We start from the raw sequence: 144,179 nt of genomic DNA on the forward strand, positions 1-144,179 counted from the left end.
GCACGGCATGAAAGGTGCAGGTAAAGGCACGGAAACGGCCATCCTCGTCGCCAAAATGTGGTGTTTAGTTATATTTGTAAAATAATTAGCCGGAGAGCTTCTCTGTGCTTCAGACTTACGCGCTTTTCTCTTCTTCTCCTCTTCTGCTCACAGCAACAACATCTACTATACAACACATTACTGCAGCGCCCTCTATGTTCACATCTGCATAGCACAACACAACAAATAGTGGTTGTCAATGCCAAATTGTGTACCTCCAGCATGTTCCCCGAGCAAAAAACACATAGTCTGTGCCAATCTCCTCACGGACCACATGCATAAAACCAGCATTTTTAAAATATTCAAGCACCCTCTTTCCTTCGTAAGGTAATGCACCGCTGCCTCTGCTAGCCCTGTACCAAGATGGCGGTGCTTTAGGCATGCCCTTCCACAGTCGATGCGGTGTCTATGTATATGTCTTTGGACACAGGCATGAATAGTCAGACAACAACCTTTTATTCTGCAGCCTCGATATCAGAATCAGAATCAGAAAAAAATGTATTGCCAAGTAATTTTTACAACACGGGGAATTTGGCCTGGTCTGTTTGGTGCCATAAAAACAAAAAATATAATAATAATAAAATAAAGTAATAAAATGTAAAATAATAAAAATATATGTACAAAGTATTTGTAAGCTGAGGGCAGAAGAGTGCGTTAAAGCTGCAGTCGGCAGGTTTTCAAAATTGCGAGTCTAAAGTCGGAAAATTCGAACTGATACAACTTTCAAGTCCCTCCCCCAACCTCTAACAAGCTCCCCAAACCCCTCCCCCTCTGTGGACGAGGTTGTGCACGTGAGTTCACACCAGTGTGAGCGCACACAAGCTGGGGCAGACTCACGCTCAGCAGCGTGTGCACAAGCTGTGATTGACAGGTAGGATTCCTCCACCCTAACTTGATTGGTTAAAAACAGCCGGGAGCGCTCGGTTTTTGCAAGCATGATTACAGGCTTCAGAGGGAGCTACAGATTTCGTTATTTTTCCTAAACAGCCTATTTAATATTCTACTTCCAGAATCCCATGACAGTTCAAGCTAATATGACTAAAAAAAAGTTGCCGACCGCAGCTTTAATGTAACGCAGAGTCCGACAGATAGAAAGTACGTTAATATAACGTGTAGTGTCAGTGGGAATAAGGGGTTCATGTCAGTAGGGGGGTACAGTGGGCCTTGTTGGTGAGGCTAACTGCAGAGGGGAAGAAACTGTTCTTGTGGCGAGAGGTTTTGGTCCTGATGGACCGCAGCCTCCTGCCAGAGGGGAGTGCTTCGAACAGTTTGTGTCAGGGGTGGGAGGGGTCGGCCACAATCTCATCCCCACCAGAGATGAGTCCAATGAGGGTGGTGTCGTCCATGAACGTCAGGAGTTTGACAGACTGGTGACTGGAGAAGCAGCTGTTTGTGTACAGGGAGAAGAGCAGAGGGGAAGGAACACAGCCTTGAGGGGAACCAGTGCTGATGCTTCGGGAGTCTGAGACCTGTTTTCCCAGCCTCACATACTGCCTCCTGTCAGACAGGAAGTCTGTAATCCACCTGCAGGTGGAGTCAGGCACGTTCAGCTGGGACAGCATGTCCTGTAGCAGAGGCGGGATGATTGTATTGAAGGCAGAGCTGAAATCCACAAACAGGATATATAAACACAGTAATACAACAGCTAGATAACAGTGCTTCTAGTGGACAAACTCAGTAATGCACTTTTACAATTGGAATACATTACAGATTTAAAAACGGTACTCAAAGAAGTTCAGTTGATTAAAAAAATTCTGTGTGGAGCTAAATACGCAGGACAAGATTCACACGTATTTCGGATGCACACACAAATATAACTTGATTTACAAACGGCTTCTGGGGCTCGTTGCACAAAAGTAGGATTTAGACATCCAAGATGAATTACTTAGCCAGGTTCAAGGAATCCAAAACATGAGTGCCCAGGCTTAGTTGGTTGCACAAAGGTCAAGCCAGGATGAGCAGACACGGATTCATTAAGCCAGGTGAAACCGATCCCGGATAAGTGCTGCACACGGCTTGCTTAAATAGACCCCACGATCGATCATAGATTCACTGATTCACCATGGCAACAAGGGCGGCGTATTTCTCCCCAGCGGAGCAAGAACTATTAGTGGAAGCATATGAAGAGGTGAAGGAGAAAATAAAACAAAAAGGAAATACTGCCAGAGTCAAAAAACAAAGGGAGTAAGCGTGGCAAACCATTGCTGACCGCCTGAATGCGTAAGTAGTGCATAAATCACACTCACCACTCCACTGAAACTATCACAATTAGGCTACAATCCAAATAAAATGTTAATTAACATATCGTCACCTTCCTAAAATAATCGCCCAAGTCATTTTTTGGCATCAAAGGTGTGGTCCAAAAAATGCCTAAGTCATTTATTTAATCTTAGTTTTTATGAAAAACAATAAGTGTTCTTATGTCAAGCATCCTTTGATACATACTTACTGACTGAAATTATTATTTTATGCTATAATTTAACTTTTGGGGGGAGTTTTTTGTGTTTCCTGAAAAACCTGAAAAAATGACTTATGACATTATTTTAGGAAGGTGACGATATTTGAAAAGATATTTGTAGCCTACTTTGATTATGAATAAGTTGAAATTGACTGCATGTGAGTGAAACTATCTAAATGTAAGTCCATGCTCCTCCACTGTTTCATTGTGTGCGTGCGTGTGTTTTTGTGTGTGTAGATTTAACATGACTGGGCCAAAACGGACATGGCAGCAAGTCAAAGTAAAACATAAGAACATCCTGCAGAATGGTAAGTCCCCTGACAAATACTTAACAAGTGTACTTTTTATTAAGAATGTGCCTGCCCACACATTGCCTGTACTGTGCATTAATTGGTTTAACATCTTAGCATTTCAGATGGTCTGCAATGCTAACTATTTGTTCAGTAATGTTGTGGCAAAGTGGCCCGGCTTGGTCCACGACTCCCGAGTGTTTCGGACCTCAGAGATCTATCGGCGCCTATCACAAGGTGAGCCACAGAACCTCTATTGATAACCACTTTTAACATCATGGCTGTGTTAAGAATGTCACTACTTATGAGGTTGTGATGGTAACATTTTGTATTCACAGGTGAATTCCTGGGTGTATTGCTGGGTGACAGAGGGTACACCTGCCAGCCTTTTCTGCTCACTCCATTTGCAGACCCTCTGGAGGCACAACTGGCATACAACCATGCCCATGCCAGAACTCTTTTGGTGTGCTTGGGGCCGAGGACAGCTCCCGGGCCAATAACTGCACAAAGGCCCTAGCTGTTACCTCGGCAACAGCCTGAACCTCTTGGCATTCAGAAACGCTAGCGTAGCTCACTCGGGTGGACAAAGGCTGTTTTTGTCAGGGTTATAATATTATACACTTTATCATTATTTTTTTATGAATTTACATAGAAACTATATTTTGATGTTGATACTAGAAGGTGTATAGTTAATCTGGTAAATTCTGATTCACATAATGTGGTCTGATTGAACTCGTTTATAGACAATTTTAGCCTGGTTGACGCGTCCACATCTCGATGAGATGGTGGTCTGGGAACTAGGTGTGCATTTTCTCATATTTGTGGCGTGGTTTACGAATGCCTAAAGCCATTTATTGGGCGCTACGAATGTCTATCAAATGGCGTCTGGTTCTTCCCATGCTGCTTTGCGCGCGATTCATAGCCAATTGTATCATTTATACCAGGTGACGTATGTAGAGCGACAGAAATTCGACGAGCAAATACATCCTTCTTGGCAATTAAATCTTTCAACGCCAAACGTTGCTCTTTTTTTAAAAGTAAACTTGCGTTCTAAGCTACTTAAAACACTTTCTAAGGCTGCATCGAACGGTAACGTTGTGTCCGCTGCCATGTTGGATTAACACTCTACAGCTTCGGTGTCGCGCATAGACGTCGTCATCGTCTTGCTGCCCCGCCCCGTTCTGTGATTGGTTCCCTAACTCAGACAAAAATAAGGGCTGTGGTTTCCAGGCTGCCTTTGCAGTGTGAATGAAATCGCGTGCAAAGCAGCATGGGAATTCCCAGGCTAAGACAATTTAGCATTTATTTTACCTTTGCTTTTATGGACATTAAAAATCCGAGCTCAACTCGTGCACCTGAAGGCATCAGAGGCTCTTGAACAGACTGTATCGGCTCCGGCTCGTGAGAGCGCGGGCACTCAGCGCGTGAGTAAAACCGCTGCAAGAGGGGCAGGAGACAGAGGGAGGCTCTCTGTGTTGGATACGTCCATCTGTTCTTTAAACCGCCCAGGAGATGAAATCCGTGTTTTAAGCGCGTGGAAACTTCCCTCCAGTCCAAGATGACGGTGGATTTTGAAGACTGTATTAAAGATTCACCACGCTTTAGGTAAGTAAGAACCCCGAAACTCACGAGCCGTAGTTGTCTCGCTGGAGTGTTTGAACGCGCTCGGTCACCCTCTGCACGCGCTCATTTATGCAGGAGATAAATCTCTTGAATTGCTTCAGACCTCTACGTGAAGTCTTCTGGCGCGTTGAAGGATTCACACTTTGATGCGATGAATGATGGTTCATCATAGTTCGGGACATGTGTGTTCGCATGTTGGCAGCCTCTCGCCTTGTAGAAGGTGATATTGATGAGCAATGCAGCCACATGATCGGTCACATGGACTTAGTGGGAGCTGATTTTTTTTTATTTTTTTTTTCCAACACCATGGTCTGAGTTTTTAAAGATTTATCACCAGCTGTTGCTACCCAGGCAAGCATTTGTTCATCTCTGGAGGAGGTGATTGGTGGATTTACAATAATGCTTTACAGCAGGAATTCCCCCCTAAGTCTCCATTGTCCATTGCCCTCAACTACAGTAGTTCCAAAGAAAAAGATCTAAAAAAAAACAAAACAAAAAAAACTGATCAAATTAATAAATAGAAAATAAATGGCTACTGGTCAGTTCAGTCCACTTTGTGATGATTTTTGATGGTTTTGGCTCCGTCCCAAACACTGGGATCTATCAGTGGATAAGGGGGAAACTGGAGATTTCCACATTGACTCTGACTGCGGCTCACCAGAAGGTTACATAAATAAGGCAGGAATTTTTCCCCAGCCACATCTAAACCTGGTGCTGCGACCCTGCAGAGAGAAACCCGCCTGTCTGTGGGGTGCTTTCACTCTGATGCAGCTGTGGGAGATGCACTCAGAACTTTTACTGAAGGAAAAAGCACCAAAACATGAGTGTGGCTTATGGGACAAAAAAAAAAAAAAAAAAAAGTTTAAAAGCTGCCTAATAGAATAAAGCAAATGCATAGAATGTTGAAAATGACTACATGGATCCATCTGAACTTACTTTTAGACTTTTCTCTAATCTTTCCTGGTCTTTTATCACCTTTATGGAATACAGTGCAAACGTCTGGAGAACCTTATCCTCTCTTTAGTTTGTGCTTAAAAGTTGCCAGACACGAACCCTGTTTTGATGAACCGTTCTTCAGGCTTTCTGAAGGTCTTTTAAAGTATTTATTTTGGACATTGGCTGCTTTTTCATTCATTTTCAGTCCTTTTACCTGACCATTTTCAGAGAGATATATGCGTGTGTGTGATTACTAAATTATTTGTTGTTTGTTTGTTTATTGTGCCTCTTAAGACTGACCTGTGAACCCAGCAAGCTTAAAAACGGCCACCTACAGTAACTGAAGGAATGAAGCAGTGTTGTGTCGCTGTTCACATAACGGACATCTAGGTTGAAAACCAGTCTAAGATGGTATCTTTAGGCACTTTGTCACAAGCAGTGTGTCTGTCCGACATCGTCACAGTTTGGCTGACAACTAATGCATATCAGCACTGTGTGCAGTGTGTCCTTAAATATGTCGTGAATCGGGCAAGTTGAAGACAAAAGAAGAAGTCTAGGGCCGGGCGATAATTCCATCTCGAATCGGGATCGCGATAAAATTTTGATCGATCTCGATAATCTGCTCGTGACCTACATTCAATAGGCTATCACATGGCAAAAGTAAACACGGCAACAGTATCGGCATCTGCTGGCTGCCGTCTGCAGGTAGGACACGCCCACTTCCCTGTTGTGAGCAGCATGGCTGCAGTTGCAGAGAGAGACTGAGGGCATGGTTACACGGAAACGTTTTTCACTATAACCGATATTTTTGCTTATCATTTGGCTGTCGCGGCCACATGGAGCCGGCGTTCTGGGTACCCCAAAACGATATTTTTGGAGACTGGGTTCCAGAGTGGGAAGATCTAGGAACATCGCGTTGCCATTGTTACAGCCAGAACGGATTTGTTTACATCTGCGTCACAGCCACATGACCAACGGCAGTGACGTATACACATACGTCAGTGACCAGAACAAAAAGAGGCTTTTGTTTGAGCTTCACGTGAGCTTCGCGCTGGTAGAAGTAGGGGCGTACACGCATGCGCATTGCTTCTTCTATTGTTCTGGTGTAACCGGTGGGGGTGGCTTACAGCGCACCTAGAGGTGTGGCGTGTGTACTGCATCGTTTTCAGCAAGCGCGGCGTTGCCATGAGGACCTGATATTTTTACAGAAGCTTTCCTGTGTGGTTGCAATAATTTTCGTACTCGGTTTAAAAAAAAAAACAACCCTCGTTTCGTTTTCGTGTAGCTCGGGCCTGAGAGGGAGATGGGAAAGAAAAAAAAAGTTGGAAAAAGGAGGAGAAAATGAGTGAAACTGAGGTCGAAGAAGGCGAGAATAATGCAGGGTACGAAGGCGACAACATATCCACACCTGAATCTGACGAAATTGTTGATTTAAAAAAGGAAACGCAGAACCATATTTCCCAGCGCCTTTCCCGTGGCCTGGACACGGCGACGCAGGTCTGTGCTTACCGAAATCTCCTCCCACGTAGCTGGGTCCTGAGTTTGGATAAAATCTTCACATAACTCGTCCCACTAAGCCGTGAGCAGGGAGTCCGACACGAAACAGAGTAGTGTGTTATGTCGAGCACATGTTCCGACAAAGACAGGGAATACCACTAATCTTTTTCATCACCTGAAGCAGCGCCACATGTTTGAGCACAGAGAATGCAAACTTTTTTTGATTAGTTGATGTTAGAGTGAGACGTCTGTCACCATAGACAATCTTTACACACACATATGCATTGCAGTTGTGTTCCCGTTCAACGTTTAATAAAGAGAGCGGCAACTCCTCACTGAAGCGAGCGAGCGAGCGCAGCGCGCAGAGTTCAGAGCAACATGTTTCCTGTGTGTTTCTTATACAAGTAACTGAGTAAGTTACTACTACGGTTGTGAGGGATGTCTACATCAGCTGAGACGTTGGAAGAGAGCTCCCGAACAGCAAGAGAGACAACCGCTGCTGGAGAGCAAACAGTTGACCGGTCAGATATAGGATTTTCATTTAAAATACCTGTTCTGTATTTATCTGAAACAGTATAGTGTCACATGTCATGTTCAACTTTGACAGAAAATAAATATTTAATTGGAAATTAACCTTCTGATATCATCAAATCTCAATTAAGAGTAACGGGGAACATTTAAAATTCACAAAATAGTGATTTTTTTTTGGACCTTCAGTTAATAAATCTACTGTCGGCCAAAGCCCTCATCACAAATGGTCCCCATAGAAGGGTGGCTGTCAAGAAGCCATTCTGAATCAAGGGAAGCGGGAAAAAAAGGCTGAGGTATGCCAAATGAGACAAGAAGCGGACTGAAAATCAGTGGCAACAGATCTTATGGAGGGATGAATTATCCCTAGAGCACAGACCTCACCATTGCTGAATCAGTGTGGGATCATCTTGACAGAGAAAGGAATAAAACATCCAAAGAAGAGCTTTGGAATGTCCTTCAAGAAGCCTGCAGAACTATTCCTGCATTAATTCCTGACTGCTTAAAGAAACTAGAAAAAGCTGTTCCTGCGAAACAGCAGAGAGAATGCTCATGAGCTGAATTGGGTTAGCTGACCATGCTAAAAAAGCTGAAAATAGTGACAATTTAGCAGAAGTCAAGTGAGTAATAGTTTAAATTAGGGATGTCGAAATTTAAAAAAAGTCTTGACCGACCACTGAGCCTCATTAGTCGATTAAAGTCGGTCACGGAAAATTCTATAAGTGCCATTTATGATATCTTTGTCCTGTCGCACGTCTTTCTCTGCCTCGTGGAACAAGTTATGCCCCCATTTTAGAATGGTTAGGCTCTCAATGTTAGTTCGTGCCCTTGGTATTATACATTTTCTCCAATCATTAACCACTAGTTCTAGGCGTACTTGTGGAGGAATAATAATGGTTTTGGGTAGAAAAATAATTGCTGTGCCTGCGCAGACACGCACAGCCACACATTACGTGCAGCAGCGCCCTTCCAGTCACGGTACTTTTTAAACACGAATCAAACGCGGCACCGAACTCGGGCTGTTAAAAGCCCACGTTACAAAGTCACAAACAGAGAACGGTGCATTTGGCGGTGTTACAGGAAATTAGGTTAACCAATGACTTCGTTAAAAAAAAAAAACTTACCGAAGCCTATGCTGCACAAAATCCTTTGCAATAAGTTCCTGTCGTCATGCCATTTAAGTACAGATGAATATAACACAACAAGTAGGCTAAGTTACTCTTGTGTCTTTTGCCATTACAGTGTTACAATTATCATTATGTCGTAGTCCACACGAAGCCACTAACAAACTGGCAGTGAAGGTTGTCACAATATTGCCGTCAGGATACATTTGCATTAGAGCTACACGCAACCGGTGTAAGAGAGGACCTCTGAGGAGGGCGCTACGTGAGCTCTGCTGCGGTTGTTCTTCCATCGTGGGATGGCTCATGCTCACATAACATTTCTAAAGATATAGTGTTTTTTTTTTTTTTTTTTTAAACCGACGGCAGAAAAATTCTAACCGGACGACGTTGATTCGGTCAACCATCGGTGATACGGTCATCGGTTACCATCCCTAGTTTAAATGGCTGCAGTGTAATATGTAGCAGAGTAGTGGAAGAGCGATGTGGCTTAACAAGCTCATACCCAGCAGAAGGAGCAGAAAATGGCTGAAGGGATACTATGACTTCAAATGAGAAAAGTTGAAGAACGAGAAAAAAAGTTTGAAGACCGTCAACATCAGAAGGCTTAGAGGAATGCGGGAAAGTAGTTTTTATTTCAATTGAGTGAAAGGTTTTTAAATGGCAGCGAGTTGAACTCACTTGAAGCTGTCTGCTGTGTCACAGCAAACTTTCCATTGGAGTTGGTGAGAGAATTTGAAAGGTTGCTCTCGCTTCAAGGCTCATAGCTGAAATTCTGTAAATGTGAGCTCTTTGGTAGTCACATTGGCTGAAGGAGGACACATTTTCCTACATTTTAAGGTAGAATCTGTCTCTGTAAGTTAAGCTGTATGAAAGTTAAAGGATTTTGTTTGAATATCAGAAAAAGCTGAAAATGATCTGTGTGCCCCTCTGTTGGCTCCCCATTCATAAAACCAAGAAGGAGCAAAGATAAAAGTTAAATATTTTAAAAAGTATAAAAATCAGAAATACTAAAAGATAGAGCATACATCTCCTGAACGAGCTGAACGTTTTGATACCAAAATTGGTGAAAGTATGCAGGAGTAGTTAAAGTCCCAGAAACGTTCGGAAGAATAAAGAAAAAGGGTGAAGGGAAACAGAAAAACAATAGTGAGAATCACAATAAAGAAAAACAGGAAAACAATTCTCACAATAAAAACAATGACAGAAAGCTTGTCTAAAAGTGTTCAGGCTGTTCTGAGGAATAAAGGTGATCTGAACAAGTATTGATTTATTACATTGTTTTTACATTATATTCTTTATTTTCCATTTATGTTTGTGTGATTAGACAAACTACTGAACCTATTTACAGTTCTCCAAACCGCCGTCAGAAAGAAACAACGCGATGGAGAATGCGCCGTTGTGCATCGCGTTTGTGCAATAAGCATGCTCATCACAAACGAAATGTAGAGGGACGTAGCTTCATCTTGCTCTTCTTTCGCCATCTTTCTCGAATGCCTGTATGTTGTTGTTGTTATTGGTGGTGAAGCGGTCAACCGGAAGTGGCTCTATTAGAAAAAGTTGAAATGGGTACAGCGCCACCTATCTTATCGGAGTATGACATGCTTTGTGCCTGTGATTCGATTCATTCACCGCCATATATCCAAGGATAATTACCCCTGCTCAAATAAGGCGCATAACCCTACTCTAGCTATAATCAAACTAATCTCATCATGTAGACCCACTGAGTGATATCGTCTCCTTTGACTGCATGTGCAGAACGCAAAGTCCAATTCACCACGTGCTTCACCATCTACAAGCCTGTTTAGTGAGACTTTCAACATAGTTATCTCGGGGTCTTAATCCGACTGAGTAACCCGATCCGGTCCAATTTTTAGTCCAACTAAGGTGTATACATGAACTTAATAACTCAGTCTTATTGTAATTTAGCCATTAATCCGATTCTTTCAGTGCCATGTAATCCCACTGACTGTGTCTGCTTCATAAATTGGTGGATAGAGTCATCTCTTATCTGCAACTGTGGAATGAAAAATAGGCCTGGGCCTCGTCCCTCCTTATGTGTGGAGCAGATTTTGCTTCTTGCCAGAGAAATCCGGTCTCATAAAGTGAGCATTCCTCAAGCTTACAGTAAGTAGGGGTGTTTTCTTTGCTGCCCAGAATGTTTGAATGACTAGGAGAGATGCTGTAAGAGGCAAAGTAATTGCTTGTTGCAGCAGCCACTCAAGCCTGTGACGGTGTTTTTAGAGAGTATTCATGTGGCTTCTTTCTGGAGCCGAGAGCAGTGCTGTAGCGTTATGTAACAACCCCGGAGGTGGATGACTGGAAGGAAGCAGGAAAATCTGGGCTTTTTTTGGCCATTTGGATTGGCATAACGCACCACAGTTTCCCACGCATGTAAAATCATGCAGGAAATCAGGTCTGAGCGGCTGTCAGCGAGCGAGAGCTCAGACCGCTTGCCTATGGATCGCTCTGTGGAGCAAAACGGCAGACAGTTTGGTTCTTATTAGTTCCTTTTAAGCTGCCGTCTTCAGATTAGATATCACAAGTAGCATAACCCAAACCATGTAGACTCAGGATGAGTCTTGGGCATGACAGTCACATAATTAAAGTTTTGAAATGTATTAAATGGACCCATTTTTAAAAGCGAGGGTTCATTTTTAGCTGATTTTTTTTTTTTCTGGTTTCAGTTCTCAACTGATAAGACGAGCTATAAAACGGCTTGCATGATTTGGTCTTGAGGTAATAACACCGAAATCTTGTTTTGGAACTTTGCTGAAAAGATGCTTCTTAAAGCAATACTATGTAACATTTCTACCTTAAAATAACAGTTTGAAAAAAATTGTGCGGCTAGAATGAGTTTTAATATTACGATTGGCCTGTCTCCTATGCCCTTCGGGGGTCTGAGTTGGAAAAACTGCGCTATGTAACTTTGCTGGACCGGCCCGGGAGCTGAGCGGAAGTACTTCGACTTGCTTTCTGGCACACCTACCGCAAAAACAAATAGACCTGTCTCACGCTCCCAGGTATAAGGCTAAGCTAGCGCAACATTGTCAGTACGATCATCATGGCAGAGGCACCCAAGAAACAGAAGAAGACGTTGACTGATGAAGCAAGGAAGAGAAAGAGAGAGGCAGTGTCGTAACCGTACATTACCTCCAAGCCTGTAGGGGGAGCTCCATAATGGGCTTTTTGAGAAGTTACATAGTATTGCTTTAACTTTAACATGACCCATTCGGAAGTAAAAGGATGATTTTTGCACTCTTGTGTCCATTAACCTGTACCTAGCACCTGATCTTAACCACAAATTTATGATTTAAAAAAAAAAAAATTATTGTCTGACCCAACACATCTGACCAACGTATTTGTCGTGTGTGGTGTTGTCTGAAGCCAGTATTACTGCCTCCTAACAGTATGTTGATTTCATGGCTCGATGACCTCTTGACCAAACTTTGTGTTTAGTCTGAATGCTTCGCCTCAGACTGATGTGTCACTGCAGCCAGTAATGCTCCATACATCTGTGTTGGTGTTCAAAGATTACTCTGCTGCGCAAACTCCTGTGTTTGTGTTTGCTGTGGAACAACACTGAGAGCAGGCAGCATAGTTGCTGTTTTCTTGCAGTTCGGACTGATGCTCCCCTCTAGCTGGGAACTTAAGATGTTTTCTGCTTGTCGATCCTGAACTTTTGTGAATGCTCAGATAGAAGGGTGTTTTAATTTTGGAGGGAGTTTCAGTGACCCTGTTTGTTCGTTACCCTGAGCTTCCAGCCCCTCGGGAGAATATAACTATTGTCCAGTGAATTTGTTACTTCCCATTGGAGACAGACTGTCTTCTCTGTGCCTTAACGGCCGAGGGCAGAGAGTTCTCCCATGTCAACAGTGGGGGGGCAGAGAGCTCAGGCAAGCGACCGTCATGGTGAAGGGCTTTTCATTGAGTCACAGAGCAGAGCAGGGAATCCAAGGCCTGTGACCTGTGGCGCTCACGGCTATTGAATTTAAAGTATCTGTGAGAAAATGACTGAATGGATGGATTTGTGACAAAGTCAGTTTACAGGGTGAGGGAAGGGTGCACGTCAGAGATTCCCGGAATAATATTAGGTGAATTTAGTTAATAAGAGATCAGGGGCCTCATGTACAAAGGGTGCGTACGCACAAAATAGTGGCGTACGCACCTTTTCACGTCAGCAATCAGATGTATCAAGAGCGAAAAGACTGTGGAAATGTGCGGTGCCTCACGGCAGCTTCAGGGATGGCGTACGTACTTTTCTGCAGCTGTTGATTCTTTGGCGACACCTAAGGTGATGTTGGGAAACATGTTATTATGTTCTAATAAATAAATCAAATCAAATCAAATTTATTTATATAGCACATTTCATGTACAAACAGTTCAAAGTGCTTTACATAAAATAAAAGCATTGCAGCAGGGAGTGCAAGAAGCATTAAAAATACATAAAAGAATATAAAAAGAAACAAATAAAATCATTTAAATGAATTTAAAAACAGGCAACAGTCTAGATAAGTTAAAAGATATTTCATGCATAGACACATGAGAACAGAAATGTCTTTAACCTGGATTTAAAAATGTCTACATTTGCTGAAAGTTTAATCTCCACTGGCAGTTTGTTCCACTTGTTAGCAGCATAACAGCTAAATGCTGCTTCTCCATGTTTAGTCTGGACTCTGGACTGGACCAGCTGATCTGAGTCCTTGGATCTAAGAGCTCTGCTGGGTTTATATTCTCTGAACATATCACAGATGTATTTTGGGCCTAAACCGTTCTGGGATTTGTAAACCATCAGCAGGCTTTTAAAATCTATTCTGTGACTGACTGGAAGCCAGTGTAAAGATATTAAAACTGGTGTGATGTGTTCAGATCTCTTAGTCCTGGTTAAAACTCTAGCAGCAGCGTTCTGGATGAGCTGCAGATGTTTAATGCTCTTTTTGGGAAGTCCAGTTAAAAGAGCATTACAGTAATCGAGTCTACTGGAGATGAATGCATGGATGAGTTTCTCTTGGTCTTTTTGGGAGAGGAAACCTTTAATTCTGTTGATGTTTCTGAGGTGGTAAAAAGCTGCCTTGGTGACAGCTTTGATGTGGCTGCTGAAAGTCAGATCTGAGTCTATCAACACTCCGAGGTTACGAACCTGGTCAGTGATTGTAAGGTTCCGAGTCTCAAGATATTTACCAACGCTGACCCTCTTCTCTTTGCTACCAAACAGAATGATCTCAGTTTTGTCTTCATTTAATTGTAGAAAATTCTCTCTCATCCAGGTGTTTACTTCCTCCAGACACTGACACAGAACGTCAGCTGGGCTGCAGTCGTCCGGTGACAGAGACACATAAAGTTGTGTATCGTCTGCATAACGTGAAAACAATTAGTCCTCAGACAGTGATGTGTACATTTGAGATGCATGAACAATTAATACTAATAAACAATTAACACACCCATGTGTCTGCAGTTAAACGAGTGGATATAAAAGCATGCGCAAAGTGGTGCAATGCATTCCATTAAAAACAATGGCTGCTTCAGCAGTATTAGAAGACTTTGCAAATGGTGCATTTTGAAGAGAGCGTGTGTTCACTAGATAGAGAGGATTTGCTGGCACATGATGGCGACTGGCTCATTAGCCGTTTTGAGGGAAACCCTCCTGGAACTGTGCGCAGAGCTGCGGCCGGCGTTGGAGCGCAACACAGCGAGGAGCCATGCGCTGCCTGTGCTCACAGCTGATGTGCTCACAGCTGATGTGCACAGCAACCGGGGCATTCCAGAGGGAGCTGGCCAACCGATTGAGACTGTGCCAGTCTACCCTGAGCCGAGCCAGACGAGTGGGACGGAATTATCCGCATCTTAGCCACGTATATCAAATTTGAAGGGAGAGCCGGTTTTGTAATCGTAGCTATCGACTGCACACTCATTACTATAAAAGCACAATCACATGATGAATTTGTATGTTAACAGGAAACATTTTCATTCGATCGATGTGCAGATCATATGTGATGCATAAATGCAATTAACCAACATTGTGGCGAGGTGCCGTGGTTCAACGTATGATTCATACATTCTGAGTAACAGCAGTAACCAGAGAGAGCAGTGTCACCCATTGTTGCGCCGACTCCCTGTTCAAACAGAGTCAGTCACCCCCCCCACCCGCCTGTTTTGGCCACACTTCGGCGGTGGACAGCTAGTCTCCGCTTCACATCCACCTTAATGTTGGACCACTTCTTCTTCACCTCTGCTTGTGTGCGCTTCTCAGACCCCACAGCATTGACAGCCTCGCCTCCTACCCACTCCTCTTGCGTTTGCTGCTTATGCCGGAGGACAGCGTGCCAAAGAGCACATTTTTGGGGCCTCCACTTCAGAAAGTAGCACCGACATTGACCTTTCTGTGAAGTTCTTCCTTTTTCCCGTCTTATTTATTCTTTTTTCTTTATTTTCTGATCGTACAAAGAGGGGAATCGTAGGTGCAGGGCTCTTTTTTAAATATGATTTGCATATTTAAGTAGGGGCGTGGACAGGGAGGAGTCAGGCAGTGGCGGCTCCTGACTTTTTTTTTAGGTAGTGCAATTTCCAGTCTGTGAAAGCTGCATCAGAGTGAGCTGTGCGAAGCTGAACCGATTGCACTGATGCAAACCTGTTATGTTCCCACACAGGAAATAAAATGTACAATTGTCCAGAAACTCCTTGTCTTCCTTAAATAAACACAACGCAGAGTCGAGGGGTTATTTGGTCTGCCAAATAACCAAAGTGACTCTGCAATTTCCCCCCGTTATGTCCATAAGTACCATAAAAGTCTATAGGACTGAGGTATATTTGTCTAGGTAGCATAATTTATTGTAATAATTTTTAATAATTTTTTGTTATTTTTTTGCATAATTTGCCAATCAGTTAATATTACACCTTAACCATTATTTATTTATTTTCCTCATATTGTTCCAGGATTCTATGAAAAAGTAAACACATAAGCTCTTAATGATAAGATTATTTCAATTTTCATTCTAAAGAATGTAATTAAAATGACAGCATATAAATCCAAGTCAAGTGTTTATTGAAGTTTTGGAAAATATGACTTAGAAAAGCATAACCAGTTGTCAAACATGGTTAAGTGCAGCTTACTTATGTGAGATTTTTCTCTTTTTTAAATGTAATACTGCACCATTAACAATGAATGTGTCATTATACATTCTGCTATTATTGTCAACATTATATAAAAGATTTAAATCATTACAAGTCAATGATTGAGCACAAAAGGGTAAGTTATTTAGCTACATCAAATACTACCTGGAAAAATAGCAGGGTTGGTGGAGCCCTGGGTTTCATCTTTGCCTCGCAAGGCTCGCTCGAAAATCTCACAAAATTCTTCCAAACTTCCTTCTCCGCATTAGTACGACGACTAAAGGGTACTTCTTTCAGAGAGAGTACCGTATTGTTGCACTCGACACTCGCCATCTTCTTCGTTTTTTTTTTTTTTTTTCTTTCTTTATTGAAAACCACAATGTTACAACAACAACATAGAATGTTCATGGTCCCGCGCAACAGTCATATGACGAAAGCACGTTGTGCGTCGTTTGTGCGAGCACATAAACCCTCATAGAAAATGCATTGGGAGCAGGATTTTTGAAAAAAACTGACGGACCATTCATGTCAATGGGAGCTTCCTGGTGCAAAATCGACCCTGACAGAAATCGGCCCAAATGGGGGCGTGGCAACACCAGGCGCGACCTTAATCTGATTGGACAATGACATATACAACCAGTTTGCCTACAGCAGATCAGTCCCACCTTAGCAACTAGATTAAAAAAAAAACAAAAAACTCCGTGTTTGGTAGTGCGTCGCACAAATCGCCCCTATGGAGGAGCCGCCACTGGAGTCAGGTGCTCCGACGTGCGCTCAATTCCACGTTGATTGGGATGTACAAACGAAATGTGCTTGGATTGATGCGTGCGCACAGATTCATACATCCATATATTTTTGTACGTTGGAGGGCATTTGGGTTTGAGCGTACGCCATGTTTCACTAGGAAATCCACGCAAGTCTTTTTACATGAGGCCCCAGGTCTTAAGGTTGTTGGAAAGTCGCACTGTGGTAAATGCAAGCAAATGTATTTATTAGATTGTCAAATGGATAATCCAGTTAGCCATTTACTGAATCAACAAAAACCAGAACTTTAAAAAAGAAAAAAATGTTTAAGCCAAATGTGGCTAGTCAGTCTAATGTGCTTGTGATGCTTCTATATTCTAAGTTTGTGGAATTTAAATAGTTTGAGGATAGATGACCGTCTCTAGTTTTATTTAAAAAATAGAATAAAAATGAATAAAGAAGCAATCAGTAATCTAGAATGTAAGGAGATGAAGTTTTATATTTCACTACGAAATCCTGATGTGAACACAGTTGTCCAAGTTTGGCAAACTTTTTATAACCATTTTGGCTTCTTTTTTCTTTTCTTTGTTTTGTTTAGTGCATGTGGCTCATCTCTCTTTGTCATATTAATTTTTTTCTTATTTACATCTGGATTTAATAAGATTTCATTTGGTGGAGTTTTTTCTTTTCTTTTTTTTTTTTTTTCGTACCGTTTTAATTTATTCATACAAAGACCTTCATACCCTTGTCATAAATTGAATTCTGTTTGTGCTCATGGCAGTCATTAAACTACTATACTGCTTTTACCAAATTCATTACGATGCCAAGAACATGTGAAGTGACCCTTTTTTCTGGGAGTCTTCATGCCGAAGCTCAGGCATTGAGCTTGACTCCGTTGACAGTTGTGACAGGTTGTCTTTGTCTTTTTGAGGATCTGCATCTCCAGCTGCAAGAAGCTGGAAGGGATTTTTACTGCAACGTCTTGTTGCTTCTGCTCTATTTCAGACTGACCTCTTTCCATCTTGAAACCGTGTCAGTGGCCCTTCTGTTAAGCCAAGGGTGCTTCTCCCAGCACTGTGACTCCATCCAGTAAAGGGTGGGAGACTCACAACCATTGTAGCTGAAAAAACACTTTTAACCAGCTGACTCCCTCCCATCCATCTCATTGTGAATGCTTTATTTTTTATTTATTAATACAGCGGCTGTCTTGTTTAATTTATCTTCTTATTGCTCAGGTGACAGTCAGGATAATGTTCGTCATGAAGTCCTTTAGCAATAGACATTATATGCTGTCTTTCCCTGAACCCCAGTGAGTTCATTCTGCTATATTTATTGTCATCGGAGTCCTTTTAGTTTTTTTTTTTTTTTTTTTTTTTTTTTTTTAAATGACTGATCAAGCCCAGTGGCTGATCTTCAGGCTTTTTACCCACCTTGTTGAGGAGACTGGTGAGCTTGGTGCGCTCCAAGTAATGAAAGCGACACGGATTAAGTCAGCACGGTGCATTTGCATGGCTGCCCGTCTTAATCGGGGATTGGCACACATTTTCCCGGCTTTGTGTTGACGGTAAGGTGTTACACCTTATGTGGATGTAAATCTAGTTGTTAATCTTGTGAGTGCAAACAGATCTATTTATACCCAAAGTAATGGGATTTTGCAACCACTACCAAGCATCATTGGTTAGAAGGGCCTTTTATCTTTTTATTACCAAATCAGATATGAGGCTTTTTTTTCCCATTTGGAGCCTATGAGCTGAGCTGAGACGAGCAAAAACTTTTAACTTTCATGGTGTATCTTTTAACTTATACTCCTTCCAGAGTTGGACTGAGATTTATTTGATTCACTAATTTTTATTTATTTATTTATTTATTTTGATATTTTTGGGGGCTTTTTATGCCTTTTAATGGATAGGACAGTTGGAGAGAGACAGGAAGCAGGGGGCAGAGAGAGGGGGAAGACATGCAGCAAAGGGCGTCCGGTGGGGGACTGGAACTGGGGCCAGCTGCACCGAGGACTGTAGCCTCTGTACATGGGCATGGGGCGGCTTAACCCACTACGCCACCGACCGCCCCTATTTGATTCACTTCTGTCATGTTTCAAAACCACAACATTCATACCATGACGGAATAACAGATGATTACCATTGCGCCGCTCGTTGAAACCACCCATTTCAAAGACAGAAAAACACAATCATATTTCACGTATCACACCTGGGGGCTTCACAAATATACTTTTTCAGCCACTTGTCAGTTGAAAGGGGGGTTAAAAAAAAAAAACCTCCTTTTCAGTTGTCCAGAAACAAAATTCCAGATATAGTTATCCAGGTTTTCCAGTTGGTGGAACATGTTGGGGAAAAAATAGTGTTCTAATCGTGAGACTATTGTTTTCCTGTTTTTCTTTATTATTTGTGAGAATGCTGTTAAGCATCTCAGTTCTTCCGTAAACTTTTTGTTGTTTAACTACTCCTGCATACTTTCACCGGTATTTCTGACTTTTATACTTTTTAGAATATTTAACTTTTATTTTTGCTCCGTCTTGGTTTTATGAATGGGGAGCCAGCAGAGCCACTGATAACCGTAAGCTTTTTCTGATATTTTAACCAAAAATTTTTTTCCAAACAATTTCCTCTAACTTTCATACAGTTTAACTTACAGAAACAAATTCTACCTTAAAATGTAAGAAAACGTGTCCTCTTTCAGCCAATGTGACTACCAAAGAGCTCACATTTGCAGAATTTCAGCTATGATGTCACCCTTTTGTGCCTTTTGAATGGAAGAAGGCTATTTGCTGCTGGAGCCCTGGCTGTCCCCCTCATTTCACTCTAATGAATAGCAAGACGTTTCACATACTGCACATACAAAGAGCCATGAAAAAGCAGGGGGCTGCATACCGAACACTGCGCTAATCTGCTTCTGTCCAACATCCTGAAAGGTGGCAACTGCCTGGACCTGCTTGCACAACCAAATAAACGGCTGCTTAAGTTCGCTGAAATCTCATGGCCAAACATCACAGCTGCTGCTCTGCTCTTGTTCAGATCAGCCATTCGGAGTTGCCAAAGACTGAGCACGATGTGATGTGATACATCAGCTCACTGGCAACATCTTGAACTCGACGAGTTGATGGACGAGCTCTGGTAAATTGGCATTAGTATTCCTTGGCGCAACCCCATGGTGAAAGGGAGCAGCAAGGACTATTTCAAGGCAGGGGAGTTGGAAAACAAGAGTTGGGCCAATGAACGCAGTCTCTCACACAGATTTTTAACGCTGATAATTCCAGCCTTTGGTCTCACTTCACAGTACGTCTGAACAAAATTAGGCATTTGTTTTTCCTTGCAGATTGGATTATGGTAATTCAAGCTGAACATCTGATCTCAATTTTTAAGGCTGTAGATATCAGATTTCTTGTACTGTTTTTTTTTTTTTTTTTTTTTAGCAGAAAATCTACTTTCCCTTTTAATATGTAGGAGAGTGGCTCCAATTTGTCCTGAGACGGGTCAGGTCATGTGTTTTGGAACAGGACTGCAAAGAAAGAAACGTCTAGATTCATGAGAGAAACACTGAGAATTAGTGTACTGGACTGTAGCTAACAACAGGTTGCTTGGAATCTCCTTTTTCATTTCGTTTTATCTGCTCACCTTCAACTCTGCTGAGAAAGCGTCAGCTGCAGTTAAAGTCCATGCAGGGTGGATTGTGAATTGGACTATAATTCTGAGTTAACATAAACAGACTAATGGGCCTGTTAGAACTGAGCTGCAAAGTAGAGCTGTCAGATGCACTGTAACACAATCTGTTGTTATCTAGCAGAACAGAAGTGCAGCTATTTTCCACCTCTGTTATGAAATGTCCCTTTTAAGATTTGCAAATTTTTCATTTTTTTTTGTTTAAGCTCAAACTGCAGCAAGCAGCCAGTTAGGCTGAAAATAAGGAGAAACGGGTGTCTCTGAAGAAACAGAAACTATATGAATATAGTTGTACCAGAAAGTTCTCCAACTAACCAGCTATTTCATCTCGCCTGTTTTAAAAGCATCTAACAGTATTTGCTTTACGTCATCAAGTCAAATCAACTGTGAATTTGTTTGGGCGTGCCGAGTGACGTGCTGTTTTGTTTGCATTTTAGGTATAAAGCTTAAATAATTCTTCAAACTGGTCACTACACATGGCTAACACGTTTGTGGGGAAAACAACAAGAATTCTTGAAAAAGCTAAATCTATAACCTAGCGAAGAGATGCATTTTAAAACGACATATCTCTCAGACACATTCGTTGTCAACAGTCAGACCAACAAGGACGTTCAGGACTCTGAATCAAACATCATGCAGAGCAAAGAAGCTCTTCACGCACAAACTGGAATACAGAGCTGAAAAATTGTCAGATGGGGTGCTACAACAAGCCTAACTGCAAATGAAACATCACAAAATAAAATTTCACTGTTTAAAACACCCTGCAATGTCACCAATACGATATTTTACTGCTGTTTGAGTAACTTTAGCAATGGATTCTAACGTTAACATATTGTTCCACACCTAAGCTAGCCAAACCAACAACAGCTGAGCTTGCTAGTAGGCTAGTTTTGATGAGAGTAATAGCCTGTTTAGAAGTTTACTGGTTTTTAATTCACCCGAGTTCCTAATTCACATGAATAATGATTAAATTAATTGCCAAGAGTATGCATGTGAAAACCTTTTTACGTAAGTTTTCCATTTTTCTCTTTTTTTTGATTTGGAACTCAAGAGAGAAGTATCGACTGTTCTGTAATTTTGCTTTTCCACTTGATTTGAAGAGAAAAACGTTGTTCAGTTCTTCCCTACACAACTGAAAGTTTCCTTTGAGCTTAATGTCTCTGGACGATTTGGAATCGTGTTTATCATGGCTGAATATTCTGTGCAGTTCTTTTCACAGGGAAACACTGAGCAGTTGGAACGTACTGGTCACGACAAGCAAGGCGAAGCTAGCTACTTATCCATTTTATGGCACCTTGTAACATGTAATATCCAGAAACCTCAGGAATAAAATGTTCTCGTAGTTGTTTAAAATCATGCCGAAGGAGACGTCGCTAGTGTTGAGTTCAGTTGACATCGTGAATAGCTGAACAAATGATCAACTGATAGTTGTCTCAAAGTGGTTATGTATGTCACTTTTTTTTTTTACTAGGTTCTATTAGGGCTGCACGATAAATCGTTACGGTAAATCATACACGTGATCTCATTTCTACACACAGCGATTCTGAAGCATTTTATATCACGAGCTGCATCACAAACAAAAGCCCCTATTTTCCTCCCGGATTTTTGCAAGCGCCCCCAAATGCAGCACTGTTGCTGCCTCCTCCCTCCACCTATGGTTAAGTGTCTTTACAAGTTAGAGTGGAGGAAAGTCTGCGGTGAGGAGGGTTAAATGGATGGCGATGAACTCCAAAGTGGTAGTGGCCAGAGTCACCCACCTAAGCGAACCAAACTCGTGCCTAAGAAAGGCTCGCATTCGGCGGTGTGGAATTATTTTGGATTTAAGCAAGAGGATGACAAACAGTATGAGGTACATTGACAAGTGTGTTTTGCCCTGGTTGCAGCACCGCAATAGCCTGGCTGACGCGTCCACATCTCGATGAGATGGTGGTCAGGGAACTAGGTGTGCATTTTCTCATATTTGAGGCGTGGTTTACGAATGCCTAGAGCCGTTTATTGGGCGCTACGAATGTCTATCAAATGGCGTCTGGTTCTTCCCATGCTGCTTTGCGCGCGATTCATAGCCAATTGTATCACTTATACCAGATGACGTATGTAGAGCAACAGAAATTCGACGAGGAAGAAGAAGACTCTTTACTGTGTATGAGAAGACGATGGCGGTTTAACGATTATTGTCGTTTGTGCAAAGTTAATATGAGGGTAGAAGGCATATACGGTCACTCTGCAGACTCTGTTGGATTAATACTCTACAAGCTTCGGTGTCGCGCATAGACGTCGTCATCGTCTTGCAGCCCCCCCCCCCGTTGGTTCCCTAACTCAGGCAAAAATAAGGGCGGTGGTTTCCAGGCTGCCTTTGCAGTGTGAATGAAATTGCGTGCAAAGCAGCATGGGAATTCCCAGGCTAGCACCGCAAGGCAACACCACAAATGTCTTCAATCACCTTAAACGTTACCACAAAGTACTGCATGATGAAACCATACAAAGCAAGAAACAAAGACGGACGTCGATAGCCGGAACCTTGTACAATGCAACGCCATACCTACCAAACTCCAGTAGACATAAGGAGATCACAGCAGCTATCACATATCACCTGGCCAAAGATATGGCCCCAATAAACACTGTACAACATGAGGGATTTCAGAGGATGATGAACACTCTCGACAAACGGTACTCGATGCCCTCCCGCAACTACATTACATTACATTACGCTCATTTTTCAGACGCTTTTAACCAAAGCGACTTACAATAAGTGCGTTCAACATCGGTAGGCAAAAGAACTTCAGGTCACAAGAAATCATAAGTACATTTCCTTCCAAAACCAAACAGCTAAGAGCAAAACTAGTGCTAGAGTAGGTGCGATAAGTCAGGTACCTCAGCCTCTCACCAACTGCACACTAGTCACAGCGGGGTGGGGATGCAAACCCTGGTTCGGGTAGGGGAAGAAATAAAGAGGTAAGAAAAGCAGGAATGGGATTCAAACCGGGTAGGGGTAATGAAAATATAGAGGGTGCCAGAGGTGGAGGAAACAATAAGTGTGTAAGGAACTAGGACGGAGCAGGTGATGTCCTAAGAGGGCGGATCAGGGTAGTGTTTCCTGAAGAGGTGGGTTTGCAGCCTGCGGCGAAAGATGGGCAGCGACTCAGCTGTCCTGATATCAGTCGGGAGATCGTTCCACCATCGGGGTGCAAAACAGAGAAAAGCCGTGACCGTGTCGATCGTGTGCAGGGAACCCTGAGTGACGGGGCAGCCAGGCGCCTGGTGGCCGCAGAGCCAAGTGGTCGGGCGGGGGTGTAGGGCTTGACCATAGCCTGGAGGTATGAAGGAGCTGTTCCTTCCACTGCCCTGTAGGCCAGCACCAGAGTCTTAAACTGGACTTTTCAAACCTTGCGCTCCCAGCATGTACAATAAGCAACGGGCAGTGGTCGAGGCAGAATTGCGGGAAATCAAAACATTTTTCCGCTACGTCTGATTTATGGTCCAGTCGCACCTCTGGAGCCGTATTTGAGCATTACGGTTACTTTTATAGCGCCTGATTTCACTATCAAAAGCTGGTGCCTACAAACATATGTATGAAAACCATACAGGGGAGGCCCTAGCAGAGGAATTAAAGGATGCCCTCTCATCTTGGAGTCTGACCTGCATCACAACAGACAACCGTCAAAACATAGTAATGGCCATCACCCTCAATGACTGGACCAGGCTGCAATGTTTTTTTTTGTTTGTTTTGTTCATCAGTGCAATAAACATTTTGTGACAAAAAAATAATAAAAAATAAAAAATCGTGACAGAGAATCGTGATTTCAATTCCCAGCAAAAAAAAATCGTGATTTACATTTTTTACAGAATCGTGCAGCCCTACGTTCTACTGAGAAGCTAGTTACCTTTTTGTTCAGTATGGATTCACAAAATCCAGAAACAAACTTGTTTTCATTCTTGATGATTCTTCCAAGAAAATCCACAACTGACAAGATCAGTCTCAAGTTTTTCACAATTTATAGGATCTGAAAGTGGTCTCTGTCTTTTTGCATCGTTGTCCGCCTCGTTTGCTTTGGTCAGATTATTTAACATGCTTCATCTACTAGTATAAAACTTTGTACAAGCTTTAGGAAATGAAAATGGGATTCATGTGCATCAGGTTTTCTCGTTAAAGCTACAGGCTTACATGTTTTGTATTCAAAATGAGTCTCTAAAAGGAAAACGCCCAATTTCCTCACATATCTGCTGCATCGCTCTGAACTTGTGGTCCATATTTCAGCTGAGTATTTAGACTGCACTGGAGGAAAAGTGCTGTTGTTCGAAGGCAGAATGTGAGGAGCTGTCCTCTAAGCTGTCTTGGCTCTTTGCTCGTGGCTGTGCGTCATTTGTCAGCAGACTCCCAGAAAGCAGACACGATTACTTGTTTTTGCCCCAATTTGACCAGCACGGCCAGAAAAGGCTTCACACAGAGCTGAATCTAGCTTTGACAGGACAAATAGAAAGTTATGACTAACAGATTTCTCTGTTTAATGTCATGTCTGTGAAACGTCTCCCCTGATGACAAGGCTGCTTAGAAACCCTCTCTCTCAGGGTGATAACTGTGGACTACCCAGCCATCTTCCTCCTGATGGTCAGGAAATGGGATAAAGTTATTGATACGAGTGGAGATTTCATCTGCACAGCTGTGGTTCTTTGTTACCACCTGGGGAATAAGGAATGACTGTTGGTCCGGGCTCTCAGCTACGTCTCAGCTCAAATTTGAAATGTTGAATCACACGTGTACATCTGTTTTTTATTAGTTCCATCCCTCACTCCCTGCCTCACTCTCCCCTTCTCTTCCCCTTTTCCATCCTCCCTGCCTTCCTCTGTGTGCGGGGGCAGACTTCTGGTCGCGGCTGGGCCAGAACTTGGTCTTGGGACGTTTCAGGAAGTGCGTCAGTTTGCTCAAATATTGAAAGCAGGTTTAGACTAAAGGGCAGAACCCCTGGGAGATGATGTGTGTGAGGAAGTGGCCGACTCCCCTGTTATGACACCCACCCCTAAATCACAACATAAATCCTTTTAAACACCATTAAACATCTTCCAGTGTTATTAAAGTTTGATCGACAGGCTATCGCTGCTTTCTTGATTTCACCTATTTTACAAAAGTCCTGTCGATTGATGGGTTTTTGAAAAAAGATGTAGAGGTTTTTGCATAAAACAATAGATTAGTATTTGTACAATCTGGTTTTCTGGTTCCAACCTCCAAAGAAAAGTGTGTAAGCTTCTCTCAGCTTTTACATGATTGTAAATTGGATGGTTTTGTGTAGAGCTGCAATTAGTAAACAGTTTTTATTTGGCTGATTGGATGGAAAAAAATAAAAAATTTGGAATCCACAAGGCTTGGAATTGTTCAAACCACATCTTAAATTAGTTTATTTTGTCCAATAAACTGTCTAAAGTTGCATGCGACAAAAAACACCAAATCTAAATCTAAACCCGACTCAAACGGTTAATCTGTTATCCAAGTTAATCTGTTTTTTTTCAGTTGATAAACGAAGGTTGCTCACCTCGACTGGTTATTCCAGAGTTGATGTGATTCCATGCCAGTGTTTGCTTTATAGTGGTATTGCAGAATCGGATGCTGGGCATATAACCAAAGTCTGAATATGTTGGGGAAGGTCTTGGTGAAGAAGCAACGGTTATCTTCAATAACACCATATTCAGGTGGTTATGATGTTGATATCCATGCCATTCAAGGAGGGTTTAGAATCTGCAGTTCTGGGTGAAGGAAGGCATCAATTAGCTTTTAAGAAATGTTTTGCAACCAGTCCAGGATGTAACCTGGCTTGTGTCCAGTGGCAGTTGGGATAGTCTTCATCCTGAGTAGGATGAAGCAGGTATGGGAAATGGATGGAAGGATCACTGGTGGCAGCGATGGCAGCAAGGTACTTTGAACATTAAAAAAGTAATGTCGCACAGGCTGTTGACTAATTGCAAGTACCAAAATATTGCACTATTTGATTTATCATGAATCAGGACTGTGGGGTCAATTTTGTACCTCCTTTACATGACTATAAATCCACACAATAAAAATAACATAGGACGAGCTGTTTGAAGTTTAATTGTGCACTACCTTGATGAATGTGTCGGCTGTCAGTACGTTACCTGTTATCCTGATTTTCACAATGATACACGACTGGAATAAGCTCTGAAGTGGTGTGTTTTCCTGTGAATACTTTCTATGAATAATATCAGAATAATTGAAGTTGGACATAAATGATATGTCATAGTTTGTTGATGAGTTTTTTGTTTTGTTTTCCTCACCTAATTTTCAGCCACGACACCACAAATTGCTTCAGATTTTTTTTTTCACTGATCTTGTTTGCATTAGCTGAACAGACAACTCGATCTGTATTTTGCATTCCACTTCATTTTTTATTTTTTTGTCTTCTTACTTATTGTTGTCTCACCCTGAAGAGTGTGGTTTGGCCAAGAATCCCATGAGCCATCGCTTGTGTTATGTGTCTCACTGTGTAATCTGCGTCTCTTTGATTCTCCAGAGGTTTGTTTCAGAGCCATTTATTGGCATTGGTACTGATATCAGGCATTTACCACATGCTGCACTTCAGCGTACTTCATCATTGTCTTTCTATCTTTCTTTATCTATATTTAAAGATCCCAAATAATAAAAATAAATGTGTGGTAAGGTCTCAGCTGGTTGACAGGAGGCATACCAACATTCAGGTTCATGGACTGATTGGAAAGGGGTTAAGGGTCATGGAAGCGAACCTAAAAGTGACGTCAGGGACCTGCTGCTGACCTCAGACCAGAGGAAACATCTGGGAGGAAGTGACACCTCTCCTGTTGTCTGTCAGCGAGTTGAACTAACACCGTGACATTCACATGATGGGTCAGTGTTCACCTCAGCTCCACACGCCAACTGAATCTCTTGTCTAAGATGAAATGTTTTGTGTCTTTCACAACTAAGGATGAGTTGCAAGGCGTGACTGTTCAGTTGAAGTTTGTTTTGAAAGTAAAGCGCATGAACACATTTCCTTTAAACGACAAGTAGCTTCTAAATTAAAACTCCGGGGCATTTGAAGCGCAATCCCATTGCTAGAGGTTGTCAAATACTGATAGTAGGACACAGACAGGTGCAAATCGGTGCTCCCTGTGCGGAGATCGCGCTGTTTGCGCAGCCTGTCATGCGAGGCTAATACGTGGTGGCTAAGGGGCAAGCGCTAACCCTTCCACGTAATGCAATGTTTTAAATACTTGAACGCAGTTTTTCTAGAGAAGATTAATTGTTTCGTATATGTGATTATCGTCCATCGACTCTTTTGGGCTTTCACATGCGCGAGCGTACAAATAACCGGTGAGTTACATACTGTTTATAAAGTTGTTTTGTAACGTCCCCATGCCAGTAATGTGAGAACCATGCATATGGTTTTGATGGTAAGGCTTGTGACTTTATTGTCGGATGGTTTACAAAGTGGTGTGACGTTTCTGCAGTGTGCAAGTTGTTGTTTTACGTGGAAGGGTTAGCGCTTGCCCCTTAGCCACCACGTATTAGCCTCGCATGACAGGCTGTGCGAACAGCGCGATCTCCACACAGGGAGCGCCGATTTGCACCTCTCTGTGTCCTACTGTCAGTATTTGACAACCTCTAGCAATGGGATTGCGCTTCAAATGCCCCGGAGTTTTCCTTTAAGCTGTTGTTTCTGTGAGCACCATCTCAAGCTTCCAGACAGGAAGGAGCTGAATGCTTCACACGTCTGGTATGTCTTTCTAGTGCAAGCCAAGTTGCGTGTTTAACCCACAAAAATGCCGGGAAGTCTCCCAGCTTAGCCCCGCTGCTGCTGGACACATCACGCCTGTGTAAGGATTTTCACTGGGGGAATTCAGCTATTTCACTAAAATGTCAGCGTTGCACTGTAGGATTGGCTTACTTGAGCTATTCTGCGCTACTTGCCTCACAGGCAGCCTGGTTTTCTGCCCAGAAAAAGCTTGCGAGAAGCACCATGTCTGTGGGCTTTATTGTCTTCCTCTCTTCAATGGAACATTGTGCTGGCCGGTTCTCACAGACCAGGCCTCTTCTGGATCCTTCTGCGTGTGTGTTCCTTTTTTCGTCTCCCTTGTCCCGTGTGTCTTCATTGACATTTTTGTGCGTTGCAGTCATCTCGGACCACCCTGTGTTAATATAAACCTGCGCCGCCAGCAGAGACCTCTCATACCCTGACCTCTCGGCTGCCTGTCAGCCTGCTGATCAACAGCGTGCACCCCCGGCCACCCACTCTTACAATGCTTTTGTGACACGGCACACATCCTATTCAATGATAGATACACAATCTGAGACTGTCCATTCAAGACTGTTTCCCTTGTGATGGTGCACAGGAAGAGCTTGCTGCCCTAACTCAGACGGGGGGGAAACTGTTGACTTACTGTTGGTGTAAATACTGTAGATCATGATTGTACTGAAGGAGTTAGTCTTTCTGGCATTTCGTCTAAAACCAATGGTAAACAAGATTATATCCCAGGAAAGTATAAAATCTCAGCTTTTTCTTATTGTCAGCTCTAGATGGTGTAGGAGATTCTGTGTCACATTTCCTCCATGCATCGGCGGCCTAATTGCATAACCTTGACCCCACCTCCCCACCCAAATGTAGGGATGGTTGTAGCTGGTCATTCTGCATTATGACTACACTCAGGTGTTTCTATGTTATTTCTTTTCTTTTTAGAAAAATATAATAAAGAAAAAAACAATTGCAGCCAACAGTAAAGGCCTTCTTGCAACGGAAGGACAGTTGTATAAGCATGCAGCAGTCTGTGGTACTCTTAGTCAAGAGTGCTGCAGACTTTAAGCCAAAGACAAGAAATGATTCCATCCAAACAACTTTTGAAAGACCTGCACCGGGTCTGTATCGTGCTTTTCCGCATTCTTTTTCATTAGCTTCACTTTCAGCTGAATAAAGTCGGTCCAACTACTCGATGCAAAATGTGCAGGGTTCCAGAATAAAATACAACTCATATGAACATGCTGTGAAATTTCATATCGACATTCCTACAAGTTGGCGTTGAATGTTTATGTTTGGGTGAACTAAACACCTTTTTGCCGTACATCTGGTGTCACCCGTGTGCTGCTGCTCAACAGGAAGACACTGTGGTGACAGCGGCGTCAATTCAGCCAAAGCTAAGGTATGGCCGCTGGGGCAACATTGGACCCATCATCACCTGCCCTTTTTTTGGTGATAAATAAATCTAAAGTTTTCTGCTTCCTTTTCATATTTTACATTGATTAGCAAACAACAAATCCCGCTAATAACATCAGCTTTGACCTGCAGGCTCCGTCATCTCGTGGGAGGGAGGGGGGGCTGGGAATGAGGAGTCACGTGACTCCGGTCGGCCATGTTGGCAGGAGACGCTATTGGTTGCCAGGGGCAACGCCATCAGAACTTAACGGAGGCGCGCCTATATATTCCAGATATCTTCCCGCATTTGTCATTTCGGCAGGACAGAGACGAATACAATAAAAAAAGAAAGAAAGCAAAGCAATGCAGAAAGATAAGGCGAAAGAAAAGGGACCTTACAGGGACAAGCTTATTACAAGCGCAAAGCAATCAAAAGTAAGGTCAACTCCAACCAAGCAGCCAACCAAGCAACCCGGCGTCTCCTCGTCAGGTCAGACACCTGCTCTCCCTGATGCTGCATCCATTTAGGAAACCTAAAAAAATGTATTTCGTTGTTCCTTTGTTTCCCAAACGTATTATGTGAGGTACTGGAACAGTTCTTCACACAGCAGTGATTTCCAGGCATGTTCTTGCAATTCTGCACTGTTTAAACTTACTGGTTTAAAAACACACGCGTACAATGTAAACGAACGGAGAGAATGGCGTTTTCTCGCTAGCATTCTGCCAACATGGCGGATAGGGGCGGGGCTCTGTACTATGACGACAACTCCTCATTCTCAATACCACATTTCAAAAGGGGATACAAGTGTTGGGGAAGATGATACTTAGATAAATTGATTGTGTTGTTCAGAATTTCATTTGTAGTTAATTTATATGTATTAAATAATAGAATAATCAATACAAATTGACACAGAGTAATTCCATAAGTTCATTTTTGAAAAAAAGAAAAACGAACATTTATATTTTCCTCTGGAGCCAAGGTGTGGCAGCTGCCATACCTTGCCATACCCAATTGACGCCCATGTGTGGTGAATTAAAAACGACAGGAAATTTAGCCAAGTGTAGTTACAAACTGTTGCATCACCAGCTCTGCTCTTCCCTTTAATTCAGGGGTGTCAAACTCATTTTCACCAAGGGACACATCAGCATAATGGTTACCCTCAAAGGGCCAGATATAACTGTGCGACATTATAAATGTAACTACTCCTTAATGTTAGATAACTCTGAATTTATTACTTATTCAAGTTTTAAATATTACATACATTTGCATAGATGTAAAAAAAAAATGTTTTTGCTTGTTACTCTGTTATTTTAACATAAATCCTTTTAATTTGTCAGGTTAAGAAACCCACATTACTCCATCAATCAACGATCAAACTATCCAAGTGAATAAAGAAAAATATCAAACACAAGTTATGACATTAACTTTGTTCAAATCTTTATTTGTCACAGTTGAGAGAATAACAGTACCACCAACAATTGTGAGCTGCTAGGAACATGTGTGACAGATGTAGCATTTTACAAAAACAAAGCACACAGCCTTGCATAAATCCAACTAATGAGAGATGGTTAATTGCAGTAAACATTTGTTTACTGTTCACACAGCCAGTTTGGATCTGACAGTTCAGACAAGGGTTTTCCCCTATTCTGCATGAAAAGAGCAAAGTCTTCCTTAAGCTCAAAAAATTGTTTGAGCACTTTGCTCCGACTAAGCCACCTTACTTCTGTATGGTACGGCACATCTCCGTGCTCTGAGCCCATCTCAATTCAATTCAATTGAATTCAGTTTATCAATATAGTGCCAAATTACAACAAATGTCATCTCAAGGTACTTAAATAATAAAGTCCAATTCAAGCCAATTGGAGTTCAATTCATTGTAATCATAATTAATTTAAAAATAATCCAATTCATTCAAATAGAGCCAATTCAAAAACAATTTCCAAGCTAAGGAAACCAACAGATTGCACCGAAACTTGTCTTCAGTCCAATCTCCCGTCCTGAGCATGCATGAGGCAACTGTGGAGAGAAACGACTCCCTTTTAACAGGAAGAAACCTCTGGCAGAACCAGACTCAGGAAGGGTGGCCATCCGCCTCAACCAGCTGGGGTTTGAGAAGAAAGAAAAGAGGGGGAAAAAACCATCTCCTGCAAGAACAGCTGGAATTGACGGGTATTCAGGCCACGCGACCAAATTGAATTTACTGTTTTCATGTATTCATATTGCTGCTTTATGCTGTTCTTTTAAATGCCTTGTCTTTATGTAAAGCACATTGAGTTGCCTGTGGTATGAAATGCGCTATATAAATAAAGATGCCTTGCCTTGCCTATTCTTGATGGATGATGCAATGATACGTGATCAGAGACGTGTGACAGTTACTTTTTTGCATTGTCTCCTTCATTAGTCCAACCAAGCCCGCTTTTCCTCCACATATTCCTGCTGCAATATCTATTGTTAATTCCACCAACTTTTCCCTGGGCAATGTATTTTTACTTACCTCCACCTCCACCACATCAAAAATGTCCTGTCTCATTGTGGTCCCATGCATGGCAGCTACTTCCAACAGCTCCTTGGTGACAGAGAGGTCCGACTTCACTTCACGCCTCTAAAAAAATGGATAGCTGCGCTGTATCCATGTTGTCTGTACTTTCATCTTAAGCTAATGAAAAAGCTATGTAGCTGCGTGTCTCTTCGGTCAGCTGTGTTGCCAGGTTTCCTGCCAGTTCCTTAACTTGGTCTGCAATGGTGTTTCTTGATAAACTGCCTTTTTTAAAAGTCTGTATCTGGTCGGGACACACCTGCTCACTGACCTTCAGCATGCACTTTTTAAAAAGACTTTGAAGCACATCTGATTTCTTCAGCCAAAATAAAGCTAGCTTTCACTGCCGCATTGTTTTTGGTTATGGCTTTCGAGAACACATTCTGCTGCGACCGCAGTTTGCCTTTTAATTCTTGGACAAGTTTTTATTTATCTTGAAGGGTAACTTTGGCATACTTATCTCCGTGTTTGGTGTCAAAATGCCAACGTCGATTGTACTCTTTGACAACCGACACCGCCTCATAACACAAAAGACATACTGTTTTTTTCTCCTTGAAGCACAAACATGTATTCGCCTTCCCATCTTTCTTGAAACTGTCTTCTATCTGCATCAATTTTTTTTCTTCCTGGACATTTTAGGATAATTATTCATATTTCTCAATTCCACTTGTTGGGAAAATCACGTTGATGTCGAAACACTGCAATCTAGCTCCTTGATGCCTTCACTTCGCGGGTAAAATAATCGGCACGCATTGTGGGAAATGTAGTTTATGGTCAATGCACGCTTTTAACTGATTTATTTTAAGACAATCAGACCGTTAAGCTCTCGCATTTGGCCCGCGGGCCTTGAGTTTGACACATGTGCTTTCATTGATCTGCGGTGCTGGTTTGCACGCTGATGTTTTATCCATTAAAGTGAGAGCTGGATGTTGGTATGCTCCTTGTGTTCATGTCGGAGCAGGAATTTATTGTTTGTGAGATCTCATGAACAAATTCCCTGCTGATCCACAACAACTCAAGGTCCCTCTGGACCTGCTGGCCACATTCCCATTCATTGCTTTCGTTTTTTTTTTTTTTTTTCTTATTTCAAAAATAGAGGTGTCAGCAGGAAGTTCAGGCGTGTTTGCCTCCAATTTCACTTTAAACAGTGGATGCTAAAATTGTCATTTGTATTTATACATCAGCCTCGTTCTTTCCATCCTAGCCTGTCTTCTCATATGCAGTAGATTGAGCTTTGTCTGGACTGAGTGCCATCATTCTGTTGTCTATTCCCCAGTAATGTGGCTGCTCTGTCCAGCACAGAAAGGCGATATTGTGCAGGAGACGTCTGTTCCAAAGCTTAACCGTCGTTAAAAGTTTGAAACATTAGTGGAAAGGCTGACATGGAAGAAAATCTTCTAAAATCCTGTTTAGATGTAGCAGGAGAGAGGCTATGCCACATTTCGGGGTATTCGAGTTATAATTACTGAGTACAGGCCTGTGCTTTCACACATCCGTTATGGTGGGTGGCTGGGGGAGGGGGTTGGCATGATGTTCAACTTGCATGTCTGGCTGTACTTGGGTTGTGCACCCTTAAATTTATCTGTCCGAATGGAAGCTAAAATGAGATAATCCAGATGTTTTTTGTTAGCAGTACAAATCCACGAGCCAGGCAAGTTGTAAATTGAAATTTTCCTAATTTTAAACACTTTATTTATAAAGTTTTTCAGGTATAAACCACATATAAAACACAAAAAATATACAACAAACAAACAAACAAACAAACAAAAAACTGTCAGCCCACAAGAATATAGACATGCAAAGGTTACAGTTGTGCATGTCAGTGCATACAAATGATTTCCATTCTCTAAGAATGACTCGTTTTGCTACGACCATGCCGAACATGAGGGCTTGTTGTAATGATGAGGGAAGAGTGAGAGAGAAGTTGGAACAGCCCAGTATTATCAGAAGACTGTCAGGGATCAACTGTTTACTCTATACAACACTGTACAAGTGGAAAATGTCATCCCAAAGACTCCGAAGCTTAGGGTAAGACCAGAAAAGGTGACCCAGAGTCCCGTCATCTAATTTGCATTTATCACAGGTAGCAGAAACAGAGGGAAACATCCTGTTCAGTTTGGTCTTAGAGAAATGTAACCAGTGAATGACTTTAAACTGAATAAGTTGAAGTCTGGCATTGATAGAGCAAGATTTGATCCTTTTCAATCCCTGGGCCCAGAGCCCATCAGAAATCTCAACACCCAGGCTTCTTTAATATGGAGGGAAGGGCCTGCCAAACTAAAAAGGTTAACAAATTGAGAGATCAAGCGTTTGGAGGTGGGAGGTTTGAACATTAAGGCAAGGCAAGGCAAAGCAAGGCAAGGCAAATTTATTTGTATAGCACAATTCAACTACAAGGCGATTCAAAGTGCTTTACAGAGACATTAAAACAGTAGAAATAAAAAGCATGATTTAAATTTTAAACAAAAAAGAAAGAAATAAGAACGATAGATAAAATCAGAGAAATAAAAAGCACGATTTAAATTTTAAACAAAAAGAAAGGAATAAGAACAATATAAAATCAGTAGTTAAAATGTGATTAAGTTTTGAGCTTTATTCAAACGTTGCTGAAAATAGGTGTGTCTTCAACCTGGACTTAAATACACTGAGTGTTTCAGCTGATCTGAGGCTTTCTGGGAGTTTGTTCCAGACATGTGGAGCATAGAAGCTGAATGCAGTTTCTCCATGTCTGGTTCTGACTCTGGGACCTGATAAAAGACCAGATCCAGATGACCTGAGGGGTCTGGAAGGTTCATACTGGGTCAGGAGGTCACTGATGTATTTTGGTCCTGGACCATTCAGAGCTTTATAGACCAGCATCAGAACTTTAAAGTCTATCCTCTGATGGACAGGCAGCCAGTGTAAAGACCTCAGAGCTGGACTGATGTGCTCCACTTTTTTGGTCTTAGTGAGGACTCGAGCAGCAGAGTTCTGAATAAGCTGCAGTTGTCTAACTGACTTTTTAGGTAGAGCTGTAAAGATGCTGTTACAGTAATCAAGCCTACTGAAGATGAATGCATGGACTAGTTTTTCCAGGTCCTGCTGACACATCAGATCCTTTAACCTTGATATATTCTTAATGTGATAGTAGGCTGACTTTGTTACTGCCTTAATGTGTTTTTCCAAATTTAGGTCTGAGTCCATCACTACACCCAGATTTCTGGCCTGGTTGGTAGTTTCTAGGTGTATAGATTGAAGTTCTGTGGTGACCTGTAATCGTTTCTCTTTGGCTCCAAAGACAATTACCTCAGTTTTGTTTTTGTTTAGCTGGAGAAAGTTGTGGCACATCCAGTCATTAATCTCTTCAATGCATTTACCAAGAGCCTGTACAGGGCCTCGGTCTCCTGGTGACATTTTAATATATATCTGCGTGTCATCTGCATAGCTATGGTAGTTTATTCTGTTGTTTTTTATAATCTGTGCCAGTGGGAGCATGTAGATGTTAAACAGAAGAGGTCCTAGGATGGAACCTTGGGGAACTCAACATGTGACTCTTGTGTGCTCAGATGTAAAGTTACCTATTGACACAAAGTACTTCCTGTTCTCCAAGTATCTTTTGAACCAGTTTAGTACAGTTCCGGAAAGACCTGCCCAGTTTTCCAGTCGTTTGAGTAATATATTGTGGTCAACTGTATCAAATGCGGCACTGAGATCTAGTAAAACTAAGACTGACATTTTTCCACCATCTGTATTCAGACATATGTCATTAAACACTTTGGTCAGAGCAGTCTCAGTGCTGCGGTGCTGTCTAAAACCTGACTGGAAGGTGGCATAGCAGTTATTTTGTTTTAAAAAGTAATTAAGCTGTTGAAAAACTGCTTTTTCAATGATCTTACTTAAAAATGGGAGATTTGAGATGGGCCTGTAGTTGTTCATTTGTGTCTTATCAAGATTGTCCTTTTTCAGCAGAGGTTTGATTACAGCTGTTTTTAGTGGCTCTGGAAACACACCTGACATTAAAGACAAGTTCACCATCAGTAACAGGTCTGACTCCAAAATCTTTGAGACCCTTTTGAAAAAAGCTGTTGGCAGGATGTCGAAGCAGCAAGAGGAGGAGTTCAGCTGACGTAAGATGTCCTCCAGGTCTTTGCTGTTAATGGGTTGGAACTGTGTCATGGTGTTTAAACGGGTTTTCGGTGGAGACGGTACATATACTGAACCTGCTGCTGATGTACCACCTGCTTGTATAATATTTTGGATTGTTTCTGTCAGGTCATAAAAGATGTGTTGCCCAGGCAAAGTTTCAAAGTGAGGGATTGACTGCCTAACAAAATTTCTGACTTGCAAGTATCGGAAAAAATGGCTGGAAGGGAGACCAAATTTTGCCTGCAACTGTGCAAAAGACGCAAAGTGGCCGTTAATGTAAAGATGAATGATGGCAGTCAAGCCTTTGTTGGACCACTGTACCAAAGCAGCATCCATTGTGCCTGGTTTAAAACAAGGGTTCTGACAAATAGGGGCATAGATAGACAGTCCAGGGAGATTTAACACACCCTTTATCTGTTTCAGAATCTTCAATGTGTTACGCATTACAAAATCATCCTTAAAACATCTAAAAGGGAGATTTAGTTTTGAGAATAGGATGGCCACTAGGGAGGCACCTGCGTGCACTGAAGCTGCCCGAGTCTCAATTACAGGCCAACTGGGGCAGAGGAAATCTCTCTGCTCGGCAGCAGCAGCAGGGTGACTCCAAAAAACCAATGCTCTGGCATTACATGCCCAATAGTAATGGTGGAAGACAGGGAGGCTGAGACCTCCCTCGGTTGTGGGTTTGTGTAGGTGAGCCTTAGAGAGCGAGAAGGCTTATCAGCCCAAATAAAGGGAATAATGATGGAATCTATCAACTTGAAGAAAGAGGCTGTGAGATAAATGGGTATGTTTTGGAAAAGATACATAAATTTTGGGAGGACTACCATCTTGACACTGTTGACACGACCAATTAACGAGAGGGGAAGAAGTTTCCATTTGTCAATCATAATTTTGAGTTTAACAATCAGGGCAGAATAGTTTAACTTAAAAAGAAGCTTTGGATTCCTGGTAATGTTGATCCCAAGATAGACAAAGTACTCTGGAGACTTTAAATGGCAAGTTGTCGAAAGACAGGTTTGGGCCCATCAGACAGAGGCATAAACACACTCTTCTCCCAATTAATGGTAAAGCCAGAGAGCTGTCCGAAATTCTTTATACGATTTAAAAGTGGAGTGAGGGACACCCTAACATCTGACAAAGTCAGAATTACGTCATCCGCGTACAGACCAATTGGACTAACAAGCTTTACTGTTGGGAAAGGAGCGAATGGCCGTTTTTATTTCCTCTAGTGTGAGGTCAGAATCCAATTCAAGCTTAGCGGCTTCATTAAGAGTTGGAATGTTCAAAGAGTTAAAAAAATTATCAAGGTCAGAGTCAGTGGTGCAAATGTGCAGTCGGAGACATACATTTTTATTTTTTTGCTGAAGAGGCCACAAAGACACCATTAAAAACCCATCAAAAACAAAAACAAAACTATGTGGTGCAGGGCTGGAACCTCAGTCTGGATCTCAGCACCCGGGCGCTCGAGGGACCGTCTCAGGCCGGTCGAATGTGCATCACAAAAGTCAAAATACTTCCAAATGAGTCAGAATCACATGATTTTAAGGTTCACAAACTTCTCTTGTTGCTTTAAGTAGGAGTAATTTTGTGTAGATTTGATCCCAACTTGATCTGATTTGTTGAGCAATATGTTGAGCCGGGATGGCTTGTTTAGCTTGTCAGTTGTCCATTTTTTTTTTTTTCAACAGTTTAGATGACATTGTGTTCTTTTCCCTCGAGGACAGACTCCATCTAGTTTACTCCACTTTCAGTTGGAGAAATAAAAAAAGTGGTACCACAACATACTGTTCACACTTTGAACAGAACAAGTCAGGCCACTTTTTCTGGCTATTTGAGGCTCGAGGCTTGTTGTTTCTCTCTTTCTTTCTCCAGTCTTTAAACTAATCAAAGTTAACCAGCTCCAGGCTGTAGATTTTTTTTTTTATTGAATGGACAGATGTGAAAGTTATGATCGATGCTCTTCTAGCAAGAAAGAGGTATTTCCAAAAATGTCAAGGCAGTCTTAGTTTTGTAGTTTTCAGACTGAAGTGTGAAATGAAGCTCTGAATGTGACTGATTTTCATCTTTCTTGGACATATCTTAGAACAACCTTGTTAGGACAGATTGCAGGAGCCTCGTTTGATATCAAAGTTTCTGCTTAAGAGTGTCTCTGTTCACATTTCCTCTGTGTGCATGTTCGAAAGATGGGATTCATCTGCTCATACTAAGTGGGAATGTTATCCTCTGCTAGGGGACCGACGGCCTGCGTGGATGCTTTGCTGACTGTGACCGGCTGTTTGACGGACAGTGCCAAAACCAATGCTTCTTGCCAAGGCAGGATCTGAAAATATTCCCACATATTGTTCAAGGTCACGCAAGATGCAAAGAGGCTGAAGCCGGAGGGCAATTTGCAGCAGCTTAGAGAGCATGAAAATCAAAATCTGTGACGCTTGGCTTGAGAAGATGTGCTGCTTTGTTTTCAAGGAAGCTGTTTCTTATGGGAGTGTTCTATCAATTTCACACAAAAAGATCAGTTTACCCATCACGAGGAGTCCTTCAACTACTGTAGTTTAGCATTCATTTGGAGTTGGGCTTAGTCTTACATTTTTGGATCATAGGTTTTTTTTGTACTTTGAGCTGACTTTATGGTAAACATACTCATTCTGTCTTTTTCTGATGTTAATTAGGCTGACCTCCGCGGTTGTATAGAAATCGGACATTAAAACCAGCCATATATTTCATTTTGCATGTTTTTGAAATAATGTTTGGTGAGCTTTTTAATTATCTGTGGCTTTCTTGCTTGGTTAAAATTTCAAGTAAAGATGGAAAATCCATTTAACAGTAGAAAAATTAAATTAAATCAAAGGAGAATGTGAGGATATACAGATGAGATTACTCTGACATTACTCATCACTCCTGTTGGTTTTAGTGTTGGCATTCCAATTCTTCTCTCCGTCTGCAGCTTCATTAGGTCATGCCCCGTTTTTTTGTTTTTACACCAGATGCTAGGGCTGGGCGATATGGGGGGGGAAAAGTCATATCACAATATTTTCTTCTTCTTATCAACAATGTCATCAACAAATTGGGCTGTGTCTTCCGTTGTTTCTTCCGAGGGAGCACTCATTTTCTTTTTTTATATGGCTGCAGCAACACAAACAAACACATCACGAATAGTTGCTGACATGGCTCTATTCCAGCCATGTGATTGGTTTAGCGCGGCGCAACATTCATTGTCATTGGCTTTTCATATTGTCTGTCAAAAGATGGACGAATGTACTCTATCGAAAAGTATATCGACCATGTTTCATATCTCTATCTAGGATAAGTTATTCTTCGATAGCTATCGTTTTATCGCCCCATCCCTACCAGATGCTAGTTTTTTTTCAGTGCTTTTGGGTAACTTTCTAAGGGAGCACGGCTCCTAATTCCCGCAGGATTTTTATGTGCTGCGGTCAGTGGCGCTTTGAGAAGCACCACACAGCCAACACGTCAGCATGAGGGAGGAAATGTTGGCAGGGGCGTGGCAGCAACAGACAAAAAGAAAGAGGAGGATGTGGTATGGAGTGCAGACAGGCAAAAGTTCACTCACAGCAGGCAGACTGGTCATCTGAGGTGGAGTACGCAGCCCGCTGACGGATTAGATATCCCCTTCAGAGCAAAAACATCACGATTGTTGGTTTTGGAAAGGTTGTGTGCAGTCAGGAGAGAGGAGTATGTATCGTTCCCCATAGCCTCCCCAGAATCAAGTTTTATCTATGTCTTTACCTTTCTCCTCTCCTCTTCTTTCCTTCTCCTCCATGTTTCCCGCCATGGGAGATGTTGTTTTTTTTTTTTTTTTTTTTTTTTTAATCGTTACAGACCTGGCCATCTTTTGAGTCGCAGAGATAGGGACTCGAGTCATGCGACTCAACTCTAGTCACACTTAAGTCGCACAAACAAAGACTCGAGACTTGACTTTAGACTTGCCCTCAAAAGACTTGAGACTTGACTTGGACTCGAGGCTTGTTACTCGTAAACAATCTTCATTTTGTGAAATTATTGTTTCTGATCTTTATTTAACTCCGATGTATGACGAGGTTGATGGACGGCTGAGCTCAACATAGCCAATCAAAACTACTGTAACCATGGCAACGTTAAGCTCATCTGGAACTGTTTCGTATTTTGCACATTCGGTTATAAAGCGTTCACGCAGACAGCAAACAAGCAAACGGCCACTTGCAAAGTGTGTAGAATCAGGATAAATGATGCCGGCTCAACTATGTTTCTATACTTCAAACAAGCTTTCATGGCGTTTCTTCACATTGGATTGAAGTAGCCCTCTTAACTCTTTCGGTGCCATTGACGTCTATAGACGTCAATTTAAAAAAAAACGCTGACTGCCAAAGACGTCTATAGACGTCAATTGCGTTTTTTAACGGAGCGGGCTGGGGGACAATCTAGCGGAGTTCGTCACTAAATCTTAGGCTTGTAAACACTAAACAGAGAATATACTGGGAAAATTACCCGCTAGGTGGCAGCAGTGCCACTATGCACAAAAAAAAAAAGAGCTCGTTTTCTCCATTTTTTTTTTTTTGGGGTCAAACAGCTGTTTTTGGTGAAACCAACCTATGTTCTACTGTCTATTACTAAAAGACTGAAAATGGTAGAAACAAACTTTTTTTTCCTGATCAAAGAAGAGAGTCTACTCTTTCTTTTGGTAATTTCGGTGTGTACATAGTCATAAGACACACTTTTCTGTGGGTCTTGGAAAATCAGTCAAAATACTGAAAAACACTTGGCAGTATGGGTGTTTCTGCACTGAAAATGGCTGGCAGCCAATGAGTTAAGTGACCATGCTCTGATCAATTTTGATCCTGCAGTGTTTATGATATTACATATATTGATAATACAGTACATGCTTTCATGCCATAACATACAGCAATGCAGTCTTATCTAGACCAAATGGAATGTGTCTAATGATAGAACATTCATTTCAGTCATTTGAGACTTGACTTGGACTTGGGTAAAAAGACCTGAGACTTGACTTGTTATTGGTCCTCAAAGACTTGAGACTTTACTTGGACTGAAAAAAATTACTTGTGAACATGTCTGCCTCCATGATCTCCAACTCTCAATACTGGTGAAAATGTTGTTGCAGTCAGTGCAACACCTAAAATAGGGACACCACAGAAACAGTTTAGTTATTGTAGTCGCAAGAAGTGCTTTACAGTGGACCTAAAACACAAACCATATGCAGCAATCGCATAATGAATTAAGAGACTGTTATCATTTAGATATTAAAAGCGAGTTTAGTGTTTGGAGAACACAGAGACAGGAATGAGCTCATCTGCACAAACCAAAGTTACACTTAATACAGCAGCAAAAACTCTAATAGTCCTAACTAACTAATATTAAGCATGATCATCTACTTTAAAGCCCAGTGGTTGCTGACACTTTTGTATTTGGTGGTTTGGACTTGGCAGTCAATTAGCAATTGAAACTAAGAGTAACCACTTGAATAACTTGTATTGAATCCCTTTCCCACTTGTGGACCATTCCACGTTATACCTCCTGCCTACTTCTTAGAAGTAAATGTCTGAAATGCTCCCTTTTACCTCCTATTTCTTTAAATTGCAGTTATGCTGAACACAGTGGTCACTGAACACGCAGAAAAATCATAGTCTCTGTCATCCCAAGCTAAACACACATTACTTTTGCTAATATATCGTCTCTCATCCAGACAACTTTTGATGTATACTGCTTAAAACTGCGACATTCGTAAAGATGGATTATCTGGTGACCATTGAAAACCCTGGCATTGCATGTTGGTCTGGATTGGCAAAACTCGAAAATTTCGAAATGATGACAGAAGCATTCTTATTAATGTATCAAATGCAGGCCAAAACATAGGCCAACATACCTTTTTGTTAATTTTAACAGTCTTTGTGAGTTGTTCTCCTCCATTACCATGGCTCTCTTTAAAACTGCTAAAGATAGACAGATCTGCTAACATCAGCTTCAACTTTGAGAACACCCTGGATTGGGAAAAAATCCGTGTCGCCACACAAACCATTGTCAGTTAACGTTAGACAGGTTTCCATTTGTTCATTTTAATTCGATTTAAAAAGGTGAATGTGCACTAATGTGCCAAAAGGTTCATAATCTCACCTAAAATGGTTTTTGCCTGTTTTGAAGATTTAAGGCACATTAGGGGGAATAGAAACGACTCAAATCATGTCTGAACTGACAAAGATGACGATAATATGACTCATCAGCTGTTTCTGGTTAATAAACAATAAACTCACATGACTGACCAGCATCATTCCAGATATGACATATCCATCCATCCATCCATTTTCTGTATTCACTTTATCCAATTGAGGGTCGTGGGGAGGCTGGAGATGTCATTGGGTGAAAGGTAGGGTGCAACCTGGACAGGCTGTCAGTCCATCACAGGGCCAAATATGATATCATATCCCATATTCACAGAAATAAAAGTTATTGCTAAACAAGAGCAGTTAGAATAACTACTTCTTCTACTTAAAGGGATAGTTCACTTCTTTTTGACATGAAGCTGTGTGACATCCCATAATATCGTGCATGAACACTGACTTACCCCCTACTGCGTCCTGTGAGCCGAGTTCCAGCCTGGTTTTGGTGTTAATGAAGGTAGTCCGGCTAATTTGCTGGGGGCACAAAAATAAAGCGTTTTGCTTCTCAAAACAATATGCGTTCAAAAGACATTTGCATCACAAAATCGTTGGCGCTATTTTCTCTCCCTTCGCATCACTGCGTGCTGCCGCCTGCCGAGAGCCGCGCCTGTTTCACGGTGTAGACCGCGCAGACCGAAGTGCAGACCGAGCAGTCCCCTGCTTCCGAGCAGTAAACACCGTGAAACAGGCGCGGCTGTCGGCAGGCGGCAGCACGCAGTGATACGAAGGGAGAGAAAATGGCGCCAAGCGATTGTGAGGTCTGACTTTTCTGTTTTGAGAAGCAAAACACTTTATTTTTTAAACCCCAGCCAACTAGCCGGACTACCTTCGTCAACACCAAAACTCAGCTGGAACTCAGCTCACAGGACGCAGCAGGGGGTAAGTCAATGTTCATGCACGATATTGCTAGTATGGGATGTCATACAGCTTCATGTCAAAAGAGGCGAACTATCCCTTTAATTACAACCACTTGCAACATAGTGTGAACCGCCACCCTTTAGTGATACAATTGAGCCTAGTTTATTTGCTTCAAACCATTCGATGGAAATGTGTCTGATTTACACATTTGATCTATTTCTTTTGTGGCTTCATAAGTAAATGTTTCAAATTTGCATTGCAAATAACAACTTATGTACGTTGCAAGCTACTAAACAAAGTAAGCTAACAATTGCAGATTATACTATATAAAAAGAAAGTGCACCACAGACGGCACCCACTGCTGGAATCCCCCGTTTGACGGACCTACCAAATGCTCCTTGAAAGAGTTGTATTTAAGGCACTTGTTAGTGCTCTGAAAATGGGCTTTGTTGTTTTGTTGTAAATTGATGGCATTGCATAGCCAGGGGTGCCTCCTTGACCTCGCTTAGTTCATGTAATGATTTGCACAAGGAGGCTGCGGCGGAGGAGGGCAACAGGCATCAGGATCGACGCCCCAAGCTTGTAGGGAGTACACTCACTTCCCCCATCAATCCCACCCCCTCTAACCAGCCCTGCAGCCTTGCAATCCAGCTTCAATTAGGGCACTAAAGCAATCGATATTAATACAAAATGCTGCTGTTTCTCCAGACAGGAAGCAGCTTTGTCACAATGTGGCACTCAGACAGATAGATGGACAGCCATCCACCCGTTTTTCTGTGTGGAATGAGAATGAATGAGATTAAAGATGCCCAAAAGGAGCAGGAAAGGGCAAACAACAGTATTTTCTTTTTGCAGAGGATCACTTGGAACTCATGTCAACTCTGCTCCACAGCTGTTCTCATTTATTCTGGCACTGCTGCATCACAGCTTTGTGGCTGATTCTCTCTTCCCAGCAGGCCACCATCTGGGAGCTTAGTAAATGTTTCTCAGCTGCAGAGGACTTTAAGTTGGTTGCATTTTAGGGGTCACTAGCTGGACCCAGTTCCGGCTTTCTTCACCCACCACCAGACTCTTTCCTCCGAAAAGCAGCGCTCGAATGCTTAAATGCCTAACTGAATCTTAGTCAGACATCCGCTTCAGCCACAGCATTTACTCATGTGTTGGATATATACAGTCAAGGCCGAAATTATTCATACCCCTGGCAAATTTTGACTCAAAATTACTTTTATTCAACCAGCAAGTTTTTTTTTCTTGATTGGAAATGACATAGGCGTCTCCCAGAAGATATTAAGACAATGTACAAAAGGCATCATTGTGGAAAAAAAAATATTTCTCAGCTTTTATTTACATTTGAACAAAAATTGGCATCTTTTAAATTATTGTTGCAGGGTTTTTTTTGTCCGCTGTAGTTTCCCTGAAATGTTCTGCTGCAGTTTGTTTTGTGTTCGGCATAACCGCTCTAAAAGCCATTAGCACATTGCCATAAACCTAGACGTACCTATAGAACCTTCTTCTACAGCTGAAGAAACTGATATTGACCTAAGAAACCAAATATGGCAACCCAAAAAAAAAAAGGTGCAAAATGTGAACAATACAAAAGTGATGTTGGAGGTTCAAGTAAAGGATGCAAGTACACTTTTTCCCCACTGCTTACTGTAGTGGAAAGATTTCCTTTTAGGTGATGCTTCTAGATCTCCAGAAATCATACCTCACACACCACAAAACAATTTCAACGTAGATGGAATGTTTAAGTTACAACCGCTCACTTTAGTAAACAGTACCTCAGCTGCTTCCGCGGATTCTGTCAGCAGGAAACCACTGGAGCTCCAACTTGCTCAGCACAATCCCTCTTTTTATAATGTTGTTAAACTGCTGCTTGACTGCATGTCAGAAATAGTTAACGATCCCACAATCGTCATCATCATCATCATCATCATCAGCAGCATCACCCTGGCAAGTTGTAGTCGTGCTTTGTTTTATCTAGTCAGTCCTGATCAGCCTGTAATAACAGCCATATTCATTAGAATGAGTCGGTGACCTTTGTCCAGATGTTGGATGTACGAGCCACAAGCAAATCTGCTGTTGAGTCATCTCCTGACAAGGCTTTAACTGCTTGTTGTGAGTTGCGTTATGGGTTGCCTAGCTTCTCTGCTCTTCATGGTGTAAATATGGGGTCATAATGGGAACTTCTGCTTCCCACTTAGATGGTTGCCATGGCTACGAGCCCAGGGCGCATTGTGCATCCATTACAGGAGGTGTGTTCAGTGAGACGGAGGCAGGGCAGGGCAGGATACAGCCTGGGGGCAGCAGCTGTCCCATGAGCCCAAGTGCGCACATCCGCAGCAGCTTGCTGGATGTTGTGCAGTGCTGTGCAGGAGAAGCATGAGCAGGGGCCAACTCTTTAGGTTGTTCTGTGGTTTTTTGGCCTATTTTAAGGCTGCAGAGCCAACATTGTGTACATTTTGTAATTGTGGTTGTACATTGACATTTTCTTGACAATAGTTGTATCGTAAGTGTTTCTCCTCATACTGGAAGAAGAGGAAGAAGCTAAAAAAGATGCTTACATGCAGAGTTCAATGAGCCACTGACTACAGTATCCAGTTCATATGGCGTGAACACAAAAAACTATAATTTTTTCTACCGTTGCATTCAAAATTGAAAGAAAATTAATTCAATAAGGCTGAGGAATAAGAGTGTCTGAAAGTGAGCCCTATTAGTTTGGTTTACCGAGTATGGCTAACATTGGCTGCCATTGCCAACACAAGCTAGTGCTAACAAAAGCATGAAGAAAAGGGAGGCTGCTGTGCCAGGATGACTGGCCAGACCAAAAGGTTGGAGTTACTGTACATTTACAAAACAGTGATGATTAGTTTAACTTTCTAGTTTTCTGGTGTTGTCTAGTTAAAGTAGCCATGTTTTATTGACTATTTAGCTGGCTTGTAATGTATTATGCCATTATGCGTCTTGAGAAATGGTTGAAATTGAATATAAATTTTCATTGTACAAAATTTAAAGAAACTTACTTTAGCAAAAAAAAACTTTCACCCTTCTGTACTACATGATAATAAACACAGGCAATTTTATTCTAATGTCCTTGCAATAATCCCATGTGAATTGAAAATGAAGATCTATAAAATCATGGGTGCTTTAACAAAACACTTGCCAGTAAAACATGCTTTTTGTCAAAGAAAACAAATTCTTCAATTCTTAATATAACTGGAATTCTTACAGAATTCATCACCACGCATTGTCATGCATAAGCAACAGCCGATGCTGATCATGAGGTAATCTTCTTATAGCCTTCTTGGACATTTGAAAATGAAATCTGACACTGCTGCCGAGAGGTCTTGATGAGAAATAATCCGGATAAAAGCGAGAGCCTGCTAAGCTCGCTCTGAATGATAGTATAAAAAAAGAAAAGAAAAATGAAATTAACAATGAAAACAGCTTTATTCACTGTGATATTATCCCAGGGTGTGGTTGGTCCAAAGCAGTTCATTAGGAGATCAGTAGAGGTTAAAATAGCACCCCTCCATATGTGGAATATTATGGTATTGGTTGTTAAGGTAATGCATATTTTCCATTTGACATCCTCTCTGGGGTATTCCTCCCTCTTCCTCCTCAGTTCATATGAAAGGAGATGAGGGAAGTAAAAGCTGTGGGGCTGAAGAACACGTGCCAGCCTTCCTCCCCTGAGCCAGGGAGGGGGAGGCCAGAGAGGAAGAGATGAGATCCATATTCTGCCAGCCCTGGTCGATATATGCCACAAATGCTCTCATCATGAAGCCGTTGTGTGATTCGCATCATAACCTCCATATCACATGTGTGATAGTCAAGTGTGAGAAAACAAAACTGAAGGGGCTGACAGAAATAGTTGAGCATCTTTGGAAACCCACTAACCCTGCTCCTCTCTGACACCGGATTATGAAGTACTTTAACTTTTCTCAATCAAGAATCTGGCACTAACCGTATGAAAGAATTCATCTTTAACATTCCTGCAAATCATGTACATGTAGAATCTCGATATTTACAAGCAACTGCACCAGCAATATGTCAACATGCGTACCTTAACCACTAAATAATGATGGCAGTTGCATATGCCGTGGTACCGTAGCCGGGAAAATCGGAAATCCTAGAGATGGCAGTTCAAGTACCTTCTTCTTGTACGATGATCGTTTTTCTCTTTATTCTTACTTTCTTTTTGGCTGGAAAAGTTTGGTAAGGTTTAGGAAAAAGATAATGCCTGGTTTAAAATACAGCTTTTCCCATCCCGATGCAGATCTCTTCATACATACACTTGATATCACCTCAATATATGGAGGACTTTACATCATTCTGTGTGTGTGTGTGGGTGTAAATCACACCCCCAGATGCCGTTGGGTGTGGTTGGCATCAGCAGTGTGTAGGTGGTTTTATGATAAGCCCTGCAACCATGTTTCCTCTTACTGTGCAGAGACCACGTCTGCAACTTTGTTTTGACAGAGCCGAATTGCTCCCAGGATGGCATCTCACTCACTTCAAACACACCCAAACTCTCACTGGCTGCCGCTCCAACATGTCTGGCTTCGGCTCTCTTACAGATTTATGGAGTCTCCTGGAGCTCTCTGAGAACGTGGGAAATCACTAGCAGATTGTGGAAGCGCCGTCATCCATCAAGATGAATTACTGGAATTAGTTAGTCCTTTTGGTAACTGATTACGTTGCATGCCTTAAATATGTAATTTTTCCCGCTTTTCCTTTTTCAGGGCAAATATCGATGAAGTGGAGACGGAAGTTGTGGAGATTGAAGCAAAGCTAGACAAGGTAAGACATTTGTTTTTGTCACCGCCAACCAGGCCTGTAATTTCGTCATTTTAGGGGCAAGGCCACTTGGCCTTTTGAGTTGTCAATTTTTTAAGGGCACAAAGGCCAAAAGCCAGGGCACCAAGGCCATAAATTAAAACAATGATTTAACATATGATATGAAGTGACTACGATTGTATATGCATTTACAATACTTTTATATATACTTATTAAGCATTCAATGGACACCAAATTGCAATTAAACAAATTCTTTATTAAAACTACACAGGATTCTTATAGCACAGACATGTTTGGCTCACTGTGAGACTGTGGTAGTGGGCCTACGTAAAGGTGTATCCTTATTCTGAGTAACTTGAAGATGGAGATGATGAGTCAGGGAGATTTGGACTTTTGGGGTTCCTTTGACCATAGGGATGAATATTGGGTCTCCTTTTGTTGATGCCAGCTGCCCACCATCTTGCCACAGCTTCATCTCTTTGATATTCAGCAGGAGCACAACCCTGGGATTTGATGAGGAGTAGATCTTCAATTGTTGAAGTGTGCAGGCTTAAACGCCAATCGCCCTGCATTCTCTTCATTACTGAGAACTGCCGTTCAACTTGAGAGGTAGAGACAGGAAAAACTAGTATTATTTGTATGGGGTGGAATTACATGAAGAAATACTGACTGTTTTTCCTTGTAAATGGATCAAGCATATAAATGGTTTCCCTGGACATTTCCACAAAACCAAGGCCATTTTCCAGACGCCCGAAAGGTAAATAATGAGTTCATTACTTTATTTAAGCTTACATAATAATTTTAACACAATATGTTTTGAAAGGACGTCACTTACAATGTAAGTTAATGGCAGTTGCTATGCTAAGCTAACTAAGCTAGCATAGTTAGCATAGCTAAGTTGGCGGCGCCAACTGCTCCCGCTACATGTGTCGGCATATGTTGAGGGAGCAAATTATTGGATGCACATTTACTGTATTAAGACACCTGTATTCAAAGACATGTGGAAGAAGTTCATGGGCACAGAAAGGAAATCTGAGTTCAGACCTGAGTTCTTTTATTTTCGGCTCCCTGTAAAGCACTTTGTAAATTCTGTTGTAAAGCAGAAAATGTTTTTGTTTGTTTGATCACTACAAGGCTATACAGGAGGACTCGAGATCCTGCAACGTATTGGACCATGTGATTTTCCTCTTACTGACCTGAGGCCTACTTGGTGGTTTTACTTATAATAAATTAGGGGGAAAAGAATCACCACATTCTGTCACAGAGGTCATTACACACATATGACTCTCAGCTGTTCAAGCCCAGTAATGCAGTGCCCCATTTTTCATGCTGCTAACATTAAAAGTTTCTGCCTCTGGCATTCATGTGTCTGCATAATGAACAATGTAATGTCACTCAACTTGGCTGAACAGTTCAACAAGGGATCATCAAAGCATGGTTTTCAAAGCATCCACTTGCCCTGTAGTGAGGCAGCCAGATGCCTTTCCTGTAATGCTCATGTCAGAGGTCCATATGGCCCTGTCCCTAACCTAACCCCGACCCTCACTTTGAATCACAGTGCATGTCAGATGGAGCCAGGATTAGTCAGGCTGTTCTTTTACCTCCATCACGGCTGGAAAACTCCACATATACATGCATCTATCTTTATACTTTATAGTCCAGCTAAAATAAGATCATATCTGAAATCATAGGATCACTTACATGTTACTCACTTACTCACATGTTTTCCCTGCTTTGAGTCATTTATAGAGTTACCGGCAAGTTTTGGCATTCTTAAGTTGTCTTATTTTTTTCTAAAAGGCACCACCACATATTCAGTTAAATCTCACAAAAATTCCTTTGTAGTCATTTGACATACTAGCAATCCTATGGGCAGTTTTCCAGACTTTAACTTCATTTGCATCATTCCTTAATTACAGTACAAACTGAAGAATCATAAGGGTAGTGAGGAGGGAAAAAAACTTCTTACCTCTTGACACATTATACGAAACAAAACTAAAACACTTTTTTTTTTTTTTTTTTTTTTAGTGAAGGGATTATTATTATTAAAAAAAGTCTATTCAGCAGCAAATTTTGAAACGCGCGAGTGGTGCTAATTTTCTGATCTGTTTTTCTATTTTTCATCAAGTAGCAGATGAATGTATTCCCACAATATTGAGCTTCTTCTTTAGAGAAAGACTGCATGAGCTTCGTGTCTGGTTTGCAGCTGGGAGGAAATGGGCTTTTGCTGCAGAAGACGGATGCTGAAAAGAAGAAGTCTGGCATTAGAACACAGAGAAAAACTCAAGGAAATCTATTCTCTCATTAAAAAAAAAAAAACAGAAGATAAACAAAGCAGATGTAGTTGTACTTATCATGCTGACAGTTGCAGAGAAATTCCACAGATAAAAACCATTCATACTGATCTAGCAGTTACTAGTATCTGTTAATATCTGTCTTGGACAATATGAAGTCCCTACAGACTTATGCTGACACATACTTAAGATGACATGCTGATTTCCCCACCTGTACCCTCTATGCCTGGTGTGTGAACACAGGTTATGGTAGACAACAAATATGCAAACACACAAATGTTTGACCTCCTCTTTAATCTGCATTTGGTTTTGTGCTGGAAACTTGGAGAAACAGAAGTTTGAGTTGTTTAGTTGGGGGTTATGGTGTGGAGCTGCCTTCAGGTGTTGTTTGCAGTTCAGTGGACAGTCACATGGAACCTCTGATTGAGAAGATTAGTATTTTATCAAGTCTTGTTACATGTAAATAGACAGCTCAATCCTAGTTTACTGTCATTGGCAAAAGGAATGTAACGCAGTTCTAACTCTATTTAAATATGTCCCTTAATGTCCCACTGAAGTAATTAAAGGAGAAATTTTTTTTTTTTCTTAAACCTGGACCATATTTCTGGCATAAAATACGTTAATCTGCATTAGAAGATACAGTACCGTATTAGAAGATGCCCTCTATGAGTGTGTGACCCTGTGCATGAGTGTGTCAACTAGAGATGGGACCAAGTCACACATGTGCAAGTCTCAAGTAAGTTCCAAGTAATTTTTTCTTGGGCAAGTCAAGTCCTGTAACAGGTCAAGTCAAAGTCAAGTCACCTTATTATTGCAATTTTACACGCAGAATCTGATCTTAATAAAGTGAAAACACAAAGATAAGTAACTGTCAGCAAACATTAATGGCCAGTGTGTCCAACCTGTCCACCCCGTATCATATCAAGCTAACGTTAGCTAACTACCAACTAGGCTAACAGGTTAATATTAGCTAATATGACAAGCACTTATTGGTCTTCAAATGAAGAACAAAGTTCAAAGTTGTCGTCTGGTTGTCCGAGATGTTGACGCTGCATGTCTTGCACTGTGCTGTTCGTCTTTTGCTGTCAAAATGGTGATTACGAAAGCCGAAGACAACGACTCTCGGTCCCCCTCCCGCTGACATGTTGATGCATATCTGATATGAGTTTATTCTCTCCTATAAACACGTAAGGTATGTAGAGGGGGCATGACTGATTGACAGGGTAGTGATCCAATCATGACGCCTTTCTAAGCCTGCGCTCCTACCGGGTAATCGAAATTAGTTTTTTTATTAATTTATTAATTTTATATTCAAACTGTAAACATGAACTGAATAACACTCAAATCATTCAAGTCATCGTGTCTCAAGTCAAGTCAAGTGCCGAGTCTTTAACTTCCAAGTCCGAGTCGAGTCTCAAGTCTTTTATTTTTTGTAAAGTCAAGTCACAAGTCATCAAAACAGCGACTCGAGTCCAAGTCACAGTGACTTGAGTCCCCATCTCTGGTGTCAACAGGTGCCAACCTTGATAGAAGAGAGTAGCACATGAGGCCACGCCCCCATTCCGGTAAAGACAAACAGCTGGCTTTGACTGGTGGTAAATACAATTCCCGCCGTAATCTATCCTCCATCCATCCATCATCTTCCGCTTCTCCGGGGGTCGGGTTCCGGGGGCAGCAGCTTTAGCAGAGAAACCCAGACGTCCCTGTCCCCGGCCACTGCCTCCAGCTCTTCTGGGGGGACCCCGAGGCGTTCCCAGGCCAGCCGAGAAACATAGTCTCTCCAAAGTGTCCTGGGTCTCCCCCGGGGTCTCCTCCCAGTGGGACGGGCCCGGAACACCTCACCAGGGAGGCGTCCAGGAGGCATCCTAACCAGATGCCCGAGCCACCTCATCTGACTCCTCTCGATGCGGAGGAGCAGCGGTTCTACTCCGAGCCCCTCCCGGATGACCGAGCTTCTCACCCTATCTCTAAGGGAGAGCCCAGACACCCTGCGGAGGAAACTCATTTCGGCCGCTTGTATTCGCATAATCTCATTCTTTCGGTCACTACCCACAGCTCGTGACCATAGGTGAGGGTAGGAACATAGATTGACCGGTAAATCGAGAGCTTCGCCTTCTAGCTCAGCTCCTTCTTCACCACGACGGGCCGGTGCAGAGCCCGCGTCACTGCAGACGCCGCACCGATCCGCCTGTCAATCTCCTGCTCCATTCGTCCCTCACTCGTGAACAAGACCCCGAGATACTTGAACAAGTAATCTATCTTGATTTAGCCTATTTTACGTTAACCGTTAGCCATTGCTAACGTTAGTCAGGCATACAGCTATATTACGTCGTTGCCAATCGGCAACGTTATATGGAAAAAAATCAAAGAGTTAGGGAATGTTTGTCCATACAACTTACCGGAGGAGAAGTGGGAAAACGACCCCACTCAGTGGCCAGAGGTGACATACCCAGACATTTATTCCTACCTCATTGAATCACCTGGTAATGCAGGCCTATGACAATGATCACTTTCTCTATCATTATTATACTGTCGGCAAGATTAGTTAATCTCATTGATAAATGCAAAATTTATGTCCACTGAACACATTTATGAAGAAAACAAATCTAAGACTAGTAATCCACCCTAATTTAGGGATTTACACAGCAACCCTGATGAAGAATAGGAGGTCCCTGGCAGCTCAGAAATTTAATGACGATGGCTGGGTGGATGAGGTGCTACACCACAGACCCTGTGCTCAGACAGTAATTTTGATAACGTATAAAATAAATCACGTTGGTTTCTTTCAAGTTGTTCGATTAACAATATACCACGCAGCAACCCTTTCGGCTTTGAGGTTTTTTGGATTGGCGCCACTATTAACACTGAGGTCCTCAGCTTGTTTTCACCGGAATGGGGGCGTGTCTTTTTACGTGACGTAGGGTTGGGGTCTTCTATGGGTTAAAAGCGGTGGACAAATTTTGTTATTTCATCATGACAATGACATGACAATAAATCTTTAATCTACTCACCGATAACAGTTTGTTGAAAGTCCTTTGGACGCTATTTAGATCCGCGTATATCCATATAACGGGAGTGAACGGGGGCATCGACTGATGCCCCAATATATGGATATAGGCGGATTGAAATATCGTCCGAAGGACACCGACTTTCACCAAACTGTTATCGGTGAGTAGATGAACGTATTTTATGCCAGAAATAAGGTCCAGGTTTAAAAACTAACTTCTTCTTTATTTCAGTGCTAGGGACATACATTTTTATCAAGAAATTCCATTTATTTGGGGTTATTTTTGTCCCAAAACAGATGAATTCCAAGTGGTTTAAAGGCACATTTGCACTGAACTAGTGTCTATCAGTTTAGACAGTATGTCCACCAGAAAGTTATTGAACACGGACAAAACCAAATCATTCCAATGGTGGCACAGGAGGGAAGAAAGGCAAGATGGATTGGAGTCTTCTTTTTCGTCATTATGTGGTCAAAAAATAAGATAAAGACTGAAAACAGATTTGATTATGTTCTGTTTATACTGTTCGTAGGTGTTGGCATGTTTAGAGAAATATTTCTTACCTGCCTTCTGTAGATGAGTGCTCCACAGTGGAGAAATGAATTCACTCGTCCTTATATGTGACCTTAGTCTAAAATTTAGTCTCAATCATTTCTGAATGAACCAAAAAGCAAACACCTGCTTGTGTCAGTATATTGTGAGTGCTGTGATACATTCTTTTAACCCCACGTGTCTTTGTCCACAGCTGGTGAAGCTATGCAGTGGGATGATTGAAGCTGGGAGGGCGTATGTCAGCGCCAACAAGCTCTTTGTCAACGGAATCCGGGACCTGTCTCAGCAGTGCAAGAAGGATGAGATGATCTCGGTGAGGTTGTCATGAGGCAGAGACATTTTATCTATCCTCTCTTTGAGCCCATACACACTTAATCCATTTAGGCCTAAGACGCCTGGAAAAGAATGCCTGTAAAACCTATGGGCGATTTCAGAAAGACCCCCTAAAACCTGAAGTTTTTTCTGGAAATTCAGCAATTGTGTCAACGCCTACTAAATTATTGATTTCTCAGCCTCTGTAGCAGATAGAAACAAAATTCAAAAAGTATTTGAGAGCTTACACCTGTGGCTTTCTTTGGAAATTGAGTTTATTTACATACACCTTTACGAAAATAGAAAATGTAAAAAGTAAAGTGCAGGAACAGCACTATTTTCAATAAAAAAACAGTAATAAAATAAAATAAAAAGTAAAGTGCAGGAACAGCGCTATTTTCAATTAGAAAACGGTAATAAAATAAAATTTAATTTTATATTTAAATTATTTATTTATCTATTTATATGTTTATTTTATCGCCAGTAATCTCTTCGTACTGGCAGCACAAGGAGCCCATACACATTCCAATAAATGTTTTCATCTCCGGCACAGTTACGTGTGACCACCTTGCCATCTTTGCTCGAGCTGGAGTCTGAAGTACCTGCTCACTGTATCTATTTGTCTCGGAAACGAGATACGCCCAAAGCTCCTCAGTAAAAATATGATTAAATGCCTGCAACGGTGTGGCATCTGCAGGTAAATCGACTTTCACCCCTGGTGTGCGGACTGAAAGTCCTCCATGCTTGTTCGATGAAACTTAACTTTTGCTTTTTTTTTTTCTTTTTTTTTTCCCCCGATGTAACTTTACTTCAAAACAATGACACGAGGAACATGACGACACTCTCACGTGTCTATTATAATGCATTTAATTGGCGCAGAGGTCAATAATTGGTGCAAAACAACCTTATACATGGAAAAAAGACGTGTACGCGGCCTTAAAGTTAGAATAACGCAACAGCGCCCCCGGCAGAAATGCGGCAATGCTTTCCCGGTCTCAATGGGTTAATTGTGGTTTGATTGTCTTTATTTGCCATTTGGTGGGTTGTTGTTGTGTGTCCTGTGTGAATGGGGACTTTGTCCCGAAGCTCGGTCTGTGTGTGAATAAACCTGATTACTAACCGAATAGTCAGCGAGTAGAAGACTGAGCCTGGAAAATTCTGGCTCAACAAAAACACACATGGTTTTTAGGCTATTTTCATGGCTGCTGACATTAAATACTATTAAAAGCCTACTTGGATTCAAATTTATGACGAATTGAGAGCTTCCTAATTAAAATTCTTGTTCTTATGTGCGGCGTCCATTTTAAACAAAAACTGTGAGTTTCAGCTCTGCAATAATGGTTCGGTTCCCCGTATTTGAAGACGAAATTCAGCTAAATGCTGGGTGTTGCGTGTGACAGCTTTTATTTGCTTTTTTTTTTTATTATTCTCAAAAGCATTATTATGGCAGTAGTTATGAGAATATTTCGGAATGTGCTGTGTGACTAAAGAATATTTTTTTGTGATTTCTTTGCAGGAGTGTCTGGAAAAGTGTGGCGAAAGCCTACAGGAGATCATAAACTACCACATGGTAAGCTGTGTCCCACATTCGGTTGATTGAGACTGAATATGACACGCTAACACTATCTGGAACACAAGGCTTCACCTTTTTTTTTTTTTTTTTTTTTTTTTTTTTTTTTTTTTTTTTTACAATGAGAGTGGCCACACCAACATTAACATCCAGCTTGTTTCACACATCATTAAACCTGTGTGTGAATTATCTCAATCATCTCATCTTATCTCATCTATTGTTTACAAGAGAAGACATGTCTTTATTAATGGTTTTAAAGCGCACGTATTTAACCTGAAACTATCTAACTTTAAAGCTTAACTTATAGCGACAATTAAAGACAAATTTGGCATTGCCAGGTCGTGTAACTCCAGTTAGCAGTTATTTGTCCTTTGTTTTATTCATAATTGTTTTTCAATTATGAATTTCAACAATCAGTTAGTTGTTTATAGTCAATACCTTTTGAAGTGTTTATTAATGCATGTTTTTTTAATTTTTATAAATTCTTTACATGTTTCTACACCAGCATTAAGTTACACTTGGTGACAGTTTAGTGAAAATCTTTCTTCCATGTCTGTTTGCATTCTAGCATCCTGTCAGATTATTGACAACTAGAGGCACACGTAAAAAAAACCTAACATATATATCTGATTACAGCTACAGTATGTTTTTGTGCATTATAATCCATGTATTCAGCAGTACATGTGGCCTCTGTATTATGCACACCTCTTAAGTGTTTATTGTCGTAGTTAGTGGTGTTTTACTGAAAAATGCTTCTAGTATAAAATGTTTTTAAATTAAATGTGGCACCACAGCAAACTAACCTTTATAAAAACACAATTAAATTCCTATTTGATAGTATTAACGTTTTATTTTATGGTCTTTTTATAAAAGAGGTGTTGAACTTTGCTGGCATTGATTCCGATTTGTGTTTCAGTGATTCAGTCCATTTCACTGTCTTGCATCTTTATTACTTTATTGGAAAACATGGCTGGTTGCAGTTGTTGGTGGCAGACTTTCGATTTTCAAGTTGTTGAAATCCAAAGTGAGCCCAGATTTTTCTCTCTCAACAGCATTTTTTACCTTATTGCCGGTTGTCGAGCTTGGTCTTCCTTGACCAAATGTTAGTTAATGTTAGCATAACCTCTAAACTTCATGTGGTGGTCTCTTCTTTTGTTTTTCTTCGCTTTCTTTTGGGATTTTGAAGCAGTTAACGCAACAATTTGGCTGTACAACTTTATTATTCCGATTAATTTTGTGTAGGCAAAGCACCTCTAATCTTTAAGCATGTCTTTTACACCCAGCTGTGTTAATGTATTTTCATTTTTTTCCCATCTATGAATCAGAGCTTGTGCTTTCCTACTGGGTTGTTTGCCCTCTCTACCTTTTAAGGCTTCTGACCTCCAGCCACTGCCCTGCCCCTCTGAAGCTCTTTGAAATCCATTAGCTTTAAACTTCTGAGTGCTTCTAAGTGCACAAAGTTTATGTCTGTGTGTATTTGTGCATCCCCACACATCCACACAAACCAAGCTGCGACAGAGATGTGCCTTCCCAAATTAGTGACTCCCTCCTCCCGATTTTCTCCCTGCCTAACGGGGTCGCTCATGCAGGCGTGGGTTAGATTTAGCTGCTGGATATGTGGGAGCCCTGTATAACCTTGACATGATGCAGACTGTGTTACTTAAGCGTCATTATTCATTCAAGAGAAAAGGGTCCTCATCCAAACACTTAAGGCCTCGGTATGCTACTCCGTAGCTATCGGCCAAGCCGACTCCGTGGTCACGCAGAGGCTATTAATCCTTTCGAAGTATCGTCGGGATGTCGGATACGTAAGGCAATTCACTTCCTGATCAGTAGGCATCGGTACGCTAGAACAGGGGTTCCCAAACTAATCCATGCCAAGGCCCCCCAAACAGTATTAGCTTCTGGCCGGGGACCCCCTTTAGAAACCACAGACAATGCTACAAAATATGTAAAGAAACATCAACTTTTAGAACGTATTTTCTTTCTTTTATTCACGGACAGTAGCTTGCTGTGTGAATGCAGCCTGACTAAATGCTCTTCTTTACGTCTGAACAAGTCAACCATTTTTTCGGACTCTGACGGATGTTTTTGTATCAAGTGACGCTGAAGTTTCGAAGGTTTTAAACACTCATTTGAGAGGGTCTCCAGACAGAGGACGCATTTCGGGCAATCGTGGCCATTTTTCTGTATGGCTGTAAAGCCAAACTTAATCTATGCTGCCTCATACTTTCTGATTCTAGTTGGCCAGTTCTTAGGTTTTTTTTGCAGCAGTGTCCTCCACAGCAGGGCTGTTGGTCTGTTCCTTCAGTCTCTTCGTAGTCAAAAATCTGTCCATTTTGGCTAAGCTACCTACACGCTAGCTTGAGGAGCAGAGCAGCTTGAGAACAGGCGCAAACCGCCAGGTCTACGATGTTTTGACTGGCAGCCAATCAGAAAGACAAGCAGGGCAAATGACATTTCGATATGATATATTATTATAAATTGTATTTTACAATACTGATTTAAAAAACGTGACTATTTTTTTATAATGATGTTTAAAAAAATTAGATTCTATTTTTGCATTTTTTTCTTATCTTCCCTCCAATTTTCTGAGGCCCCCCTAGTGCCCCGTGGTGGCCCCCCAGGGGGCCTCGGCCCCCACTTTGAAAACCACTGCGCTAGACGACCTAATCTCGCGACGTCTATTGTAAAAGTCGTTGATTGATTGATTGTTTACCTTACATCCACTCCTCACAGTGAACGATGGCGACCGAGAGAGAAATACTGTTGTTGGCACTTATTGATATTGAAATGAAAATAATTTTGACCAAATGTTGACCGGCACACAGTAAACGTGATTCCGGAAATTATGTTGTTAGCCGACCAATCACAACCCTTGCGGTGTCCGCGAGTCTCCGTCTCCTCGACGGATAGTTAGTTCATTTTGGCCGACGCACGCAAGCAACGGAGAGCGTCTCCGGGAGGGTTTCCGACGACGGAGAGGGCTCTCCGCGGCTCTCCGCGGCCTTTCCCGGATGTAAGGGGAAGATTTTCTTCTGATTTTAGTGGGTTTATTAATGTGATATGTTGTTTTTCTGTTTCTACTGCTGGTCACCTTGTATTGTTGGAGCGCCATCTGTCTGTCAGCGTTTCTGTCAGACTGACAGATCCCCTGTTTGTCTTGCTCAGTGTGTCACACTTTACAGACCATAAGAGAGTGTGGTTTGGCCTGGGACCAGCTGGCCTCTTACACTGTAGGCTCAGCTGGGTCTTCAGCCTCCTGTTTGCCCCTCTTCCTCCCTCCAGTCCATTAGTGCCGCAACTCTGACTGGACACTAATATGACTCCCTCAATGGTTTTCTTTGTTTCTTTGATGTAATGCGGAACAGAGGAGGGAGGTGCAAGTGCAGCATGGTGAGGGGGGATCCCCCCCCCGAGACAAAACAACAAATGCATGGCTCCATTAAAAGAATGGGTCAATGTGGTACAGTGATAGGATGCCACCTGTGCAGTTGTGAAATTTCCTCGCTACTAAATATTCCACAGTGGTATTATAACAAAGTAGAATCAATTGGGAATGACAGCAACTTGGCCACGTAAAATGACAGTGGGGTCAGCGGATGCTGAGGCGCATAGTGCGCAGAGGTCACCAGCTTTCTGCAGAGTCGATCACTACCAGAGGTGGGTAGAGTAGCCAAAAATTGTACTCAAGTAAAAGTACTGTTACTTTAGAATAATATGACTCAAGTAAAAGTAAAAAGTACTCATCGAAATAATTACTTGAGTAAGAGTAAAAAGTGCTTATTGAAAAAACTACTCAAGTACTGAGTAACTGTTGAGTAACATCTGATTTATTTGTTAACACAAGCATTCAATCAGACAGACAAAAATACAAAATAATCAACTTTAGGCAAGTTAAGAGTTCATCCAATTGATAAAATAAATTCAAATTAATTAATTAATTACAAAATAGCTTAAATTAAAATAATCCAGGTAAATTCAAGTACTTCAATAAAAAATAAAACAGACTTGGGAAATGTTTAAAACATATGTAACCTCAAAAACAAACATTCACCTATCCACGGGAAAAAAACGAATTTAGGAAACTTACCGGACATGTTTGATCAAGTTAGATGTTGAGTTTTTGAATGCTGAAATGTCCGTTTGTTTTGGTTGACACAGAAACAACAGCTAATGTAATTGCTGTTTCGCACTTTTTGTAAGGTAAACATAAAAATAATGACGCGTAGAATACCAAAGAGGTAAGAAGAAAAGTAACAAGCTCATTGTAGCCTAATGTAGCAGAGTAAGAGTACAGTTTCTTCTTCACAAATCTACTCAAGTAAAAGTAAAAAGTATAGCGATTTAAAACTACTCCTCAAAGTATAATTTTTTTCAAAAACATACTCAAGTAAATGTAACTCGTTACCACCCACCTCTGATCACTACAAACCTCCAAACTTCATATGGCCTTCAGATTAGCTCAAGAACAGTGCATAGAGAGCTTCATGGAATGGGTTTCCATGGTCGAGCAGCTGCATCCAAGCCATACATCACCAAGTGCAATGCAACGCGTCGGATTCAGTAGTGTAAAGCCACTGGACTCTACAGCAGTGGAGACGTTTTGGCTGACAAATCACGCTTCTCTATCTGGCAATCTGATGGACGAGTCTGTGTTTGGCAGTTGTCAGGAGAACGGTATTTATCTGATTGCATTGTGCCAATTGTAAAGTTTGGTGGAAGGGGGATCATGGTGTGGGGTTGTTTTTCAGAAGCTGGTCTTGGCCCCTTTTTTCAAGTAAAAGGAACTCTGTAAAAAATCTCTTGGTATGCTGAAGAATTCAATTTCATGCTCCCAACTGGTCCCTTCCTGTTCCAACATGAATGCACACCGGTGCACAAAGCAAGGTCCGTAAAGACATGGATGAGTGAGTTTGGTGTGGAAGAACTTGACTGGCCTGCACAGAGTCCTGACCACAACCCGATAGAGCACCTTTGGAATGAATTAGAGCGGCGACTGCGAGCCAGGCCTTCTCGTCCAACATCGGTGTCTGGATCACAAATGTGCTTCTGGAAGAATGGTCAGGAATTCCCATAAACACGCTCCTAAACCCTGTGGAAAGCTTGCCCAGAAGAGTTGAAGCAGTTATAGCTGCAAAGGTGGGCCGATGTTATATTAAACCCTCACACCCTCAAGTCTCACAGTTACTGTATGTGTGGAAGCTGGAAGACAAAGCAACACCAAGTAGGAAGACGTATGCCACCAAAAGGCTAAATCCTGATCACTTCTCGATGCACTCTTTGTTCATGAATTGAAAATATGTTATATATGTGTCCTTAAAAGGTAACACATAAAATGTTCATACTGACCATCTACAGCGGTCAGTAACACTTTATTATTTTCACAGCTGGTCACTTATTAGTAATAAAACAAATCTCCCATTTATACATGCTTAAAATGCATAAATTGTGAAGCTACAGGGAGTGGACAACTGGTTTATTATAAAGACTCGGATCGGAGGAAGAGGCTGGCCCAACTCCATCCAGTCAACAAAATCCTCTTACTAACAACATGAAGCACACTAATTGACATCTTTGTTTAATCCACCTAAATATGGAGGACTGAAACCAGCAAAAATATAGAAAAAATCCGAAAACGTAGAATTTAATTGATAAATTCAGTTTTTAACTGTAAAAATTTAACGTTGTGTTAATACCAGTATTGATTTACTTTGCCATTCCATGTTTGCCCTGCATTTTCCCTCTTTTTGCTTTCTTTGTTCTTCAGCTTTTTTGTCATTTTTAAAAGTGTTATTCAATCGAATTGTTGTTTCTCCCCTGTTTATTTCCCTAAGTACATTTATTCGGGGCCTAGCAGCGTAGCTGCAGGAACCCATTGTATTAGTAGCTTTTCCTATTATTATTGATCTACTTTCTGCTGCAATTGAAGGCTATGGCAGCCCCTAGAATGCTATGGTAAAAAGTTGTGAAATTTGGCACACGCATTCAGCACAGTGCCAAAGTAAACCTCAAGAATTGTCATGCCCCAACAGTGTACTCTCTAGCGCCACCAACACGTCAAAGTTCAAAGTGCATCCAGCTGCACAAAAGTTATTGTGTGGAATTTTTAATTACGCTTCCGTTTTTCCATAAAAGCCAATCAAACTCAACGAAGACGCCACCAAACCGGAAGTGAGGCCATATCTTGGCAACCATTTGATGTTATGACGTCAAACTCCTAACGCCGACTCATGACTACATATTTGAGAGGCCCAAGACGTTTGGTGATGTTTGGCCTATAGGGGGCGCTATATGTAGCAAAAATGCATTTTTGCTCATATCTTTGACAAATTTCATAAATGAGGTACCAATGGAATCGCTTGATGCAGACGAGGTCATTGCAACCCAGGACGTCATCTGCGCCATATTGGATTTTCCGCCATTTTGAATTTAATCAAAAACCTTCAAAAAGCATTTCAGGCCACGCAGATAGTCTGATTTCCGCAGGACTTGACACATAGAATCTTCAGACCAAGTCGCACAAAAGTTATTATGTGGATTTTTTTATTTTGCTTCCGTTTGCCCATAGCAGCCTATCAAACTTTACGCTGACGCGCAAACAGGACGTTAGGCCGTATCTCTACGATGCATTGATGTATTAATGCCAAACTTGGTGCATTGACTCATGATACCTTCCTGAGCAGCCGTAGCCTTGCCTATTGTGCCATGCTGCTAGGCCTCCCCATCGCTGCTTGCAGCTATATTTTATCATTTTCTTTGACTAACATTCTTGTAGCCATTTCTGCTTTATTATGCAAATAAGGGGGTGGGGGTCCGTCTGTCAGACTGTGTCAAGGGAGCTCTGTTTCACAGCACAGTCTCAGAAGCCAAAGATGGGGAAGGCTTGTAACTAGCTTCATATTCAGTCAGGACCATTAACATAAAGCGTTAAGTCATGCATTATTGCTTTTTGTTCAGATTTGATTAAAGTACTTATTGGGTCATTGATATACTTTTTGGATGTATTTTGGATGATGGCAGTTTCAGTCCTCCATTCCCAAGTATAATAAACACAAAACTAGGACTACATTTGCACTAATACAGCAAACAATTATTGAATAAAAACCTTAATTTTAGCAGGATTTCTGAATTGATCTTTGTCCGCATTAACACACCTTGATATACAATTCACATGACTATTCAAGCGTTGACAATGCTGAACAGGGGAATAGTTACAAGTTGCTTGACTTCTTCAAATGTAAGGAATAGTTGTATGAAGTACTGTATAAGGCAACATTTTAACTGCATAACAGCAGCTGGCTTAGACAACAAAGTTAGCATCACCTCTAATTCTTCTTCTTCTTACAGTAAATAAATTGGGATTATGAAAATTTTGATCATTTAGGGTTTCATCCACGGGCTGTGCAGGACACTGATGTTCTTATGAGACAGATCTAATTGAATTTAAACAGGAAACTTGCCTAAAGAACTATGGACTGGCTTTAACTGAACAAACTAAGCTATGTAGTGTCGTCAGATACATGATACCATTAAGCTCAAAGTTTTTACGATGACAGAAAACTGGGTATCGAATTTTTAAGTAACTCGCAAACTGCAGTGTCTGAGTGTGAACTTTGAACTGAACAGTTCTCCTGCAACACACAAACACCTCAGATGTGTGCTGGTTTAGCTGACCCCTTTTTGTGTGAAATCCACACAGAGTTTCTGTCCACCTTATCCTGTCTGCTCCCCGTTCAAGCTAATGTGACACTGGGGTGTTTACGGCAGTTTACTGCAGTTCTGCTGATTTTTGTTTTGAGTCGCTGCATGTGGAATAGCGTCTGATGGCACAAATGCCCAGTTCTCAGCTGCGCTTTTCCAAGAGCTTGTTGAACTGCATGCAGCGACACAGATTGACCACATACTCACTTTGAAAGAAGTTGGAAAGGCCACCAAAATTTGCAGTACAAAGTTGTGCTGGATGGAAGGCTCGCTTTCTTTTTCCACTCTCACACTCGTTTTTGAACCTGTGGGTTTACAGACCAGTGCCATACATTTTCAATCCACGATCAAAACAAAGATGTTTCTGTATGTGGTTTCAGGAACTAGGTACAAATAACCCCTTCTATCTCAGACATTCTCAGACATTCTCAATTTTATCTGGCAAACTTACGCTCATCTAGCGTATCCTTATGTCATTCCTCTTCTGACTCCTTACAACAATAGAGGAGTGTCTTTATCATCATCAGCACCTGTAAACCCTGAGGGGAAAGAACCATAAGACTATCTTTAAAGGGCCAAACTCAAATCTTCTAATCCACACATCCATTGGATTTGTTATTCAGGTGAGATGAGACTGGACCGGTCTAATGCTGAGTTGTGATGAAAACATGTGGGCTTGGAGAGTTTGGCTGTTGCGCACTGGCCCTGAATGTGACTGCTGTCTCTCCTCTCCTCCCCTCCCCTCCCCTCCTCCACCCTTGTCTGAGTGACCTATTTAGCAGTAGCAGCAGCAGCAGTGATGGCGGATGATGCACTCAGAGGGTGAAAGAGACGAGGAGGGATCTTGAATTTAAAACGTGTAACTGAAGTCAGGGTGTTTCTGTGTCAGAGCGGGCATGAGCAGCATTCCCCGTCCCTTAGTTTCAACAGGCATTAGTGCCTGATGCTGTCTGCATCACTTGCATTCACATCATGGAAAAAAATATGCTCTTTGGCACCCTCTGTGGGTTAAGAGTGCCGGTGGTTTAAGAGACAGTTGTTTCCCTCCAAAAGACTTTAAATGAGAAACTGTGAGAGGCATTGCTGTGCACACTGTTGCCTGTAATTTTCCATCTTTTGCAATGTTGCAAAGTAGTCGCGTATTAAAACTTTTACACCCTCTATACTTTCATTACCCCCTACCCGAACCAGGGTTTGAATCCCATTCCTGCTTTTCTTACCTCTTTTATTTCTTCCCCTACCCGAACCAGGGTTTGCATCCCCACCCCGCTGTGACTGGTGTGCAGTTGGTGAGAGGCTGAGGTAGATTATGGTCGTTGTGGTGTGAGGGGCAGTGTTGGCTGGCATTAGGGGGGTGACTCTGGGACGCCAGTGGTCATTGTCTAGCCTCCTGGAGGTGTCGTGGGCCCAACTAGACGAAACACTGATGAAAGGAGGTTCCCACCTGATGACCCCAATGATATGCTGGTCAGTACTGCTCACTGATCAATATAATAGGGAGTGTAGGGAATTATTCACTGAGTCTGGTCCTTTATTTTATTTTATTTTTTTTATTTTCTTTAGCACAAGTTTCTTGTGTTTATATTGAATTACTACACTGCACTTATTTTTTTTTTTTTTTACTAACTTTAGTTACCCCTGCAGATTCAGATTATTAACGAGGACAGAAGAAACGATAATTTGCAAGCAAAGTTAAATTTAGAGGCAGCCCTGTGTATTTAAAGGATTTGAATGTGGTTTCAGCCCATGATGCTGCTTCTTTCACTCACACAAAGATATGATTACCTCTCCCTCCACTGTTTTTGTCCTGTGCTGGTTTACTAACACAAATAAGGACTGGGTTAAAAATAACTCTGCGTGGTTCACTATATTCAGAGCCAGTGGGTTGTAGTTTTTCATAGTGCTATTTTCATTACAAACAGCACTATGGCTAGCGTGACCTGAAGACAAGTTTAAGTTTTACCTGCAGCATTTTTTCTTATTTTTTTTTTTGTATGTGCATGTGAACTACAACAGATGCAGAGGAATAACAGAATGGTAATATGAGAGGTTTCACTTAGGTTTTGATTTGTTTTTGGCCGTATCTTACTTCTTTATTAAAATACATAAGGGGATGATTAGGAAAAGGCTTTTTGTGATGTTGTGAAGACTAGGAAGAGGCCCTCAGACTATCCATAACCCATTTCTGTTCAGTTTACTGTCGCATAAGGCACAAAAAATAAAACACGTTTTCATTTGAGAAAATATTTGTAATGACTTATTCTGGAAATCTGACTCAATTAAACATGATCAAAAAAGGTATCTGGCAACTTTGCAGCGTTTGAAATGTTTCTATACCTCTCACCTCCACAGGTTTTTAAAAAACTGATCGAGTGGCAGTAATGTGTTTGTTTGATCCCTTTCAGATACTGTTTGACCAAGCTCAGCGGTCTGTGAAGCAGCAGTTGCACAACTTTGTGAAAGAGTAAGTAAAGCTCTGATTCACATTGCTTCTTGTTGATCTGTATAAAAAATTCAGCACATGTTGAAAAAGACAAACACCCATGACCTTTTAAAAAGCCAAACATGCCCTTGTTACCCCTGAAAACCTTTTTGCTGTGTTTAAATATTAACCGGAGTACAACCTACTGCAGCCCGAAACATTGACTTGGGATCGTAATTCTGTGAGAAGTCTCTGACTTGAACTCTGCTCCTCTGCGTCAGGGATGTTCGGAAGTTTAAGGAGACCAAGAAGCACTTTGACAGGGTGCGCGAGGATATGGAAATAGCACAAGTGAAGAATGCTCAAGCGCCCAGGAACAAGCCTCATGAGGTGGAGGAAGCCACCGGCGCGCTCAGCATCACCCGCAAGTGCTTCCGACACCTCGCTCTGGACTACGTACTGCAGGTCAGAAATTTTGGCAGCAGAAAGCACCCAGATCCTTATCAGCAAAATTTATTTAATTATCAAAATATTCATTCTTGATATGACTTTATACTCCCACTTGATAGACTTATGTTGCCAGAACAACCAGGGAATGAGACATAGCCCGTTAGCCTGCAGCAACTTCTGTATCCGCTTGTGTGACACGTTCTTCGCCATAGTCATGTACAACATGGGTATATCTTGTCCAGTAGTATTAAACCCCTACACATGACTGCTGCTGGGTACAACAGGAGACTGTTTCATAGTAGTCACTGGGGTGTCTCTGCTCTCTTTCCATTCTTCAGTTTGCCTGCTGGTAGACTTCCCTCTCATCTCAGACATCTGACCCTTTTGAGTCTTAAATGAAAATGTCTCAAGGCAGAGAAGGTCAAAGCTGTAGGGAGATGCTCTATGTATCTAAGTGACATGTCAAATGTAGCACAAAATGTCTTTTTGGTTCGCATCAGTAGCGACAAACAGTACAAAGGCTTGAACCCATGAAATGCCTGAAGGTGTGTGTTTCTCGTTGAGGTATAAAGAGGGCACGTTGGGAACACAAATCAACCTTCAAGCTGTTACTGTAATAATTCAACTACAAGGCGATTCAAAGTGCTTTACAGAGACACTGAAACAGCAGAAATAAAAAGCATGATTTAAATTTTAAACAAAAAAAGAAAGAAATAAGAACAATAGATAAAATCAGTAGTTAAAATGTGATTAAGTTTTGAGCTTTATTTAAACGCAGCTGAAAATAGGTGTGTCTTCAACCTGGACTTAAATATGATCTGAGGCTTTCTGGGAGTTTGTTCCAGACATGTGGAGCATAGAAGCTGAATGCAGCTTCTCCATGTCTGGTTCTACTGTACACTTAAATCTAAAGAAAATACCTCCTCGGAAGGGAGTTATTTAAATTCAATTGTAGGTATTAAACAGAGAATTGTGTATTGTAAAGCAAAATCAAGGCATATCTAATATCTGAAAACGTTTTCTTTTTTTTCTTTTTTTTTTTTTTGGCAGATTAATGTCCTTCAGGCAAGGAAGAAGTTTGAGATCCTAGATGCTGTAAGTCTGTGCAGAACACCAAGACTCATCTGCATGTTTGTAATGTGTTCCACACACGCAGAGAGCCAACAGACTGCTCACGGTGCTCCTTGATGTTCATGTATCCCGTGCAGATGCTGTCGTTCATGCACGCCCAGTACTCGCTGTTTCAGCAGGGCTACAATCTGCTGGATGAGATCGACCCATACACAAAGAAGCTGGCTGCTGAGGTGAGTATCTTCAGCATTGTTAGCACCACTCAGCCCGGCTGAGCCATCTCCCCTTGCGTTGGGTCTCGATCGCTTCTCTTTGGAACCATTGACTTCGGGTGGTTGCATAAAAACTTATTTTCGATTTAAACTTGCCAACTGAAATAATGTAACGCTTTATAATTTAGATTTTCAGAAAATTCCTTAAATAACAGGTTGTCCTGCGGTTGTTTTGAGCATTTGTCATTGTGGAGTAGCCTTTCTGTTGCAGCAGGTCGAGAACTGAATCGATTCTTCATTACCAAAGATTGACCCACCCAGTCTGTGATGGGAGGCTCAGCCTGTGTTTGCCAGTGAAAAGTGATTCAGAGCCAGCTGGACTGAATCGCTCTAGTTCTGCAGTGTGTGTTGTATAACAGTACATGTTGGAGTTATTTCATTGCAACATGAATACACCGTGTGCTCCATGCTGAGGCCACTCAATTGTTTTACTTTTAGCTGGATCAGCTGGTGATTGACTCAGCCATGGAGAAGAGGGAGATGGAACACAAACATGCAACTGTTCAGCAGAGGGTGAGTTCCTGTTTCTTTTACACAGACTTAATGAAATTTGTGAGTAATTATTGAGTTGGCTTTTTTCAGATAAAAGGCTTTAGTGTGCTGAAATGTCGGTGATTTCCAGATATTTTTTTTTACATTTTGCTTGCCATAGGCTTCTAAAAGGTTTTGCGTCTGATTGAAGGATTTTTTGCTAAGGCTTTTGTTTCAGTCAGGAGCATCAGTGACTTTTTTTTTATTTTTACAGCAAAACATTTTTTTTAATGAATTTCCAATCAAGTAGTTTTGGTATCATCATAATTTGTTGTTATCCCTCTGTGATGGGATTTCCTGGCACTGGTTTTCCCATGTACTTCCATGCTTTTGCCACCATGATTCTGATACACATGATAAATAACCTGTCATGCGTATTCAGTCACAACAGTTACATGCACAGGAGTGGATTTGGATTATTCACTAAAGTATGTTTGAGAGGACCTTTTTTTTTTTTTTTCCGCATCCAACTTTTATTGTTGAAGATCATGTATAGCCAAATTCACTGGAATAGAAGTTGTCTTTAAGTTAATTGAATGTTTTTTTTTTTTTTTTTTTTTTTTTTAAATGACCCTGCAGTTTTTATTAGAGCAGAGTGACAGTCTTACCAAGCAACTGTGAGTTGATACGTTGTCGTTCAGTGAGATTTTTTAACATGTTTAACTGTCTGATGAATAAGATTTTCTTACTTATTGTAAATAGGACCTGCACATTGATGACAAAAGTAGAGAAGGCTTTACAGATCCAATTGATCATGGTGGTGTGGTAGTTTACACTGTCGCCTCACAGCCAGAAGGTTCCTGGTCTGAATCTCGCCTGGGGCCTTTCCCTGTGGAGATTTCATCTTCTCCCCGTGCATGTGAAGGTTTGCCGGTTTACTCCCACCCTAAAACCTGCGTTTTAGGTTAATTGGCCATTCTAATTTGACTGTATGGTGGTTGTTTGTCTCTGTATTGTCCTGCGATGGACTGACGACTTGTCCATTGTGTACGCTGCCTCACTCAAAGCAAATGGGATAAGCTCCTAAAGTTTCTACAACTCTGAATTGAAAAGCAGGTTTAAAAAATGGATGGATGGACCTCAGGTCATGGTGATGATGGCTGACTGTTCATGCTGAGTACTACTTTTCATGTTTTCATGTCTTCTGCATGTTGTAGACTGTATAGGATGAAGACATGGGACAGGATTGAAGTGATGCTCACAGGCTTTGACTGAGCTCTGTCAGTCATTGAGATCCAGTCTGCCACTTGGTGCAGTAGTGACTGTTATGACTGGGGAGGGATTAGACCTGTGCAGCTGGGAGGTGTTTGATTAATCTCCCTAGCAAAGCCTGGGCATTGATTTAAAGCTCTAAATCAGGTGGAACTTAGTGTTTTAAGCGATACTAATCCCTCTGTTGTCATCTGTAGAGGGCAACTGTCAGCACATGCACATGCAAATGCACGAGCAGGAGGCTAAAACCACTTTTAGTCCTTTAAAGTGCTGACTCTAAAGTTGGTTTTGCATTTTCAGCTGAGAGGCTCCATGGATGCCACTGTCAAACTTAAAGTGGCTGGTTGAACCAGACCGTAGAAGCAGAGTAGGGGCTTCTGGGAGAGCTTCACCTACTTCTAATGTGCATCTAGAGAGGAATTAAAAAGGCTAAAGATGTTCAAATTTGAGCAACAGTTATATACATCCATCCATCCATTTTCTATACCCGCTTAATCCAACTAAGCAGGGGGGCTGGAGCCTATCTCAGCTGTCATTGGGCGAGAGGCAGGGTACACCCTGGACACCCTTCGTCCTGATGAAAACTAGTGAGAAATACGTTAATCTAACAGTAAAGTTGGTTTTTATAGTGCAAGGTTTTCCTGGAGTTTCTAGACTGAAAAATTTCCACAGCAGTGTAGGATCGAAACTTTATACTTCCTTGACAATCCATTCTGTGGACCTTAGAATCCGTTGTCCCGTGACTTTTTGCAGAGTATGAGTTTCCCCGTCTTCATTTTACCTGTCTGTTTTGCATTTTGCCCAAAAGAGTTGATTGGCCCTTTTACTTCTGGGGATTCCCAGGCTTGTGGTAATGTAGCCCCTTAACAGGAGAATGACGGGCTATTTGGTCTGCTAGAGCAGTGTTTCCCAAACTTTTTTGGCCTGAGTACCCCCTGAGCCTTCTTGTCACACCACGAGTACCCCCTCACACATACAACGCGTGCGATGATTCTCCAAAAGTAGAGGAACACAGTGGTTATTACATGAAAATCATTTTATTTAATATCCTTAACTTGAACATAAAATTCTCAGGCTTTCTCTCTTTTTTTTTTTTAACCTCAGTTGAATTCAACATAAGAATAAAAAACATTTTCTTGAAATATAAATAATTAACCAAAATAGTATAAATACTAAATCAAAATAATTTTCCTTTGATATCTAACTTAAGCAAGTAACATTTCTCTTTTTTTTTAAGAATACATGAACATAACTCATTTCTCTCTCTTTTTAAGAATACATTAACAGGCCTAACTCATGTAACATTCATCACAAAACTGGAGTCTCCTTCATAAACAGTCCTCCATAAAAGTGACGCCTTAATAAATAAAAAATAAAATAAAAACTCCCCGTGCGCCGCGTACTCCCTGCAGTCCCCCCGCGTACCACTAGGGGTGCGCGTACCCCCGGTTGGGAAACACTGAGCTAGATAACAACCACTCCTGGATTGCCGAAGGAAAAAGGATATTTTATGTGCCAGCATGCCAAATGGTGGGGTACGGGCAAGTGGTACGACCAAAAAGCACCAGCACCAGGTTGATATTTATTGTTTTGACTGGAATGTTTGAATGAATGTTGCTGTATACATCCATGATTCTCCCTCGCATTAAAAATTGTGTCTGCAATTAAAAACTTTCTGCCCTTGTTATGCTGCCATCAGGGAGCTACTGTGAGTTTAGCATTAAACTGAAAGCACATTACACCAAAGTGCGCACCCTCCATTTATAGAATTCAAATAATTGGAATTCTATAAATGGAGGGTGCGCTCCCTGTCTGGCATGTATATCCTTAATAATTCAGAAAGCTTTACTTTCAGATGGCCAGTGTCTGGCTCCCCTGAACCCCAGGATCAGTAACCATCTGTCCGACAGCTCTGCTATGTGTTCTCCGTGGTCTGCGCTGTGAACAGACCCACGGGGAAAGATGTAACTGTGGTTGCTCAATGATGTTGTTGAAGTCTGATGGAAAGCTAGTAAGGAGGATAGTCAGAGGTGCACTGAACCCAAAGGCTTATCATATTATCCCGATTTAAACCATTCTGCCATTGGATACCCTAATTCTCTGTTTTCTTCTCTGTTGCTTGCATGTTCCAAACGGCACCATCTTATCCCAGACCCTCATGCAGGTGAGTACGCCTCCATCTTTGTTTTTACTCAAAGCTGTGGTTTGATGTGTGGGGAGGCTGCAGTCCACATTAGCAGGGAATGTTGGCGAACGCTCTCTGTTAATGCAGTGGTTTTTTTCTGCTGTAGTTGAACTCCAAAGGCCTTCAGGGCAAGCTGAAGTGGATTCTGAATCTTTTATAGTGCACAATTATAAACACTAAACTTAGTTTGAATGGCCTAGATGCAAACTTTATGTTCCATCAGCTAATGGAAAGGGATCTTTGCAGCATCTTCAAAAAGAGACGGGTGAAACTGTTTTCGATTGAATTTGCTCTTGCTGCAAAATAAGTAGTTCAGCCCAACACTTCATACTTGCTTCATGCTGTTTAACTATTGTTTTACTTTTACAAACTGTAGAAGAAAATATTTAGCTTATTTTTTGCCATGATTTGGATAGATGCTCCTCTGTTTTTTAAAAGAGATTTTTTTCTTTTCTTTTCTTCTTCTTCTACACATCAACAATAAGCCTTTCAGTGTCAGCCTTTACTCAGTGCAAGCAAAACCCAGGGGAGCAGAAAGGGAGTTAAAGTGCTCCAGCTGCACACCGTCGCTATTGCTGGCTGAGCACACAGAGCAGCCAAAGCGTCCAAATGTCAGAGCCATTCATTTTTAACTGCAGCTTCAATGGAGAGCTCCTGTTTAACAACGGAAGTCCCTTCATTTCCATCACCAGCACGGTGCGTCAGCTACCTGCTGCCGCTGCGCATTGCTGGGTTTATTTTTACTGAAGCGGCACATACGTGTCGTCATAAAATATTGATTGAATGTTTTTACTTGCATGTTGCGTTCTTTGTTTAATTTGTGTGGATAGAAAGATGCCAATAGCTGGAGTCACATTCCCAGTGTGTGTTTACATACTTGGTCAAATACAACTGATTCGGATGAAAATTCACTACTTTAAGTTGTTTTTAGGAATCATAAGTCATTTTCGTGCAGCCTGTTCAGGGGCTTGTTAATTGGCAAATACAGTAATAGGCGGATGAATTTATGATGAAATTGAGATCAGTTTATATACTATTTATGTTTGCACCTTCCATGTCTCATGAACTAGTACATCCATTTTCTTATTTAACTTGAGGGGAGAAGTCTCACAGAAAGATTTAATCATACCAGCAGGCTTGTAAATGGACATTTTCAGAAGAATTTTATGATGTTTACGTGAAGGGTTCAAGGTTGAACGATATTCTCCATTATAAATACACATATTGCCTCATGGGTAGGACTTGTGAAGAGTACAGAACATAAATGCAGCTGAATGACAGAGATGTTAGAAGGACTGCTGATTCATTGCTGAACACAAAAATTACAAATGTGGGAATATATACAAGTATAGAGAAAGAATAGGTGAGGACGCTGTTGGGGTGATTACACACATTGGGCCTCATGCAAGAACAATTTCGTATTTTATTCTAAATTTCTTTCACTTTTTTTGTAAGAACGTCTCGTATGAACACGCCACGTCAGATTCAACAATAGCTCTTAACTTCGGAAAAAGTGTGTAAAGGATGAATGCCACCCGTGCGTGTTTAAGTGCACGTGCACAAGGATAGGAAATTTGCATACTCCAAGCCCAAAATAAGCAAAAAAAAAAAGAACAACTTTACATGCTCTGAGATTGAAGTTCTGCTTTCAGAGATCCAAAAAGGAAAATATGTCATTTTTAGGAGTGTCAGCAGTGGAATTACGGGACCTGATAAAGCGAAGAAATGGGAAGCAGTTACGAGTGCTGTTAATTATGTGTCACCTGTAGTTGAAGAAATGGTTTGATATGAAAATGGCTTAAAAAAAAAAAAAAAACGTCTCGCCATTGGCCAGGTGCTCGATGACAGCAACTAAAGCCGTGCAATCAGTTGTTGCCTCATCATGATGGCACTTTGATGGGGTGGTCCATGAGGGGGTTCTTCTGGCACCACACCTTCTGGTCTGCCTGGGCTGGTTAAGGTTGTTGGAGACCCTCATTCATGACAATACTGTGCAAAATACAACCTGCCAGAATAATCTGCCATGCCTTCTCTGGGCTATAGAGCAGTATTGAGATACACCTGGCCTTCAGCTCACTAGTGCGCTCCACAACGGCACAGGTGCTTTGATATATGTGTGCAGTCTATTGCTCCGATTATGTTTGGCAGTCCAGCCAAGGCACAAAAGTCTCTCTTACTTGTTCGACTGTATGGGAATTTCATGTACCATGGTGATAAACTGATGAGAGTTTTGATGACCAAGGGGAGTGCACGACTCGCAGAGGACTAGGATACACCCGATCTGTCTCCAATCTCCCTCTGAAAGGTGGTGAGGACCTGGAGGTGTGGTGGAATTGGGTTTGATCGGCGTGTTTCTCTCTGGAGTTGTGGCTCTAGCAAGCTGCATATTTGCAGCAGCACAGTCCTTGGCAATCTAAATCACGATGTCAGCCATTAGTCTGTCTCCGCAAGTATATCTACATGGTCTCGGAGCACACGCTCTCTTCCCTGACGTGTTAAGGCATCCAAAAGTAGCAAGTCAGCCATGACACAGCTGGTTACACTTCCCATTGACCTTGTTATATACAGAGTCAAATTAACCTTTAAAATTAACAATTAAAATAAATAAATAAATAAATAAATAAATCTTAGTGCTTTTTTATACTAAATGTGCCAGAAAACTCCAATTGAATTGAGCATCAAACCTAGTAGTGTGACGATCCATATATTTTTTTTTTTTGTGCGTTTTTCTGGTTTGTCTGTTTAGTAAAGCAATATTTAGTTTAGCCTTGCCATTTCCTGACTTTTCCTCAGTTCTTACCTCAGTTTCTTGTACTGCTGGCAGTGATTTGAGTGGCCAGACTGGTGTTCAATCTCATTTATCAATTTAAGCGTTAACTTGAGCCTGCCTGATCACTGCAGTTAGGGTTGTATGTATATATCTTTTTAATCCTTCACTTTTTCACAAAAAAGTCAACAACAGGGATCTGTAGACTGGTTACTGTCTATTGTGATCAGTGTCTCATGGTAGGATAGTCTTTGAAACAAGGTTGCACAACTTTGCAGTGAAGTTTGGCGGGTTTAGAGGTGGATTATTTGGAGACAGCCGAGCAGATGTCTGGTAGATACATCTGCCACTGTAACAGATGAAAGCTGTAGTAGACACAGAAGGAGTCTCCAGGTGATAAACAAACCCTTTCACATTATGGTGCTTTTCCACCAGCTCGCTTCGGCTCGGCGCGCTATTGCATGTTTCCACTAGCACGCCGTACCTGCAACTGGCACGATTTTTCGTACCACCTCAGCCCTGGTTCCAAGCGGGCCGAAGCGTTACTAAAACGTGACGTCAGCCGATTGCCTTCCACTGATTGGGCGATGAGTGTCGTCACTGGAAGTATCATAACGCGGATAATAAAAGCTAGCGTTAGCAACCGTTAGCTTACCTCCAAACGTCGTCTTTTTGAAGCTCGTAACAAAACTCTCCCGTACTTTTCAATACTGTTTTGTCTGGCGGCCAGGAGTCTTCTCTGGCTCTCTTCTCTTGCCTTCTGTGCAACAAAAAGCCACAGGGTGAGCAGCAACACGCGCAGCCGTGTTACGACGACCCCGCCCACATCGAGGAGGCACGAAGTGTAATGGAAACACAACCAAACCGAGCCGTGTAGAGCCGTGTAGAGGTAGTGGAAAAGCGCCATTAGACTGAGTAATCACTGCAACCAACTGGGCTCACCATTTGGTGTTCAGCATGGTCTACAGTCTGACAGCAGCAGCAGGTTGGTGACGCATCACAACATGTTGACTGCATTATCTGATGTTCTTGCTGGGTTTTTTTTTTTTTTTTTTTTTTTTTTGTGGCTGCACAACAATTTACTTATTTGCCTGTAACATTTTGAAGTCTCCCGCTTGTTCAATAATTCACTAATGTTCAGTTTCAGTCTGCGTGACATTGCTTTATTAAAAAATAGATGATCTTTGTCGTAGGCTTGAGAGATTGCAGAGAGCCAGTCGGTGCAAAGCTTGTTCAGTTTATCCTTGCACATTTCTGATGTGCAACATTCAAAAGAGAAGGTGAAGGTAAGCTGCTCTGACTCGATCTTTTCCATCATCTGATTTGTTAGCTTTCTTGCAAAGACTTCAGCAAGCAGAGTTGTTGGCAGTTTGTGTAAATGTAGTTTTTGTAGGAGGTCTTGGCTTCCTGCCAATAGATTCCCTTTGGGTCACAATGGGGGTGAAAATACCACATACTTCAGCACAGGCAGTATGTTGAGGGGGCTGTGAAACTGCAGCAAACCCAACTCTCCAATGTCAAAGCAGTTTGCTTGTTTTGGAGTCAAGAGCATCTACAGTACTGCGTGGTCAAGTTCATAGTTTCCTGCCATGGATACATTGGCAGCTGTATGGTAATTAGTCGTAATCCTGAGGCTTACAGTGCGGCAGGCAGTTGGCTGTAGTGGATGGAAGACGCACACGTCAGTGTTGGAATTACTCTCCCGACTACAGCGTCACAAAGCATTACCCTCTGCTGTGAGAGCTGCAGCCATCTGAGAGTGAGGATAGTCATGCCTCTGTTCTGAGAGAACCGTTTCTCAGGAGTTTCTTTTTTACTTTCCTTTACTCTTTTTTTTTTTTTTTTTTGTGTGTGTGTGTGTGTGCTTTGCAATGTTGCTGGAACACGCCAAACATTTGAAAATGAAGATCTTTTGTCGGTGGGACAACAGTCTGGTGGGTAGATTTGCATTACTCTCCTTTTGTCATTTCACTGAATGAATTATCAGGTTTATTCTAAGGATGATGATGTCTCATTTTGTCTACATATTTGTAATGACTTTGAATCAACAACAGAGATTGACAACAGGATGGACTCGCACTCTTTTTATCGCTGTCCTTTTCTGATTCCCTCGCTCTCACCTTCTCTGCAAACTAACATTATTTTTTAGTAATACGTTTTTCAAAAAGGTAATTCTTTAACATGCATGATTTATTTTAGGGAGTTCTGAAGACTTACATAACCTTTGATCCGGTTTTCTGTACGTTGAGATTTTGCATTGACCATCTTTTAGCATCTAAAAAAAAAAGCAAAGTTTCGTTTTTGATTTATTTATTTTTCCTGACACGTGTACACTGCCTCACTGCATGTGTACACTGCTGTCACTGCCTGACATGTGTACACTGCCTCAGTCGTTGCCTGAGATGCAATGTGATTGGTTACTGTAGTACAACAAAGTGATTCCTGACGTTTTGACTCCTGTGTCTGACAAGGATTCATTGCTGAAATGTTGTCTCCAGGCAGTGTGCAGGAATTCAACCTTTTTTCTTTTTTAGTTAAAGTGGTGACATGTGGAATACAGTAAATCATTCTATTGATTGCGTTTATAAGTTAATGGTGTGCAGGCAGCTGAAATTAAGTACATATAGTTGAGAAGAATTGAGTGATGTTAACACGTTCTCCATGTTAACACAACAGCCTGAATTCATTGCGGTGGGTAGATTGGGTCTGTTCTTTTCTCCAGAATACATGCACAAAAAGCACAATTTAATTGATACTATGGTACAGCATAGGTGACAACTTGCGAGATGCACTTCATCAAAACAACGAGGCAAATTTATTTATATTTTTTGTGCTGTTTAAAAGCCTTTATTTCAGAAATTATTACCATAACTCTGCCCCAAGCTCTAAATTTTGGCGAATCATTCTGTGGACTAGTATTTTAGTGTCATTAAAAGGTTTGAGGTTAATTCCTCGTGATTCACGCTATGTTTATGTAATAATCTGTGTCATGCTCACATCTGTTGAGTTATGAATGCCCCAGCACATAATACAGGAAGTGTTGTTTATTGTATTTTTATTTTTTTCAAATGCATACATGGAATCAGACGTGACGTTTCCACATAATCAGACGATTTATGATGATTTGGTTGGTTTGTGGACTTTTGTACTGTCCAGTACACATCGAACGCTGCTGGTGTTTAAGGAGCATCTTTGCAGCCAACAGAAAAATATTTGGTTTCCTATTTGATCTTTGAACGCTTTTAAAAATCAGGAGGTTTTTGAGTTTGCTCTGTGTCAGGATGAATTTTCTCTTCTCTTTCAGGACTTTTCATATGACGACTCTAAGGTGGAGTTCAACGTGGATGCACCTAATGGTGTGGTGATGGAAGGCTACTTGTTTAAGAGGGCCAGCAATGCCTTCAAGACCTGGAACAGGTAACCACCATGACAAAATATCAATGTGTTGTGCATTGTATCACACTTGTGCGATATGTACAGTAAATATGCATACAGTGCATTTCTCAGTAATGTAAAGATAACCGCTGAAAATAGAGAATCTGATATTTTCCACACAGCACATACTAAAATCCTGATGACATAAGAGATGATACTGATACACAGGAGGAAATTAACACTGTGCAATAAAGGTACATCAGACCCGGCTTGAAAGGCATGTTTGAAAAAGCCTACAGATCCCTATTCACTGAAAGAGAGAAAATGTGTACTGTAGACTCTACTCTATTGAGGGGTTTTTCATGGAAAAAAACCCTCCACATATAAGATATGGTGGAACATAGTTTCAGCAGTCTAATTGATCACTGGTATTACTAGTCCTTTATCTTTGCTGACACATTTGCATTTGAAGGATATTCATCTAAATTGTTTTCTTTGCTTCTCTCCCGTGTCTCGCTAAGACGATGGTTCTCTATACAGAACAGTCAGCTGGTCTATCAGAAGAAGCTCAAGGCAAGTTCATCTATTTTTGAGATATCAGCCTTCCCTGTGGGCTCTAAAAGGTTAAGTGCAGTTATAATGTAGGGAGGGTTAAAAAACACTACAGCAGCACTTAACCTCTCGGAGCTCACTTTACCCCATGGAAAAACTGTTAGCCGGTTAGGTACTCTGAGACATCCACCCCAAGGGAAAATATCTGAACAACTCATTTCTACTTGTGTTGAGTTGTTGATTTTGAATGATTTTAAAAGTTGTTTTTTGTTTGTAGGATTCTCTTACGGTTGTGGTGGAGGACCTCCGACTGTGCTCTGTTAAACCATGTGAAGATATCGAGAGGAGGTTTTGCTTTGAGGTCGTCTCACCCTCCAAGTAAGGGACACTCACTCTCATAAAAACTTAATTTTGAACTGTAATGGCATCATTGCTCCAGGGGTTGTATCTGTCAGTTGGCGCACTTTGGTCCAGTCTAAATATCTACTAAAAATTTGATTCTGAAAAACATTCATGATCTCAAGAGGTTGAAGCTCAGTGACTATTATTTTGCTGACTTTACTTCTTACATTATCAAGTCAAAAATGGTCTGGTCCTTTGGTTCATGGCCAAATATCGAAAAATCAGTTTACATTCCCATTAGCCTTTTCTATGCTTTATGATTAGCTGCAATTGACAACTGTTAACATACTAAGATGCGTCCATGTAACATTAATACATTAACGGTAAAATGTAGTTGTTGAAGAGTTTTAATTCAAATCCTACAAGAACACGAGTTTAAATGAAAAAAACGTTTGATGATTGTAATTTGTGACTATTAAATCACAATCATGAAAATTGTAATAAAACTTATTTTGTTTTGAGGAAATCTTAGACTCAAGTGCAGCAGGAAGTTAATAAAAAAAGGCAAATGTTGGCATTATGCACCAGTTAGGATAAATGTTAGCATACTAACATTAGAATGAGTTAATTTAATTCTTATTTAAACACAAATTAAGTGATTATAGCATTTGATTGATTTCTTGCCTGGAATTCTTGCCACAGCTCAAAAAAAAGTTCAGTAATGTATTGAAAATGATCACATGTCAATATGTGAGAACATACAGTACCTGCTAAACATCTAAACATTTAGTCCAAAGCACTACCATGTCTTAACAATTACCACCAGGTTGCTACAATGTCTTTTAGACTGTTAGTAGTCTTGACTAACTTCAATTTTTCTATTGGGCTTTTGGAAATGATTAACACATTTTTGGGGAAACCTATAAATACCTGTTTATTAGCAAATGTTAGCATGCACATAAGCATACGCAGTTGTAAGCAAAGTGCATTTTGATTGGGGAATGTTTTGTGTGTCTAACAGGAGCTGTATGCTTCAAGCCGAGTCTGAGAAGCTAAGACAATCTTGGATTCAGGCAGTTCAAGCTAGCATTGCTTCAGCGTACAGAGAGAGCCCTGACACTTACTCCATAGAGGTGAGTCATAATTACTGGTAATGAAACATCATAGCTAAGTTTTACTGTTTTTTAAGAGACTTTTCTATATTGTTGCAGTTTTTTTTCATTCTATGCTACTTTGTGCTTAAACTTTTACTCGACAGCAGTAAATTCTGCTTGATACTAATTCGAATGGCTTAAGTCCTTCAATGTGATAGTAGGGCTGGGCGATATAGGAAAAAGTCATATCACGTTTTGTTTTTTTTCCCCAGTCGATATTGATATATATCACGTTATAAAACAAGTCACTATTTTGTGAATTTTAAATGTTTCCTGTTACTTTTATTTGAGGTTTGAAGCTATCAGAAGGTTAATTTTTAATTAAATATTTATTTTCTGACAAAGTTGAACATGACATGTAACACTATACAACTGTTTCAGTTAAATACAGAACAGGTATTTCAAATTAAAATCCTATATCTAACCGGTCAACTAATCAAAAAAAAATTTGCATTCTCTGTGCTCAGACGGGTGGCGCTGCTTCAGGTGATTAGTGGTATTCCCTGTCTTTGTCAGAACATGTTCTTGACATAATTTGCAATGTACATCACTCTTTTTTTTTTTTTATGTCAGGCTTCTAAAAACCAAAATACCTCCACACCACTGAACTTTTCGGGTCCTTTTTTTTATCAACAATGTCATCCCGTACGCCTTGGGCTGTGTCTTCCGTCGTTTCTTCTGAGGGAGCACTGATTTTCTTTTTTTCTTTTACAAGGCTGCAGCAGCACAAACAAACACGCCACGATTAGCTGCTGGCATGGCTCTATTCCAGCCACATGATTGGTTCAGCGCGGCGCAACTCCCGTTGTCATTGGCTATTCATTTTGTCTGTCAAAAGATGGACGAATGTAGTCTATCGGAAAGTATATCGACCATGTTTCATATCTCTATCGAGGCAAAGTTATTCCTCGATAGTTATCGTTTTATCAACCAGCCCTATGTGATAGTCACTTTTACATCAGTCAAAGGTCTCTTTCTCCCTGCTATTGTTGAATTGAGCCTTTACTGGACACTATTACATTAGGAAATAGATAAATTGCTTTGCTGCCATCCATCCTAATGGATGCTTGTGTTATGTTTATTTTTAGCATCTGGACAGAACAGCCTCTCCGTCCACCAGCAGCATAGATTCAGCCAGTGAGCCACGGGAGCACGGTGGCAGGGGGGAGACACACCTGCAGCGCATCCAGTGTCTACCAGGGAACGAGCAGTGCTGCGACTGTGGTCAGGCCGACCCTTGCTGGGCCTCGATCAACCTGGGCATCCTGTTGTGTATCGAGTGCTCTGGCATCCACAGGTACAGAATAGGAAAAGCGTCTGTCTTTTAGATAAATCATACATACGTCAACATACATTTACTCAACTACATGTGTGAGACAAGCATATGACAGATGACAGTATTCGTTGCTTATTTATGAAAACTGCACTCCTGCTAAATCTTCTAACATTTGTTTAAAGTCTTGTGTATTAATGTATATGTGACTGTTGCTTTATGGCTCCACAAGGAGCTCTGTGTCAAGTCTTTGAACTGAACAAACGAGTCTGAAGACTTGCAGATGATTAACAGAGGAGATGTGGAGTTATCTCAGCTTGAGGGTGTCACTGAAAGCTCAGAATGCAGAAAGGTATTTGTTGCTTCTAGTCACATTTTTGTTCCGTCAAAGGTACAGAAATATGACTGAAATATGAATTTAACCCGCTCAGACCCAAGACTTTGAAAATATGCTTCTGAAACCGAGTTTCTGGAATATTTCGAACAGTCTGCCAAAACCATCAGTCCATTTTCTAATCTTAAACGGGCTTAGGTCCAGTAGTCTTGGTGGAATTTCTGGATCTGGAGTTCATGTATGGCTTTTCCTTTGCGTGACGGAGCTTTAACCTGCATCTGTGTGAACCATGTCTGTCTTGTGAGAGACTCTGTCTCTCTTAGGTGCTGTTACTGGGTTGTTGGCCATCAGCCTTTTTGGAGACATGATGCTGCCATTGAATTCAATATGAGCAAATATCTTATACGTCTCATATTTCAGCATCTGAAAATTTAAGCGCTAATTTATTATAGAATAGAAAAATATTTTATTCATTCCCCATAGGGGGGAATTCGAAATTAGCTCAAACTTTATCTATTTATTTGAAATATTTACAATGATTGTATATTAGAATTAATTATAATATTTATTGATGCAAAAGAAAACAGGGAATAGAATAATTATGAAAGAATTGTAGAGGTAATGCCAATGAAAACATCTCTCATCGAGGGAAAGGCCACCCTTGGTTTTCAGCCTTCTCTTTTTACATACTCCCCTTTAACCACAGAATGGGAAAACGGGGTCTAACTGCATTTACATAGTTGTATGTAAAATTACTGCACTGTGTAGCTCCAACAAGCAAGTTACAAGTAGCGTACCTTTAAGTGGATTTAAGTAAAGAATCCTACTGCCATGTGCTGTACAGCTGATGGCTCAGAACACTGAAAGAGGTGCCAGGTGCTACTTCAACCTTGTGTTGCTAAAGAAGGCAACCACATTCTGCAGCACACTGCTGAAGGATTAAAGTGCAGTACTTTGCTTTATTGGATCAGTTGAGCTTTGACTTTGGGTTTTCATTGAGTCCGCTGAAGAGTTGAATTCACTGACAGATCCCTGTGAAGAGGATGTAAAGCTTCTAAATGAAGGTGCCATGCTGTGGAAAATTTGATTCCTCCTTACCCACATCAGTTTACTGCACTAACACAACACACTATTGCGTCGTTTTCTTGTTTGTTTGTTTGTTTTTAGCCGTCGAGGTGTCACAGTGAAGAAAATGATTTTCAGCACTTGTGTGTGTTCATTTTAAGTTGCGATCGTCACTGCTTATGTATTCACGAATGCTGCTCCTTAGTGTGCCCCCACCTGTTGAATATTCATGCTCCCTCTTTGGGCTCGTCCTCTCCCAGTGAGGTCAGACGAGGCCTTTTGTCCCAATATGTTTTTTTGCCAGAACGTGGAACTGTTGCCTGGATACCAGACAGTGATTTGCATCACATTAGGAGGCTGGAATAATACTTGTAGCTATTCAGAGTAGGTCACCGCACAACACCAAACTGTACAATTCATTTGTTCAACTTCCTATTTTCCTATTGGAACAACAGAAGCTGCCTTTGTAAGATTCCAAATGAAGACCAAGTCAAGAGAACAGTCATATCAAAGTCTTCCACCTTTACCATTAAGTTGTTTGACCGCAGAACAGCAACATTTGTTTTGTACTCAAAATATGTTTTTTTTTTTTTTTTTGTTGCAGGAGTCTTGGGGTTCACTGTTCAAAGGTGCGCTCACTCACACTGGACTCCTGGGAACCAGAATTATTAAAGGTATAGTATTCTGTTGATGCTTTAGAGCACAGATTTCCAAAGTCTGAGACACTAAAGGGCCCAGCATGGTTGCTGCGATGGCTCGCGCGAGCGGTGTCGATGATGTCACGTTTCCGTGCCGGCCATTTATAGTGGCGCAAGTCGATGCGCCAGTAGTTGCAATTTTTTCCGCCACAGAGGTGTCGCTGCTACGTAAAGGTTACCGCTAACTACTCTACAACGATGAAAGTGGAGAAGAAAACAATGCCACTGTCATCAATGATACTGCTGCAGTATCTGGAAGATGAAATGCTGCTTTGAACCTTGCTGGAGAAAAGGCGACGAAAGAGAAAGATTACTTGCATAATAGCTGATGAGCCTACAGAAGTTGAAATTTCATTACGCATGATGATGCCCATCTCACCTCCAAATTCCTGAGCATTCTCACCCATTACTTTGCTGATGAGCCTGCAGAAGTTGAAATTTCAATAGGTGTGTTCTCACCATTATAGTCTGATATAGTACTTAGTTATAGGACTTTTAAGTGTATTGTGTTACCCTTTCTTTGTTTGTTTGTTAGTGTGCTTCAATGGACACACTTGGGAATTATCGTTACCTTTCAGGATGCAATAATAATAATAATAATAGATCGGTTTTATATAGCGGTTAATACTCAAAGCCGCTTCCAGTGAATACCAGTGAATGAAACGACAGTAAATTCCTAACGACATCATTTATTAACAAATAATTTCGCAAAGTATTTTACATGACAACCTTCAGCCGTGAGCCTGTTTTCGAGTTGGTCCATCCGGTTTGTCGTTCTCCGCGCACGCCAAGTTAAAAATTTCGACTGGTGCACGACAACGCGCTGCGCCGCCTTTTCATGGCACTCGCCAGGACAGAAACGTCATTATGACGTCACCATAAATCCAGCTTAAGCCTCCCCTCTGTTTGCAGTTTGAAGGAAAGACACCAAGTTTTTGCTTGGTTTTATTAAATTCTAATTATGGTGTTCAATGTCATACAAACATGAGAAAATATATCTACACTGAAGTAAATGCATAAATGGTCTGTTCTTAGGTATGAATTAGTTTCTGATAACAGTCAAACTCCCTTCCAAAAACTATTTATCTGAGCTTTTCAACCTAAGGAAGCCCACCTCACACTTTGGAAACCTCTGCTTTGGATGAATGTGTCTTGAGAAGGGGGGTGAGGGATGGGGGCAGCAGCTGAGATGCTGCAGGTTACCATCTTAGCGAGAAGACCCTTAATACAATTTCTCTTTTTTCCCCAATTGTAGTTGATGTGTGAGCTTGGAAACAGTGTCATCAACCACATCTATGAAGGCTCATATCAACACCAAGGTCTAAAGAAGCCATTACCATCCAGTTCAAGGTAGGGAGGTATAAAAAAAAAAATATTAAAAAAAAACCATGGTTACAAAAGTATCTTCCTTCTGAGGCGCTAAAATCTAATGTGGCGTTTTTCTGTGCAGGCAAGAAAAAGAGGCTTGGATTAAGGCGAAGTATGTGGAGAAGAAATTCCTGAAAAAGCTGGGGTCCACGGGGATACTTATCAATGGAGACAGGAAGTTGGAGCGGCGGTGGAGCGTGAAGAAGTGTCGGAGACACAACAGTGCTACCACTGTACCCAAAACGCGGCGAAGATACCGACAAGAGCCCGGAAGCACCTCCCCGTCCACCCTCTCCACAGGTGTGTGAGATGAGGAGTTTAATTTGTTTTCACTGAGTCACATTTGAGTTCCGACCCACAGCAGCCGACCGTTGATCATTTCCATATTTGATGTTTTTATACAAAATTACGTGTTCATATTTTCTCTTGGGCTGTACAAACAAAACAAATGGAGTAGACTGTTGGACAATAAAATATAGAATTCTTTTACAAATGGTTTTGCTTTATGGTATAACTTGTATTGTTTTCCTATGTTTGTCTGACAGCAGCCGCCAAGTTCAGACGAGAGTCTCTGTTTTGTCCTGATGAGCTGGATTCTCTCTTCTCCTATTTTGACACAGGATCTGGGCCTCGAAGTAAGCAACTCACAAGTTGGCTCACACCCTTACGAATACATGTGGATTAGGGGTGTAACGGTATGAAAATTTAACCTCACGGTTATAGTGACCCAAATGATCACGGTTTTCGGTATTATCGCGGTATTTTTAAAAGTGTGTTCAATCTGTTCAGAAAGCACTGATAGGCCTACACAAGCTGAAAAAAGTGCAACAGTGTTTATTATATTGCAAAATCTTATACAAAACATCAACAATTAACATTAAAGGAACAAGAGTGCAGCATGTAAACAGCTTATTTGTCAGAAACATTTCCAGTAGTGCAGGTTTAAATGATACAAATCCAAACATTCAAGCTAATTTTGCGTTTTGGCCGCGTATTGCCGCGGCAAGTCTGCACAGTTTCAGACTGCGAATGTTGTTGTGTTTGTTTTAAAACGAAATACAGTGTTACAGAGCGAAATACAGGCTAACTGGGTGAAATACAATCTTACAGGGCAAAACACAGGTGAATTTGGGCGATTTTGAATTATTTTTTCCGTCTGAAAGTTACAATTCCGTTTCAAAGGGTACATTCTGCGATTTCCGTTCGTTTTCCGTTATCGCGGAAAGTCGTTGGCTCTACGCATGCAAAGAGATACTGTAGCCTACAACTGTATGATAAACGCAACTCAAATGTGCACCCGTCTAGCTCTGAGGCTAACGTTAAAGATGTGTCCCGATTAGCTCCACACTAACACCACTGAACGAACATGTGCATGTGCCGTAGGCATCTGTTTAGATTATTGACACGTTATTAAAAAGTTAGACAGACGGATCATTGCATTCTGCTTCAACCCGATGTCCCCACACCATGCATTTATTTATGCATTTGAGCTGAAACGTTAACTTACCTTGCATTGGCTATACAGTTGTGGGTGATGATCACGGAGATGAGCAAGGAGATTTGACGTATTGCCACCTTTAGCAGAAACTTTTTTCCTGCATGTTCTGCAGACAGGATAACCATCTTCTATCAACTGTCCCCCGGCATTCTTATAAAAACCAAAATATGCCCATACTTCGGATTTAGTCCTCTTAGAGGGCTGATAAATGTCCTGACTCTGAGTGCTGTCATCTACACCTTCGGCCATGATTCCAACTTCAAGAAATGCACGTTGTAGGCTGCGCAGTGAGCATGCGCGACAAATTAAGAACTCGGATGAGGCTGGGAAGGATTAAACTCACGGTTTTCATACCGTGTTATTAACCATTATTAACGATATTTGAAATGAATGCGGTAATTGTTATTGTCAACACTTTTTATCGTGGTTTACCGTCATACCGGTAACCGCTACATCCCTAATGTGGATACAATGTTTGAATCTTGTTTTAATGCGCGCCTGTGCACGAATTAAAGAATTCTGATCAGCCTGTAACGAGACAGTGTTGAATAATGTGTCCATGTTGTGGCGTCTCCCGGTCTGGCAGGCCTGAGCAGTGATAGCGGCTTGGGCGGAAGCACCGACGGCAGCTCAGACATCCTGGTGTTCGGCAAAGTGGTCAACAGCGTCACAGAGGAGGGTGGGTCTAGTTTTAGAACATTTTACAGCAGATAACAAGTACAGGAATGTTTCATGTTTTGGGAAGCCTCGTGAGGATCTCTGGTTGGGTTGTGTGCAGAGTGTGAGGTGTCCGAAGACTCGAGTGGTGAGGCTGAGCTGGAGGCGGAGCCAGAGACGTTGGACCCGGAAGACGTGAGGGAGCTCCATCCTGGAGCGCTGCTCTACAAAGCTTCGAAAGCACGCAACCTGCCAGCCATGGCTGAAGCATTGGCTCATGGAGCCGATGTAAACTCTGTTAAGGATGATGACGAAGGAAAGACGCCCCTCATACAGGCTGTGATTGGGGTGAGTCCAGAAAATTCTCATACTGGAAGCATCCCGTCTCAGTTTGTGTTTCAGTGATGGACCATAAACACTCAAAGTGGTCATATTATGGAAAAAAATCACTCTTTTTGTATACTCATATGTGAGTGTTTGGAAGCCACCACCACACCAAATCATAACCCTGGCATTTTGTTTTGGGCCCTATAGCTCTGAAAATGTGACATCCAGTCAGATGTTCAGGGGAAAGTTACTTCACTTCTCAAACTTATCCAACCTCTGTATCTCCATCTAACTTCAGCTTTAGATGATGCTCATCATAGGCACTACATCAATGTTCCATATCCCGACGAGGAAATCTGATCGCTAAATGGCATTCTTTCTTCTTTTTTTTCCGGTCAGAAGATGGAATTTCCCATTTTGTTATTGAATGCTCCCTCGGTACAGCACTCGTAAAGGCCATTACAAAAACAAGCATGTGAAACATTGGTCATATCATCAACAGTTTTTAATGTTGGCTGGGTGAGGGGTGATGAGGGGTTCTCATCAGTCTCAAAAGAGGCAGACTCTGAAAAAGAGAAGGCCAGAGTGGACTCGACTAGCTAATGCAAATGTCTGAATATCTATTTTCACATTGCTTTGTATTCCTGAATATTTAGCAAAGTTTTGTTGTGAGTACCTGGCTAAATGGTAACTATTTTTTTAGGGTTCATTGATCACCTGTGAGTTCCTGCTCCAGAACACTGCTGATGTCAACCAAAGAGACGCGAGAGGGAGGGGCCCCCTGCATCACGCCACATATCTGGGACACACGGGGTGAGTCATGAGCGTCAAAGCAGCTGTTAACTCCCTCTGCATCCAGCAGAGATGCAGCAGTGTGTGGAGTGGTTGCAAACACATTCGTTACCACTGCACAAATGGTTTACAGCTCAATGAAGCTGTACTCTGTTGAAACGATGCTCGGTATGCCTGAAACCGTGGCCCTCGTGCACTTCAGAAACTTGTCTGGACGACTCGTGAAAAATTAAAGTGCAAATATTGTGTTCACGGAACCTGTACCACGGTGTCACGCAAATCTGCAGCTGACATTGTCTTTACAGAACTAGGTATTACGTTTATTTTGGCTCAAACTTACATCATTGACAGTTGTGGGACTGATATTTCCTTGTTGCTTTGCGCACCCTAATGCGACTACTAGCGCAGCAAAACTCCTGAGTCTACTGAACTGTACTACTGAACTGATTGTGAATTTGCAGGTCTAATTTTTTCACGGTTGTTTCCTCAAAAAGAACCTGCGTACACCAACTGAGAGGCTTGAAACGCAGTTTTCGAAAATAAGATATTCGTGTTGCATTGCTAAGCTGAACACACGCCTTCGGAGAGGGCATATCTGTTTGATCGTGTGCTTGTCCTTAATGATCCCCATTTCTTTTATATTTCCAGGCAGGTATGTTTATTCCTTAAAAGGGGAGCTACACAGAATGATGGCGATGAAGATGGCCAGGACCCTTTAAGTATAGCCGTGCAGCAAGCCAACGCAGATATCGTCACACTGTATGTTCATTAACAAACATGGTGTAGATTCAGTTGTTTGCGTCTAGCGTTGGCATATAATCAACATTCTGCTCTTCTTATTTTTCTGTCTCTTCTGCAGGCTGCGTCTGGCCAGGATGAACGAGGAGATGCGGGAGTCGGAGGGTCCCTTCGGACAGCCAGGTCAATACCCAATCAGCAGCCCCACTGAGCAGCAGTATAAGAAATGCATTCAGGAGTTTATCTGTCTCCATATAGCACACTGCTGATTAAGTCCACTTAATCAGCAGTGCGACAGAGTGCAGGGGGTGCCAGTATACATATTTTGAGACCTGTTGCTTGTCTGAAAGAGACCTTTATTAGATTTATTCCTTTCTCCACATCAGTATGTACATCGTGTTCCTCTCCCCTGCACAGTCTGTTGACTTTTAGACCAGAAACCTGCCAGCAGTCAACCTCCCTCTCAGGATACAAGAGCAGCTCAGTGTTTATCTCCTTTACTGATGTCAGATTTGACCAAATGAAAAAAACAAATCAGATGAGATGATTTTAGGAAGGGCAGGGAATTGAACAACAGAGAGAATACTACAGTTGAAAGGCCAGTCTCTTGTTCAGCATCCTGAAGTAAAAGACTTGTTCTAATAGACATTTTTATACGACTCACATATTGCTAATATGGGATGTCATACAGCTTCATGTCAAAAGAGGCGAACTATCCCTTCTAAGTACTATATCAGATTATAATGGTGATAACACACCTATTGAAATTTCAACTTCTGCAGGCTCATCGGCTATTATGTAAGTAATCTTTCTCTTTCGTCGCCTTTTTGCCGGGAAGGTTCTAAGCAGCAGTATCATTGATGATACTAATACAGTGCTATTGTTTTCTTCTCCACTTTCGTCGTTGTGGGGTAGTTAGCGGTAACCTTCACGTAGCAGCCTCTGTGACGGAGAAAATTGTAACTACTGGCGCATCGACTCTCGCCACTATAAATGGCCGGCACGAAACCGTGACGTCATCAATACTCCTTGCACGAGCCATCACGGTAATCATGTTAGAGCCTTTTGCGCGTCAGGCTCTTGGAAGAGAGCGTGTGTTCCAAGACGTGTAGCTATCCTTGCGGAGACAGACGAATGGCTGACATCGCGATTTAGATTGCCAAAGTCTGTGCTGCTGCAAATATGCAGCTTGCTAGAGTCACAACTCCAGAGAGAAACCCAGAGAAGGCATGCCAGATTATTCTGGAATGCTGCGTTTTGCACAATATTGCCACGATACGAGGGTCTCCCACTACCTGAACCAGCCCAGACAGACAACATGCCAGGGGAGCCCCCCTCATGGACCGCCCCATCAAAGTGCCATCATGATGAGGCAACAACTGATTGCACGGCTTTAGTTGCACTCATCGAGCGCCTGGCGAGACGTTTTTTTTTCTTTTAAGCCATTTTCATATAAAACTATTTCTTCTTTATTTCTGTGACATTATGAACTACAGATGACACGGAATTAACAGCGCTCGCAATTGCTTCCCATTTCTTCGCTTTAGCAGGTCCCGTAATTCCAATGCTGACACTACTAAATGACAGATTTTACATTTTGGATCTCTGAAAGCAGAACTTCAATCTTGGAGCCTCTAAAGTTTTTTTTTTTTTTTGTGCCTTGTCGGTATAACTCCTCGTTTCCCTGAAACTCCTCAGTTGAATTGGAGATAGCCAATTTACCACAACACTTGTAGCCACATTAATTGGAAATGCACCAATTTCAAGTTAGGTGGAATTGTTTATTCATCAACATGACGCATGTTGTCTGATCCTGTCTCATCCTAATGAGCCACATAAGAGCCAGCCTCCTGACTGGCTAACTCATGATCAATCAAACCTTGTGTTCTGTTTTTTTTCTTTTTTTAATATATTAATCATAAGCTCTGCAGCGCTTTATTTGAAGATCACGGCTCCGATGAGGGAGAAGATGAGGCTAGCAATAACTGTGACTAAAATGACAGAGAAACGAATAATCAGGAAATGATCTTTGGAATCATTTTTCCAGATTAACCGAGAGCTTGATTGCGTAACGCTTTTTATGCTTAATTAAAAGCAACATGCACTTTTTCTGACCAACAGCGATTTCAGTTTTCTTTTTAATTCATGAAAAAAAATTGCATGCAATGAGTAATTCATAGTCACTATTTTTTTTTATTTTTTATATTATTATTTGTTACAACAGTGCAGATTATATTTTTTTAAACACACACAAAAGCAGTATTAAGCGCTCCTTAAATGTTCTCTACTGTTTCTTCATATTGAATCACTCATCGGTGGGAGTTTTTCTGTACTGGAAGGTGGACTTTTTTTGATAAATCACTCAAAGTATACTGTATATACAGTATTTGTTTGTTAAAATTGTTGTTTATGGTAATCTGTTGTATCATGACTCGGCCTGTTACATATGTTCTTTGTTTAGAATGCATGGGTAGATGTTACCCAGGTTCTCCAAAGCCCTGTTGTTTTTGTTAACTTCTCCACCCAATGTAGTGAATATGAGTATGTGACATTTAGCATTATTGAATAATCTGGATATGACATCAGTGCAAGGATGTCATAATTTTTTTATTTATATATATATACCATTTCCGTTTTTTGTTAAATTAAAAAGGAACTGTGCAGAAGTTATTGTGATGTTGTTGGGGACTCAACTTTGGCTTTTATATTTTACATTTAGTTTGAGTTTAGGCGTAATAGTTTACTGGAGCAATATTGTTTTTTAACGCCTGGTGAAAAAATGGGACAAAGCAAATATTTCTAAAATCTTACTAATGAGGCCTGTTGTTGCCCTCTACACGTTCAGAAAACGTTTTAATGTTTTTTAGTTGTAGCATTTTTTTAAACTAAATATAACACCCCGTCTTAGTATAAATATTTGCTTTAGAAGCTTGATGATGAGTTACTTCAAGCTAAAGAGCTAACGTCCTAGCATTAGCCAGTCACAGCAGCTCTTCAAACATCGTGTACTTTTCTTTTCCTGAATGGTTTATTGCCTCATGTTTCATTCTTACAGTTGTGTGTAATCAAGTTCAATTAGGGATTTTCAGGAGAAAAAAAAAATTCCACACCCACAAACTTGCTTATGGTTAATGTTTTCTAGCACTAAGTGTTAGCAAACAGCTTATTAGCATGGTCCCTTTCTGGACATGAAGTTCATGTATTCAAAATGAATATCTGAACTGTATGTTATGTTTGTAATCCTCTCAAAGTATTGTCCCTTAATAAATAAATAAATAAATAAATATATATATATCATCAAAGTTCCATGATGTTTAGTCTTTGATGATTTTTTTTTTTTAGCACCAAATTTATTTTCTTAAAGACATGACGTCTTTCTGTCATGGCCAAAGCTCAATTAGCTTTAGAGTTATTGCAATCGACAATTTGATGATTTGATTGAATTGAAGTAGTTAACACTTTATTTATCTCCAAAGGAAATGTCATTGGAACAGTATAAATTACTAAGGAAAATAAAGAAAATCTCAAATTTAAAATTAAAATGAGTTGACAAACTCTTGGAAAGTTTGAAGTGTAGCCAAAACATCCATGATTGACATTTCAAATAAGTTATCAGGTGAAAGATTTTTTTTTAGGTTTAGGGAAAGGCTTGGTTTGCATAACCCCACTTGATTTTTCAAATTATGTGAATTAAATGCGTTTTGATGCCCCCCCCTCACCCCCCTAAATGCTTCTGTTATGGCACACTCTTGCTTTTCTGTAAAATCCCTATCTGACCTGGTTTACAGCAGCAAAATTCAAAATGGGTATAAATAAATGTAAAATAAATTCATTTCAAATCGCTTTCTTCAGTGATGTGACAGATAAAACAATCATTTGCATTGAGCCATTGAAGGATTCTATCTTGTATTGCTTGGTGTGTCTACAGTGACTGTTGTGTATATGACCCAAAAAACTATTAACATCTCTTGCTTGTATAATGCCATTTGTTTTAACTTTCTTGTGTTTTTTCTGTCTCTGACTGTTATCTGTACAGTTTCTTTAAATGTTGAAAGAGATTCTGTGTTTCTGTGCATATTAACACTACCTGATGCTCATGTTTTCTTCTAGTATGCTCTAAAATAATACTGAAAATAAACAGAATGTTTGACTAAACACTAACCTCTCTCTTTGCATCTGTGCTTCATTTGTAAAACATCTTTCCCATGCTTTGACAGTCGTACTAACTTTCTAAACTAACTAAATTTCTAACATGGGCACTAACGATGGAACAGATATCTAGCACTTCATGGCATAATCTATCATTAACATTGAGGTGTTGTAGAAGTAATGGGTTTGATGAAAACCTTACATGCTGCGTACCTGTGGACAAATGACCTTTATCCAGAGTAAGAAGGGCTTCCCTGGCCTTCACAACAAACCCCTTGTAAGGTATTTGTCCACAATAAAATCTTCTAAACCTATGTTGCTGCACACATCTGTAGTATTTTGCTTGGCTTTTGTCTGTCAGACTGCTTATTTAGACTTTACCTCTTAGATTTAGGTATTTATGTTGACACCTTTTAACTTGGTTGCTCAGCACCATATCCTATCAGCTGTCTCCGTTGCACATGCTTTATTCTCCATGCTGCTTGTTTTACTCTTTCAAAGCTTTTTTTATCTAAATTAGTAAGCTTTCTTTGTGTTTCAGAAAATATTTGTTTGCCTTCGCTTGCAAACTTTAGTGTTATGAATTGGATGTTAACTGACAAAGTCAAATGACTAATTGGCTGTTAAATGACTAAATTAAAACGTGACTTCAAAGATCACTTATGTACTCTGTAGAAGCAGTTATGGCAGATATTAGAGCTCCAAGACATGTCATAAGTCTTTGCAAGGATTTTACCAAATCATCACAGATCGTCTGAAGCTTATTGGATGGAAAGTGTCTGTGAGAGGTCATCTTCAGTGCTCTCAGCAGATGTTCTATAGGGTTTAATCTAGGTTCTGACTGAGCCACACAGGGTTATTCAGAGACATGCCTTTAAGCCACCCCATTGATGTCTTGGCTTTTTTGTAGGTTGTTGTGCAGAAATCTGAACCAATGTCCTATTCTTAGGTTTCTGCACTTTAGTGTAACAGTCCCTACTGCTGAGAAGCACCCTGATAGTATAATGCTTCCACTACCATGCTTCAGTACAGAAATGGTAATAGCAGGCAAACCGCAATCTAATGGATTTGTTTCTTAGTTTGTATGAATAGCTGTTTCCCTTATCACAGCATTGCTATTATGTCTACTGAAAGTTGCTTTGACTGAGTGGTTTGCCTTTTTCATCCTGGAATGCATTGTGAACAGTTGGATCTTATACTGTACAAACAGATGTGTACCTGTTCAAACTCTAGCAATACAGTTTGCCACATATGAAACATCTAAAGCATAATTGAGCCAAACAGGACAACCCTGACAAGAGTTTGGAGCCACATAAAAAAGAATTGTCTTTACGATTGTTTCTCAAAGTGGAGGTTTTAGTTTTTGATCTGTAATGTTTTTAGAAGATTCTAAAAAAAAAAAATGTTTCTTTTGTATTTCACTGAGACACTGAGTGCAAGTAGCAAAGCAAAAAAATAATTAATTAATTAAAACTGGAAGACGAGCAGGAAGCGAGGGGGTCAGAATGTTTTCAGAAGGGACTGTTACACTGACTATTTTCTAAAACTCAAATGATTAATCTCATTTTAATGTTAATTGTTAATTGCTCTCAACAAATGCAATAATGGTCTCAGCTCTGCTTTCAATATGCTGCTTCTAAGCTCCAAACAGGGGAGGTTAAAATAAAGTAACGCTAAGAAACCTTCCTCTCACTCAGTGGTCTTCCTCCTTTTTTTTCTTTTTCTTTGTATTAGCTGTGCCTGGGAGCTCTCACGAACACAAAAGAGTTCAGCTATGTTGTGGCTGTAGACTCAGCAGTTGCCATGTCGATGACAAAATGTGAACGCTCAGTATTTGGAAAGCTGAAAGAGGGGAAGCTTCATGGTTCCTCAGCCTGTTTTTAACCCTTCACTCACGTGGCTCCTCTACTGTTTTTAAGTCCTCCGCTTGTATTCTTAACTTTATTGTAAAGGATGCTTGGATTGTCAAAGAAAACCAGGTCTCTGGCTGTGATTTTCACCGTTCTTCTTTCCTCTTGTTTTCTACTCCAGGAGACGCCACGTACCTCGACATCTTCCGGGAATTTTCCCACATGGCATCCCACAATCCAGAGAAACTGAAGCGGAGGAGTTTGCACTTCCGACACTCCTTCAGATAGTCGGCCAAGCATCTGGAGAGAGGCATAATACTTGAACAGAGAAACTTTCCATACATTAGTCATAGCTGGGGTGTGACGACAAGTGAATCCAAGGAGATTCCAATAGGTTCCAATATCATAATACACTATTACATTCTCTGTTGTACTCCGCTGAGAAATCCACAGAAGTCACATTAAAAGTCTATTAAAACTAAAATACATTTAGGATAGATGCATTGCATTTCTGATAAAACTCGGATTTGCAGAGGACTTTTCTCTTTGAGGATTTGCTGGTCTTTTCCTCTTAATTATGTACATGAACACATTTCTCCTGCAGTGTCAGATGAGCACTTGTTTTGTTTCTTGTGGCTTGAATGACCACTTGTTTGTAGGATTTTTTTTCTATTTTACCATATATGAATGTTAGTTGTTCTGTATGTGTACTGTATGCATGCACTCGGTTATATTTTATACTCAAACTTGAATCCAGCCACAGATAAGAGGTGTCATCAGCGTTAGTTCTCTTGATGAGCAGTTTGTTTTGATATTAAATGTGTTTTTATTTTGCATCGACTATGCAGGTGTAGTCCTTGTGTCATTTTGATGGAATGTACTTGCAGTATCACTGTGAAATGCAGTCTTTCTGTTCATGTAAACATGCTGTAGAGGTGTAAATATATCTGAAGGAGAGATGGGTGGAAATAAAATTTTCAACACAAACAAAGCTAAACAAAGCTGGTAGAGATGTTCAGATGGAAAATGATGATGGCTCAGACAAGGCCCATTGATGTGGAGGATCATGTCACAATTATTATTGTATTTAAGATAAACCATTAAAAAGATGTTTAAATGTCTACATTTTCACAAACACATTACATAATTAATAGACACACATACTGGATTACAACTAATTTGTTGACTGATGTTTCAATTGTATTAAATAGTATTGTGAAATAATTCACAAATATGTAAAAAAAAAAAAAAAAAAAAAAGGGAATGTGATGTCTGTTCTAAATCTCTGTTTGGAAAGTGAAAAAACACAATTATTTTCAAAATTATGCAGCTTCGATAAGTGGTCTCTCAGGAATAATCTACTCCTAAATGTCAGGAAAACGATATCTATATATCTATATATTGTATAGAACCTGACAGGGGTGGATCTACCGGGGTGGCATTGGCACACGAAAGCCTTGCCACCCCTAATGCCACCCCAGTAGGCCTTTTTCACAAAAACCGGATATACGTCATTGACATGGTACTTTACTTCCGGCCTAGTATCAATTCACTTCATCCCACAGAGATAAACGGTATCGGTAAACGCTAAAACTGTTATGGATAAGGTATGCTCAACGTATCTTCGCAATTTGCCAAACATTTCTTTCGCCGATGTTGAAAGGATCGTGGAGGAGAGGACAATAACGAAGAAAACGAAAATGAAAAAAGGATACAAATTTTTTCACAAAGACTTCATCAACAAGTATGAAGGTAAGTAGCTAGAGAGGTAGTTCGCATGTTAGCGGCTAGCTACTGAACTGTCAACAACTGTGAACCTAACAGTATTGTGTGTCTTTCTACATGTGTCATCATCATAGTATCAAATGTAGTAGATGGCCAGGTTTTTGTGAGGGCTAGGTGCTACCGGTCTCAAAGGAAAAGCGAGGAGCCTCACAAACTAGAGGTTTGACCATAGATAGCATTAGCCAGGCTAATTTAGCCTGTTAAGTTCCCTGCTGTTGCAGGATTTCTGCTCGCTGCCGTTGCAGCTCTCTTCTCTTCCTCTTACTGCAACGTTCACTCTTGCAGTGTTGGGCAAAATACAGTACTTTGAAATTGTAGTGAGCTAAAATATCAGGTACTCTGCCATTAACAAAGCTTCACTTCACAAAGCAACCACCCAGTCAAATGTATAATGCTAAATGACACAAACACAGCACACGTAGTTCAGTACACAATCTGGGATTATAAGAAGTTTCAATTCCAAAGATAATGTACTAGGCCAACTAGTTGATATTGCAGGAATACTTTCTAGACTACAGACTTGTTTGTTTCTGTAGCCTTGACTCTGCTCATTTTCTTTCATCTCATTCCACAAGTTAAAAGTCTCTACTGCTATTCCATCTGTTTCTGTCATGTTTGTCAAGTAATTCCTATTCATTTATGTACAGATATCACTTGCTGTTGACAGTGGACACCTGGAGACGTTTTCTTGTAGCTGTGCAGCAGGAAAAGGGTTTTGCAACCACATTGTGGCCCTACTACATCAGACAGCACATTATTCACAGTATGGCATGCAGTCTGTCCCTCCAGCTCTGGCCTGCACAAGCGATCTTCAGCGATGGCATAGACCGAGAACTCAGGTGCGTGTAAGATAAGGTGGTTTATTTATTCTGTTGATTTACTCTAACCCTACGGCATACTCACATTTGGGAGTAACTATGCTCAGACAGGCTACACACACACACACACACACACACACACACGGAGCGAGAGAGAGACTGTAGGTTGTGTAGTGCAACAACTCCTGCAGAAGTTGTCATATTTTATCTTTACTTTTAGGGAATCCATCCAGAACCTAAGTGAAGTGGTGGTCCGAAAGTCAACCACAGCTGGTAAGAGTGGTCTTTGGTCCACATTGTACCAGGCATATGCAGGTTACAATATATGCCCATTTTACTGTTGCTACTGCTAAATAGTTCTGACTTCATACTGATGATTAAATGTATCTATGTTGAACCTTTGAGGCTTCCCTGGAAATGTTTTACAAAATTACCACAGTATTTGCCTATTTTTCCCTGTTTTAAAACACACCCCTTTTCAAAAAAAAAATCAGCTGAAATAAATAAGAGGGGCCTTATTTATTTATCTTGTTGCTTTTTAGGACCATTTCCTGACCCTGATTTGATGGCTGCTGGCCCCAAGCTACGTGAGGAAGAACCCCAGCCTCTCATTGCTCTCGTGTTGGATGGCTTGTCTGAAATTGAGCTGGTTCCATCTAAATTTGGCCCAGTCCCATTTGGATGCCCTATGTCATACCTTTGTCCACCTGAAACATCCAATGACCTTATCCAGCACAACTTGGCTCCTGAATTCCCAGATCTACCGCTTCCTTGGTATCAGTATCCTGTCTCTAACTTGGACTTTGTTCCTACATTGCACCAGCAATTGCACCTACTGTCATTGTGAGTATCATTTGAAATGGCCAGTGAAATTGAGAAGGGTACTAGACAACAGTCAACATGTCCAGCGTGGGTGCAGTTACGTCAGCCACGGTTAACAGCCAGTCGCTTTCGAGAGGCCTGTGCCACCTGGGGGGAATGTGGATCCTGTGGCTTCAGAAAAAGCCCTTGCTACCCAGATGATAAGGGGGCAAGCAAACAGCTGCAATGAAACGAGGTTTGCAGATGGAGCCAGAGGTCCTAGCAAGCTATTCTGAATTCTGAACGTGCTGCCTGTTGGGCTTGTCATTTCCCCTGAAGCACCGCATCTTGGGGCTAGTCCTGATGGTAGGGTCTATGACCCTTCAGAGTCACCGCCATTTGGACTTGTAGAAGTGAAGAGCACAACAAAACATGATGTTTCGCAGGTTGCACACCTTAAGAGGGAAAATGGAAATGTCATCCTCAGGCAGTCACACCGGTGCTACTGGCAGGTCCAGGGACAGTTAGCAGTAACCGGGCTTGAGTGGTGTGACTTTGTGACAGATACTCAGGCAGAATTATATGTTGAAAGAATTTTCCGAGATGATGCATTCATACTCAAAATGAAGGACAAATTAGACCTTTTTTACTACACCACATACATGGATGTGTACTGCAATGAAATGAAATCCACCTGAAGCAGAGGCAGGGTTTACCCAGGCTAATGGCTTGTGTGTCTTGAAAATATTTACTGTGTTGCTATAATGTGATTTTTTTTTTTTTGTTATTCAGTTGTGCATACTCTCATCAGTTAAATGAATTACTCAACATTGCCTGAGTCATGGCACTCAAGGCCCAGAATGGATATGAACTCTAATAAATATCTTCAGTCTCAGATGAATCAATTGAAAGTGTATTTATTGCAGTGTTAATGATTTCATTTTACCTGTTTGTGGTAGTTTGGCTAAATTATATTCCTACCTCGTAAAGGAACAGTGACAAAGAGGCAGTTACATGTAAATATTAAAAATGATAAACAAGGTGGCATGAATACAAAACACAAAATACATTCATGTGTGCTTAGGAAGTATTTCAGAACTGTGAGCTTAATACTCTTCACGGGATAAAGGTCCTTGAAAGTTAACCATTACACAACAATTGTACCAGATCTGGCTGACGGTGCCCATCAAAGTGAGCGGTACAGCTGAGTCCCAGATGTGATTCGATTTAATTCGGCCTATTACCCTCTCAACTACAATCCTGAGACCGGCGATCGCCTGTGTCTTCTCAGTGTCCTCTCTTGTAAATTGGGCTGAACGTTTGAAGGGTGGAATGATGAGTTTTGCTCCAACATTAGAGAGGAGATCATCAATGAGAAAGCCTTTGTCTGCCATCACTTCGTCACCTGGCTCAAGCAAGGGAAGGATTCCGCTGAGCTTGGTTATCTCTTTGTCAGAGATGCTTCCAGTGTACAGCTTTAAAAAGAATGACACTAACCCATGGGGGGTGACTCCAATTAGTGCCTTTAAGGTGGTCCTGTTTTTATAATGGGAAAACATTTCTGACTGCAAGGTCAGTGAAGAGGCTGCAGCCACAGCAACCTCGGTACAATCAAGAATCACACGTACATTGGGAAAGTGTCTCTTGAATTTGTCGGGCATGACCAACCTTATTTTGTCCCTACCCACCCAAAGAGGAATCGTCGCCAGGACTGCAAACAGGTAGTTAGCCCAAGTGATGGTCACTCGGCTAACTGTGGCTACACTGGTGCCGAACAGGTCAGCTATGAGCTGCTCCTTCATTCCAACAGCTACTCGCATAGAGTACATGAGGAACTCGTCAATTAATGGCATCCTGCGAGAGGGGCTGGGTCCGATGTCTACAATGGCTCTCTCACCCATCCTCTGAGCTTTGCTCAAGTGGATGAGTCGAGACGCAGATGGTGCAATGTGTTCCCAGAAGATCTTGAACACACGCTCAGATGTAAATTTAGTGTAGAATTTAATTTGAGCATCAGACACACAGTATTTACTGAAGACAGTTGGGGATGGCAAGGCTACCCTCTCCAGTTGAACTTCTAATTCTTCGATGTAAGATGTCACCTCATGTACAACACCGGTGGTGATCAGAAGACAAAATTAATTCAGTCCTTTATACAATTTACTGAAATTATACAACCACTTTGTGTGGAAATGCTAGATCCCTGTTGATAACGTGTTAGCCTATACAAAGTAGACTACTAAGACAAGAACATAACGTACTACTAGCCAAGGAAGAAAGCAATATGAGGTAAGAAATACTTTTAAACTATGTGAGTTCAGCACAATGGCACGTTCTGTCACTTCACACATTATATTATGCTAGTTGTTGTTTACAAGAGGTAAAATGTCTTACCTGCCGGGGGTGGCATAGCATAGTCGTGGTCCAGTTTAGCAGCCTTCTTTGCCATTTCTTTTTTTTTTGTTCTTCCAATGCCAGTAAAGACAGTTGTACAAACTGCCGTTTTTGGGCACGATCATACACTGACTCCCTGATATTAAGAGGAGTGAACTTATTCCAGCTAAACAAGGTTGGAACCGCATCTGTTTTTAGCCTGCTAACACTTAGCCCCTGGACGTAATTCTCCGATGTGAAATGACGGCTGCACACTAACGTACAGCCCTTTTTAAACACAAAACCTGGTCCTTCTTCTCTCCTTATCGCCTGAACCCATTTTTTTAACCTCGACATTGCTGGGGAAGTTGTGGAAATGCAGATAAGGATTCTTCACGGCATAAGACGAGCAGCCCGGTACACTACAGTGGCTCCTGTTCTTAGCTTCGGCCATTGTTAGCGGAAGTAAGTTACCATGTCCATTGCGTATTTCCGGTAGAAAATACAGGAAGTGTCCTGTTGGCAGCAACAAATTAAAATAAAAGTTATGATATTTACGGGCGCGAATCTGCAATGTCCGACTGTCGTGAATGCAGCACGCGATGACGCCAGTGCGGCAAGAGACTGCTTTGTTTGGAAAACTGAGTGGCGCGAAGCGAGAGAACACCGGGAGTCGCGAGGAAAGGAGACACGGAAGGAAAGAGCTACTGATTATTATTTTCTAACTATCTATCTATCAATAAGTTAAATTATAATGAAAGCACAGTGCTAGTATAGTTGCGATTCTGATTTTGAGGTGATAAAAATCCGGTGAAGGACGTTATTTCGCTAACTATACATGTAATGTTAGCTAGCGGACCTAGCTAACATAACACACTAAAATGTTAGTGTATGATTACACAGTCTGATGGTTATAACTAATCAATGACAGTTCCAAATTGATTATGTTTTTACTAGTTGTTATATTGTATAATTAGTTCAGATGTAATGCAGTTTGAATCTTCCCTCCCCTCCATCTTCTAGACAAATCCAAGTCCAGGTATGAGGTGCCAGTGCAGCCAATGCTGTTTCCCTAAGTTTCCCTAAGACCCGCCAGGGAGGAGCCAGGAGAAGCTTCCGCAGCCACTGGTACAAATCTCATCCCTGGTAGGAATACTCGCAATTGAAAGATGCAGCTTACTGTTTTGCTTGTAGGCATTTTTCTCTCCCAGATGCTCTAAGGACTGTTTTCACCTTATTCGAGGGTTATCGGAACTGGGAAAAGGCTACAATGAAAGACAGTGGTTTCTGTTCTCATGCCAGATCTGAAAGCCATGTAAATGCAATGCTTGCATGGACAGAGAACAAGAAAATCATGGATGAATCATCAGATAAATATCTGTCATCAGATACATTGAGAAATACCTCAATGTTTGGACTAATGGATGAGCAAAAAAAGAAGCAGGTGGCTGAAAACCAATACTACATTAAAACATTAGCTGAAATTTTAGTTCTAACAGCCACAGAAAACATAGCACAGCGGGGTCACAGGGAGTCTCTCGACTCAGTACAGGTGCTTGAAGAGATAGCATCTGAGAACCATCCACAAAGAGCTGTTGAAGCAAGAGGGATATTGGCTCAAATTGATCTGAATTTTGCTGGATCTCTTGTTCTGTTCAGAAAGGTCCTGAGTGACTCCACATTTTTATCAGACATGCTCCAGTCTAAAACAGTGGACTATGCTAAGGCGGTAGAACTTATTGAAGCACTTAAAGAGACACTGGTCCAGTACCGTAGTCAAGCCTCTTTTGAGGAAATGTGGCGTGAAACAGTTGATTTATGTCAACGAAGTAACATTGACCCGACTCAGCGAAAACCAAAGAGGCCAAGACAGACAACGAAGGTGCTTCAGGATACTGTCATCCACCACACCTTGGGACAGCATGTAGTTCCAGATAGCAAACACACGTTTTGTGTCTCTGTGTACTATCTGGTTCTGGATAACATGATTGGAGAAATTGGAAGAAGATTTTCAAACACAAATTGTAACATTATGCAGGGTGTCTAGGCACTAAATTCGTCAAGTCCAACTTTTTTGAGGGAGGAGGCTGTTGTTTTATTGGCTCAAGCTTATGATTCAAATATTGAGGATCTCAAACATGAGTTGCATCAGACGAGGAGAGTACTAGACAGAAAGGGGGGGGGGGAGTTTCCTACCACTCTAATGGAGTTCGCTCAGTCTTTGGACCCATACCAGGATGTTTTTTATGAGTTGTTCAGATTGTGTAAAATAGCAGTTGTTTTACCTGTGAGCAGTGCATCCTGTGAACAAAGTTTTTCATCTCTCAGGCTCATAAAGACTTATTTGCGGTCTACTATGACAGAAAAGAGACTATCGAGTTTGGATGTACTCAGCATTGAGTCAAAACGCACAAAAGCATTAGATCTAGATAAGTTTGTGAAGCGTTTTGCTGAGCAACATGGAAATCGCCGCATTCAGCTGTTATAGGCATGACAACTTCATGTTATGCTCACTGGTGAGCCTTTACAAAGCTGTTAAAATGATGACCTCAAAGAAGCTGCAAATTTATGTATTTTTTTAAATTTTTTATGGAAACTGAGAAAATCTGATATCACCTTTAATAAAACCTAAAGTGTGAGAAAAATTTTTTTTAAATGTGACACTGGTGTAAATCCTGCTGAACATGAAGCAGTGTTGTTGTTATTGTTATCTCTTTTGTATATACATTATAAAACTGTCCAGAAACTAACTAAATTTGTCTGTATGAGTTGTAAATGGCTAACCTGACTCACGTCATCTGGCTGCGTTCACCAACTACACGCGGGGGCGTTCCCTTTCCTCAGACAACCATCTGAGGAGCCTGGGAGTCATATGTGTTTCGTCCGATTAGAAAATAATCAGAGCCAATCATTAATCGCTGGGTGGGACTTGGCCGCGTTATGGCCGCGTTACGGCCGCCCATTCATGCTCCAGAGGGCGGGAGTAAGCTCTGAGCTACGTCACGGGTTGAGTCATTGGGAGTGGCTGAAGTGGCGTGTCAGTCAAGATGACGGACAGATTCTTCATCCAATCACATGCACGAGTTTTAGAAAAAATAGCCCCATTTGAAATCATGTCGGTTGTGGGCTCGTCCCAGATGGTATGCGAATACCAGAGGGTGGGAGTCAGGTAAGTAAATGGCAGCCTGTGCCCTTGCGTAGTGTGTACATACTATTTCTCATCAAACTGATTAAATTCAGTATATATACATCTGCCATATTACCACCCCTCAAAAATTCCTGCCCCCCTCTTGTCACCCCATAAATATTTTTCTAGATCCGCCCCTGGAACCTGAGGACTTCTGAGTCAGTGAGAAACAGGAGGGCACTGGATAAAAAACTCTAGGGAAACATTCATCACATCAGTCAGAATCTGAATTCCTTTTTATTGCCAAGTATGTTTTTACATACAAGGAATTTGTTATGGTGCAATGGCAATAAACAGAAGCCGACAAATACAGGTAGAGATAAATAAAGTGAACAAAAACACGAAATAAAACGAACAATGGTACCTAAGAGAAGAAAAAGCAGCCAGAGACAGTTTATCATGTAAGCAAATCCTTTAAAAAAGAAAATTGTATGTGTCATCAAAGGGTATTAGAAGCCCATCTTGTCCTGTGAGAAGGCTCATCATCGCAAGCTTGTCAGATCGTCTCGTCAGACGAAGTAAAGATAGACGCTCTTCGGCGCTGGCGAGACGTGATATACGTCACCAGCGCCGTCGGCAGGAAGCAGGACGAGCGGAGCAGACGCTCTGGTGATGATGGAGCTTGGTCCAAGGCGGTGGTGCCCGTCGTGATGACATCTGATATTTTGACGGGTCTCGGTGCATGTTTTTGCTCGCTTGACGCGCGATGTGATTGCGCATTGGAGTCAGACGCGCCCTCGGATGCTGGTTGCAGGTTTGCGGGCTTTTGGCTCGGAGCTCGGCCGTGCCGCAGCCGTGGGAGCTCCTGCAGGGAGCTAACAGCTCTGCTGGTTCGCTGCAGCACCACACGGAGTCCTGCGAGAAGATGGTGAGGCCTTGACGTCTGATCGGCGGCGCTCAGTGAGCAAATTCCAGGTACTGTCACTGGTGGCCGGTGCCGGTCTGCTTCCTGTCAGGCAGCCCCGGTACTGAAGGACCAAACTCTGACAGCTCATGCTCATGTGACATTGAGTCTGTCTTGTTTTGCTTTTCTTGTATTGTCTACTCTCATTCTAGCTGCTTTAGATGTGAAATCCCCCCCCCCCCCATTTTTTGTTTTTGTTTTTGTTTTTAAATGAACATATAAAGTTGTTAAATCTGTCTGGTTGAACAGCCTGCAGCTTCTCTTCGTTTGTGTGATTAATAAGCAAACAAAAGATTCGCAAAGTAGATAAACTAAATAGTTTGTTCAAAAGTCAAGTGTGAGACTTACTTCTTTTCTTAGTCAAATGTGACTTTAGAGGTTTCATGATGCTCTACTGATTTTCTGTTATTCACCCAGTTGTAATTTGTCTAATTGGGGAAAAGGAGATTATAATTGAACCAGGAAGCAACAAAAATGGACTTGTTGTTTTTTTTTTCATGTGAGTTGTATACAACAATGAATATATAGATAACACTGCCAGGCTTCCAGCTCAGTTGAATCTTTATTGAGATTCCATAGGAGCAAGGAGACACATAGATATAGAAGCATAGCAATAATGCAACAAAATATATTTATGGTAAGAGGAAAGAGGAAACATCTGACTGAGGGTCTGACTGAGTTTTTGGCTGTAATTTCCATAGTTCCATCAATAATTCCTGTCAATTAACAAACAATAAAAAATAAATTATAGTAATAATCTGCTCACAAAAAGAAAATTATTCACTTGCACTGTAAAACATATGAAGGCTGTGCAAGAAGACTGCTGAACCCCAAGAGATGCACTTGCAGAAACTGGTTTGGGAAAGTGCAAACACGGACAGGTGTTCATTTTGTATTCCGACTGTGTAGCATTCAGTCAGGGCAGCTGCCTCTGCTCTCACTCATGTGTATACTGTTTTTGTGGGAGAAAAGAAATTTACCCCTCACAAGATTTCCCAGTGAGATGTCAAAAGAGATCGTGTCCCGAATGAAGCAGACATAACAACTTGTGCCTGTTAGTTTCCTTCACTTTGTTGAATATGTTATATGTTGTATTCTTTTTTTTTTTTAAATGTTTATGTTTATGCATTTGGCAGATGCTTTTATCCAAAGCGAAATACAGGGAAAGGGTAAGGGGATCTTGCCTAAGGACTCCTAGTGGAGATAGTACCTTTCATGAAGGGGATTTGAACCCAGGTCACCCACATGAAAGGTGGCAATCTTATTATGTACTAAGTTGGTTGAGGTTGAAAAATATCAGATTTTTCCTTTGACAAGCTAAACAAGCTGTATGTGTGGGGTACAAATTAGTGAAGCAAATTATTTATTTTTTTGCTCTGCATTTGTTTTTATTCAAAGTTGAGGACAAACACTTTGTTGTGCTTTTATGTAGTTTTGGTCACAAAAGTCTCGTTTCCACTATGCAGTACGGGTCGGTTCGGAATGGTACGGGTCGGGTCGCTTTGGGGTCAGCTTGCGTTCCCACTGTACAAAGGGGACCCTCAGGGGTGGGCAGAGTGCGTGCCGACGCGTAAATAGCAAATAACGGAAAATAACAAATAACATCCATAATTTCGAACCACCTCCAAGCTTCTTCAGCTTAATGCGACACCGGCTCGCCGTCCAGTTGAAACCACTCTCTGCCATTTTTGCGGCAATCAGCTGGAAAACTTTTTCATTTCGCACAGCGCCATCGAGCTCCCGCTGCACAGCCTCCTCACCAACAACGAAGAGCAGAGCCTGGAACTGGTCCTGTGTGCTAGGTACCCCAAGCAGAAGGGTTATGAAAATGGTAACGTACAGTACGGATCGGTACACTTTCGTGGTAATGGAAACACTGAAATAAGCGAACCGTTCCGACCCGACCCGTACTGCATAATGGAAACACACGCCAAATAGGTTTAAGCCAAAGGTCCAGTGTGTAGATATATTGACATCTAGTGGCGCAAATTGCAGTCAACTGGAACCGCGCACCCTCAAGGCCCTCAACTTCCAAGAGTGTAGGAAAAACAGCGGTGTTATTTGCTGATTTTTAAAAAGGCAATTTATGTGAATAGATCGCTCTGAATGTCACACACAGGAACTTTAACAGATGTTAAACTAAAATAAACACATTGAATTATGAAAAAGGCACAGAATTGTCAACACAATGGCATCATCTTTGTCGCTGGTGGCGTCAGATCTCCTGTTGATGCTCATCTGTAATCTTGTCCACAGACATGGCGTCGCAGTTCCAGGTGTTCTCCTCTCCCTCTGTGTCCTCCAGTGCTTACTCTCGTTCAAAGAGGCTCAAAGTGGAGAACCCTGCCTGGGATGCGTCCAACCAGCTGGCGGACAGCAGCTACTACCAGCAGAGTCCATCCCAGGGAGTTGCAGCCTCCACCTCCGGGTCCAATTTCAACCTGGCATACAACTCCAACCAGGTGCACCCGGCTACGGCCGGCTCCCGGGAGCAGACAGTGGTGCGGGCAGCGGACAGTACAGGTAGCCTTCATGGACCTCCTTCCTCCTCGTCTTCCTCCTCATCCTCCAGTCGACGCATAAAGGATGCAGAGTCCTCCTCCCAGTCCTGCGACCTTTACCACAAGCAGTACAGCTTGAAGAGGAAGAGCGAGGAGGTGGACAGCAGCGACAGCGTGCAGATACTGGAGGAGCTCTCAGCCCCTGTGGTCTCCAACCGCACAGGTGGCGGAGGGGGAACCACCACCGCTCAGTCCATAGCACACTCCACCTCCACCACCAAGAGCAGCAACTCCCACAGTGAGGGCGACTACCAGCTGGTCCAACATGAGATTCTGTGCTCCATGTCCAACAGTTACGAGGTGCTGGAGTTTCTGGGACGCGGCACCTTTGGACAGGTGGCAAAATGCTGGAAGAGGGGCACCAATGAGATAGTGGCGATTAAGATATTGAAAAACCATCCTTCTTATGCTCGACAAGGCCAAATTGAGGTGAGTATGTTGTGCTGAAAATAACAAAAGCAGCAGTTTGGTTAAGCGTAAAGCTTTGGAAAGATCAAGGAAAGATGTCTAGAAATCTGTTCAATAGTTGTAGAATTAATGGCCAGAAGTTGCTTTGGAATGATCATGTTTTAAAAGTTTTTATTCAGTAGCAAAGTAATTCTGTGATAGCTGTCTCTATAGCCGCTTTCGGACAGAGCCGTTCTAAGAACGCAGTTATCAGAACTGTCCTACTCGAATTTCGTTCTGATAACTGTCCTTCTGTTTCAGTCTGCATTCGCACATGAGTCGGGAACTGATAGGGACTGATGCGCCGCGCGCAGCCGTCTGCGTCAGTGACTTGTTACGTTAGCCGTTTAGCGCCACATTCAACAACAAAACAGAACTCGGTAAAAGTAATTAGAGAAGAAAAAACACCACCAAGAAGCTAATATGGAGAGCGGGGAGGCCACCGTGTTCATGGTCTGCATGATGGTGATATTAATCATGGACGATCACATCAGGCGTCTAATATCGAGGCTGGAAGAGCTCACAGAGAGAGTCAGGAGATACTTTTTCATTTCATGAAGGAAGAAAGGAGAGCAGAGCGCTGCAGACAAAGGAGACAAGTGTAAGTTTAACTTATTAAACACCCGCAGGTTGTGTCCGTGTCCTATGAGGAAACATTTCAGCCGTGACAGCATGACAAGGGGCGGAGCTACCGACCACCAAACACCTACGTCAGATGCGTTCTATAGAAGCATGAAAAGACCCGACCTCGGAGAAGGAGCTAAATAGTTATAGGAACTGAGGGAGATGGCCCCGAGTTCCTGTATGTCTGAACACGGGAGAAAACGGCCCCGCGGATTAAAAGGTTATTAGAACTGCCAAAGGTTCCTACAGTCCGAAAGCGGCTTATATCAGTGGTTCCAGTCTTAATGCAAAGTGCTAATAACAAGACTTTGAGCAACAACTCAGTTTCTTACCTGATGTTCAATTCTAAGAACTTTCTGTTTCATTTAACACTCCCAGGAAATGTTAAGTTGTGCTGTACATCAGTTTCTGATCTAATCCACGTCTTTATTTCTCCTCGATTAATCCAATACATTTTCCAACATCACTGGTACACTTTACATTCCAATAAGATATAAAATATTATGCTATTTTTTTGGCCATTATTATTGCATATTCTCTGCACATAAAGTTTGGCCTGGAAATGTATGTATTTTTACCATGGATTTGGGTGTAGAAAGCCCCCAATAACAACAACACGGCACCAAAACGGACCCCCTCAACGCCCTGGCTGCGCCTAGAAATTCTGTCCATAAAAATTATGCACAGAATCAGTGACAAAGGGCAGCCCTGACGGAGTCCAACTCTCACAGGAAACATGTCCGACTTACTGCCGGCAATACGGACCAAACTCTGACACCGGTTATACAGAGACCGAACAGCCCATATCAAGGGGCTCCATACTCCCGGAGCACCCCCCACAAGAGTCCCCGAGGGATGCTGCAGAGGCGTGTCAACCAAGACAGCCCTACCACATCCAGAGCCTTGAGGAACTCGGGACGGACCTCATCCACCCCCGGAGCCTTGCCACCGAGGAGTTTTTTGAACACCTCGGCAACCTCAGGCCCAGAAATGGGAGGCCCCACGTCCGAGCCCCCCAACTCTGCTTCCTCATTGGAAGGCGTGTTGGTAGGATTGAGGAGGCCCTCAAAGTATTCCCCCCACCGACTCACGACGTCCCTAGTTGAAGTCAGCAGAGCCCCGCCCTCACCATACACGGTATTGACGATGCACCGCTTTCCACCCCTGAGCCGCCGGATGGTGGACCAGAAACTCTTCGAGGCCGTCTGGAAATCATTCTCCATGGCCTCCCCGAACTCCTCCCAAGCCCGAGTTTTTGCTTCAGCAACCGCCGAGGCCGCTTTCCGCTTCGGTACCCATCAGCTGCTTCCAGAGTCCCACTGGCCAAAAAGGCCCGATAGGACTCCTTCTTCAGCTTGACGGCTTCCCTCACCACTGGTGTCCACCAGCGGGTTCGGGGATTGCCGCCACGACAGGCACCGACCACCTTGCGGCCACAGCTCCGGTCAGCCGCCTCAACAATGGAGGCACGGAACATGGCCCATTCGGGCTCAATGTCCCCCACCTCCCCCGGGACATGGTTGAAGCTCTGCCGGAGGTGGGAGTTGAAACTCCTCCTTACAGGGGATTCCACCAGCCGTTTCCAACAGACCCTCACGATACGTTTGGGCCTGCCAGGTCTGCCAGCTTCCTCCCCCACCTGCGGAGCCAACTCACCACCAGGTGGTGATCAGTTGACAGCTCTGCCCCTCTCTTCACCCGAGTGTCCAGGACATACGGCCGGATGTCCAACGATACAACCACAAAGTCGATCATCGAGCTGTGGCCTAGGGTGTCCTGGTGCCAAGTGCACATATGGACACCCTTATGCCTGACCATGGTGTTCGTTATGGACAGTCCGTGACGCGCATAGAAGTCCAATAACAAAACACCACTCTGATTCAGATCGGGGGGGCCGTTCCTCCCAATCATGCCCTTCCAGGTCTCACTGTCATTGCCCACGTGAGCATTGAAGTCCCCCAGCAGGACGAGGGAGTCTCCTGGAGGAGCACTCTCCAGTGCCTCCTCCAGGAGAGTGTGTGGGTACTCTGAACTGCTGTTCGGTGCATAAGCACAAACAACAGTCAGGACTCGTCCCCCCACCCTAAGGCGGAGGGAGGCTACCCTCTCGTCAAACAATTTTGTTCTTCATAGGGGGTCTTATGAGCTGTTCTTTGTCTGGTCCCTCATCTAGGATCTGTTTGCCATGGGTGACCCTACCGGGGGCTTTAAGCCCCGAGCAACATAGCTCCCAGACTCATTGGGGCACGCAAACCCCCCCCCCCCCTCCACGGTAAGGTGACAGCTCATGGGGGGGCCCCTGTAAAGTGTATCTAATAAATTGGATTAAAATTGGGGGAATAATAATATATAGAGGCCTGAAAGCCATAATTATCACCAAAGCATGTTTTGTCCACCTTTGTGATGCTTTGTCATGCCTCAACTGTGACTGCATTCAATGTTTGTGGGTCGCTGGTTCTAGTAGTAGACTTCGGTGATGACATGTCACCTTCCTGGAGGGAGATCTTTACTCTGCTGAGTGTTATTATCCGCTGTTACTATTTTCTACTTTGAATGTGTTTTGTTAAACAGCTTAAAAACGTTTAAAATTCTGGTTTGTAAACCTGTGAGAGCATTCACAGTATAGTACAATATCTATCCAGTTAATCCATTAATCATCTATCCATTAATCAGCCATCCTCCTTTCCCTCTAGGTGAGCATTCTCAGCAGACTGAGCACGGAGAACGCTGACGAGTTCAACTTTGTCCGCTCGTACGAGTGTTTCCAGCACAAGAACCACACGTGCCTTGTGTTTGAGATGCTGGAGCAGAACCTATACGACTTCCTGAAACACAGCAAGTTCAGTCCTCTGTTGCTCAAGTGTATCAGACCCATCCTGCAGCAGGTAGCCACTGCACTGATGAAGCTGAAAAGCCTGGGACTGATACACGCCGACTTGAAGCCTGAGAACATCATGTTGGTCGACCCTCTCAGGCAGCCATACAGGGTGAAGGTCATTGATTTCGGCTCTGCTAGCCACGTGTCCAAAGCGGTTTGTTCCACCTACCTGCAGTCACGATATTACAGGTTTGGATCTTGGCCCAGAACTTCCAATTATTGCCCGATTGTATTTGTCCTGTGATCATGTCATCTACTGATCTGATGTAATTGCAGAGCTCCAGAGATCATTCTGGGTCTTCCTTTCTGTGAAGCGATCGACATGTGGTCTTTGGGATGCGTCATTGCTGAGCTGTTCTTGGGATGGCCCCTTTATCCCGGTGCCTCAGAGTACGACCAGGTCATCTGCAGCACTCGCATAAATACCATGAAGTGACTTTTACAGTCATGTGAAAATGAAAGTACACTCTCTTTTAAGTTAAATGTTTGACACATCAGGATTAGTGTTGTGCATGTTCACACTTTACAAGGGGTAGTCCAAAGTTCAGTTCAGACTGATTGAAACTGAATTTGTCCAAGTTCATAATTCACCATTTGAAATTCTGAACCACGTTCACAGTCCTAAAATGAAACGGTTCATGTTTATTTCTCGTTTTTTTTCATTAACTCCTATGAATTATCCCCTTTAAATGGTACATAGTACTGGAACATGGGCTCTGTGGTCATCTGATCAGATGCATGCACATCTCTGCATTTATCTAAGCCGTTTTGTCCTTAGAAGTCACATTAATTACATGTAGGGCTGGGAAACGATTAAAATTTTTAATCTCATAAATCAATTAATTGATAAAAAAATGTTTTAAAAAAAAATAATAAAACATGCGTTAATGCGCGATAAAATATTTATCGGCGTTAAATAATTAATGCGTTAACGCGATAATAACGAGTTAACTTGCCCAGCCCTAATTATATGATACTTGTCACAGAAATTCTGCTTCTGTCAAGCATAACTGGCTCTAAATGCGGAGCTCAATCAGTTTGCATTTCTCATACATCAGTTAAATCCATATATTTTTAAAACAGTACTCTGGTGCCAGTGGAGTAACAAATCAGCACTGTGCTCCACTACAATTTGGTCAAAGCAAATCCTGCCCATCACTTTACATTTAAAGTATGCAATCTTACCATTTAGTCTCCAGCCTGCCTTCCACTTGTCTCTTGTTTGTTGTCTCACTGTCTGCAAGGGGGCATTTTTGCACACTCATTAAAGCTTATTAGCCAGCAGAGGAACAGTGACAAATGTTTCAGTTGGACAGTCAACACTAACAAAGGATAAGGTAACTCTTTGCAGGTAAAAAAAAAATAAAAAATGCAACTTCACAACAAACAAAATATGGCCAAAAGAAACTAAGAAAACAGACAAGCAGCTGTGCATTTCTCTCACTTTATTCCATTCAGCAAACCACATTTAATAGTTTGATGTTTTTGTTCAGTTAAAGTTTTTGTTTTAATTTTTTTTTTTGCACAAGAGGATTTTGTGTTAATTGATTGGGTGGGTAGCAGCAGGTGGGAAGCTGCAGAGAAGTGTGTAAGACTACAACTCTGCATCCTGGTCTGAACCCTGGGTTGTCTTGTTTTAGGGTGACAAATAAATTTGTTCATATTTCTAGAAATGAGAGCCGCTCCTTCCAAAGTGGGATGGATGCCGTCTCTCCTCATCAGACCAGGTTTTCTCCAGAAAGATTGCCAATTATCTATGTAGCCCACGTTGTTTGCTGGACACCATCTAGACAACCAGCGATTGTAGGACGACATGCGACTATACGTGCCATCACTGGTCAGATTTGAAAGGGGTCCAGAGAAAACTACGGAGTCTGATATTGTTTTGGCAAAATTACACACCGATACAACATTAATTTTAGTGACCTCCGATTGGCGTAACCGGGTGTCATTAACGCCGACGTGAATAAATATTTTACCGTATTTATGTTTATCCTTAGCCAGCAGTTTTAAATAGGATTCTACGTAGCCATGCTAAGCTAGAGAACGAGACACACCGCTAAAAAGTGAGATTAAAGATCTGTAGGAGTGTGTTAGAACAGCTATAGAGTTAACTATGCAAAATTGTGTAAGTTATAGATAGAAATAAAGTGATTATCAGTAGTCCAAGAGGAGCAAGAAATACCACAGTACACAAGCAAGGTAACAGGAAGTGATGCAATACGTCTTACCGCAAAGCAAAGCGTCACAGCGATCCAGTGCCAGATATGATGTCACACATGGGAAGTCCAATCCACAAAGACCCCACCCCACAACTCACAGAGCTCAAAGGATCGAATGCTAACTTCCCAGCAAAAACTCTATGGCCCCTCTAGATGTTCTTTGCCACTTTGTCCTTAAGCGACTCTGCCAATAAAGAAGTGGCATATGTGCTTTACAAACAGTCCAATTGTGTGGCTAGACATTGTGACTGCCCTTAACTGCTATTGAGCACAAATAAGCACCACTGTCTATCACAAGGAGCACATCATTGTCACACTATGTTGCACTGGTTTCTCTCAGATTCGCTACATCTCCCAGACACAGGGCCTTCCCGCTGAGTACCTGCTCAGTGCAGGAACGAAGACCAGCCGCTTTTTCAACAGAGGCCCCGACTCGAGCTACCCACTCTGGAGACTCAAAGTAGGTAACGCCACTGATTTGAACCCAGAAAGAGAAAAAACCCAACATTTCTGCATGAACTATTTGTGCAGTACATAAGATGAGGACTTGATGTGGCTGTTTTCGGTCCTGCAGACACCCGCAGAGCATGAGGCAGAGATGGGCATCAAGTCAAAGGAGGCAAGAAAATACATCTTCAACTGTCTGGATGATATGATGCAGGTAACCTTTAAATTTCAGATTAACTGCTGCACTTCTGAAGTGTCATTTACACGTAATGTTGTCAAACTGTTTAGTTTAGACTCAGATCTGACTTTCAGCAGCCACATCAAAGCTGTCACCAAGGCAGCTTTCTACCACCTCAGAAACATCAACAGAATTAAAGGTTTCCTCTCCCAAAAAGACCAGGAGAAACTCATCCATGCATTCATCTCCAGTAGACTCGATTACTGTAATGCTCTTTCAACTGGACTTCCCAAAAAGAGCATTAAACATCTGCAGCTCATCCAAAACGCTGCTGCTAGAGTTTTAACCCAGACTAAGATCTAAACACATCACACCAGCTTTAAAATCTTTACACTGGCTTCCAGTCAGTCACAGAATAGATTTTAAAAGCCTGCTGATGGTTTACAAATCCCAGAACGGTTTAGGCCCAAAATACATCTGTGATATGTTCAGAGAATATAAACCCAGCACAGCTCTTAGATCCAAGGACTCAGATCAGCTGGTCCAGTCCAGAGTCCAGACTAAACATGGAGAAGCAGCATTTAGCTGTTATGCTGCAAACAAGTGGAACAAACTGCCAGTGGAGATTAAACTTTCACCAAATGTAGAGATTTTTAAATCCACGTTAAAAACATTTTTCTCATGTGTCTATACATGAAATCTGTCGGGTATCTTTTAAATTATCTAGACCGTTGCTTGTTTTTAATCATTTTAAATAATTTTAATCATTTTATTTGTTTCTTTTTATATTCTTTTATGTATTCTTAATGCTTCTTCCACTCTCTGCTGTAATGCTTTTATTTTATGTAAAGCACTTTGAATTGTTTTTTTACATGAAATGTGCTATACAAATAAACTTGACTTGACTTACATTTAATATATTTATGGATACAAATTCGCGTAGATGGTGTGTGACAAACACTAACCCTCCCGCAGGTGAACATGACGACCCTGGAAGGCACCGACATCCTGGCAGAGAAGGCCGACAGGCGGGAGTTTATAGACCTGCTGAAGAAGATGCTGACGCTCGACGCAGACAAAAGGATCACACCCATGAAGACGCTGAACCACCCTTTTGTCAACATGACACACCTGCTGCACTTCCCTCACAGCTCACAGTAAGGAAAACAGAGAGGCTTCTCACAGGGAAGAATTAAGAAGCGTTGCAGCTCCAGAAATCCAGGGCTGCTCCTGTCTGATGATTCTTATGCTGCTATTTTAACTCAACAGTGTGAAGTCTTGCTTCCAAAACATGGATATATGCAAACGCAGATGCAGCACCTTTGAGAATGGGAAAACCATGTTTGCCAGCACCAACACCCCAAGTGCAGCCACCAACCTCACTGTCACATTCAGTAGCCAACTGAACCAGCACAATCAGGTGAGAGCATGGTGTCCTATTTGTTGTCCTGATTTTGGCAGTTTTGTGCTTCAACCCTGCACACGCTCATTTCTATCTGTAGAATCTGATTCACCAGTTTCTTCTTGGGTATGAAAGATTGCCTTCAGTTGTGGAAGAGTGACATTACAACGTTGAAGGGTAATATTTCTGAGTATTGTAGTTCCGTGTTCATGAAAACTTCAGCAACACTAATCTTTTTTATTTGTTTTAATTGGGATCTTCATCACATTATAGTTGTTCTCAAGTTACTGAGTTCACTTTGAAAGGAAGATAGATTCTTGAAAAAAGACTCAATATCACAATTATAAAGGCATCAATCATGCCAGGTGTCCAAGGAACAGTGGGCATGGTTACATGCACACTTAAGTTGAGCTATGGTTGCATCTGGACTTGGCTATTTGATTTGACCACTGTCCTCATCCCGGTATACATGCATGGGAGAGGCACAACAGGAGGTGGAAGTACAGGCCTTTTCTGCCCTCTGTGATTATGGGAAACGCTAACTCGCTACAAAACAAGTGTGATGAGCGAGAGCAGTTTGATCTGTCTGTCTGAGTCCTGGCTGAACAACAACACAGCAGACTCATGTGTGGACATACCCAGCTTCACAGCCGTACGAGCGGATCGAGACCTGAGTACGAGCGGTAAGCGCAAAGGCGGGGTTGTTGTCCTGTTTTTTTTAAACATGCTGTCCAGACATTGAACTGCTGTCAGCTGGTTTCCGTGCGTTCTATGCGGCCAGAGAGTTACAGTCGTTGTTGTTTACATTCCACCAAGGGCGGCACCTACAACAGCATGTGACGTCATTCATGACGCCGGTGCTAGGATACAGACCCAGCATCCTGAGGCATTCATTGCAATCACAGGGGATTTCAACCACATCTCTCTATCCTCTGGCCTGACTGGCTTTGTACGATATGTGGACTGTCCAACACGGGGAGAAAGGACATTAGATCTGTTCTATGCTAACGTGAAGGAGGCTTAAGGCTCTCGCATGGTTGCTGCCAGCAGTGTTGATGGCGTCACGATTTTGTGCCGGCTATTTATAGTGGCGCGAGTCGATGCGCCAGTAGATGCAATCTTCTCTGTCACAGAGGTGTCGCTGCTACGTGAAGGTTACCGCTAACTACTCTACAACGACGAAAGTGGAGAAGAAAACAATGCCACTGTCAAGAGCAGGAACACTGTCATCAATGATACTGCTGCAGTATCTGAAAGATGAAATGCTTAGAACCTTGCCGGCGAAAAGAAGACGAAAGAGAAGATGGGATGTTCGCCCTCGGCATGAGGACCAACGTGAACTGGGTGAATTCACTGTCCTCGTTAAACCAATGAGTCTCTGCCCTCTTCTTTGCTTTCACGTATCTGTCCCGTAGCTTCTTCCACACTCTCTTACAGAACTCTCCCTCTTTCCCCAAAGTTCTGCCAATCTCTGTCCACAAGTTTTGGGAGTTTACGTGCTCCCTGTGCTGTTTCACTGCAGTTTCGTACAGGTGCCTGTACAAAAGCACCTCCTCATTAAGCCTGGTCTCAAATTGGTCCATCCGGTTTGTCGTTCTCAAAGTTACAAAATTCGACTGGTGCACGACAACGCGCTGTGCCACCTTTACATGGCGCACGCCAGGCCTGAAACGTCATTTTGACGTCACGGGCCGCCCGTGCCGTGAGCAACGCATAAACTATAAATCCAGCTTTACAGGGCAGTGTCTATTCCACCACTGGGTAGATCTGATCACAGGATGGTCTATCTACAACCCCCATACAGACCTTATGTACAAAGACTTCTTGTTACTACTAGATCTTTCAGGAAGTGGTCACCAGAGGCAAGTGATGTATTGGGAGACTGACTGCTTTGATGTCACAGACTGGGCTGTACTGCTGGAGGAAGAAGAAATGGACATTGACATGGATAGGAGGGTCAGCACCATCACAGACTACATTAACTTCTGTAGGGACACTGTGATTCCAGTGAGGACCTTAAGGTGCTATCCAAATAATAAACCAGATCACAAGTGACATCCAAGACCTCCTGAACCAGAAAAAGGAGGGTGTTCCAGAATGGGGATGGAGAAAGGCGGAGGAGTGTACAACAGGAGCTTAAAAAGACAAGTTAAAGACAAGCTAAGGTGGAGTACAAGAGAAAGGTAGAGAGACAGCTGGAGAACAATGGGCCTCATGCAAGAACATTTTTGTATTTTTATTCTAAATTTCTCTTACTTTTTTTCGTACGAAGGTCTCGTACGAAAACGCCACGTCAGATTCAACAAATGCTCTTAACTTCGGAAAAAGTGTGTAAACAACCTGCATAAATGATGAATGCCACCCGTGCGTATTTAAGTGCACGTACACGAGGATAGTAAATTTGCATACTCCACGCCTAAAATAATACCATATAAGGCTACACTTCCTCTCTCCTGTGCCAGGAAGTGTTGAGTGTTGAGTCATGAGAATGGCATCAAGGCACAAAAAGAACAACTTTATGGGCTCTGAGATTGAAGTTCTGCTTTCAGAGATCCAAAAAGGAAAATCTGTCATTTTTAGCAGTGCCAGCAGTGGAATTATGGGACCTTATAAAGCAAAGAAGTGGGAAGCAATTGCGAGCGCTGTTAATTCCGTGTCACCTGAAGTTCGTAGTTCGTAAGTAAGTCACCAAAATAAAGAAGAAATGGTTTGATTTTTAAAAAACAAAAAAAAAAAGTCTTCTGGCCAGGCGCTCGATGCGGCAGAAGGCCAGAATAATCTGGCATGCCTTCTCTGGGCTATAGAGCAGTTTGCCCCCCGCTGTATCGAGACACATCCATCTGGCTCACTAGTGCGCTCCACAACGGCACGAATGCTTTGATGCGTATATGTGTGCAGTCTATTGCTCCGATTATGTTTGGCAGTCCAGCCAAGGCTTGAAAGTACCGCTTAATTTGTACTTGTTGGACAGCGGTGTATGGGAATTTGATGTACCATGGGTGATAAACTGATGAGAGTTTTGATGACCAAGGGGAGCGCACGACTCACAGAGGACTGAGACACATCCGATCTGTCTCTCTCGTAAATTCTGTTCGTACCTGAAAAGAAAACTTAAGATATGAAAAAATTGGTGAATGCGCAAATCAAATTCTCTTAAATCACTCGTATGGATGATTTAAGAACAAATCTGTTCGTACGAACAGTTGTTGCATGAGGCCCAATAACACCAAGGAGGTGTGGAGGGGCATGAGGACCATCACTGGATACAGACTGAAGAACTCTCAGTCTGTGGAAGGTAATGTGGACAGAGCCAATACTTTCAACCAATATTACAACAGGTTTGATAGTGTGGCTTTTTCCACCTCTGCCGCTGCTCATTCCACCACCACTACAGCCCGCTCCCTCTATACTGCTTCCACTGCCCAGCTGTACTTCCACCTCAATGGCAACTTGCATTGCCAAACCTCCTCCTCTGCCTGACTGCACCTCCAGCTCTGCAGCAACTCTCACCAACAGCCTTCAATTCAATTCAATTCATTTTTATTTATATAGCGCCAAATACAACAAATGTCATCTCAAGGCACTTAGATAATAAAGTCCAATTCAAGCCAATTGGAATTCAATTAATTGGAATCATAATTATTCATAAAGTAATCCAATTCGTTCATATAGAGCCAATTCAAAAACAATTTCCTAGCTAAGAAAACCAACAGATTGCACTGAAACTTTGTTTTCGGTCCAATCTCCCGTCGTGAGCGTGCCTGAGGCGACTGTGGAGAGAAACGACTCCCTTTTAACAGGAAGAAACCTCTGGCAGAACCAGACTCAGGAAGGGTGGCCATCCGCCTCGACCAGCTGGGGTTTGAGAAGACAGAAAGGGGGGGTGTACCTGTTGGAACAGGGAAACACAAGTTAATGACCACAATAATGTCACATGTACATAATGTCATTTGAGAAATTGAACAGGGGAAATAGAGAGTAAAGTGAGGAACGGTGTGACAGATGAGCCCCCCAGCAGTCTAGGTCTATAGCAGCTTAACTATGGGATGTTTCAGGATCACCTGAGCCATCCCTAACTATAAGCTTTATCAAAAAGGAAAGTTTTAAGCCTGGTCTTAAAAGTGGAAAGGGTGTCTGCTTCCCGGACATTTACTGGCAGCTTATTCCACAAGAGAGGGGCCTGATAACTGAAGGCTCTGCCTCCCATTCTACTTTTAGAAACTCTGGGAACCTCAAATAAACCTGCAGTTTGGGAACGAAGTGCTCTGTTAGGAAATATCTTACAATGAGATCTTTAAGATATGCGGGAGCTCGGTCATTAAGAGCTTTATATGTGAGGAGAAGAATCTTAAATTCTATTCTGAATTTAACAGGGAGCCAATGAAGAGAAGCTAAAACTGGAGAAATATGATCTCTCCTGTTAGTTCTCATCAGAACTCTGGCTGCAGCATTTTGGATCAGCTGAAGGCTTTTCAGAGAATATGTGGGACAGCCCAATAATAAAGAATTACAGTAGTCCAATCTTGAAGTAACAAATGCATGAATTAGTTTTTCTACATCACTCTGAGACAGGATGTTCCTGATTTTAACAATATTACGAAGGTGAAAGAAGGCAGTCCTAGAAACCTATTTTATATGCGAGTCAAATGATAAATTCTTGTCAAAAATAACTCCAAGGTTCCTCACTGTAGAACAAGAAGCCAAGGAAATACCATCTAGAGTAACTATATAGCTAGATAATTTCTCCCTGAAACGCTCAGGTCCAAAGATAACGACTTCAGTTTTGTCTGAATTTAGAAGCAGACAGTTCTGAGTCATCCAGGTCTTTATGTCTTTAAGACATGCTTGTAGTCTGACCAACCTATTGGGTTCATCTGGTTTTATAGATAAGTACAGCTGAGTATCATCAGCTCAGGGACTCAGTTGTATAAATCTGGCTCAGGAAAGAATTATATTTCGGGGCTCTTAATTCTAATGGATTAATCTAAGAGACATATATTTTTTTTGTTATGTTATGTATGCCAATAAAATGAATAAATAAATAAAAAGCGAATTAAAACAAATGTATTTAATCAAAGTGGTTTGTGCCATGGATCCATCACCATGCAAGTTTAGCAAAAGTTGATTTATTTCTGTTGTGAACTTGAAGAAGTTTATCAGAACTATGTGTGTTGCAACAAACAATGTGAGAAAACAGAAAATTCTCGAGAAAACACAGTGCAGCAGTAATAAGGTGGAAACACACGGGAAATAAGACTTGTGTTCTTCAGTCTATTGCCCCTGTCCATGCTGGGAAGCAGCTTTTCACCCTATATTAAAAACATGATAAAAGATTGTCATCTATTGGGATTGGCAGTTTGTCTGTAAATTAACCCCAACTTCTGTGTGTCAGTTAAATCACTTGCAGCCACATGTAGTTGAATTCATTTGTGGGAATGGTTGCTATGCCAACATTTAAAGCTTAATAATGGTCATTTTCTGTATAATGTGTTTTTCAGATGGCCTCTGCAGGAGGCCAGTCCCTGTCCCTCAGCAGTAACGTCCCGCTGCTCAACTATCAACCTGGCCTCTACCAGCAGGCCACTATCAACATCCCCAGTTTGACCCAGCAGGGCGTTCCTCTGCAGACCAGACCAACCCAACTGTGTGCCCAGACCGAACCCTTCCAGCAAACACTCATTGTTTGCCCTCCAACCATCCAGGGTGAGAACACAGGAACAATTGAACCCATCAGCAACTGTGTACCCCACATTAATAACCAATAAAAAGCATGCATGGTGCAATCTGCCTTTGTTTTTAACACTTAGGTCTTCAAACCTCCAATAAGCCATCGGGTTACCCTGTCAGAATGGACAACTCGGTACCTTTTGTCCCTCAGAACCAGTCCTCCCAGTCTCTTCACATCCAGCCCAGTATGCTTACACAGGTAGGAGTTACTGCCAGACCCCCAGAGCTCAGCCTCAGTGGAATTGTATTGAATAATAAGTACATGTATCCAGCTAATGGACTTCAATACAACCTGACATAAGCATATTTCACTTTTTTTTTTTTCCATGTCAGAGGGAAAATTGGGCTAAATTTGACAAAAACTTGCCAGAAATAAACATTATTTGGAAATACAAAGAAGGTCTTTGTGGGTCATATGTTGGCAAATTTGGGGGGGTCTGTCATTTTGTGCTTGGATTACTTTTCTCTTTAAAATCATGACTCTCAGTTTGATTGAGAATATCAGGTAATGCTGGGAAAATTCCTCATCCAAAGTAAACACTCGGTCTTCTTTAGGATTCAGTAGAAGTATTTTTAAAGTCTGATTTCATGCCAAAAAATAGCCTGCACTCAGGCTATACTCCCAGTCTGATTGAGAATATCAGGTAATGCTGGGAAAATTATTTTTAAAGCCTGATTTCATGCAAAAAAATTAAATATAGCCTGCACTCAGCCTGCAATCAGAGGTACTTGTGGGCTGCTGCTTGTCCGTAAAAATGCCATTTTCCCCTTCACTCTTTCTGTCAGGCCTCCTTTGGCCACCTGCTGGAAGGCAGCCTGAACAGAAGCAGGTATACAGCATTTAGGTTCAACTGCTGGTCAGGCTCAGGGGTTGAAGCCTCGGGGTCTCATTGCCTCAGTATACCTCCAGTCTCCTCTTTCTTCATTCCTCCCTCTGCTGTTTATCCCAAAGTTGAGCAGCAGAGAACTTTTTTCTTTCCTATGTGTTTTTTAAAAAAAGAGCGAGCTCTTGAAAAGTTTGGTTGAATATCTGAGGCTTCTTGCCTCAGAGTTGTGCAAACTATTTTCATACCAATATTTCATGACAGTCTTTTGGAGATTTATTTTTCATGCTTCTGCAACATACCTGTAATTTCAATAGAAGATGCTGTTGTTTTTTTTGATCAGTTATCTCCCTGAATTTTAACTAAACACTAACTATTCAAAGTGTTTGCAGTCACTTTAGCCATGTCGCACATTTATGAAATGTTCCAGAAATGTTCTGAAGGGATGGCATGCACGCAAGGAGAGGAGTCTGCATTATTCACTTTGGACATTTTCCCCACAGCCCCAGGTTAAAATCCCGGAAAGATCAGCGGTTGATACAGTGCGTGCACGTAGCTTCCACAGCTTTTGCTGTACGTTTAGAGACACGCAGTTTTGATATCAGCATCAGGAGCCTTATCTACTCATCTCAGCGTGTTGTAAAGAACAAACAGCAATTTCCACAAAGCAGTTTACATATCACGGCCTACCTCCTGTGCACTTGAGGCAGACATTTCCCCGCACCCCCTCCCTCACATTTCCAGCTGTGAAAGCACATCTCCAGCAAAAAGCCTCCCGCTGTACAGTGCATGTGTGAACATAAACTGCGAGAAAAAAAGTTTCTGACGTTCTCCTGAAATTTTTTTGTGCTCTTGTGTGTAAAGAAAAAGGAAGGTTTTTCAAGAGATCATCTTTAACTGCATGTACCCTGGAGTTTTGACCAACAGCATCTTAGAGCAATGCTCATCATTTCACATTATTCCACTTATTAGCAGGAGGAGTTCATGTGCTGAGGAAAGTAGCTGCTGTATGAAGCGGTGACATGCAGAGAAAGAGCTGCTGTAAGACGTTGATATTAACAACGCATCATTTGTATTATTAGCACATTAACAAATGAATCAGAAGTCCTTTAGATAATTCATCATTCATTTATTTATTGTTTAAACAAAAATACATCGTTATTTTGTTCCTAGGAAAAAAAAGAATATTGAATTTGTTCTTCACAGAATAATAAATGCCATCCATCAATTCAATTCATTTTTATTTATATAGCGCCAAATACAACAAATGTCATCTCAAGGCACTTAGATAATAAAGTCCAATTCAAGCCAATTAGAATTCATCCATCCATTTTCTATACCGCTGAATCCGTCGGTCGGGTCGTGGGGGGGTTGGAGCCTATCCCAGCGGTCAATGGGTGAGAGGCGGGGTACACCCTGGACAGGCCGCCAGTCCATCACAGGGCCACACAGAGACAAACGAGACAAACAACCATACACACTCACACTCACTCCTAAGGACAATTTTAGAGACACCAATTAACCTAACATGCATGTTTTTGGACAGTGGGAGGAAGCCGGAGTACCCGGAGAGAACCCACACATACACGTGGAGAACACGCAAACTCCCCACAGAAAGGCCCCAGCTGGGAGTTGAACCTGGAACCTTCTTGCTGTGAGGTGACAGTGCTAACCACCCAAATGGAATTCAATTAATTGGAATCATAATTATTCATAAAATAATCCAATTCGTTCATATAGAGCCAATTCAAAAACAATTTCCTAGCTAAGAAAACCAACAGATTGCACTGAAACTTTGTTTTCGGTCCAATCTCCCGGCCTGAGCGTGCTTGAGGCGACTGTGGAGAGAAACGACTCCCTTTTAACAGGAAGAAACCTCTGGCAGAACCAGACTCAGGAAGGGTGGCCATCCGCCTCGACCAGCTGGGGTTTGAGAAGACAGAAAATTGGGGGGAAAAAACACTGTAACACCATTCAAAGGATATCTGTTGGAACAGGGAAACACGAGTTAATGACCACAATAATGTCACATATACATAAAGAGAGTAAAGTGAGGAAAGGTGTGACAGATGAGGCCCCCCAGCAGTCTAGGCCTATAGCAGCTTAACTATGGGATGTTTCAGGATCACCTGAGCCATCCCTAACTATAAGCTTTATAAAAAAGGAAAGTTTTAAGCCTGGTCTTAAAAGTGGAAAGGGTGTCTGCTTCCCGGATATTTACTGGCAGTTTTTATTCCACAAGAGAGGGGCCTGATAACTGAAGGCTCTGCCTCCCATTCTACTTTTAGAAACTCTGGGAACCTCAAGTAAACCTGCAGTTTGGGAACGAAGGGCTCTCTTAGGAAAATATCTTATGAGATCTTTAAGATATGATGGAGCTCGGTCATTTAGAGCTTTACATGTAAGGAGAAGAATCTTAAACTCTATTCTGAATTTAACAGGGAGCCAATGAAGAGAAGCTAAAACTGGAGAAATATGATCTCTCCTGTTAGTTCTCATCAGAACTCTGGCTGCAGCATTTTGGATCTACTGAAGGCTTTTCAGAGAATATGTGGGACAGCCCAATAATAAAGAATTACAGTAGTCCAGTCTTGAAGTAACAAATGCATGGAAGTGTCATCATCTTCCGCTTCTCCGGTGGTCGGGTCGCGGTGGCAGCAGCTTAATCAGAGAAACCCAGACATCCCTGTCCCCGGCCAACAGAATAATAAATTCACCGTTCGGATTTTCTTCCTACAGTTTTATACATTTATTGGTTAAGAATTAAGTAAGTAGCTGAATTGTCGAAGAAGTGTAAACCACTGGTTTGTGAAATGAGTAGTTTGGCTTTTTCAATCAACGTTCTGAAGTTGTCTTTAAGATGTTTGGCGCCCCCTGGTGGCAGACAGCAGTGCACACTGTATTTCTGCCTGTTCATTCTTCTCAAACTAACTCATTTGATATTCAGGTTATGGACCCTCTTTGGTAACCCTCATTGCAGGTCTCTATGACATGACCGACTGACATCATGTTTTTTGAAGCTTGGTTTGGTATTTTATTGCTTCTTGAGTCGCTTTCAGCGCAGCTACTTTTTCACACTTACTGGGAATAGACCTAGAAACAGCGTTTTCCAAAGCTTTTTTACGGGACACCTGCTGGATGTCTCTGTACAGATCAGAGACAGAAGTGTTTTTGTTTAGTTTTTTTTAATGCATGTGCTCACACCATCTTTTCTCTCTGTGTGAGAGTCCCTGAAATACTCTTCAGGACTTCTGCTCTACTCTTGGTGATAGACTGCACTTTGAATCTGTTTTTATTCGTGTGACTGTACAGCAGGGCTGGCCAACAGGAACACAGCAGATCCTCATCCCTTCAACATGGCAGCAGATGCCTGGAATGTCCATCCACAACCCGGGGCAGGCCGTGGTGACTAACTCACTGGGAGCTACAGTATCTGACAGCCAGCAAGCTCCTGGATGGAGGTGGGTTCAGCCTAACATCTCTTCTTGGATATCCAGCAAAGGTAGCTGATCATTCTCATGGAAGTGTCAACTCCTTTTTTCAGGGGTCATCATGGCAGCCAGTATGATGGCACCAGCCAGCAGGAGTGTGGCGTCGGCCGTCACACCTCCACACAAAACCACAACCCAGGGGCCACTCATACAAGATCCCAACAGGGCAAAAGAACGAAAGCTCGACATCCTGAGAACAGAGCAAGGTATCTCATCTGGCTTTCACACAGTCACATTTTATAATGAATGTTTGATAGTTATTTATAGAAAAGAAATCTGTAAGTTCGGCTGTAAAAGGCAAAAATCTCAGAGCAGATTTGTGACCAACATAACTATTGGGTCATCTGTGTCTGTTTCTGCAGTTTGGGAAACCCTTAGCCCATTAAATGCCCTCTGGACACGCCCACAGACAGATACATATTATCAGATCTTAACAGTTTGTTCAAAATATTTTGTTAGGTTTTCTATTTTTTATTTTTTTTTAAATTTAAAAGGGTTTTTTTTTTTTTGGGTACTAGTGGCCATCATTTGTCAGTAGGTGGACAGGAAAGGGGACGGAGAGAGTGGCGGCTGACATGCAGAAAAGAGCGCCCAAACTGGGACTCGAACCTGGGCCATTGAAATTGACATCTGGGCAAAGGTCCCTGGACTCAGTGCTCAGTGCCCCCCCACCCCACCCCCAAACAGACCCTTTAGATTAATTTCCATTTGTAACAAAGCAGTGAGAGTGTGTCATTCTCCCCTCCCCTCCAGGGTGGTGTCGTCAGTGAAATCTGCTGCCGCTGTGGTCCACAAGACTTCTTTTCCTGGTGACCAGTCTCAGCCCATCGTTATCTCTGACACACCAAGTCCTGCCGTCAGCATCATCACCATCCACAGTGACTCAGAGGATGAGGATGACGCGAAGGTCCCTGCTGCCTGGTGAGCTCCTGTTTCAGCAACATTGTATTAGATTATCTTGGGCAGTGACTCTTCCAGCTGTATTAAACACTTTTTTTTTCATTAAATTCTTCTCTTTTCCTTTCTTAAAGGGATAGTTCGCCTCTTTTGACATGAAGTATGACATCCCATATTAGCAATATCATTTTTGAACATTTTCTTACCCCCTGCTGCGTCCTGTGAGCCGAGTTCCAGCTGAGTTTTGGCGTTGACGAAGGTAGTCCGGCTAGTTGGCCGAAAATAAAGCGTTTTGCTTCTCAAAACAATATGTGTTCAAAAGAGAAATCCATCCAGAAAAAGTCAGACCTCACAATCGCTTGGCGCTATTTCTCTCTCCCTTCGTATCACTACGGGCTGTGTAAACTGTGCAGACCGAAGAGCAGACCGAGCACTCCCCTGCTTCCGAGCAGTAAACACCGTAACAGGCGCGGCTATCGCTAGGTGGCTGAACGCATTGATATGAAGGGAGGCAAAAATAGCGCCAAGCGATTGTGAGGTCTGACTTTTTCTGGATGGACGATTTTGTGATGCAAATGTATTACTCTTTTGAACGCATATTGTTTTGAGAAGCAAGACGCTTTATTTTCGGGACCCCAGCCAACTAGCCGGACTACCTTCGTGGACGCCAAAACTCGGCTCACAGTACGCAGCAGGGGGTAAGTCAATGTTCATAAATGATATTGCTAATATGGGATGTCATACAGCTTCATGTCAAAAGAGGCAAACTATCCCTTTAACAAGCAGGGTTTAGCTTATGCTGAAGCTTTTGCCTATTTTTCTTATGTTGTGTTCTGAAATTAGCTTTTTTGTTCTTGTTGGGATTTCTAGAATATCTTTATGTTTTCCAAACTGTCTTTTTTTGTCATTGGCTTTGTTGTTGTGTTTTTGGTTTTGTTGTGTTTTTCAATCTCCAGGCCACACTTAGAATCATGTCTCTTTCCCCTTTTTGGAGAGGTGAAGCCATCATTTGCACTACTCTTATTTTCTGCTGCAGCTCTGGAGGGAGGACGAACGTAATCAGTTGTGTGACGGTGCACGACTCTCATGACTCCGACTCCTCTACCAGCAGCCCCCTGAGTCCCAAAACCAGTACAGAACCCTGCAAGTCTCTGGCCATCATCATGCCATCTGTGAAGACTCAACCTGAAGAGAGCTCAGCCCACAAAGCTGCAGCAGCTGCAGGTCCTCAGAAATTCACGCTGACATTTGATAGAGTTCCATCTAAAAAGAATACCCCGATGTTCTGCACACTACAACATTTTTAGTGTCTAGTTGTATTTCTACTTTAAGTGTTTTAAAATCAAAATTTTAAAACGTGTACGCTGGGTGTTCACAATAACATAGTTTGAAGTAAAGCAGGAATATTAGCAGGGTTATCCTTGATTTATTATATCAATCTGAGGCATTTTAGGGTGCCTGCTTTTTGACAAGAACCTTAATGTAATACGCTGAACTGAACAGCAACATTAAAGCTATTCAACACTTTTAAATTACCCACTTGGACTTCCTGAGGTGCTCTATAATTGAGGTGAAAAATACTAACCTGGCAGTCGGTTCCTTACCCGCTCCTTATAAATTCTTTGGCAAGCTTGAAATTTGAGCAGTGTCCCTGATCATCAGTTTTATAACCAGGATACGTGTGTGTGAAGTTCTTCTAATGTTCACTGTAAAGTGACTGACGTTGATCTGTTCTACCTTCAGCTGCTGTGATCTGCACTTATCCTCACAGTACCCTGTCTGGTTCTGTACTGTTAGATCAAGCTACGGGTGGTTCTGGAAAGTGCAAGAATGCGTTCGCTCAACCGTCGGGTTGGCCAGGAGACTCCCGAACTGATCGCCATCAATGGGCTCCATCCAGCAGATCTCAGCCTCTCAACCTGAGTCAAGTAAGAGTTCAAATAGCAGGTTCATCAGAGCTTGCTGGAATATTGTGGATTTATCCTGATAGCCACTCAAACTAGGACTCTTTGGAAAAGAAAATAGTTTTTTTCTTTTAAACAACGCCATTCCAAAGTCACATTATAAAAATGACAATATTCTTGTCATTTCATGTAAAGCGCATTGAGCTTACATGTAGTTAAATGTCATTGTTTGTCATTTCAGGTTCAGCAGTCTGTGATGTTACCCTCCCAAAACCAAGCAGCAAGCAGTGGCTCCCTGAGGCGGCAGCCCACGTACCCCCCTCCCGTCTCCTCCCACTCATCCTACCGCCTCCATGAGAGCACCCTCTTCAGCTCAACCCCGAACCTGTATGCCTATCCGGCTTCTGCCGCCCTGGCCTCCGTGTCCCAGGCTGTGGATCAGATGCAGGGCGGAGCATCCCGACACGGCAGGGCGAGCGGAACTTACTCCTCCCTGGCCCTGCTGCAGAAGAACGGCAGCTTGGCCCTTGGATGCTCCGCTTCGGGACAGTACAGCAACCAACAGCAGCAGCAGCAGCAGCAGCAGCTGGGAACACAGCCTTTCCCCCACTCCAGTGCCGCTTACCAGCGAAAACTCAACCAGTATCCCTACATGTGAGCATTAACAGCTAAGAAAGCAGCTCTGCACCGAAACCAAATTGAGCTCGAGACTGGAGACGAGTGCAAGCTCATCGCAGGCAGCTGTGATCAGATTTGTTTTTAAATTACTTTTTATCTGGAGTGATTGTGCTGTCCCAGAATGTGTTGGTATTTTAATCATGGTCCAGTTTCTTTTGAACCTATCCCACTTTTTTCTGTTGCATCAAAGAAACAGCGCAGTTTGTTTAGTGTCTAGTCTGTCAGTGTTGTGCTTCGGGGCATTTTGATGAGCTTATCGCTGATATATCATCAAGTACAGCAGCTTTAGAAGTATATTTAGAACCTGATTTGTATTTAGACGGCTTTCGTCCAGTTGATCTCTCTGAGCTAACGACAGCAATAGTCTCTTCTAAACCATCAACTTGTGTTTTAGACCCAATCCCAACCAGACTGTTCAAGGAGGTTTTCCCCTTAATCGACACTTCCATATTGGATTTGATCAATCTGTCTTTGTTGACAGGATATGTACCTCAGACTTTAAATGTTGCTGTAATTAAACTTTAAAAAAACCTACTCTAGATTCAGAAGTGTTAGCTAATTGTCGAACTATATCCAATCTCTCTTTTTTGTCTAAAGTTCTGGAAAAACTACTTGCAGCTCATCTTTGAATCCTGACTGAAACTCTTCAGACTATTTTTGTGTAAATGATCACAGAGTGCACCTTAGCACAGACAAAGCACTGGTGGAAGTACCAATGATCTCCTCTTAGCCTCTGATAGCAGACTTGTATCTGTGCTTGTTCTCTTGGATCTCAGTGCTGCATTTGATACGGTCGATCACAGCATTCTATTACAGAGACTTGAACATGTTATTGGGATTAAAGGAACTGCATTAGGCTGGTTTAATTCATATTTATCTGATAGATTTCAGTTTGTTCTTGTAAATGAAGAATTTTCCTCACACACCAGAGTAAGTCATGGAGTTCCTCAGGGTTCTGTGCTTGGACCGATTCTTTTTACTTTATACATGCTTCCATTAGGTAACATTATTAGACAGCATGGCATAAATTTCCATTGCTCTGCTGATGATACTCAGCTGTACTTATCTATAAAACCAGATGAAACCAATAGGTTGGTCAGACTACAAGCATGTCTTAAAGACATAAAGACCTGGATGACTCAGAACTTTCTGCTTCAAAATTTAGACAAATCAGACAATTCAGACAAAATGATTATCTTTGGAACTGAGTGCTTCAGGGAGAAATTGTCTAGCTATATAGTTACTCTAGATGGTATTTCCTTGGCTTCTAGTACTACAGTGAGGAACCTTGGAGTTATTTTTGACCAGAACTTATCATTTGACTCACATAAAACAGGTTTCTAGGACTGCCTTCTTTCATCTTCGTAATATTGTTAAAATCAGGAACATCTTGTCTCAGAGTGATGCAGAAAAACTAGTCCATGCATTTGTTACTTCAAGACTGGATGATTCCTTATTCCTAATTCCTTATTATTGGTCTTTTCCACAAATTATCTGAAAAGCCTTCAGCTGATCCAAAATACTGCAGCCATAGTTCTGATAAGATCTAACAGCAGAGATCATGTTTCTCCAGTTTTAGCTTCTCTTCATTGGCTCCCTGTTAAATTCAGAATGGAATTTGAGATTCTTCTCCTCACATATAAAGCTCTTAATGACCGAGCTCCATCATATCTTAAAGATCTCATTGTAAGATATTTTCCTAACAGAGCACTTCGTTCCCAAACTGCAGGTTTACTTGAGGTTCCCAGAGTTTCTAAAAGTAGAATGGGAGGCAGAGCCTTCAGTTATCAGGCCCCTCTCTTGTGGAACAAGCTGCCGGTAAATATCCGGGAAGCAGACACCCTTTCCACTTTTAAGACCAGGCTTAAAACTTTCCTTTTTGATAAAGCTTCTAGTTAGGGATGGCTCAGGTGAACCTGAAACAACCCAAAGTTAAGCTGCTATAGGCCTAGCCTTCTGGGGGCCTCTTATGTCACACTTTGCTCTCTTTTTCCCCCCATTTAATTTCTCAAATGATATTATCTACATTTGGCATTATTGTTGTCATTGACTTGTGTTTCCCTGTCTCAACAGGTATCCGTTGAATGGTGTTATGGTGTTTGTTGTCCCCTCTTTTCTGTCTTCTCAAACCGCAGCTGGTTGAGGCGGATGGCCACCCTTTCTGAGTCTGGTTCTGCCAGAGGTTTCTTCCTGTTAAAGGGGGTCGTTCCTCTCCACAGTTGCCTCATGCATGCTCAGGACGGGAGATTGGACCGAAGATAAGTCTCGGTGCAATCTGTTGGTTTCCTTAGTTAGGAAATTGCTTTTGAATTGACTCTGTATGTATGAATTGGACTAATTTTGAATTTAATTAATTGAATTTGATTGGATTATGATTACAAATAATTGGCTTGAATTGGACTATATTATTAAAGTGTCTTGAGATGACATTTGTTGTAATTTGGCGCTATATAAATGAAACTGAATTGATTTGAATTTAATTGAAAATTGAAAAAACATGTATCCACATCATGTCCGAACTGTAAGCCTTTTTATACACAGTCCAGATTAATATAAGTAAATTAAATGAAAGTCAGTTGGACTGTAACGTACAGACTGCAATTTTAAGTTGATTCTTCATGTACAAATCCCAAGATCTTTATTTAAAATGAGACGTCCGATGTGGAGAAACTGAAATGAAACTGTTACGCTGCTTCAAAATGAGTTTTATATTGTCACAGTAGTAAAATATTACGAAACAATTTTGCATTAACATACACAGTCGATTATTAGGGCAGTTTATTTTATCTAAAATTTTACTTTAAGGACATTGCGATTAGCTGGATGAATATGTTTTTATTAATTAGTTTTCATTGGCTTAATATGTTTTTATTAATAATGTACTGCGTTGCGTGTGTGTTTTAACTGTTTTCTAAAAGCAATTGGTGAACATAAGCTACATGCTATGCTGTGTAATGATGTGTTATTTTGTTATGTCAACTCTGTTTGAGTACCGGCCATTAACTTACTTTATATTTATGTTCACTGTTTTGAATGATGCGCTGAGCAGGCAGACGGAGGATGCTTTGTAATCTGCAGCTGCAATCACTGTTGGTGATACTCGCTGACTGATTTGTAAGGTTTGATTTGTACAACAAACACAAAAATGTTGGGTAAAATGTTCCAAGTGCTTGTCTTGTGAAGTGACGTCTGTGAAGTGAAACGTGGACAAATAAGATCCGATTGGGTATTGCACTCATGTAAAAGGGGATTTAGGTGGAAATTCCAGGTATTGCCTTTAACTTGTGAATAATCAAATGTTCAGTATGTTACTACTTCTTAACAAATCATTGGTTTTGTGAAATGATGGTTGTTCTTACATCCTGCTGTGTTGTGAAGTGCTACATTACAGAGAACACACAAAGGACCTAAACCCGTATATACGCAATAAAATCTTCTCAAAGAAGAATTTGTGTCCCAGTGATGATTTAAACTATATAAGACCTACAAATCCATTAAAAACATAAATTTTCATTATTGTATTCCCATTTTAATGTACAAGCGCCGTATTAAAGGGATAGTTCGCCTCTTTTGACATGAAGCTGTATGACATCTCATATTAGCGACATCATTTATGAACATTTTCTTACCCCCCGCTGCGTCCTGTGAGCCGAGTTGCAGCCTCGTTTTAGTGTTGATGAAGGTAGTCCGGCTAGTTTGCTAGGGTCCCGAAAATAAAGCGTTTTGCTTCTCAAAACAATATGCGTTCAAAAGAGTAATACATTTGCATCACAAAATCGTCCCTCCAGAAAAAGTCAGACCTCACAATCACTTGGCGCTATTTCTCTCTACCTTCGTATCACTACGGGCTGTGTAAACTGTGCAAACGAAGTGTAGACCGAGCAGTAAACACCGTAACGGGTGCGGCTATCGCTAGGTGGCCGAACGCATTGATATGAAGCGCATGACTGTGCGTTGACTTTAAGATGACTTAGCGGGATAAAATAACTGGGTCAGATAAAGCGTCTCTATTAGGACAGATAGGTCTGGTACAGTAGATGCACGCCTGAAACAACACACACACACACACACACATCGCTTATCACATCCAAAGAACATGATGAAGATGGTGGATGGCCTGCTCACATCACTAGTAAATGTTCAATGATACGTTGTCGAGTGTAGGTACAACCTCTGTTAGATAAAGGTGAACATAAATATGAAATGTTTCCGGATATCGGGGCTTGGTCGGACGGATTTCATGAGAGAACTCTGTCTCTCCGAGTCCAGCGCTGATACTTGACTTGTGACCACCAATAAATACTTTGTTTAACTTCAGACTTGTCCAGCTTGCTCTTGGGCTTCCAATAAAAGAATGGGGCTAACAATGTGCTGATGGTATTTCGGCAGGACCTTCTTCATGTTAACTCTGTTGAAATCTCCAACAACAATGAAGGCTGCCTCAAAGCAGCAGCCTTATCTACCTGAGTGGGGAGGTAGACCACCGTCATGATGACTGCAGTAAACTCCCGCGGTAGATAGAAGGGTCTGATTTTTACAGTTAGCAGCTCAAGGACTGGAGAGCAGTGAGATGCCAGTACTGTTATATTTGTAGTCCATAAAAAGTTAACCATAACACAGACCCCTCCACCCCTGCACTTGCCTGAGTCAGCAGCCCTGTCCTGGCGGAATATGTTGAATCCCGACGGTGTAACAGCTGTGTCGGGTATCTCCGGGACGAGCCACGTCTCGACGAATGCCAAAACACAGCAGTTTGTTATGTCCCGTTGAAATTTGGTCCGTGCATTTAATTCATCCATCTCGTTGGCAAGTATGATGGTTGGCAGAGTGGGTTTGAAGCACCTTTTCCAAGTACGGACGAGGACTCCAGCACGTCGACCTTGTTTCTTCCTCCTCCGTCTTGTAAGTAAACAAAGCGGCGGAACAACAAAGAGCCCACTGCAGTCCGAGCTTGCACTCCGGAAAGTTGAATGAAAGTTCGTTACCTTTCCAAGTGACGATCGTATATCCAGAAGTGTCTGCTGGTCAGACTGTATGAGTGACACTGTAACGCAAACGAAACAAGCGAAGAAAACTAGCAAAATTAACAGAAAGTTAGGTAGCGGCGACGGAGCTCCCGTCAGTGCGACCGTCTTGCTGGCGCACCGGAACCGGTTTCGGTTCAGGTGTTGTTGAGAGATCAATTTGTTGAACATGTGTCTGATTGTTCCCTTCACAGAGAACTCAAGCAGTTTGTTCGGGGCCACCCAACTGCCACCTTGTTAGATGTCCGCACTGAGGCCATTAGGTGGGAACAAGAAGCGGTCCCTGGGGGCACAAGGGGCAGAAGTTATTCTATTCCCAATGCAATTGGTTACCAGCACACTGTACCAGGTAATCAGTCCAACCACCAGAGGTCAGGTAACCCACCTTTCAGTTCAGAGTTGAGTGAACTGAAGGAAATCCTCAGGAACCAGCAAGGGCAGCTGACCCACCTTACTAAGACCCTTATAGTCCTTCAGGGGGGGCCTAGAATCCAGTCGGGGAAAGGTAGGAAAACAATGATTTGTAGGAGGTGCCAAAAGCCAAGTCCAGAGAGTGTAGAGGAGATTATGCAGCCATCCAGCCACAGCCAGCTCCTGTAGCCACACCACATCACTCTGAGAAATATTGCTCTCGGAACCAGGGAAACTTGCACCCCCTGAACCATTGAGCCAAAGTTCAGGTGGGGGCTTCTCTGACTCAAATGTAGCCGTCAGTCATGAAGGCTTGGTGTCTGAATGTCCAAATATACCTGTATTAATGGGAGGGGTGGAGGTCCCCTGCTTAGTTGACACCGGATCAATGGTGTCAAACATGACTGAAAGTTTCTTTTTGCAGCATTTTAGACCTTGGGGGCCAGAAAAACTCCTGTAATTGGCTACGGTTAAGTGTTGCTAATGGGTTAACAATACCTTATGTGGGCTACTTGGAGTTGGATGTGCAACTTTCTGGCTAAACTGTCACAAAGCGGGGAGTGTTGGTTGTCAGAGACACTTCCCATGGCGTGCCCTCGGCACAACATGGGCCTGCCCTCTTTTACTTACCTTCTGTCTTACAGGCTCCCACGTCCATTCAGCAGGCCCTTCTTCAGTGTCATCAGGCCCAAAATAAAGTCCAACCTGAGTGTTTGGGTTGTGTGAAGGTGAAAGGGGGGAGGGTTTGCAGAATCCCAGGGGGTACTATGAAAATGGTGGCAGCCACAGGTCCCCAGCATTTGGCAGAGCAGATTTTGTTTGAGCCCCTTAGCAGTGGCTTGCCTGCTGGACTATTAGCATCTCCAGCCCTGGTCCACATGACTAAAGGTACTGCGTATATTCCTATTGTCAATGTGGGAACTCAGGATGTTGTCTTGTACCCCCGAACAGTCCTAGGGACAGTAAGTGAGGCTTACTTTGTCGACTCACCTGATAATCTCGTAGAGGAGGGTGTAGCGGCTACTGTCTCTTCACAGAGTACAGGTTCAGTGCAGGATAATACTGCTGCAGTTGATTTAACAGCGCTCACTCAGGAAGAACAGTGTCAAATTAGGATACTACTGCAGAAGTACAGTGGTATCTTTTCAGCTTTTGAGGGAGATTTAGGTTGCACTAACCTTATTTCCCATGATATCGCCCTACTGGATGACGTGCCCGTGCGCCAGCGATATCGCCGTATGATCCCACCTTCAGAGTATGAGGTGGCGAAGGCCGATATTCACCAACTTCTGTATGCACAGGTAATCAGGGAGAGTAGTAGCCCCTTTGCCTCTCCCATCGTGCTTGTGAAAAAGAAAGATGGCAGCCTGTGTGTGTGGACTACCGGCTTTTGAAGAGTAAGACACGCAAGGACGCATTTCCCTTGCCTCTTATTGAGGAATCCCTCTATACTTTATCCGGGGCCCGCTGGTTCTCCACCTTGGACTTGGCTGCTGGATACAACCAGGTACCTGTCACCCCTTTTGGTTTGTTTGAGTGGAATTGAATGCCTTTTGGATTGTGCAATGGCCCTAGCACTTTCCAAAGATTGATGGAAAGGATATTTGGGGACCAGCCTGGTCAATCCTGGCTTTTGTATTTGGATGACGTTGTTGTCTTTTCTGCTACTGTGACACAGCACCTTCAATGCCTGGATGCCGTGCTGGGTTGCCTGCAGAGAGAGGGACTCAAAGTCAAGTTGGAGAAGTGCTCGTTCTTCAGGCCTGAGGTGAGCTATCTAGGTCACATCATTTGTAGCGAAGGTGTAGCCACCAATTCTGGCAAAGTCGAGGCAGGGGCAACGTGGCCAAGGCCTAGCCAAGTGTCGGAGCTGCGCTCTTTTCTAGGATTTGCCCCTTTGCATCACCTGGTTGCTCAACTCACAGTCACCAAAGCCCGGTAAACACCAGAAGCGAGCCTGCCCGCTGCATGGACGGATAAGTGTGAGCAGAGCTTCAGGGGTCTAAAACAAAGGTTGGTGTCCGCCCCAGTCCTGGCCTATGCCAACTTCTCCTTACATTCATTCTGGAGGTTGATGCCAGCTATAGCGGATTGGGTGCGGTACTCTCCCAAGAACAAGATGGCAAGATGAGACCCATTGCATATGCCAGCCATGGCCTTAAGCCAACAGAAGACAACATGGTAAATTACAGCTCCATGAAATTGGAATTTCTCGCCCTTAAATGGGCTATAACAGAAACATTCAGGGACTATCTATTAGGACAGAAATGTGTGGTGTATACAGACAACAATCTTCTCAGTCACCTAGCCACGGCGAAGCTGAGAGCTACAGAGCATTGTTGGGCCGCACAGTTGGTTTCTTTTGACTTTTCCCTCAAATACAGGCCTGGTCGAAGTAACAGGAATGCAGATGCACTTTCCAGGCAGCATCCCCCAAGCATCCCTACATCAGGGCATGTAGCTCCAGGCACGTCGCTCCCAGAATTTCTGCAACAGGTTGTCACAGAGAATCGGGTGACCCAGGCCACTGTGTCTGCTTTCCCCTGCCACTCTAACCCTGACATGCATGCTTTACAGAAAGCTGATCCACTCATCAAAGAATTCCTGATATTTTGGACCAGAAAGAGGGCCCCTGACGTAGCTAACGTAAGATGAGTTGGTGGGCGAGCGTGTGCGAGGCTGTCAATGCTGTGGGGTCAGAGAAGCGCACACAAGCAAAGGTGAAGAAGAGGTGGTCTGATATTAAGGTGGATGTGAAGCGGAGACTGGCTGCCCACCGCCGCAGTGTGGCAGGCGGGTGGGGGGGTGACCGACTGTGTTTGAACAGAGTCCACCTCCTTGTCACGGCTGAGGTGGCCTTGAGCAAGGCACCGTATCCCCCATGCTCCCCGGGCGCTTCATGGCTGCCCACTGCTCCAGGTTGGCATCTGTCTCTGAGTGTGTGACCCTGTGCATGTGCATGTGTGTCAACAGGTGCCAACCTGGATGGGTTAAAAGCGGAGGACAAATTTTGTGTGTATGCATGTATGCATGACCAATAAATCGGATCTTAATGTAACAAATGTAGTCTTTTTGTAGTTTTGGAAGCGAGGTTATCTGAATTGGAAGCTCGGCTCTGCACTGTTGAAAATCAACCGATAGCGAGCCAGGTCCCATTAGCCAGTGTGGAGCCACCTAGCGTAGCTAGCTCAATTAGCCTCCCCCTAGCAGAACCCGAGCAGCTGGGATTACAAGGTGGCTGGGTGACTGTCAGGAAGAGGCATAGCTCTAAAGTCAAGCCCGTTGTTCACCATCGACCTGTCCACGCTTCAAATAGATTTTCCCCACTCAGCGACACACCCGTTGAGGACAAAACCCCGGTTAATTGGCAGCTCTATAGTCAGAAACGTGGCATTAGAGACACCAGCGACCATAGTCAAATGCATTCCAGGGGCCAGAGCGGGTGACGTAGAATCCTATTTAAAACTGCTGGCTAAGGATAAACGTAAATACGGTAAAATAGTTAATCCCGTCAACGTTAATGACACCCGGTTACGCCAATCGGAGGTCACTAAAATTAATGTTGCATCGGTGTGTAATTTTGCCAAAATAATATCGGACTTCGTAGTTTTCTCTGGACCCCTTTCAAATCTGACCAGCGATGACATATTTAGCCGCATGTCGTCCTACAATCGCTGGTTGTCTAGATGGTGTCCAGCAAAGAACGTGGGCTACATAGATAATTGGCAATCTTTCTGGAGAAAACCTGGTCTGATGAGGAGAGACGGCATCCATCCCACTTTGGAAGGAGCAGCTCTCAATTCTAGAAATATGGATTAATTTATTTGCCACCCTAAAACATGACAACCCAGGGTTCAGACCAGGATGCAGAGTTGTAGTCTTACACACTTCTCTGCAGCTTCCCACCTGCTGCTACCCACCCAATCAATTAACACAAAACGAGCAAATCCTCTTGTGCAAAAAAAAATTAAAACAAAGACTTTAACTGAACAAAAACATCAAACTATTAAATATGGTTTGCTGAATATCAGATCTCTCCTTTCGAAGTCTCTGTTAGTGAATGAGTTGATTTGTGATCATCATATTGATATATTTTGTCTTACAGAAACCTGGCTGCAGCAGGAGGATCATGTTAGCATTAATGAATCAACTCCCTCTGACTGTTTAAATGTTCATGTTCCTCGAACCACAGGCAGAAGAGGAGGAGTGGCAGCTATTTTCAGATCAGGGTTACTAATCAGTCCCAGACCCAAGATTAGTTTGAGCTCTTTTGAATCTCTGATTCTCAGTTTTTCCCACCCAAAGTGGAAATCACAGAAACCTCTTGTGTTTGTTGTTGTGTATCGTCCATCTGGCCCTTATTCTGAGTTTCTGTCTGAATTCTCAGAGTTTTTATCCCAGTTAGTGCTGAGTACAGATAAGATAGTTTAATAACGTATAAGAAAGCCCTACGTAAAGCTAGAACTGCTTATTATTCATCATTGATAGAAGAGAATAAGAACAATCCCAGTGCTGAAAAGAAACCTGGGATTGTTCCCATGTCACAGTGATTCCTCTCAGGTTTGTCCATGTTTTCACAGCTCTCGTCAGGTTTTGTTTTTTCATAGTTTAGTTTTTGTATACCGGCTCAGCTGTGCTTTTTGTTTGAATTGTTTTAAATAAATCAAAATTTTTTGAATATCTGCATCCGGGTCCTACCTTCTCCATGCCACGCACACCCACCCAAAACGTGACAATTTCTGTTTATAATGCTCATATGTGGCCACAATAGTTTTCGGTCTGCAGGCATCAGGTCTCTCCTCTCCCAGGCAGTGAACGCTGTGAAAGGTGATATTCTTCACTGTACCTCCCGGAAGTTTAAGGTGTGTTTGGATGAAGTTTTATATTGTTAGTTCAGGATCCTCATCCGCCTGCTCCGGGATTCCAGAAAAAAACAGGTTGTCCCTCATACTGCGACCCTGGAGATCAGTAATTGTTTCTTAAATTCTTTTGTTTTCATAGGAAATTCGGCTCATACTCTCAGTGAGGGATTCCACAGACTCTCTGCAAACAGAAGTCTGGCTGAGGTGTTGGAGTTCAAGGTGCTTGTGTACTGTGATCATGATGAATATTTATTGTTATATAACTGGAAAAGTAACAAAAGGACCAGAAAATGTGTGTACATTTCAGAAACGGTTCAGAACAAAAACTTTTGTTACTTGCTGATACAGACTCATCTATCTCCTGGAAGCAATTGCAACATGGTGCCAGATGAGAAGTCAAATTTATTTATATAGCACATTTCATGTACAAAACAATTCAAAGTGCTTCACATAAAATAAATGCATTGCAGCGGTGAGTGGAAGAAGCATTAAAAATACATAAAAGAATATAAAGAGAAATAAATTAAATAATTAAAAACAAGCAACAGTAATAGATACCGTGCACCTGTCGTGTCTTCGCTATCGCGGATTATGCACAAATTCACACCTGTCGTGGAACAAGTAACAGTCCAGATAAATGAAAAGATATCGTGCAGATTTCGTGCATATGTGGCGAGGAACGAAATAAAACTAGTCTTAACTAAAGGGAAAACAAGGAAAACCAACAACGCCACCCTGGGAATTTCACCCAGAGAATTAGGTTACGATAGTAAAGGCACACAGGTTCGTCACTCAGGCAGCATGAGACGCGGTTCAAGGTTTAAAATACAATTTTTATTAATTTATAAAAGCTTGGTTTAAAAAGGGATTCACAAAAAAAGTAAAACTGAATAATGCTGGGGCCAAGTGAGTGGACAAGAGCTAGTAGAAATAAGGGGCACTCCAAAATAAAGCAAAAACAACCAAAATCACCCATGTGCCAGACACAGCAAAACAAAACAGGAAGGGGGGGGACCACCACCAAGACACCAGCGCCGCCACCACCGGCCACCAGCAACTGTAAAAGAAAAACAAATTAGAAAATGCAACAATAAATAAAACAAAATGAAATAATAAACTGAGTCGACAGCAAAACACAACTAAAAGTAAAACAACAAGAGAAACTACCAACTCAGGACAAACAATTTATAAAAGAGAAGTTTAAAATCAACTCCAAGTATTTATGTCCTTAATCATCTGGTAGGCCAGGCAGACATAGACGAGGTGGTTGCGAGGCAGCGGCAAACGCAGCCGCTTCGGACGAGCAGCAGAGAAGCAGAGCGGTGAAGTTTGAGCAATTAAAAATCCATCCAGCAAAGCAGCAGCAGCTCCAGTGAGCCGATTGCGGTACCCTGTAAAAAAACGCTATTAGCAGCACTTAAATGATCAGCGTATTGGGTGTGTATTTAAAAACAAACATACCTGTAGCCGCAACACACAACAACAACGGAGGGACGGCGAGAGAGAGCTCGGAAACCGCCGCTGGCGTTCAACAATGCAGCCCACACAGCAGCATACACAAGGGCAGGGAGCAGCACCTAAGCCATCACCCTATGGCACAACAAGCACCATGAGCACACAAAAAAACAACCAGCATCGAGATGAAGCATCAGGCAGCCATACCTGTCAGGCCAAATGATCTGACCTGGAAGTGAGTTTGGTGACAATACAGAGGAAGAACTTGTGGGAAGACCGGCACTTTTATCGTTGCCACCTCATTGATTGGCTGCAATCAGCACTCATGGCAAGCAGCTGTAGAGCAGCAGGTCTATGCTGCTACATTCTGCCCCCCCCTCTCTTGGATCGTCGTCCCAACGATCAACAAAGTACAGCAAACACAACAAGTTAGCTCCACGGTCTGAACAAAGCAGAGACTGAGTTGGACACTGGAGCAGGCGGATTGGCAGCAGGTGCTTCTCCTGCAGACCGTGGAAGACGATGCACATTCGGGTTTGACGCAAGGTCCGATGTGGGGCCGTGTGGGTGGAGTCAGAGCAACTGACTGCAGAACGTAAAAACATCCGAGAAGCTGGAACCAACGGCTCTTGAGAGGTAGTTGGTCTGGTGGGGGACATAGCAGAAGAGGCTGCAGAAGGTTGCTGGCTGAGTACAAGCAAGTCATACTCAAATGGAGGCTCATCATCAGAAGGTGGCCCTTCCCGAGGTGGTGAGCGATGGGAAGACTCTCCACCGGGCGAGTCCGCCTCTATGACAGCCTTCAACATAGTGCGGTGGACCTGTCTGGTTTTGGTCTCATCATCCACTGGCCCAATGGTGTACACCGAACCATCCTCCTTGGGTATCCTCCGCACTCTGTACCTCACCGAGCTCCACCGATAACGGGTCTTATGAGGCCCTCTTGCACTAAAGTCATGCAAGTACACCAGCTGCCCTTCACTCAGTGGCAGACCTTTAACATGCTGGTCATGGACCCGCTTCTGCCGATCTGCAGCCTGTTTCAAGTGCTCTCTGGCACCATCAAAGGCTACCTGCAAACGGACTTGGTGCTCTTGAACCCACTCATGAATAGAGCCACCAACAGGGCTCTCAACTCTGCCCAACAAGAAGTCAATCGGCAGCCTTGGCTCCTGCCCGAACATCAGGAAAAACGGCGACTCTCCGGTTGACTGATGGGGGGTGGTGTTATAACAGTACAGGACATGAGGCAGGCACACGTGCCAATCCCGTTTTCGGGACGCAGGCAGAGTGCGCAGCAAGTTGTGGAGCGTCCGATTGAACTGCTCACACTGACCATTCCCTTCAGGGTGGTATGGGGTGGTGCGTGATTTTATAATCCCATACAAATTACACAACTGCTGAATGAGAGAACTTTCAAAATTCCAACCCTGGTCCGAGTGCAACCGAGCGGGGACACCAAACTTATAGAACCACTCTGATACCAAAACCCTGGCCAATGTGGCGGCACGCTGGTCCTGAGTAGGGACAGCCACAGTGTACTTACTAAAGATGTCAGTAAGCACCAGGACGTTCTCTACACCATTCTGGGTTGGTTCTAGAGTAGTGTAGTCAATGGCAAGGATTTCATTAGGGCGGGAAGCCAAAAGATGCCCCATAAAGCCATGAGCTTTTGGATGTACATCTTTGGCCACCTGACACCGCTCACACTTCCGACACCATTGAGCCACATCAGAGGACATGCCAGGCCAATAGCATCGAGAACGAAGTAGTGCCAGTGTTTGCTCCACACCCTGGTGACCATGCTCCTGGTGGACTTGGGTCAAGATCTCACTCGTCAGTGCACTGGGCAACAATAGCTGAAACAACGATTCAGCACCATCTGGGCGGAACACTCTGCGGTACAAAACCCCATCTTCTTCCACCAAGCGGTCCCACTCCCGCAACAGAATCAGCGTGGACTGAGACAACTGACTCCGCTCCTCACGGCTGGGACACTACTGTTCAGGCCAAAATCTCAACAGTTCCTATATCACAGGATCAATCTGTTGAAAGAGGCAAAGCTCAGAAGGGGTATGCTGTGGCATAGCCGCAATAGCAGCTTGAGTAGCATCTGCCTTTCTCAAGCCCAAAGCTTCCTGCAAAGACCTAGGCACAGCAGTGCCTGGAAGCATCATCTTGACATCTTGGGGGCAAGATGGATACTGGCGAGAAAGAGCATCGGCATTGGCGTTACTCCTCCCTGACCGATACTTGATCTCAAAATCGAAAGAGGCTAGCTGGGGTGCCCACCTCTGTTCAGTGGCCGCCAGCCTAGCCGTAGACAGATGGCTAAGGGGGTTGTTGTCGGTGTACACGACACACTTATTGCCCAACAAATAGTCCCTAAATTTTTCTGTCATGGCCCACTCAAGGGCCAAGAACTCGAGCTTCATGGAGCTATAATTCACCATATTCCTCTCGGTAGGCCTCAGGCCCCGGCTAGCAAATGTAATTGGTCTCACCTTGCCTGCCTGCACCTGAGAAAGGACCGCTCCCAGGCCACCATGGCTGGCATCAACCTCCAAGATGAACGGGAGAGTAAAGTCTGCATAAGCCAACACGGGTGCTGTCGTGAACATGGCTTTTGGTGTCTCAAAGCTCTGCTGACACTCCTCAGTCCAGCACGTGAGAAGCTGTCGATCAGTTTTCTTCCCAGTCTTGGGGCCGCCACACATAGCTAAAGCTTTGTGCAGAGGGGCCGCCAACTTGGCGAATCCCTCCACAAACCGCAGGTAGTAACTGGTGAAACCAAAAAAATTTTGAAGCTCTGTCGCAGAAGTGGGAATCGGCCAATTGGCAACCACTTCAACCTTGCCCGGATCGGTGGAGACACCGTCAGCCGAAATCACATGGCCCAAGTAATGCGCTTCCCTTTGGAAGAAAGAGCACTTGCTGAGCTTGGCTTTAAGCCCCTCATGTTGAAGCCGCTCCAGCACAACTTTCAGTCTCTCCAGATGCTTTCCTACAGTGGAGGAGAACACCACAATGTCATTGAGGTACAACAACAACGACTGGCACTGTTGGTCCCCAAAGATGCATTGCATAAGCCTCTGGAAAGTGCTGGGAGCATTACAGAGGCCAAAGGGCATCCTGTTCCACTCGAACAACCCAAAAGGGGTACAGAAGGCGGTCTTTGGCCTATCTGCCTCGGTGACTGGCACCTGGTTATAACCACTGGCCAACTCCAGGGTCGAGAACCAACACACACCTGACAATGCATCTAGGGACTTCTCTATGCGTGGTAGAGGAAAAGCATCTTTTCAAGTCTTGCTGTTGAGCTGTCTATAGTCAACACACATACGCAGGCTACCATCCTTTTTCCGTACCAGCACAATAGGGGACGCATAAGGACTGCTACTCTCACGAATAACGTGCGAGGAGAGCAGCTGACTGATGTGTTCCTTCACAACCTCATATTCTGAGGGTGGAATACGCCGATAACGTTGTTTCACGGGGGTATCATCCACCAAAGGGATGTCGTGAGATATGAGGTTAGTACAACCCAAATCGGTGTCATGGGTAGAAAAGACTGAAGAGTATTGCCCAAGCAATGCTCTCGCCTGACCCTGTTCCTCCACAGACAACGGAGAAAGGTCAACGCTCTCCACCTGCTGCTGCACACTAGGAGAAGCCGTCTGAGAAGACATAGTAGCCATAGCTGATGGTACCTCAGTGACCCCTGGAGGAAGGCTAACCACATTCACAAAATCCAGTGTACCAACAGCAACAGCAGTACGTGGGTGCAAAACAACATCATTGCAGCCAACATTAAGGAAAGGTACATAGGCAGTGCCTCTAATGACACGAACCAAAGCAGGGGAAGCCAGTGACCCAGCGGGCAAGCCGGCATCTAGAGGCTCAAACTGGACTGTACAACCTGAGAACCGTTCGGAACAGGTGACAGCCACAATTTTCATCACACCACCAGGAATCTGCCAGCCTCTCCTGCCCCTGACCCTCACTGCCCCAGGCCCATCCTCATGGGCTGGAGCTTTAGCATGATGGCACTGTTGCAGTGCTTGCACAACTGGTTTGGGAGCCTCAGAGATGCAGACA

The 144,179-nt window shown here is 42.3% G+C and overlaps 2 protein-coding genes across 6 annotated transcripts; both read left to right on the forward strand.

Annotated features, from left to right (window-relative positions):
* The first annotated feature begins 4,238 nt into the window (after positions 1-4,238).
* Positions 4,239-95,221, forward strand: LOC142389965 (arf-GAP with coiled-coil, ANK repeat and PH domain-containing protein 3-like). Of its 2 annotated transcripts, none has more exons than XM_075475242.1 (25): positions 4,239-4,392; positions 47,608-47,665; positions 53,707-53,826; positions 55,342-55,395; positions 65,505-65,563; positions 65,803-65,986; positions 67,022-67,066; positions 67,180-67,275; positions 67,753-67,827; positions 71,210-71,221; positions 77,314-77,426; positions 77,906-77,957; positions 78,214-78,314; positions 79,300-79,411; positions 80,521-80,729; positions 82,709-82,778; positions 84,058-84,152; positions 84,253-84,470; positions 84,716-84,805; positions 86,255-86,347; positions 86,447-86,673; positions 87,356-87,465; positions 88,093-88,203; positions 88,304-88,365; positions 94,363-95,221. In XM_075475242.1, exons 1-25 carry the CDS (start codon positions 4,346-4,348, stop codon positions 94,467-94,469), a joined length of 2,520 nt encoding a protein of 839 aa, XP_075331357.1. In that variant the 5' UTR covers positions 4,239-4,345; the 3' UTR covers positions 94,470-95,221. The 2 variants fall into 2 exon arrangements, with proteins under 2 accessions (XP_075331357.1, XP_075331358.1); XM_075475243.1 differs by having other exon boundaries at positions 84,719-84,805.
* An 8,509-nt stretch (positions 95,222-103,730) lies between these two features.
* On the forward strand, positions 103,731-131,752 carry hipk1a (homeodomain interacting protein kinase 1a). 4 transcript variants are annotated; one of them, XM_075475244.1, is made up of 17 exons: positions 103,731-104,060; positions 106,306-107,039; positions 110,375-110,748; positions 110,836-110,959; positions 113,122-113,241; positions 113,356-113,442; positions 114,382-114,563; positions 114,676-114,826; positions 120,307-120,511; positions 120,616-120,734; positions 124,672-124,820; positions 124,904-125,056; positions 125,604-125,771; positions 126,784-126,971; positions 127,491-127,675; positions 127,893-128,305; positions 130,403-131,752. In XM_075475244.1, the coding sequence occupies exons 2-17, from the start codon at positions 106,308-106,310 to the stop codon at positions 130,470-130,472; spliced, it is 3,420 nt and encodes a 1,139-aa protein (XP_075331359.1). In that variant the 5' UTR covers positions 103,731-104,060; positions 106,306-106,307; the 3' UTR covers positions 130,473-131,752. The 4 variants fall into 4 exon arrangements, with proteins under 4 accessions (XP_075331359.1, XP_075331361.1, XP_075331360.1 ...); XM_075475246.1 differs by having other exon boundaries at positions 127,545-127,675; XM_075475245.1 differs by having other exon boundaries at positions 124,675-124,820.
* The last annotated feature ends 12,427 nt before the right edge of the window (positions 131,753-144,179 follow it).

Source organism: Odontesthes bonariensis, chromosome 10, assembly GCF_027942865.1.
Source record: "Odontesthes bonariensis isolate fOdoBon6 chromosome 10, fOdoBon6.hap1, whole genome shotgun sequence".
Lineage (NCBI taxonomy): Eukaryota > Metazoa > Chordata > Actinopteri > Atheriniformes > Atherinopsidae > Odontesthes > Odontesthes bonariensis.

Coding starts and splice junctions, on each gene's coding strand:
- hipk1a (XM_075475244.1), top strand. CDS start 106,308: ATGGCGTCGCAGTTCCAGGTGTTCTCCTCTCCCTCTGTGTCCTCCAGT. Junction 125,057..125,603: donor CATCCTGAGAACAGAGCAAG/GTATCTCATCTG, acceptor CCTCCCCTCCAG/GGTGGTGTCGTCAGTGAAAT. Junction 128,306..130,402: donor CTCAACCAGTATCCCTACAT/GTGAGCATTAAC, acceptor CTGTCTCAACAG/GTATCCGTTGAATGGTGTTA.
- LOC142389965 (XM_075475242.1), top strand. CDS start 4,346: ATGACGGTGGATTTTGAAGACTGTATTAAAGATTCACCACGCTTTAG. Junction 53,827..55,341: donor AGAAGGATGAGATGATCTCG/GTGAGGTTGTCA, acceptor ATTTCTTTGCAG/GAGTGTCTGGAAAAGTGTGG. Junction 84,806..86,254: donor CACAGGATCTGGGCCTCGAA/GTAAGCAACTCA, acceptor CCGGTCTGGCAG/GCCTGAGCAGTGATAGCGGC.